This window comes from Pholis gunnellus (assembly GCF_910591455.1).
Source record: "Pholis gunnellus genome assembly, chromosome: 4".
Taxonomy (NCBI): Eukaryota; Metazoa; Chordata; class Actinopteri; order Perciformes; family Pholidae; genus Pholis; species Pholis gunnellus.
In genome coordinates, this window is record NC_136530.1 from 14589319 (window position 1) to 14702674 (window position 113356).

A 113356-nucleotide genomic window follows, 5' to 3' on the forward strand; every position below is an offset into this window, starting at 1 on the left:
CTCTGTAGAGACTGTTGGCTGCTGCTGCCATATGCTGGCCAGCTCGGGCCACAGAAAGAGATATAGACTGTGGCTACAGAGGACTCCAGCCTTCAGCCCCACAAAGGAGGAAAGGAGCCCTAATCCTGGTAATGAGGCCCGTGAATACAGCCTTTATGTATACGGGGGAAAGGGCCAATCCCTCTGTACACAGCAGGCTAACTAGCCATCTTAAGGGCCATCTTATCCACACAAACGATCTGGTCGACAACAGAATGAAAGAAAAGTAAGGTTGTGGGTGGGATAAAAAAAAAGGATGAAGCAGGCCCATGACAACACATACACTATGTTAACACTACTTTTTTTTTTTTTTTTTCATCCATCTTGGGTTCAGCATGCTCTTTTTTTTTTTTACTCCTTTTCCGTCACTTCCATTTCCTGCGCCTACCTCTGCAAGTCTGTAATTTGCTCACACTCTGGTTCCCTCACTCCCTGTTCTTCTCACTTTGATTGCATGCTCTGGTTCTTGTGGGGTAGGCAGACATCGCCTGAAGCATCTTTCTACGAGCCCGTTTATTCCTCAAAGTGGATCAGAGAGGCAGGAGAGCCGTTTAAACTCACAGGCTCGGCTGCTGTGTTGAGAGATAGTTAGCCTACCTACGCACATATTGTTTTATTTGTCTCTTTTTCGTCTAGTGGTCCATTTTTCCCTTCAGCCCAATTGTGCTGCTGCAGTCATCTGTCCAGCGTTTAGCTCCAGGACCTGTTTTGTGCTGTGGCCACTTTGGGAACAGAAACAATATGTTGCATGTCTTGTTTTTTTGTCAACTGTCTACTCTCATTCTTAGACGAAATAACTGCCAGTAAAAAAAAAATCCCACACACACACACATTGCCCAAGAAGCCGCAGCAACAAGAGCAGGAGTCATGGAGTCATCACATGTCTGAGCAACAACCGGAGAATGAGTCAAAACTAATCTACTTACAGAGTGATGTGCACAACATGGAGATTAATACGCATATTATTACAGGCTGTGTGAGTGTTTTGATCAGGTTGGATCTAGACTGTGGTTCTTTGAAGGTGAAGCCAGAGATAAATAACAAAGACGCCCTGCTGAGGTGGTGTACTTTTCTCAGGGTAAAGAGCAAGGCTTTTAAATAAAAGGGATATCAAATCAATTTAAATTATTCCAAAGATTTTTGTGCACATCGTCCCCTTGAGACAGCCGACACAATTTCTGATTGGCTAAAAGGATAATTTGGGCTTATGACAATTTGCGTCTTATTAGGTAGTTTTGGCCATCATTTCTATCGTTTAACAATAACATTGCACTCAGCAAGTTAATTGAAGTGACATCATTAAAAAGAAGTCAGATGGGACAATACACATTTAACAAGGATATAGACAACAGACTGGTTAGACAAACCCCCAGGGAGAGACAACTAGGGATGCAATCTAACTTTGTATCTCCTGTTAAATCATTTCAATACTTTAACTGAGGCTATCCACCAATAATTACTCCAAACTTAAATACCTAAATTCTTCAAACTTGTTGGATTCATTTTTATGTAAGGTAACATAGGGCCAGGGATTACTTTGGTGCTAAAAACAGATAGCAGAAACACTGATCCGTACTTATCTAACTTATCTCAGTTACTGTACTTACTATACACACACAATAAGGAAATATATATATATTTATATGGTAGACTTACTTTCAGTTTTATCTCTGAATAAAGTCTCAGTAATTTGGCTTCTGTCTGTGCTTGTGTTTCTTGACTTTATATTAACAATGTTTCCAATGTTATGATAATCAATACAAATGATAAACAAAGATTTAAAAAAATATATATGTGACGCTGAGGTGTATACAACCCTGCAATACTTACCACTGACTGGTTTAGGAAGAGCATGGTGTTCCAAAAAAGCATTGCAAAACAGCTGCAGATTTGTCTTTCAGATTGAAAATGAACGTGATAACGCTATACATGTGAAACAATGGGAGGCAGACACAGTAGCACAATGAGAGAGAAAGCAAGAGATACAAAGAGAGAAAGAGAGAGAGAGAGAGAGAGAGAGAGAGGAGAAAACAGAGGTGTGCATTCCTGTCACGGTTGCATGATAATTACTGATTCGTCGGTTATTGAAGACCTGCTCACTGCTTTTCATTACCAGCAACAGACGTACAATGAGACAGAGGGAGACAGGGGAGGAGGAGGAGAGAGAGAGAGAGCATGATAGGGATGAGGAGGAGAGTGGTGGTGGTGGTGATAGGTGTTGGGGGGGGGGGGGGGTACCACAGGATGGCAGGGTGAGTGAGGGCATTAGGTAAGGAAGGGAGATGGGAGAGGAGGAGGAGGTAGAGGTTGTCTATAACGGTGAACTAGTGAGAGATTTGGGGAGAGAGAGAGAGAGAGAGGAAGAGGAAGAGAGAGAGGAAAGAATGAAAAAGCAGAGTGTGTTCCAACCTGGTCGGTGTGGTCCTGGGGGAAGCTCCACAGCACGGTTGGATCTAGAGGTAATTGACAGACAGCATTAATCAGCGGGTGAGAAACACACCGTCTTCGCTAGCTGCCTCAGAACACATACATATTAATGAGAGGGGTGGGGGCAAGGGTGGCTGCTGCGAGTCTGTGCGTGCACACACACACACACACACACACACACACACACACACACACACACTTACACTTATATACTCACTTACACACACATGCAGAGCGGCGCACAGTGAAAGACAAGAGAGAGAGAGTGTGTCTAGGAGGTATGTGCTGTAAATATGCTAATCTATATTCTCAGTGTAGATATGATAGCTTCTATTACCAAATCATGCACGTTTAAGAAAGTCACATCAACACATACTCTAGTTTATTTGCTTAATTATTCCTAAATTGATACAAGCCTCGCTGTTTGCTGGAGAGATGTAAAACCTAAGCGAAAAAGGTTGAACGTTGTAACAGAGGTTTGTGATTGGTTTCTTCTCTCCAGTAAAGTAACATCAGTGCTGAGAGATTAGCCAAGAGAAACGTACCAATTCAGGTTTAGTCAATTAACAGTCAGGTCAGTAATGACGTGTAAATACAGAGCATTAGTTGTGTTCAAAAGCTTCACACGGGTCATTATAAACCGAATACTTGAGGCTGCTGATTAGATTAAATATGACATTTTAAGATTAAACGTGTTGCTTTGATTAGCTGTGATGGGTATTTGTCTTTTTGACATTTATTTAGACTACTTACTAATGAATTAATCAAAAGGAGAACCGAAAGATTAATCAACAGTAAAATAATCACTAGTTGCAGTCCTAGACAACCTAGAATGGGCATTCTTGTTTAAAGAGTTTGCTTCAAAAGACATTCAGAATGCAAAAAAGATTGTTTTATGTAAATGAGACAGAGTACAAGAAATACATCAGTATTATTATCTTCGTACTAGTAGTTTGAAAATATAGTGGGTACAATCACACATGACAAAGGAACCAAACTGCACAAAATAACCATTCATTTTATTTATCTATTTACATTACGGTCACTCTTTAAGCGTATTTCCAAACCAAAACATGAGCCTCTTCTCACAGGCTTCTACCGCGTGTTTGACAGGAAGCAATAGGCTGAACACAGGGGTCTCTGGTAAACATGGCTTCCACAGCTCCACGGTCACCCTGTGACCTCGGCAGGAACAGCGAGGGTTTGAAGAGATGAGCTCTCGCATGCCAGGTTCACTGTCAGGGACCAAAACCTTTTGATAGCATAGATACTGCAGGAAAAACAAGAGCTGTGAGTTCAACAGGAACAACAGGTCGATTAAGTCCCTTGTCCCTTAATTAAAAAGATGTATGACCATTTTAGCACAGGCTAAATTTGGGTGTGATCCTGCCCTACGCATATGTCCAAAAAGATTAATGGAAACATTTATGAAGCCGGAGCGGAGCAGAGGACCCCCCACCCCCCCCCCCTCAATAAAGAGGACATTCAGAATAACACACAATGCGTGGAGTATAGCTTCATGGCTAACACACCAGGCTGCCGGGGAGAGAGAGAAGCCCACAATGGACAAACGGATGGCAGGACGCAGCAGAATCCATCATGCCTTACATAATCCTGTTGGATAATTTCATGGGCCCCATCTTGAAAAGAGCGGCACAGAAAAAAGAAAAAAAAAGGGAGCAAAGCTCAAAGCTCTACTAACCAACTCCAAGCCCCCAAGCCCCCAAGCCCCCCCCCCTCTGCTTTCTGCCTACCCATATGATCGGCCACAGTTGGGGCTATTTTATGCTGATTTACTGGGTGAGAGGATGGGAACTGCTGCTGGCGTGTGACACAGGACAGAAGAAAAGGGACAGGAAGACACGAGGGTGAGGGGTCCTACTTTGTCAGTGTCCATGTTCATGGCCGAGCTGATGGACTCCATGTTGAAAGGTCCGATAGCTGCGACACATACAGTATGTGCCAAAAGACCTTTTTTCACAGCAGACATTTTGACTCGTCATGCAGGAAAAGCACAGGTGAATATACAGGTAGCTGTATGCTCTTTATTTAATAATAATAATAATATTAATAATAATAATAGCTCGATGACTCACATTTAAGGGTAGCCGCTCTGATTAAGTATTTACGACTCTGATTTTCTGACATGATTGATAATAGTTTGGATAAGTTGAACAATTGAAAAATAATAGATGATATAAATAGAGAATAAATTATTATATTTACTGGGTCAAAAACCCCAAAGTACAAAACTTTTTGGTAACAGTCAAAAGTATGTATGAACAGAAAAAAAACAAAAAACCATACGGTCCTTCTTTGGGGGCTTGTACGCCATGTATGAAAGCTCTACGAGTAGAATAATGTAAGATGATGTCCTTTACACAACATTTAGTGGGCTTGAGTATATTCAATTGAGTATTGAGTCACACAGAGGAGAGTGGTGTAGAGCGAGAGAGAGAGACATGAATAAAGAGGCAGAAGACATTGAGTTGCTTCAGAGCACTACCCAACACCTTCCTTTATCATCTCCTCTTTCCTCTGCATCCTTTCCATCCAACAGGCTCTTATTGTTGCCGTTCTGCTCCACCTCCAAATTCCTCTGCCAATCATTTTGCTTCTCCTTTCCACCGTCTTTTCTTTTAAATATTCACCTTGCCCCCCCCCCCCCCCCCCCCCCCACACACACACACACACACACACACAGTCATTTACGCTCCTCCTTCTCGCCTCTCTCTTTCCCATGCTTGAAGCATTTTTTTTGTATTTCTTCCACAACCTTTCTTGCTCTTCATCCCGCCCTCCCCTGCAGCTCTGTGTCCTCCTCTCTTCTGCACCCCCCGCTCTTATTTTTCCCACTATTTTGCATTAATACACCCCTCCCCTTCGGATGTGCTAGGCGTGTGGTGGACTCAAGAGGGGGCCTGAAGGGGGTTAAGGCTGAAAGTTGAAGGTTACAGAGGTGAAGAGGACCCCTGCTGCTCTGCCAGGGGACACAAATGTCACCATGACAGATCCTACACCGGTTAATCCACCCTCCCATTCTTCAAAACACACACACACACACACACACTAGAGCTCCACAGCATCTGCCAAAAAATGCAACAATTCATTTCTGAATATTGCAATTGTCAACTGTGACATATGCAATAAAATAATGTACTAACCCATTTTCTTTTCAGGTGCTAAAAACTATGCTTGTAATTTTCTCAATGTCTTCAAAATGTGTCATTACTTGTTTTGCAAGCCGTGAGTCCACAGCAAACACATTTCTGTCTGCAGCCTGTGGTATTTTTTATTTTTCAGGATCTTGCCTTTTCCAAACACAGGCTGTGGCTTTTAGAAAAGGCCTTGTATGAATGGGTTTGGCTTGCTCACAGGGTCAGGTTTGACAAATGCCAATATGCATCGTAGCTTTTGACATGTTTCCGATACTAACCGAACACTGCTCTTTCATACGCCTGCCTACATTGCCTGCTGCTGACTTGTCCATACTTCTGTCTTGAAAACCATGTTCTGTTAGGCCTGCCTTCCTGAAACATTGATCTGTTTGACATCAGCCTCTCCTTCATCTATCTCCAAAATGAAAAAATGTGCTTATTGTATTTTCAATAGTGGACAAAATAGATAAAGAGCTGTTGCAAACAGCATAAAAACAAGTAAATTTGATGCGACACCATTGACAAGGGGAAAACAACCTACAGCATCTTCACCCCGGTGAAGTGTAAACAGATCCAATGGGTGAGAATTGAATTGAAATCACCTTTCCACAGTTAGATTCCTTCATTCACACCCCAGGAAATGGAGGTGAGGCAAATGTGACAACAAAAAAAAAAGCTCACGGAGTGACCATTGGTCTCTGTTTGCAAAGTGCTCGTGTGTCTGTGTACAAATGTGTGTGCCGTACATGCGCGTTTACAGAATATTTACTGTACAGTAGCATGTCCTTTGATCTCTGAGGGCTTCAAGCGTGGCTGACCTCCAACAGTCACAATGGGGGCAACAGGCAGGAAGCCCCTGAGCCGTGACACAGACACCGGGGAGAGGGAGGTGCTGGTGCTGGTAGATACGGGGGGGGGGGGGGGATCAATATTTTGGCTATTCCTGAGACGCCGGTCTTTAAAAGTTGGATGAGAAGAGTGAGCGAGGAGACAGGAGGGTTAATAGGTGAAGGGTGTTGGGAACTGAGAGCGGGGCAACAGGGAAGGAGTGGGAGGAGGAAGGACGAGATGAGGGAAGAAATGGACGGCTTGCCTAAGAGTGGGAGGCCTCTCTCAACTGGCGCCACTTCCTTTCTCCCTACTCAGGTGGATCATTAGGCGTGATAGAATTAAACAGAATAAATCAATAAGATATATGTTCAGTGAAACATGAGAAAGACGAGAAATAAACCTACCCCTTCATCTCTTATTTCTTCTATTATCTGCATAAATCTATGTGCACTGGCACTTCCAAGTAGGGTAAAAATGAAAAATGCTGGCATCGTCCTCTTGGCATACATCTACGCTTCTTGGGATTTCCAAGTAGGCTAAAAAGAAGCTGTTGGCAGAGGATGTCATTCCTAATGCTGCCCTAATGCTGCTGGCTGGATGAAAAAGTTGGCGCCCAACACCAGTGTGTCAGAAACCTCGCGCTGCCCAGCGCCGCACGGCAAGTTGTTCAACTATTTACTCACTCACTTTGAATGACATAAAGCTTTATAAAAATAGCCTGTGCCAAACTACTGGGAAAATCATATGATAAACATGAAATACACCCACAGTGAGAGAGGCCTATGTCTGTGCTTCTATAGGATCACCTCAGCAGCTCAATAACAGTGGCCTGAATGCATAGTTCTGGCTTTAAAACTGAGAGATTTCAGTAAAGCACAAAAAGACCTAACCCTAAATCCAGTGTGAATACACATTTAGATGAAAGCCTCTAGTTTATAATTCTCTATACTATGTGAATCAAACAGAGACTTCGAGCCCTCATGGCCATCCAATGTTCTAAAGGCATAAAAAAAAAAAAAAATAGCACTTTTTTCACCTTACTCCATGAACGACTGAATGCGTGTTGTGAGTGAATAGGGGGCCTGTTTGTTAAGAGAGGCCAAATCCCATATGGTGAACAGCAGCTTCTCTGGTGAGCAGAGAGGCGGTGAAAGCCACCGGCAGCCCCTCTCCTCCATCCGTGCTCCGGAGATGAAGGGATGCAGCGCCTGCCTCTCCTTGTTCCTCCTTTCTCTCGCTCCCTTTGCCTCCTCTCCTCCCTCTTTCTTGGCCAGGGGTTAAACTGCTGCACTCTAACCTCCTTGGCAGTGATTTCATTCACTCCGTTTCTCTCGCTCGCTCTCTCATCTCTGAGAGAAGATTTATTTCACAGTATGTAGTGGATTAGGCCCCCCTCGTACGCCCTCGGACAAAAGCATTGTTTTAGTGCTAGCCTGTTTCGCTGTAACGGGGAGGAAGCTACCGCTACTAAGCATCCACAATACGGCCATTGTGGACACGGGGCTGAAGGGACCCTGCCTCGGAGGCCGTCTAGACTTTGAGCCTGGGCCGATTGGAGAAACAGAGGGAGAAAATCCCATCAGGCAGTGGAGTGAAAGTTAACTAAGGTAACCTGCTGTGAACCTGATGAAGATGTCAAGCCAACATATGGTAGAAAATGTCTATTGTCAGAAACAAGGAGCTTTCTTCCCTCTGAGGTGGAGGAGGAGGGAGGAGACGAGCGGTGGCTAAAGAAGACTAAGGGGGTTGCAAAAACCTAAAGGAAGGAATAACTGTGGTGGTCATCGCCTTACTTCTGGATCAGTAGCCTTATTCTGGCCGGGAGGAGGCCCAACCCCTACACTCACAATTAAAGGAGTAAGCAGATTAACTGGCTTTTTTTTTGTTTTTTTCAAAGGCCAGCAGAAAGGAAAACACACTCACAGACGTTTAAAAAAAGATTTTCCCCCTGTTGCCTATCAAGCCTGAGACTGCACACTGCAAATGGCATTACATTTCATGCTGATTTAGTGAGCACAGGAAGAAGAGAAACTTCTTAAACGATGATATGGTCCTTAAGTTTACTCGGACTGATTGGTCACACTATGTTGTTACAAATGAGGACTGGGCACTGACAGAAAGAGTGAAAGCCTGAGGTTACTTAAAAACTAGCTGGAATAAATTACAACAGATTCGTCTTTGACATTAAATTGGTATCTAGAACTGTAATGCAAAATGAATACAAACACTATAAAAGGGTATATCATTTCCTGTTTAAAGGCACTAGCAAATACATTATCACATTGGTCTAGATTTGGTCTAAGAGAGATGCATTTTAATTCCAATGCTTGAAAATTTGAATAAAACAAAAAGAAAAACAAGGTAGAGCCTCCTTTACCAGCCAACGAAAAAAAGAAATAATCAACTGGCAGGCTTCACATGTGAGAGATGTTGGCCTGGGGGATTTCTAAGCCATTTCTGCAGCTACATCTGAAAAAAAGATAAACAACAGCCTCAGCCACTGGAAGGAGAAGAAAGAAAGAGCTGAATGGAGATGATGTGACCCTAATAATGCCACATTAATTGTTCCGTCTTCCCAGAAAAATGCTTCAGAAGGATGAGCTGAGAGAGCGAGAGAGAGAGAGAGGAAGCGAAGGGGTGGAGAGAGAGAGAGAGAAAGAGAGAAATGAAAGTGATACTGTCTTCAGGCTAGTTGGGATGCAACCCAATTTCACAGCTTCACGAATGAGTGGCACAGCATATGGATGCAACCTTTGTGACAGCCTCTGTGTATCACCACGTATCAGCGCTGATATTCCCAGTCAGATTCCATACTGGTCCAACATTATGTCAAACACCCGCTCCGCATGGCTGCATCTTCAACACAGCACACAGACGGCATGTTTGTTGGGGGGGGGGGGGGGGGGGGTGTTAGACTCCTAAGCTAAGAAAAACAAACCAGTATCTCCCTTGACAGACTAGTCTCTCCATCTCTGTCTTCACTGTATTATGTTCAGTTGCTGCCAAAGAACAAAATCAAGTGCTTACATTAGCGCAGTAACGTGCCCTAAAATCTGGGATCTAATCTGAAATCTGAGACGTGACCCAGATATGTATTTCCAAACAGAAAGGGGAAAAGGAGGGTGTAGGCTGCAGAGCTTTGAATGCCACAGCACAGGTTAATGGTCCTGATTCCATCACTGGCTGTCGCCTTAAATACCAACATTTCTTCACATAATCACATACTTCTCTCCATATGGTCCAACCATCTGCCTCGGTCAAAAAAACATCTATATAAGCACAGTGAATGAACAATAACTCTATTATTATCTTGATATTCACACATGAATAGAACCTGGACCAAGAGCGTAACTTAGTATTGAGTATACTTTGTTTCATGAATGCGAAAGACGCTTTGCAGCAAATTAGGAACTCACAAAAGTTAAAGTACGCTGGTGATCAGGTCATTGTCACTCAATGCTCAGGGCAGAGTTCCTTCTCTAGTCTTTGAGGTGGTGGCTGCGGCATCAGAGGAAACACCGTGTGCAGCACGGCAGCTCCTTGAGGTGTGGAGAGGATCGATCTCGGTTAACGTCACACGGCACAGCACCCAGAGGCAGCTGCGTGGCGCTGATGACAGTGTAAAGCCTTGCCTTTGGCGGCTACATGCTTGGTGCTGCCGAGCTGTGATTTGAAGTTCACATGCAAAAGGCTGACAGACCGACAGCTCTCAGTCAGACAGTCAGTCAATCTTTCCACAGCGATGACAATATGTCTGTCTCTGTTAAAAAGCACAATAGTGCGGTAGCACATTCACAGGGGTCTCAATGCTCTGCAGGACTGATGGACGAAATACTGACAGAAAAACTAAACACACACACACACACACACACACACACACACACACACACACACACACACACACACACACACACACACACACACACACACACACACACACACACACACACACACACACACACACACACACACACACACACAATGTAACTGGCTTCAGGAGAACAAGTAGAAGGTTTCAGGTTTTGAAGAACCATTTCTAAAGGAAGGGTCAGTTGGAGAAAAGGGGCCCTTGCAGTTCAGAGAGTTCAGCCAGTGTTCATCCATTATCATTCCTTTGCATATTCTCCAGGGTTGCAAGTTGTTGGACAAACTGACAAAGCGTATAATAACATATCTATGTTCACACAAGCCAATTTCACTTTGCTTCATCAGCACGCTTTCTCTGGGAGTTCGAAAAAGTGAGCTTCGCCAACAAGTGCTTCAGCAGACAGGACTGGGCTAAGTCGCATGTCAACAGAGCTCCACCCACTTTCCCACACAAGACACTGTTTGATGTTGGTTAACAAACACACATTCTACCCGCATTGGACCCATTAAACACCAGACTGCTGTCACAGCTTTAATTCCTGGTCATCCACATTCACACAGGACTCTGTGGTTTCATAGACATCACTGCTAAACCAGTGTTCTGCTGGTTACAACAGACCTAATTAGAGCTGCAACTGACAGAGATTTTGACATCTATTCTTCATAATTTACCTCAAGCCCAAAGTCACGTCTTTAAATGCTGTATCCAACTCAGCTAATGTTTGGCATTTTTGCTTGATGAATGATATTAAAAAAATTAATCAATCAAACTTTTTGGCAATTTATTTACTGTCAACAGATGAATAACTAAATATACTAGTTCCACACTAGACCTGATATAAACTGTAAATGTGTGGAATTGTCATTGAGTTCAATGAAAGCAGTTGTTACTGTGTTTATTTTGGAGATTCAAGTTCATGATCTTGCCATCTATTTTTCATAATAGATATCTGATATTTGAAAGAGACAAATTAATGATTAGAAGCGCTATTAGTTGACCCAATTTTTACTATACGGTTGAATGTAATCCTGCAGTATTCCCTGTACCTTGTCCTCAAACACGTTTAAGGGTCTAAGGATAGAGGGTGTCATATGCTGTACAGATTGTAAAGCCCCTTGAGGCAAATGTGTGATCTTGGGCAATATAAATAAAATGGACTTGATTTGAAAGCCGAGCAGCGCGGACAACTACAACCCTGGTCAGAAGCACACAGAAGCGATATGGAGAAAATCATATATCACAATATTATATATATATATAAATATATAATATATATAATATTTATATATGTATATATATATAAATAAAACTTCCTCAATATCAATATATCGTGGCAATATTGAAGGGTTTACTTTTGGTAATGTGGATATAATGAGTAAGCAGGTGAAGGCAAATATTAAAACAGCTAGAGCAGTCTAGTAAAACCTTTACTGTAAAACCAGGAAGTGTTCCATATTACGATATCCATAAAACACAGTGTGTGTGTGTGTGTGTGTGTGTGTGTGTGTGTGTGTGTGTGTGTGTGTGTGTGTGTGTGTGTGTGTGTGTGTGTGTGTGTGTGTGTGTGTGTTTACATCCGTCTATCTGAAAACAAAGACCTTTTGGATGAATTATATGATTTGAAATGATAAATGGTCTCGGACATTCTCGAGGACATCAAGACTGACCTATATTTTCCGTCTTGAAAAATAGGCCAGAACCCAAATTAAGGGCCAGTAGGGCTACTACATGCATGTAAACGCCATCATCTTCACAGTAATTGTGTGGTGTTAGGCAACATGGAATGGAGAGACATAGCCTCGGGGCGTAGCTGTTGACATGTAAATAGAGGGGGAGAGAAGCTGAAATGACAGCACAGACAGTAGGCTTGTACTACTAGTTCTGCTTGACTTGGGTTCGGCCACAAAAATTAAGGTCTAAAAGGACAACAGTCTAGATGTCAGGATACCAGATCTCGTATCATGTCAATAAGTAGGTTGATTTCATTAATTGCCGAGGGAAAATACATTTCTGTCTTTTACATCGTTCGAGTCATTTCACATCAGTCAACATGGCAGCAGCTCAGTGAGACCATAATACAAGCCGAGACTCCATCCTTTGTAACTCTAATCTCCGCCTTTATCGGCTTCTTCTGTTCCGTCTGAAAGTGGGGTTTAAAAGAACGCTGGATATCTTTGAGTCTCCCCTCTTCATCATTTTGTACTATGTTATTTGCCAACACTACAATACAAATAAAACAAGCTTTTGACAGGCAGAAGACAGTACTAAACGGTTCCTGTAGGAACATCTCACAGAGAGTGGTGTCTTGATGAATGAGGCTATGGCAGTCATTCCCACTGCACACGACAAGAGAAGTGGGCCGGTCATAAGTAGCGAGTAAACCCCCAAATCCTGTTAAAATCCTGTCATTTTAAAACCTGCTCAATATGACAGTCTAAAGTCACATATTTTTGTGCACAGCTTTTTTTTTTTGTTGATGAAATCCAATTTGCCAGACTAGGAACAGATTAACATCACTAAAGCTACATTAAAGCAGGAGCTGCACTAATCCTGTTCATTTGGGGGCTAAACTAGGCCACATTGGTATTACACGCACAAGAACCAGCCAATCATTGTTTGACTCACAATACTTGTTGTGTGTGTGTCCGTGGGGGTGTGCATGTGTGTGTGTTTGGTTGTACATGCTTGTGCCATCTGTTGTGCTGAACGTATGTACTCTTGGCCATCTATTGTCCTTCTTTGACATGATACATGTGAAGAAGAGCCGAGCTTTAAGATGACATTTTCGGTTTTTTGGAAGCTAAATTCAGCTGGACGTTATCCTAGCCTTTGTTTCGTGGTTTTTATTTTTAAAACACATGAAATTCCCACAGCTCTCTGGGGCATAACTTAAGAGAGTTCACAAGGGAATAAATTCATCTGCCATCACACAAAAGATGCACAGCAAAAGCGCACACATACAAAAAAAACAAGCCACCAATGCTGTGAGGTTGCAAGTCGGGGGGGGGGGTGGCGATGTGATGAAACTCTTCTGCATTCATCAAAATCATCTCATTTTAAATCATTGATCGGGTTCCTACTTCTCCCCACTTTTTTTTTTCGCCGTGGAAAGGGGAAGTCTAAAAATAGCCTGTGAGCGTCGGTGCCTAGAAGTCTTTCCATGTTCTCCCAGTCTGGCAGCATTAGTGAATTCAGATGAGCCTCCTGCAGCTCTCACAGCCTCCGTGTCTCTTTCTCATGCACAGATGCACACATCCGTGCGCACGCATGCACGGCCATACATGCACAACGCACACACTATTCACTTAAACATGTACCTGTCATCACACACAGAAGCAGTTTGCCCCCCCCCCCCCCCCCGGAGTTTCAGCACTGCGTCAGTGAGCGGGAAAGCTCAGCCAGCAACCCCCTCGGTAGCTCACCTCTCAGTTTATAGACTACTGCCATCAGCATATCCACCTCCCCCTTCAGCCTCTCTCTCTCTCCCCCCCATCTCCCTTCCTCCCTCCCTCCCTCCCTGCCCCACCCAGTCTCATATTGCCCCCATTCTTCATGCTCTGGCCAATAATACTCGAAACAACAGAGAAGTCTACTCACAGCTGTCCTGCTGGTGATCGATGTGTGTGTGTGTGTGTGTGTGTGTGTGTGTGTGTGTGTGTGTGTGTGTGTGTGTGTGTGTGTGTGTGTGTGTGTGTGTGTGTGAAAACATGAACGTAGTGAAGTCACATGGCACCACCTGAAAAGTCCCAGTGACTTGTTCCAACTCTATTCTCCCTGTCACGCCCCGTCATAACCAGTGATAATCAAAATAGTGAGCAAGAAGGATTGCGCCTTGTTTGAGCAAACAACATGTGATCACAAGGAAAAAGTTGCAATGTGAGGAGAAGAACGGGTAGAAACGGGACATACGAAGTGTGGACAAAGGCAGCTGTTGCCAGAAAGAACGGAGATTGCTTTAAAAAGAAAATCTGTCTTCTGTCTTGGACTTTCTTCGGTGCCTTTAGCCGGGTAACAACTCACATGTCGTGGGCCTGCACTGACCTAAAGTGAACTTGAACAATGCTGAGTCATAGTTTCAGTTTCCACCATATAATCTGAAACGGGACATGCTGAGATGAAATTTGAGAACAACACTTGTTTCCAACTCCAAAAAAAGAGCTGGAACTAAAGCCAGTGAGCAGCAGGCCGCCACACAGCTACTGAATGGATGAGTGACTGCGAGCGGGGAGCTACAAATGACTCCAGACACCAACAAAAGCGAACAAGGCTGTCGAGTGCTGAGAAAAGCAGCAAACACTAGATGGCCAACTTTGTCATCTGGATAACCAAAACAGAAATGCCAACAATTCTTCTGTGATACCTTATCGTGTCGTACAAAAGGAAAGATTGTGATGAGAAACATAGCGTTTGAGGGAGAATCCACATTGCTCATCAAATCAAAACAACAGGATAGTCTTGATCTGTGAACATGCAACTGTTCCACAGAAGACAACCACATTGTAAATGTAACGTCAATGACAGAAGCTATTTCTTTTCTTTCAGGAATGTAACATAATCCATCCATACATATTCAAGTCGCTTATTCCATTTAAACATCACATTAAATTACAGTCTTTTCAATGTCTAGCCTGAGCATTAAAACACCTTTTTAATGTGGTTCTGTTCTCCCGTCAGGTGATGCAGTCTTCCAAAAGTCATGTACTGCTTACTGCACCACATTAGCATCAAATGTCTAATGTCTCAACATGTCATGTCATTAAGAGTGTTCACAAAAGAAAAGGGTATCAACACACAAACAAATAGTCCCTAATATACACTAACCACCGGCCTGATCGCATTAAAAAAAAACGAGGTTAGGCTGCCAAATGTGGGTCCGACATGATCCTATAGATACTGGCATCGAGTGGGAGGGGATTTCTCAAAGTTCACTCACACTGCGGTCATTACCATACCATAGCAGGGAAGTTAAGAGACTTCCTCAAATCGCTTCAGAGGAAACCAACAAAAGACAACAAAGACTTGGATGATAACGGAGTCTGTGGAAAGAGCCAATTTAGCAAAGTCATATGGGTGAGACAAAAGAGAAAGGCAGAAGGGTTGTGAGACAAACAAAGTGTGAGACCCCAAGGTCCTCTCAGGAGTGTGAGTGGAGGAGTGTGGCCCCTCTAATGACCAATCAACACCCTCCTTGCTGCCATGGCATCTGTTAGTACTCCAATGGCCTCCCGTCTGAGTGTGAGCCCACCAGGAACTCAACGCGCAGCCGGAATCCAATCAGACTGCAGAAACGACAAAGCGTGGGTCAAGGAGCAATTATGACATTTTGCAGAATGTCAACGTTCAACCTTTTCTAAAAGTTCTACTACACGGGAGTTTTGCTCTACGAATGCGAAGGGTGGAAAATGGGAAGAGGTGAAAGTCAAATGGGGGGGGAAAAGGAACATCCCGGTGCTGCTTGAGGGGGCTACAGCAGATTGATAATTAACTAGCGGACAGCAGGCGACACTGTGAGACCTCCGGGTCTACGATACAGAACTAAAGAAATAGTTTTCATAGTTGGATAAAGTGAAGCTATCAGGCCACGTGAATCAGATGAAGACATGTGTCTACTATATTACTATACGATTGCTTTCTGGTTCTCAAACCAGGTGCATTTGTATTTCACCACTTGCAGCATATTTGTACTACTAGTGAGAAGCTATCGTGAGACACTGAAGCAGACGACAAACCTGTCACTTATCTCAAACAACAAAAAGGCGCATGCTCAATGATAAACAACTGACAGGCACAAACATGAGATGGAAACAAGTTAACGACAAGTGCTTTCACCCATCTTCCAATGGCAGGTTATATATCGTAAGGCAGGGGAAACAATTCAGACAATTTATCCCAATTCATCCGACCTGCATGTCTGAACTGAGAGAGGCACGCAGAAAAGGGAAAGCTAAGAGAAAGAGCATGCAAAGTAAACCACACAGAAGAACCACGGTCTGGTTTTTTTTTTTTTTGTTAAACTGTAAATCGTTTCCTAAACGGCAGCATGAATGTTGCCGTAAAATTGATACACTGATCTATTAAGGTTTATTGCTTTGTTACTGCGAACAATCTGGCTGCAGGGAGCGGGCGAGGACAGGTAGCATCTGTCCCCACCTACTGCCTTGGCAGCATTAGCGTCATCTGCTAGCTTTGGCAGCATCTTGGAAGCACATCAATATGGCTTTATGTAGCCAGGGCCGCTAGTAGCTAGCATGCCAGTCACGCTCTCAGGCATCTCGCTCACAGCCCGAGCATCCACCGAGCACTGAGCCAAGAGAGCTAAGCGGAACTGAGCTTGGGCTGAACAGGGAGGCCAGGTCTCTGTGGACCTGCATGAGGAAAGAGGGCCAGTGTCTGTCATCTATCAACACATCCACGGGTAGAAGTGTAGGGCCAAGTCCATATATGAACACTGCCACCATTGTAGATGTGAGCTTTTTGTGGTATTTCTTTTTCCCCCAGCAACACCTCGTTTGAGGAATGTTGATGCTCTCATCAAATTTCTGTATTACTGTTTTATAATCAAACCTGGAATGTGATGGACATTTCTGTTCTTAGCTGTACCAATGATGTTGTATTGTTAGCACAAGTGTTTGCCAAAAGACAGGAAAAAAAAGAAAATCAGACCTACCCATGGGAGTAATAATTGGGAATTTGTCCAACGGGAACACACTGAGAACACTGGCAGAGTTAATTACCCTAAATAACATGCTCTTAGCGAGACACTTACAAATGGTATTCTCCTTGACCACAGTAGGATAAACTGGATCTGGATGCCTGTGAATCAGACTTGATGTTCGTGATGAAAGGTAGTCAGAGTAGTTGAACGGCCCTGTTGGCTGAACATCACAGCTCTTCAGGAATCTTATGCGTCTTCGCTATCAGCAGCGTACTCAACAGTGAAAGCGGTACAATGTGAGAGCGTCACACAACAAAGTGCAAAGACGAACAGTTTCATTTAGTGGCATTGATCATTTGAGGCTTACAAAACACAAAATGATATGCTATTGACAGGACATTGGCCTATATTGCAGCACAGCCTTGCTAAAAGTTTGTTACAGATCAATTTCAAAAAACATCAATGCGGTTACTCAAACCTGCCGCTCCCACTCTGTCGCTGGTTAAATATTCTTCTGGAGGACAAAGGACACCATTTGCAGGACACTTGAACAAGGCCTGAGCTATTGCTTAAACAACAAAAAGGCCTCTATACCGTACCAACACGAAAAAAGAAATCATTGAACAATAGACTGTTGGTTTTTCTCTTAAAATACGTTCACATCTACATGGTCAGGGATGGATTGAGTGAAACTCTACTTGTAACACATATTTCAAAAGGAGACGGCAGCCACAGTGAACTGTTTGGATGAAAAGCTACAGATGTTTTCTTCAGTTTGGGTGAGGTCATCGAAGTAAGCACCACGCCCGCATCACTGGTTCAGACCACGCTTCCCAACACACAGCAGTCTGCAGAGCTCCAGCCTCTGACACCTTGAGAACCGGTTTTCCAATCTTGCACTTTGTCAGTTGCTATATTTATGAGTTCAAATCTTAACAGTAATTAATTACTTATTGGTTAATTACTAACAATAGTCATAAAAATTCAGCACTCAGATGTGGGCTTTAGAAAACCTGTCACAGAGAGAAATATTAAAAGTTGTGGACTGAAGTGTAACATGTTAACTTTATAATGGGTGAGCAATCTATCGGTTTAAAAAGGTCGACATGAAACAACTTCCAGTCTTATCGCAGGCCCGTCTGCTAGAACGTGGGTGTTATGAGACTACAGAAGATGTGAAACCAACTTAACACGGGAAGTTGGGGGAGAGGCGTATTGACCATCTATATAAAAGGTGAAGCTATATTTGTATGACTATAGTACAGGTTTCTCTGTAGTTTGCTCATGGCTATTACAAACAAAAGGGGACTACCCTCCACACTACTATGGTATCATGCCATGCTTTCGCACATGGATCTAATTTCAGACCTGCAAAACCAGGATGTGGTGAGAGCGGCAAAACAGTAGTGCAGTATCAGCAAAAACGGTGCACACAGCAAGCTTTCCAGTCAATAAACGAGGACAACGTCTCAGTCACGTTAAAGCACGCTGTTACAAACTGGATCGCTGGTAGAGGGAGTACACAACACCTAAAATGCAGCCAAAAATCAATCTAAAATCAAACTTGTATTCACTAAACTGTTAAGGGGGAGATATGAGAATTATGAACAAGCTGAAACCTTTCGCCAATTCTCCAAATGCTCTACACCATGTTGCTATGACAATTTAATTATAGTCTGTCACGGTTGCACTCTTGTTTGTTTGCCTCTGAGTTAGTGGGAAGATAAAGTGTGAATGTGAAGTGGTGGTTTTTTTGGCAAAGTACCTAATGTTTGGCTGTAGGAGAAACGGCTCTTGTTTGTGGTGAGTGACTGCGGAGGTTTCATAGCTGGCCGAAGCTGTTCCGTTATGACTCATAGCGTTAACCCTTTCAGCTCATGACCAAAAGTAAGCATCACAGAATTGAGACAAATGCATACGTTGCTATAAGACAGGTTCAATTTTAGGGCTCAATGCATGCGTAGATGTATAATATTTGCACCCAATCCCTTCATTCAGGCCAAGTGCAATGATATCACAGTTTTAGCATTCAAGAACTATTTTGTTTTATGTACATGGCAGCGAAAGCCAAGTCAAAGAACGGGAAATTGATCAGATTCAGGGAGAAGTGAGTCATTCCTCAAATGGTCATCTGAAACTACTCCAATAAAAAAACAATGCTAAGCCTCTGCTGGCAGACAGTACACATACATCATAACAGTGTCCTGAACGGGGACATTCTTCTGTCCAATCAGGACTCAGCAGTCAGGGCAGAGAGAGCGCTTCAATCAAAACGACGAGGCGTGTGCAAACGTTGCTCTGTAGCTGCGCCCCAGGGAGCAGCAGTCCGGATATGAATCTAACCCCCGGATCATACGTGGGGGGGGGGGTCGGTTATTACGGCGCAGGACGGTGGTTTATGAGTTTGGTTTAGAATATCAGATCGACATCCAAGGACAACTTTTGGTCTACTCCGGTCAGCTCAGCAGCTGCGCGAGTGAACCCTCCACATAACACCTCTTTAACGTCAAAACTGAGTGGGCAAAATAAGACAGCCGGTGTAATGTGCAGTGAAAATGTTTTTACATGATATTTCACTCATGGGTCGACACTGGATATTGATGTGAGGTACAGGTTACTTCATTTCCCATATTCATAAAGGTAGAATACGGTGTTGTTCCTCTTTGGCCACAGTCATTTCCCGAACCATAGTCTGACCACTTTTTTTTGTCCCAGCCGACCACTGCTGGAATGTTTGACCACTGCAAACAGCAGTTAATGCAGCTTTGCTGACCCAAGCGTGATCTTTCTAAAACAATCTCTGTGGGGTCACGGTTACAAGAGAAAGGCCTGCGCCGGTTAACTTACGGTTAGGCTTAATAACAGAATAGTCCAGGCTGGGAAAATCAGTCAAATAAATGCAGAATGTACAAAACACTCTCTGACTTTTTACAGATGAACTCAGCGTTGACCTTTTCCAATCCTTACAGACAGAGTAAACTCTGGAGCACACGTAATAACACCACAGACATAATGATTGCCCTCGTTGTGCAAGACTGCACTCAGTCATGCAGTGTCGCTCTCTGACGCTCGCCGTCTGACTCAAAATACTGTGCAAAAACACTTCGGCCAACATCAAATGACATCTTGGCTGTACAGCCTTACAATTACTGTAGTTTCACAAACATCAGCACTTTTCTTCAAACACATGGCTGACAAAAACATACAACAGGCAAACATGCATGAAGGATTGATTACAGGGCCACAACTAGCAACTATTTTCATTGTTGAATACCCTTTGTCTGCTTTTTTGGTTTATTATTAATGAATTAATTGTTTCGTAAAATGTCGATCATAATTTCTCATGTGACATCTTCACATATGTTTTGCCAAAAAAAAAAGAAAAAAGTGAGGAAACTTAATTGACTGACTGGTTAGTAAAATTGCTGACGATTGATTCTATGCCAACCAAATAATAATTTAGTAGGCCACCAGCAAAAGACCTCTATAACACAGCTGTACACAGCAAAGCCCAGTCAATTATCAATGACAAAACACATTCATCCATCCTGAGTCAGTACAATTAAATGTGAGAGGGTAAGCTTCACGCCATGGATATGAAAGTATTGTTGTTCTGTTTCATGTGATGTTCTTATCTTGTGTATTTCAGCACTGGTAGATGTAATAAGTATTTCAAAAGGACTATGCTCTATTTAGGACTGCAACTAACAATTATTGTCATGATCAATTAACCTGTCCATTACTTTCTCTATTAACACATTCATCTTTTGGACTGTAAATGTGAAAAATGCTCATCACACTTTAATAGAGGCCAAGGCGATGTCTTCAAACATCTTGTACCTCAAAGATATTTAATTGACATTGAAACAATGATGGAATCAATTCATGTTGGGCATGTTTGGCCGATAAAAAGACATAATAGTAATAATAGTTTTCAACTCATTTTCTGTGGAAAAAAAAAAATCAATGAATTGAGTAATCTTTCAACTCTACCTATATGTATTGTGCATGTTATTTTTAGGTTTCAGCAACATTTTCCATTGACTTGTCTCACCAAGCAGCTGACAGGCTGACCGTACATTATGAATGGAAATACTGACACCACCTACCCTCATGTTCAGATGCTGGACATGCCACCTGTACAACCAGGTCAAATGTTCTGTCTGGATATTCCCTGTAAAGAACACAACACTGTTTACTCAGGGGAGATAAGTGGCAGCTGTTAATACACACATGCATGGGCAACAAGTGTGTTACACACACACACACAGCGACTGTATTGAATCCCATCACATTAGTATCGCATTAATAATATAGTGGACCTGCCCTACTTTACGTGAGTCACACTGTCAATAGCCGACAATATGAACAACCGCTATGCTGAGTGCGCTTTGTAGTGAGAAGTTTTCTTATCTCCGATAACATATTGGGACAAACTTGGGGTGACAGGACCGGGGTGGTGTCGTGTCCACACTAAACGTATGTAACGCTGTCTGCTTGGCTAGCGGGGCTGCTAATTGGTGGTCAGCTAACATCGGTAGACTGACCCGAATGCTGTCGAGCCAGCTGGCCCCGGCGGTTAAATCCGCCGTCGGAGATGGCTCACATTAACGGCCAAACATTCCTTCGCGCATATCAGCGCAGAGTTAACGTTACGTGCACGGGGGACCACGTATTAGCCGTTAGCTCGACCGCTGAACGTCAAGAAGCGACAGATACAACTAAGCTGCGGTGCTCTTACTTTATTCTGCAGTCCATGGTGTAGCTACAACATCGCGACAACTCCCGTGCTGTCTGCGGGGCTCTGATGTGGCTCTGCTCTGGGCTGTCCGATAATATGTCCACCTTCGTCCTTGCTCAGTCTCAACCGTCACTTCTTCTGTCTTGTCTGACACCGGTCGAAAGATGCCCGCGACCGCATGCTTGTAGGTGGGGTGATGCAGTACTTCGTGCCGTGTCCCTCTACCGCTAAACGTAGCCTGAATCCCCGGTTCAGCACCACGGCGTTTATTTCCCACAACAAACACCAGTCCAGGAAGTGCTGTCAAAGATTTGGTGACGTCAGCGCGTCAGATTAGCACCTTTGCTGCAGCTTCTGCCTGCGAGCATCTCTCTCTTCCCCTTAACATGAGTAACCAGCATGATGCACACAGCAGACCTGAGCTGTGTGATTCATGCTTCCGATAAAAAAATAAAATAAAAAATAAACCTTTCCCTATGAGACTGCATTATTAGTTCAGTAATTGTTGAAACGGTAGCCTTCAGCAGTGGTTCTCAAAGTGTGGTCCTGGGACCATCCGGGGTCCTTGTGAGGGCTTCCAATTTGAGAAGTTTATTTTGCCACTTGGGGGCTGGCGAACAACCTGCTAACACATCATATCACTACATATCATGGCCTTATAACGTTGTTATGGTGAACATGATAACATGTCAGTAAACGGTTGCCCATTTACACATTCAGAAGATACCAAGCAACAATGTAACAGTCATTTGGGGGTCATGTTTCTGGCTCGCTGACAAACTTAAGGCTCAATATTCACTCTCCTTTTAGCCATGTGTTGTTCTCCATTAGGGAAATAGCTGACTCTTTAATAGCTGAATGCTCCACGATGTTCACTAGTTCGACGCTTACTTTTTCTGCTGTTTGTTGCTGAGCGGGTATTTTTGCACCGCATCTTGGAACAAAGCTGACAGGTGAGAGTGAACCATAACAGCAAAGTTTCAGGCCACAAAAACCATGAGTTGATTTTGCGAAGAATGAAGTTAAAACGACCTGGAACTGCAGAGCTGAATGTTCCTTGTGAAGAGTAATATTTGATCCACAAAGCAAGCAACTCTGGTTCACTGTGCGATATCTCCATTTAACATGTAAGGCGATTTGCACTATTAAAGTATAGGCTACCATGATTAAGGTGGGTCATCCATCCTCACTCTCTTGTAGAGGACCCCTGTATATGTTTCAGATCTCCATTATTAAATATAATACATTGTGCAGAGTGATTTTGGCAGCTCTTTAATTGAATCACCACAAACTGTCACACAGACAACCTGGTATATTATTCCAGCAGGAGTCTTCTGGGTCTCTCAGCAAATAGTAAAGCTGCCATATGTTGTCTGCTGTGAGCACTTGGAGGTTAGTACATATGGATACAAACCCAGATGGCAGTATGGGTTTGGGGGTCAATTGGAGCCCAACAGCAAATTGGTTAACTGGTTAAGCCGGGCCATTACCACAGCTTATCAAACATGTGTCACTTGTATTAAATAAACGAGTATATAGATTGTGGAAGCAGGCTTTTGACCCCACGTTTTTATTACCAGCATCAAGCTGCACTTGAGCAAAGCCTAAAGGTTCGAGAGGTGAGCTTATGACTAGATGATTGTCGGCTTGATCCGTGGGGGGAAAGTGAAAGAGTAACACTTGCCCCTCCCTGATTACCACCACTGAAGTGCCTTTGAGCACAGCCCTTAACCCCCAACTGCTGAGCTGCTCAGCAGCCAACAGATCTGTGGTACATAAATATAGTGTGCCAAGTGTAAATGCTTCTTACATTAACCAAGTTAGACGACAGTAGTCCATGCATGAAATAAACGCTGAAATCGCAATACATAACTCAGTTACACAAACTTTTAGATAAGTGTCTGCATTATACACAAAAACCATGTAGAGAATCAGCCTATACTGTATATGGCTATTACAATCTGCTTCAGGACTCCACATTAAACACATTGCTCATGAATCAGCTGAGTCAATGGAGTATTAAATGGGAAATCCACCCTAAAATAAAATGATTTCTCAGGGATTTAATTTGGGAATTTAAATGAGACAATGTTTGACAATGAGATAATGTTTTATGGGCACATGTCATGATTCATAGCTGTAAACCTTCATTGAATTATAATTTATTCAAGTGTAATATCTCAACCAGAGATTATATAAACCCACGGGGTCATTAACAAATTAATTGTTGGTGGACCAGCTTCCAAAGTGACACCTAATGACACAATTAATTAGTATAATTATGCTCTTGATTTCCTTTTTAAGGGAAATATTTGTTGTTTTAATAGATGTTGGCTTTACCTGCCAAAATCACTGATATGTGCCATGTAAATTCTGTTTTAGGGTGGACTTTCCTTTTATTGTTTGCATGTTTAAGCAATATTTGTCCCATGGTAAATTGAAACCAATGGCTTAGATGTACTTCTCTTCCCTCTCCAGAGAGTCTGCCTGGATCAGAGCCAGATGTCTTCAGGCTAACTGGAAGGTAATTAAGTGGCAGCAGACTGGGGCATGCTGTTTCAGGCATCCATATGAAATGATAATGGCATGGCTGCTGCCTTAACATTAAAAAACATCAACAATATGACACCCATACAATAAGAGACACGTGCATAAAGCTTTTAAGATTCTTGAGCACTGCATGGCAAACAGTAAGGTTTCACATTACAAAGGACTGTTAACAGCTTATATTCATTTAGAATAACCTAACATTTAAGAAAAGGACAATACAGTGTCTCATTGTTTTTCTAGGCCCTGAAAAGATATATTTCACAATGGCTTTAATCGTTTGAACTAGAAGAGGTGCACAAGATGTATCTTGCTCAACTTAAAGGTCACTTACAACATATATAAAGAGGGTTCTATGTGTTTTTTTAGTTTGTGAAAATACAGTCTTGTCTAAATGTAGCCAGCAGTGAAGCTAAAGCATCTGCGTTATCTTACATTTTCAGGTTGTTTTTGCAACATTTTCCTTTTTTATATATTTAGCATTGTTTGTGTGCACAATATTTCTCATAGGCACACAGATATATATTTTTTACCAGTGATGTGTAATTTGTCTAAGGGTAAATTGACCCCACAGTGTCAGTCAAAAGACACTTGTCAGGTTTCATTACCCAGAATTCAGTTGTAGACACATCATCAGAGGTGGCTTACAGCGGCGGATGACCTTGAAAGGACTCATTAATGTCCACTCATCAACCTTGCAGGGCTTTTTCCAAGTCTCTATACGTCTCTATATTACTTTATTATTATGGGAAGATGTCTTTGTTTGCATCTCAGTGTCATTGCAGCCAGGGGAGAGCATAGCAATGTACAGGAATAGTGTAAGTGTACCTACTTTTGCTCAATTTAACCACTTTCATAATTAGATGAATGTTTAAATGGCACACCTCATGTACGTAATGGACAGAGCGGCATATAGGGGTAAAATGCAGTAGAGAGAGATCTAAATACTTTTTGAAATATGTTTTTCTCAATGTGGGTGAACAGACACTTTAATCAAACTGGTGCAACATTTCTTTCCAGAAGAAAATAATACACTCATGAATGCTTAAAAGTGGATTATGCCTCTACTGGTGTTATTTGAATTTTTACTGATCAATGACTGGTGGTCACTACTCACAGTTTATTTAATACTAAATTAAGTCCCATAATACAATATAATAACGCAGTGATAATGCATCTAATATAATATTATTTGGGGGTGATTTTTCGGCTATGTATCCTTTAGTAAAGTGGAAGCTATTTATCCTCATATCACCAGGGAGCCCGTGTTGGTAGCTGCAGTGAAACAGCAGAGGCGCTGTGTGAACCAGAGGATCCGCGTTACGACACGGTCACATGTCACCGATGTGACGAGGCGAAGCAGGAAGTACGTTACCGTGCAGGCAGACGTGAGAGGAGGCAACAAAAAGTAAACATGCAACAAACAATCTTTGATACAAATGGCGTAATCACTCGTTACTGTATCTGACTAATTAAGAGATGGTCTGTTTTTTTTCCCGGATATCTTTTTGCACACAGTTCCAGGGCGAGAGGTTCAAAGTAGTTCAACTCTTACCCCGTTTAGGATTGTAGTTGTGCAGCAGGAGCATGTTTCACCAAAATTACCCGTTTAAAGCATTTGTCTGCAGATTGATTGTTTTCCGTGTGCAGTTTAATAAACAGCTTGTAACAATGTCAGTACCGAACCTATCAGAAGACGGCTCAGAGCTACTAACAGGCAGAAGCCGGTTAAAGATCAACGCAGACTTCAACGAGAACGACCACGATGGAAGAAAGTTCACAGAGGATGAGGTGGCCATCCATAGAGCCCATACAGAGGCATGCGAGGTAAGAGGAATCCCCTCACATCCAATGATGTGTTCATGTTCAATCATGGTGTTTAATTTGATTACCGCAATTGTCTGTGATTATTAGCAGCAAGCTTTTCTGCATGCTTTCTGCTGGTTGCATAACTGCAGCAGTGGAGAATATTGTTCATTTAACTTTAAATAAGCAATAAAAAGATACTCCAAGTAGGCTACAAGCTTGCCATTCAAAGTATTAGTAAAATTATAGTATTATCAGCCAAATGTAAAAAGTAAAACTACTCATGCAGAATGGGCTCTTTATATTTAACAGTGACAATTGTAGGCTTATTGTAATGCTGGATTAACGAGCATCATATTAATGTGTATAGTATGTTGTGTTTATTTTTGATCTGATGTTAACTTACTGTTGAGTATATGATAAATAACAAGTGATCATATTTTACACAATGGTCAAATAATGGTATTTGAGTCAAAAATATTTCTCATTTAAAATGTAATAGACTAGAAGTTCTGTATAAAGTAGGATGGAAATATCCAAACTACTACAAAACTAGTGCAGCACTTGAGCAAATGTACTTAGTTTTGAACTGTTTATGTGAGACTATAGCTGAGCAAAGTTAAACCATGTGAACAAAAAAATACTGACGCAGATGCATAACATGTCAGCTCAGTTGGAATTATCTTTGGAGCTAATACCAATATTCAATATGTTCTCGAACATATTTAACAATGTTGCTTGTTATTGCATAATGTAGGAGGAGGATATTCATAGAAATGACTACCTGCAGTTAATTAAGTGTTTTTTTTAAAGACTGCCAAATTAAAATGTTCTCCTTTAGTAAGTGACATGCTCCTTGAAAGAACAAACCCAATGACAACGTTATTTACATCCTGCTGATCGGTAGATCTCATTTCAACATTGACTCTATGCTATTGCTCTGATAGAGATCAAGATTGTTTGGCTATAGCCCCATTTTAGGTCATAACATCATTATATATTTTAAAAAATGCATAAATACCTGTAGATCTTTAACATAAGCATTGCACACCCCCATGCTTACAGTATTCAGTTTTTTGTCATATAGATTCTGTTTACTGATATTGTAAAGAAGGTTTAGACTAGACGTCTATTAAACTTTCACCTTTCAGCCTTGATAAACAAAACGTCTACAGACAAGTAGATGTTTAAACATCTAATAAACATCTATCAAACATATTTTCAACGTCAGATTGCTCAGTGGGACAACAAGCCAAATCATCAGTACAAATAATACCGGAACAATAAGACCACTTGTTATGTAGGAGGATGTTGTGAATGATAATATGCCGGCTGTCGTGCATCTCCAAAGCCCACCTGTCCCCAGCGCAGAGTCCCCTGTGGGTCCTTGGCAGAGTGAAATATTACTGTAATTGTAATTACTTAAAGCGAGCATCATGGTTGGGCATTTTTACTTTAATACAAGGTCTCACGCTTTCCATTAACTGTAATATTTATTCTTTTCTCAATTTTATTTTTAAACAGTTTTGTTACAACTTTCCTGAGAAGCATACCTACCCCGGTGCTTCATACACACCTGTCATAAACTAATGACGACCATTGTTTTTGTCATATCCATCATATTCACCAAATCGTACTTGCTCTTCCATCAAACAGAGCGAGTGAGCTCTGTGGCCATGACAGTAGTGAATAGGTGTCATCTCCGTGCCTTGAGGCTTATCTGTTGTAAATATTGTGCTTCTGAGTGTGGATGAAGTTGAGGCAAGTTGGCCGCGACCTGAGGAGAGTGGTAGGGCCTGGGTGGGAAAAGCACAATGCAGAGGGGGCTCGGCTATGCCAGCTTCACTATGTGCCCCTGCAATGCCATGTGACATGACAGGCCGTGTCACCAAAAGGCCTGGGGCCTTTTTCCCTTTGTGGCCTGTCAAAGCTCACCAACTAGTGGGCTCTCAGTTTGAAACAGACTGAGGGATGACATTTTCTAACTTCCTACGGGATGACAGAGTAGTTCAGTGTTTTTCACGTACAGAAGGTGTTTGTTTGTCTGTACACGATGAGCGATCGGTCAAAAATACAGGAATAATTGTTTCAAAAATATGCATTATTTTTAAGCATCCTGTAAATATGCAGTGGATATGAAAACCTAAATACAGTGCAAGCAGTTGATTAATCTATGCAGATTGCACACAAAAGAACAGGACGAATTCATTTGTAACATCTTAAGAGTTAGACTGTCTTGCATCTGTTTGTATGCATAGAGGTCGTCCATTCCCTCGTCGCCATGGCCCAAAGCAATCTGTCTCTATGTGTGTGTTCGTATTCAGTATTGTTCTTGCATGAGCCTCTGTGTTTGGGTGTGTATATTGCACTGTGTATGGTTATGTATGCGGAGGTCACACACCAACATATGTGTTTGTATGTCATACTAATTAAATAATAATATCTTGATTATGTTCAGGCAAAGAAGCAGATGTATGTCGACCCTTCCAGTGGGTACAAGGTGTTCACAGAGTATGCCCACCTTCAGAGAGGGAAATGTTGTGGCAGCGCGTGCAGACATGTAAGCTCTTTGATTTCTGTTTGTACCAGGTTGTGTGTTTCTCATCTGGCCTCGGCTTTTAAGTTTACTCTTGTCCCATCTTCTTCCGTTCTTTTCTGATCTGGACCCGATAGTTTCCCAATGATCATTTACCATAGATGGTAACTGTGTCTAAGAGCGGTTTGACAAATGCTCCTAATTTCTTATACTCAAAACTGTGTGTTAAGAGCATCTTGATATCAGCTGTCCGCTAAAAAAGGATACTTCATGATTTGAATTGAGTAACACTGTATATTTTCAGTTTCCTGATCAGCACACATGCATTTAAATAATTTCACTCAGTACGACAATGTAATATGTTTATATGATACATGTTACTCATTGGAAGAAAGTAACTGTTGCTGAAAGCAGATGTGCCCATATGCACAAATTCAGAAATAGCTTTAAATCTAGCAGTGATGATTGTTAAGGAAGAGAGCAATATCATCTCTTCCTGCATGTTCTCATTCTGTTCTCAGATAAGCGTTCCTTCACGAGAACCCTGTGAACAAAACTGAAAATGTAATATCGAAGCAACACAACGAGACCAAATAGAAAGCAGCAATATGGAGGCTAAAAAAAATAAAGTGAAGTGAAAATCCGGTCTTCTGTCTTGCCCCATCCCGTCCCTGTCTGTCTTCCCCTGTTCCGTCTTTCCTTGCTCTGTGTGCTTCCGTCCTGATATGGTTCGGCCTCGTCCTGTTCTCGTGTTCGGCGTGCATGTCCATGTCTTGTTCTCTGTGATGTCCTACTCCACCTGTAGCCATTTCATTATTTATTTTTCTCCTCTACAGTGTCCGTATGGCCAAGTCAACGTGAAGGACCCTGCAATGAAGAAACCATTTAATTCTCTATTTTATGTATAGGCCTATAGCCCGACGAAGGTGAAACGCCTGTTCAGAACGGATCCCAGCACACGTTGCTTGGCTTCTGCCTGTCGTTGTTTGGACCACTTGAGAGTCATTTTTAGCAGTGTTCCAAATGATGAAATATGGTTAGTGTCTGTGCAATATCTACCTCCTGTGAATCACAACTATTCTCAGGATTATTTTTATTCTCACAAGACAGGGGAGGAGGAGGAGGAGGAGGAAGGATTTGTTCACTAGAACCTCATGTAAAATAGTCTTTTATCACGTTTTTGTTTTGCTGTGTTTTTCTGATACTTTTCTCAAATGTCCAATGAAATGCCTTGAGCTTCGTTTTTTTTCCTTTTCTCTTTAAGAGTATTTAATATGTTGTGGTATCCCGCTCCTCTAATGCATTTACAAGGGTTGTGGGAGTATGGAGATGAAAACTGAAGGAGCATTTTAGATCTTAGCCCTCAAGATAAAGGGCATGTAAGCGAAAGCAACTGCAGCAACTGTAGCTAGTCAGATGGAGTCTTGTGCTCTTTTGCTTTGCATCGCTTGTTATTCTTCCTCCCAAATGTAGAGCTGCATGAATATTAGCATCATTTAAGTGCTCGACTTAACTGTCTACCTTTGACTGGAACGCTGTGTTGTTAAAAATAGGCAGGGGCCAAGGGTCGGCCCTCACACTTGGCTGCGCTGCTTTTACACCACTTGATGGAATCAGGCTGTTAACAAACATGCCGTGGACATCAACAGCAGCCCTCCCCACCGGACTCGCAGCTCAGCCTCCTGGCAACACTTGGCTACAGCGCAGCTCCCCGCGGCTGCTCTCCTGAGCGGCAGCCTAATGAACTCCTGGGCCCCGCTCATCCCAGCACTGCAATAGATCCGCTCATGTTCGCGCGCATGCTTAGACGCACACACATGCATAGGCAGGCTCGCTCCGTCAGAACAGCCTGTGGCTCCTAATAGGCCAATATAGAATAAAGGTTGCACTAAACACCGCACTTTGTAGCCCACAGTAATGGTACAAGGTAAGGTCAAGCGCTCATGCAAGCGGCGCCTGTGCGTGCGAGAGATGCTGAGGGAAGATGTGCCACTTGATTTGTGAGTGCATGTGGGTAGGCAGCGCGATGCCTCCAGGCGCTCGCTCTGAACCTGCCACACACACTCGCCTGTCTCCGCCTGATTGGGCAAACAGCGTCGGGATGAGAGGATGTGTCTGCCGCGGAAATTCTTGTCGCTGCCGCCTACCGGCGCGGCCACAGTTTCCCATTCGGCAGGTGGGTCCCAAAGGCAAGTGCTTAGTGATCGGAGCAAAGCCCTGTGAGCGGCTACAAGGAGATTCATGATCCCAACAGTGCTGGGGAGGACAGGTTCTCGGGGACGCGTCGTCAGTGCGGGATGAGAGGCGAATTTATTTGGTGTTATTCTAAACCGAGGCAGCGGAGCGTGCGGCAGCAACATTTCTACAGCGGGACGGTGAAGGTGTCACACTCATCAAGTACCTGGGCCCGCTTGCCTGCCGCGGCTCTGCTGGTTTTGCCTAGGGACTTGTCTGTCACATTAAAGTAGATGCATTGCCATTCAGGGCCTTGGCGGTCCCGCAGCCTGACCATGAAATAGGCCAACTTTCATGTCTGCCTCATTCCTCCACGTCTTCCCAATCCAGTGATGGCACAGTTTGAAATGTTTTTTTTTTTTTTTGGTAATTTAAATATCATGTTCTAGCCTAGCAGTTGGTGACTGAGACACAAACAGCACAGCAATCCCTTCGACAGATTTATGGAGAAATGTGCTTGAAAATCGACCCCGCCTTCTGCCCCCGTGGTCAATCATCATAAAGTAGACCTATGTTTAGAACGAGTAAGCCTTGTCTTAGTGGGCCTACATGTTCTTAAAATGGGACCTTTTAAAATGCTTGATAGAGTATATGTCATGAAGCATTTAACAAAAATTCTGGGGAAAAAATTGTCATTGACTTTCAGATAAATTGTTTGTAACTAAATGTAGCTTATGTTACTTTATTCGACACGTTTGTAACTAATGTATTTACCCACAAAAGGACTCAATCGATCTATGAATTCATTCATTTTGTTGATTTAGGCTGTATTATGCAATACCAGTAGACAGATTTATTTTGTCTTTATTAGTACACAATCTAATGCAATTCAATGCAACAGCTTTGCCATGAATTCTACCTGGACGAAGTTTATATAGCTCAGTTTCTGTTGAAATGGTTGTGAATGTGCAAATTGCATTATATGTTTATTATTGAAGTTATAGTTTTCAGTAATGTTGTACTGGATATTAAGAGATGTTTCTCATTTTTTGTCCTCCCTATTTATATACATGAGGGGTGGGGGCAGAATATTAACACTTCTCAATTACCTCAATGCTATAATTGAATTAACACCTCTATGACATTATAAAAAACCCTGAACATTATAGCCATTATAACAAATAAACGATATTGCAGAACAATTGGATTGGATTGTACTAGATTATACAAGTGTACCTAATAAAGTGGCCACTGAGTGTATACACACACGCACACGGTGGCAAAGTTACAACAGCCAACCTGACATGTGGGGTGTTTATTTCAGGCATTTTGGACTGAACATCTCTGACCTTCAGCTGGAGCATATGCTGTGCTGGAGCAGAGTGGCAGCTATGTACCGTGTGCCTTTCTACAGGACGATGGCACTAGCCGCAGAGAAAAAGAGAGCTGTCCAGTTTGGAACAGTGACCAGACAGGCTCCAGTCACAACCAGTTGACAGGCCAAGCAGCCCCTCCTCCCTCAACTCCCCCCCCCTCCATCTCCAAACAGCCACAGCAGCCCTGCGGCCAATGGCCTTAACCACAGTCAGTTACAGTGTCTCCATCACTGTTGGCCAGACCAGCCAGGAACTGACATAGGGTTGGCGGGGGAAAAAAAAAAACTTGAGTGTCAGCCGTATGATGGCTGAAAGGAACATCAGTCTCAGCAATTGGCCAGGCACTGCTTTGTACGCTAGTGTGTGTGTGCACGCACGTAAGTACGTGCACGTGTGTCTTGATATTCAAGCAGCATTTGAGCAGCCCCTGCATCAACGTCTGGTCGTTCTACACAGACAATGTCAGCCCGCCTCGGGGCAGCAGCCTCCGCAGTGGTCATATGGACAACCAGATCCCTGTGGTAGAATTAGTGATAAAAAACACACATGGCCACTGAGTGACAGTCAGGGCACCAGATTCCTTTGGACAGACAGGGCTGCAAATAGCACAGAGGAGCAGTTTCTCCCTCAGACCGCAACTGGTGGCCAGGCTCATGCCAGGCCAAGTCGTGGCCGCCAGATGAGCCCAGATAAAAGGAGAATCCGAGGCAGTAACAGGCACCTAGTGCCCAAGCAGCACTTTGGCCTGTTTATTTCCCTCCTGGTTTTACATCAATGCAGTTATATCTAAGGTTTCTTGTACTAACAAGACAAATGATTTGGCTTCTTTTTTTTCCTTTTCTTTTACACTAACCTTTAACTTATGTTCCCCTATGACTCGGTCTACAATGAATGGTTGAAAGAAAGAGAGTGTTTGACAATATTACAACAAGCATCACCTAAACATGTGCGTCTCCTCCGAAAAGCCACTTTACCCCATAAGGTTATATAGCTATACAAAAAACATCCATCTATTATGTTTCCATGTCTTTTCTAGTGTGGCCAGATATGGACTAATACGTGCACCATTCCCCAGGAGGATACTCTGTCCCCAGAGGAGGTGGTGGTGGTGGGGGGTGGCGGCGGCGGTGTGCTGTTGGAGCTGTTCTGGAGGCAGGGAGGGGAGGCAGGCAGCAGTTGGTGTGCAGAGAGCAGAGGCTCAGGCTGGCTAGTTAAGAGCTTCTCTCTCCTATCCTCCATCTGCCAGGGACCAGGGTTGTGATTTGAGCTCCAGCAGAGCAGAGCAGGGAGGAGATCGAAGGAGGGGTGGAGGGAGGCAGGGGATGGGGTTGGGGGGGCGGTAGTGAGAGGAGAGGTAGTGAGCGGGTGACGGGAGGGGGAGCGTTGGCTGGAAGAGACAGAAAGGAGAAAGTGGAAGAAGCGGGGTAGTTGGAGTAGGAGGGGGGGGGGGGGGGGGGGGGGGGGGTGAGGGAGAAAGACCCGGAGAGAGAAAAAATAAGGATGGAAATGAAAAACAGGATAAGTGGGGATTGAGACGCCTCAACTCTATTTATAGTCTTATTCTTGTCTACCATCATTAGCCTCTTATAAATCACTGTTAGACATTTTAATTTGGCTATAAAAACAGTGATTTGGTCATATTTCCCCGCTTGTGTGTTTGGATATTTCCTCCAATAATTATGAAGCCATGTCCATTGTGTGTTTGTAAATATTTCCAGGATGTCTCACCCACCCACCCAGGCTCATGTGACTGGGATACATGTGACTGGGATTCAGCTTTGCAGTGCTTCACTCCTCCCTCTGTTCCTCCTCCTCAAACCCCCCTCTCCTCTCCCTTCCCTTCCCTTCCCTTCTCACTCCTCTCCTTCCCTCTGTCAGTGTTTAGCCTGCACCACAGTGGATCCTGGGAGAGCCTTCCCACCTCCTCTCCCCCCTTCTTTGCCTCTCCTCGCCTCCCCGTCTCCTCCGCTCCTTTTCTGGCGATGCTCTGGGAGTGACTGAGAGCTCCCTCCACGAGACCGAGTGTCACTTGAGGTGACCCAGAAATGATGACTCCAGATGAACCCTGGATGTGTGGTAATCTAACCACCATGCCCAAGGAGCCAGGCGGCCATGGAGGCAGTCAGGCAGGCATCCCGGGTTGATGCTGCAGTGCCTGTGGTCTCACTGTTGAACCGAGCACGCTGCAGAGCCTATCTGGGTATCATGCTCGAAGAACGCTGTGTGCACGGGACGCGTTGTGGTACACAGTGAAATGGATCTGAGTGCCGTTGCATTATTGATGAGATACATTGTGATGTCAGCCCAGGCGGAAGGAGCAAAGCAAAATGACTGTTAGCAGTATGGCACAGTGTCATTTATGCAAGCAGCAGAGAGGTGTAATTAATTGTCACCCCTTGCTCTCACTGGAGCTGAGGGTGTTTACAGAATACGAACCCTCAATTCACTTGTTGTCAATTGAAATCAGTCCATCTACCTCAATGTGTTTTCCACGTGGCCAGTGTGAGCTGGTCCAGGACATCCTATCTTCTGCATGACCTGTCTTTGTCATGTTAACAGTAAAATTGAGATGGAGGCCCCCATGCATTACAAAATCTTTTACATTCTGTTATCAGGGTTGTTATTATTTATGGACTTCTTGTCATATTGCTTAGCCTGTCAGGTGAACAACAATCCAATAATGCACAGGGAAATTGCTCCAAAGAACATTCTCTAATAAAGTAATGAATATTGAACATTTAAAAATATATTGTTTCATTCGCTGTCAGACACAATCAAAGCGCAAGCTAAATTAATATTTACTGAAAACTTGACATTTTTAAAATAGTGGTGAATATTTCATCAACAACATTTCTTTATTCATTAGGTGTTGCAACATGAGGCCAAGTGTGTGCAGAATGGTTCCTGGCTAAATACACCCAACACTGCATTGCATTTATAGGAAGTGTGTCAGCTGCTTCTCCAGGTGAGGCAGATGGAGAGACATACAGCGCAGTTTAGGGGAAACGAAATATGAACCCATGGAATTATTTTAATGTTGTTGCTATTTTTGGAGGATTAATTTGATGTAAGTGATGAAAATTGAAAAAAAGACCAGAGGTGAGGAATACTAAAACAAAACAAAAAAAGACCATTGTATAATTCATGAATAAGCCTTTCAAACGTCTGTACAGGTTTCATGACGCTACTACAAACACAACAACTTTAGATTATTGTCACATATAAATACTTACAATACAGAAAGTATTCAGCACCTTTATTTCGAAAATGATTTTTATCAATACCAAACCTTTTTTTTTGTTTTTGTTTTTTTACAGCAGACCTTGTGTTGCTGCTTCACATCTTTGTCAGACTGACTGATCCAGTTTGACTATAGATCTAATTATTTATTCACGCAAACCTCCGCTCTCACACCAGTGGAATTAGAGCTGCAACCGTGGGCCTATTCATTTCACTTCAACCGCTCACTCTTAGGTGATTTATAGAGCAATATGTGCTCAGACCCCACCTATACATTTCTTTGCTTAATGCGGTCAACTCGTCTTGGGGTTAAAATAAAACTTTACAATGTGAATGAATACATTACAGTTAAAGAAGACATTTCGTGTAAAGGAAAAAACAAACATCTGCTTTGATTTAAATACCCCTGAATCTGGCTGTCGCCTATATAACGGTAGTTGTTTGCTATTTGGCGACCACCGACTCCAGATTATTTATCCTTTAATTTACGACTATACTTCAGCTATTCTAACCTATGCTGAGTAGGCCGTTGGCTCGTGGCTTCTTATTCTCTGTGCGTTGGCTGTGTGCGCTGTGCTGTTCTGTGTTGAGGGCTGACTGCATGCGGGAGGAAGAATATTTAAATGTCTTGTGTTTTAATTGACGCTCGAGCTAGAAGTGTAAGCTCAGAAACGAGGAACAGCCCCCATCTACCGGCAGCGTCTCCTCTGTCTCCTCTGCACACTGCACACAGTCCGGAGCGCCTCCGCCTGCACAGGGATCTCACGCACAGCACAGCCTCAGGTAAGACCTTTCTATACGTCTGCTTGGGAAAATAATAATAATACAAGGTAGACTTTTTTAACAAAACCCCGTGAGGCAATGCGCGACTGATCTAATGCATGATGAATACGGTGGCTTTGGTATTATTCTCCGGGATAAACAAGGAGGCTGTGGAGGGTAAACTCATCTAAACCTATACATTTTATTATGTTGTAAGCGAATATTTTGTATCTTGACAACAATCTGAATTATGAAAATATATAACAGGAGAGTGAGTGGTATGAAAATCCTGCAAGTTGAACGGCAGAGAAAATATGAAATGACGCCCTTTTTAAAAATCTATAGGTAGGAATATACGTTATTTAGTTTCTCGGCTCAGATTTAAGATATTTAATTGTTTTTATTTATATGAGAAAAGTCAGGCCCACTGAGCCACGCTTGGTTTAAACGCCATTTTAAACATGGTTGTTAACACTGTTTTTATTTCATTTTTTAAAACCACCAAAGGTTTGAAATGGAGCTCAATGCAGTGCATGAATACACAGCAATTATCGTGTTTTAAAAAAAAGACTTCATTGTGTCAAATAAGATCACAAATCTTAAATTAGGGCAAACCATTATCAGTAATTAAACGAAGAATGGCACAGGACCGCCCAGATGAATATTCTTCAATTAATTTAATTCCAGTTATGAAATATGATGGGTAACATACATAACCACGTTGCTTAATTTGACATATTAAGAAAACGTTTCAAGCGAGAACTGTTATTTCCAAATCAAATAAATATAGTCACTTTTTTTTTGTAGACGTGATTTCGTGAAATGGCTTTGATTTGTCTTTTCAAACTTCCTCCAAATGGCACAACTGAAGCAATACAACAAAAACGTTTCATTAGTGTATATTTAGTTGCAGGTAATATCCTAATTGGATACAAAGAAAAGGAAACGACATAAAACGACAATACAATAACATTATTCCCTCAGCCCCTTGGTGTTCACTGACACATTGTTAAACCCTCTTCAGTCAAATGAAATGTCACTGCTGGAGGCAACGGGTCAAAACAGTGTTCTTTATCGACAAGAATGATGTCTTGATAAAAAAAATACGTACACGCCCAAACACTGTATTTACATTTTACTGTGTGATTAAGTCCAGTTTATGAAATTATTTCTGGAGAGAGAAAGAGAGAACGAGAGAGAGAGAACGAGAGAGAGAGAGAGAGAGAGAGAGAGAGAGAGAGAGAGAGAGAGAGAGAGAGAGAGAGAGAGAGAGAGAGAACAGCAGCCAGATTAAATATCACACAGAGCTGAGTTGATCGCTCCTCTCAGGGTGTCTTTGTCCAGGTGAAATGAAATCCGTGTGTCCTTTTTGGGTCTCTTTTCACCGCTATGTGGCTGGTGGACGCTGACAGAGCGCAAATTAAATGTAATGCTTTTCAGAACAGCTGCAGGTCCAGCCCGTCCAGGAGGGTCCAAGCCTTGTCTTATATAGCACTGCTATCAAGGGGCCTCCAATTAAAGCCAACACAACTTCATGGTGGGTGTGTGTGTGGGGGGGGTGGGGGGTGGGGGGGTGCACATGATAATGTAACACGTCTTGAGAGGAAGCATCCACACCTGCACCCCCCCCCCCCCCCCCCCCCCCTCTGAGCCTCAGTAAATCTATTAATGGGCCCAAAGCCGAGTCACAGATTCAGCCAGTGTTTGTCTATTGTTTTTATGCTCGTTATCCGGGCCTCAGCTGTAAAGGCCCGCGTGCGTTAGTCAAAATGTAGACATTGAGCTGCCTCATTTTGGTTTGTTGTCACCATATTTGGCCTGCATGTTGGGCAGTAAAGCCATTCAGTTTTATTTGCGTAACAGGGTTTTTCACACCCTTTAAACCTGACACAGATCTTTATTGTAGCAGTTCACGGTCGACTCCATAGATTATATGAAGTCATATATGTGGAACGTGGATTTCTTAAAATATTCAATCACTGGTGGTGATTTACCCCCCTTTTTAGCTTGTCTACCTCCATATCACTGCTTGATGGTGAAATATATGTCTTAAATTGCGATCCTGTTTCTGTTCTCATCAAATCAACTCTTCTGCAGGCAAACAACATTTTGACCTAATTCATGAGACAGAGAAAAGACAAGGATCGTGTTAATGAAAGCGTTTAATGGAAAGAAGAAAAAAAAAGATCATGCACTGAAAAGACTTACCTATATCTATATATAAAACGCAGACAAACAGTTTGCTTCGTCGCCTCATCAAATTATTTATAGAGCATTAAGATAGAGACAAAAAGATAAAGATAAAAAACAAGCTAAAGCAAAGCAGTGGAGACCGCGTAGGATGCTTTTATTTTTTGAACAAAATCCCATTCATTTGTGTAAAAAAATTCCTTGTCTTTCAGATTGTTTAATACAATCTGTCCCCGCCCTCTAGCCTATCACTGATCACTGCCCCGCCCCAAACAATACATTTATACCACACACAAACACGCACACGCACGCACGCACGCACACAGTTATTTCGGGACCACCAGACACCTGGTAAAGCTAAAAACTAAAACCGATAGTGTTTTAAAAGTTTTTAAAATGTAAAACATCGAACTCCAAATGAAACCAATTGAATCGTCTTTGCAGCAGAAGTCATGTTGGAGAATCAGTTATCCCTTTTTCTGACCCTTATAATAAAACTCCAAAGGAGTTCATTCTGCTTTAGATGCATATTATTTGTTTAAGGCGTGTTAAATAAACAATATATTTACACTCTAATTAACCTAAGCCCATTTCAGTTTATGCAACTTCTGACTACACTCCAGCATGTTCTCCTGTAAATGGGGAAATAAAAGTAATGAAAATGTCAATACCATGAAGTGGTGGTCCTTCGCGCAGACAGAATCGGGAGTTTTTGAGGGAAGAGTGACAGCTCTTTGTTGGTGAACAGATATCGGTGGCGATGGTGAGAGAGAGAGAGAGAGAGAGAGAGAGAGAGAGAGAGAGAGAGAGGGGAGAGGGGAGAGAGAGAGGGAGAGACCTACAGCGTGAGAGGAGGGGGGGGGGGGGACTCCTCCTACCAAATTATTCAGGCTGGGCAGGCTTTGCTCTCTTCACAAATAGGACACGGTGCTCAAATCCAGGCAGTCCCAACCTGACCTCGAAGCACCAAGGAACCCCTAACTGGGAAATCGGGAGAGAGAAATCACCAAAAAGCAACAACAAAAACTTTGTGTCATTATTTTTGGCGAGTGTTCACACTGTAGCCCCCCTCCCCTCCTCCCTCCCCACCGCCACCACTACCATTACCACACCGGTTTGTCGCGTCATTTGGACTATATATATTTTTTTTTTTGCTGGAGCAGAGACATTCACGGGAAGAAGGAAAAAGCTGGTGCACCACCTACCTCCTCCCGTCCCACCCATGTAGTAGTTTCTTCGTTCTTCTTTTCTTCCAGTTTCCTTTTGCGCTCCGCCGAGGAGGTGATCCGAATCTCTGGGGCTGTGTTGTTGTTTTGGGTGCCTCTCTCAGAGCCTCAGAGCCCATTTGGATGCGCTGAGAGAGCCGGGCGCAGCGCTGCGGTACAGTATATGGAAGTTGTGGGCTGCAAGAAAGAGGCAAGCAGTTGCGCGTTGCGTCCAGGACCGGGAGCCATGCTTTTCCACGGGATCTCCGGGGATCACATCCAAGGGATCATGGAGGAGATGGAGAGAAGGTCGAAAACGGAGTCGCGCCTGGCGAAGGGCATGCAGCTCAACGGGAGAGAGTCGGTAAGAGCATTGATCGACCCGTGTTTGAATTCATGTTTTAACCTGCACAAACGACGACCGTGGCACCGTTAACGTGCCAGGAAATGTACATTTGTTTTGGGGTGAGTAGAAGAGGATGTGTCAATGGCTTCGTTGTGTTTAATTATGGTCAAATATGTTGGTCTAATTCTTCATCCAAAATGAATTGTCTCTGTTAAAATATATTATTAAAATTGCTGCTAAATTTTTCTGCACAAAAGAATGACTAAAAACATAAACTGTCTGCAACTTAACATGCAGCTGTCTCTGAATATATTTGAAACACACATTACTCAAATAAAACGTTGTACATCAGAATGGTAATATTTTGTTTTGTGGACAAATCTATCAATTTTAGTTGCAATTATGTATCTACAAGCTGACAAAAAACATGCTGGAATAATATAATTATGAATGTAACCTTTAACTGGAAAACATACTACATTTATAGCATTTTCTGAAGTAGGCCTTTATTCAATATTTTAAATATATGTTTCTCACCTAAATTGTTGCAGTGAGTTTGTTGTTTGCTTTGATTTTAATGTCGACGTATACGAGGAAGAGATTAAACAAATAAAATATTAAATCTCCTCGATATTCAGTCAGTTTCATTGATGGTATCAATTATTTCCTGAACAGACGAAGCCCTGTGTCCAGGAAATAATCCAAAAGGCCGATAAAAAAGGAGTTAAATTTCATGTCCAGAAAACTATACTAAAATCCTGTTGTTTGTGTTTTACATGATTTATGTTGCATACGATTTCCCCACCAGTCTCCCGAGGGAAGTAGTTGCCATGAGCTCTGTTCTCTCTCTCTGACTCAGACCATGCCTTCTATGAGCCCGGAGAAGCCTGCTCTGTGTGCCGGCTGTGGCGGCAAGATTTCGGATAGATACTACCTCCTGGCCGTGGACAAACAGTGGCACCTGCGGTGTCTCAAATGCTGTGAATGTAAACTAGCGCTGGAGTCGGAGCTAACGTGTTTTGCCAAGGATGGGAGTATCTATTGCAAGGACGATTACTACAGGTAAGAAAAATTAAGGTTACACATATATGGAAAATCAACAGAACAGCTCAGGAAAATATTTGTGTCTCCGTCTCTCTGTCACGCACGCGCGTGGACCCACCCAAAGTTGCTGTCTGGAAACAATGTTTGACACTGTTAAATGAACAAACAAATATTTTGGAAAAAAAATATTATAAAGCCATAATATCTACATTGATTCAACATGCTGCGGCTGTTCATCTGGAATTATGTTGAAGTCTTTTTGTCCAATTAGGCCTCATTCTTGTCTGAATAGAATCATAACACGCTTAGGGGCCCTGCATGCTATTAATGGGGAGTAAGTGATGATATGACATTTTACTTTAATTCCTTTGTGATTCAGATGTAATAGTTTCCATGGTTCTGAATGTAATGTAAATTGCATAGCTTGTATGAGTCAGCCTGCCAGGAACAAAGGAGTGCAAGTATACTGTGATTGTTAAAAAGTAACCTACCTCAGTGGCTTTTGTCAGCATGCAGCCTAGTGTAAAAGGCCTAAGTATGGAAAATAACCAGTTAAAAATGCAGTTATGGGTCAGATATGTTATTTAATATTTTATAATATATTTAGCCATGCACAGGCCTACATTTTATTTACAATGCACTGTAATAGTAAAATACCCAAGAGAGAAAGCATATGCTGATAAATGCCAAGGCAAAATGTGTTCGCTTTCGGTACTATGGTTCCGCCTTTTGGCTACCTGTAGAGCGTTGTTCCTAATGTAAGCTATATACTGCCAAGAGGTTAGCAATAGTAGGCTTCATCACTGAGACGGTAGCCTGGCTTTTTACTTATTCAAGAGAGTATTTAGAAAACATTTTTACACCAAAGTAAATGTGGCCTATATCGACCAGCCGTCCCTCAGTTGTAGGCCAGATGTGGCTATTTTAGCCCAGAATGTCTTTAGGCCTGTTATATAATTGTTACACACTATAGCTTTGTCAGATACACACACACACACACACACACTGACGGTGCAGGTTATATCTCTGCTTCAGTCCGTGTGCTCGTCCATTTGGGTCTGTATCTATGAGGAGTCTTGACGATGTGTCTGTTCCAGAAGGTTCTCCGTGCAGAGGTGCGCGCGCTGCCACCTCGGGATATCGGCCTCGGAGATGGTGATGCGGGCGCGCGACTCCGTGTACCACCTGAGCTGCTTCACGTGCACCACTTGCAACAAGACGCTGACCACGGGCGACCACTTCGGCATGAAGGACAGCCTGGTATACTGCCGGCTCCACTTCGAGACGCTGGTGCAGGGACCGGACTACCACCAGCAGCTCAACTTCGCTGAGCTGGCGGCCAAGGGCGGCGGTCTCACCCTGCCCTACTTCAACGGCACCGGTACGGCGCAGAAGGGAAGGCCGCGCAAGAGGAAGAGCCCGGCCATGGGGATAGATATACCCAGCTACAACACAGGTGAGGCCAACGGCGTGCTGCTCAGGGGCCTCGCATCAAGTCAGGAGCACACAAACACGCACATATCACCGACGTTTTTCATTGTTAGTTTTGATGCAAAATTAGCTGTAGCCTTTAACAGCTTGCCCTATCTTTACTGTAAAGACAGACCTTGTTGTATAGGGACAGTGGAACTCACAGCAAAAACACACCGAGCGTTTTACCAAACTGAACTCTAAACTTCTCCTAATGTAGGTTAAATCTATCGGGCCCACTGAAAGACCAACAATCTAGATTGTCCTCGGACATTGCTGACCTGAAGATTCGTCGTATCAATTACATTTTTACTGTTTTAAAAATACGCCAGAATATTTTTTTTGTTATTAAATAAAATCCCTCACAAATAAACATGACTAAATACAGTGACTACGCAATAAAATGAAAATAAAATCTGGGATTTTTTTTCTTTTACGGAGAAGACCTTGGCTTTTTAGTCCAGACGGTTCCTGAATGCCTCATCTGTAACAGCCGTGGGTCTACCTTGCATGTCTGAGATGAATGCAGCTCTCCTGCAGGCTATGCTAATGTAGGTGAACTGTGCCTGTGTGCAACGGCACCCGCAGCCGTGGGGCTAATTGATCTGCAGCTTTCGGTCCACGCGTCTCCAACGCACCGTTTTTTTGTGCTTTAGACTGTGGCGTGTGTTGCGCGGGGAATGATCGAAATTTGACCTCACCGTCAACCTGCATATCGACTTTTATAATTAAGACTAATTTAGGTCAAAATAAATGTGCAGAATGGGTGTGAAGGGGGTCAATGTAGTTTGGGACTGTTGCGTAAAATAATTGTAGACAAAACCATTATTTTGCACGTTTTTGACTTTTGCTGGAGGACTGAAACAAAAAAAAATACTGGAGTCACAGTCAACATTAAGCTACTGTTAAATGTAGGTTTCATTTAAAAATCTTGCATTGAATCGCTGAATGTTATAACCCGACCTCCCCCCCCCCTGCAGCGTCCCCATTTAGTTGTCGCTTTCTGCGAATTAGTGCGCGGTTGACAAAGTTTGTCATTGTGCGCCAAGTTTCCTCTGTTCCCGGTGAATGGGGAGGAATAAGGGTAATCTGCGCGTTAATTGTTCTGCGTTAATTGAAGGTGACGTTGGAATCCCCGGCCTCCTGTGCGGCGGTCAGCACAGTTCTCAGGGAGGCCAGGGGCTCTGCAGCACAACAGTGTGCAGTCACCGCTCCGGTTTGTTATTCACAAACACAATTCCAAGAGATTATGCAAATCCTAAAGTTCTCATGGATGCTTTTATAGGAAAATAACCATTCTAGCACTGTGTTTTTTCCCCTTCTCTTTAATAGCAAGATATACCTACTAAAGCAAAGCGTTGAAATAAAATATGATATAAAATATAGTGCAGCCACAACAGGTAAAAAAATCCCAGGAAAAGAAAATCCCACAGAGAAAGACATAAAATACCGTAAGATATCCCTGTGAGCTCATTATTAGGCGCCACTGACACAGTAAAGGTCCCAGTGGGAATATTATATTTTTCATTTGGGATATTAAAATAGAATAAAATAGACTGACGTAGAATAGAATATTTTCTAATTTAAAAAGAGGCTTATTGTCTTATTTAAGCTCAAGGGGCTTGCCTTTTTTGTTTATTTTTGGAATTGTTAAATGTTCTAATTATATGATACATTTATGACCTTACAACATTCAAATCAGTCCATAAATAAAGAAAATAAAAATTATAAAAAGATAAATTAAATTAGGGAACAACTGAATAACTATTATCCAAAGTGCTCTTTTTCCTGTGTTGTTCTGCAGACCAGGAGGCTCACTTTCATGAAAAATAGGATGAGGTTTTGTATGAGGTTTTGTTTCTGCTTTAGCGAGCACACTCATGCTTGTTTTCACTAGGGAAAGGTGTGTGTCTACTGAGTATTCCACTCCGCTCTGTAAAGTTTGGTCTTGTTTGGATACAGAGACCCCTAGTGGGTAATATCTAGTGAAACACAATCCAGTGAAGGCTGGAAGAGAAGAACACAGATGTCAATGATCGTCTTATTGATGGTGCGTTTAAGACGAAGTCTCATATAACAAAAAACATCATTCACGCCGTATTGCATACCATAACATACATCCCATAGTTAGATTAATTGGTATCTCTCTCATCAAACTGATTTGTAATTTAATTAAATAATTCCTTTTTTGAAAAAGTGTTTGCACTGCATCTTTATGATGAAATGTTGATGTAAGACTTTTGATGTTTTATCATCCACTGAGGAAAATGATTGGTCAGCATTTCGGTTACATGGAGACAAGAAAATCAAGACAATCTACGATATAATTTGGAAATCCTAAAAATGCTACTTTTGCACTTAACGAAGAGCAAAGATCTTGAAAGATTAATTCTAAAGTAAATTATAGGTTCTATAGAAATATCATAATCAATCTATCAGCATTAATTGTATTTGTTGTATATCTTGGTTGCAGTCATGTATTTATTTGGCATTGGGATTTTCTGTCACAACAGAATTATGCACAAATTGTGTTTGTAAAACAATAGTGAAATAAAGTGTTTAGTGTTTTTTTAATGCAGTGATACATGTTTCTGCAGCACTATTTATCCACAAATGTATTTCATTTAGTGGATGCATTTTTGCCTTTTACCGTTTTTAAATATTTTACACATACAGTGTTAAGCTATTGACAAATGAGGTCCATTAGGCCTATTAGTCTTTGCAAACACAAGCAGAAATAATTTAGCCCGGTCCCATTGAATGGGTAAAATACATAATTTTGCTATAAAAAAAAATCTAATAACAAATTAAATAAAAAAACACAATAATAACAACTTCCAAGGCATTACAATACATTTCAGTCTAGTCAGTTCAGTGAGTTCCTTGACTGTCCCTTATTCACATTTCTCATTGTTTGTTATAAATATATCAAATTTTCATTATTGATCATGATGGCATGAGACAGATCTGTTCACATAGCAAGTCAATGCAAATGCATGAACTTTGCACAATCAAGCCCATATGTGACCGCCTTAATCTACGCTAATGTACGCTTGACTGTGTCTTGTCTTTCCCTGCAAAACCGGACCATGTAACAAGATATTTAATTTAACATTGAGCCTTAAAAGTAGTCTAACATTGAATTAGTGACCATTGCAAATAACCACATTTAAGCAGTGATTTGAGTAACGTTACCTTTATCGTTGAGGGGGGATTTTATTTATTGCCAGTTAATTGTCATATCCTAGTCAATTGTTGAGCACAGTGAGAATGAATTGAGACGCAAACTTTTTAGGAAAGTGAATGAACATTTGAATGCAGTCGTTCCATTCGGACTCTGATGGAACCCCTGTGCTCTGCTCTCTGCCCTCCCAGGCTGTAACGAGAACGACACCGATCACATGGACCGGGACCAGCAGGCCTACGCTCCAACACAGAAGACCAAACGCATGCGGACCTCCTTCAAGCACCATCAGCTGCGGACAATGAAATCCTACTTTGCCATCAACCACAACCCAGATGCCAAGGACTTAAAGCAGCTGGCCCAGAAAACAGGCCTCACTAAGAGAGTTCTACAGGTAAGCAGAACGCCATTTTTCTTACTGATCTGATCAGCCCTTATCTGTGTGCATCTCACTCCTCCTCCATGCCCCTGTCATTTCACACCAATATTATCATTGAAGTCATCTTTTTGATTTTGTTTGTTTGGTTGGCCCATTTAGTCATTAGATGTATATCCAGGGGTTTTTGAACAGAAATCTTGTAGATTCTTAAATGTTTTTTTGGGGAAAGAAATGAGAAAAGTCGTTCATAAGCGTAGAAAAGTAAATGTAAAACTGCAGCTGATATTATTAATAATGAGAGTGCACATGTTCTTTTTTTTATCTGTGGAACAGAAAAAGGGTGTAATTCAACTCTCACAGATACAAATTTAAAAAGACAGGATTACTGTTTTTGAATTTTTGCTATCAAAATCCACATTCTTGTATTCAGTGTTCAGGAGCTAAATGGTTCATTGTTATCTGCCCCTTAAGCTCAAAATAATGTATGAAAAGTTCCATATAAAGATTTATATACATAAGGCGAGGGCAAGTTGATACAGTAATAGCTGTGATTACTTGATATGTAAACCACTGTACAAATGATATGATACTTTCTTTTTAAAATTTAATCTTAAACACAAAAAGTAAAAGCCACACTGGGATTGGTTTGCAGGTTTGGTTCCAAAACGCAAGAGCCAAATTCAGAAGGAACGTTTTGCGACAGGAGAATGGAGGTGTTGATAAGGCTGATGGCACCTCACTCCCTGCACCCTCATCTGACAGTGGGGCCATGACCCCCCCCTCCAGCACGGCCACACTAACAGACCTGACAAACCCCTCTATCACTGTAGTGACCTCCGTCACCTCTAGTTTGGACAGCCATGATTCGGGGAGCCCTTCACAAACTACCTTGACAAACCTTTTCTAACAAGCTATCTTTAGCAGACTGATTTTTTTTTTATCTGATTTTATTTTATTATTCTTTTTTTTTTTTTATGTTCCTTTTATTTTCTTTCCTCAATTTACATTTTATTTTTTTAAGTGACACCTTTAAATCGACCAGAGACAGCTCCTCGGAACAGAAAGTGCTGTACTGTGTACACAAAACAAGAACAACAAGAGCAAGAACAGCAGCGACCACATTAAAACACAAGGAAATCATTTTAATGTGTGGCATTTGAAACCACATGGCAGCCGTGTCTGTAGTTGACTTAAAGTATGCAGGGATTGATTTTTGGACGGGACATTTTTGAAGTGGAAGTTAAAGAAAATGTTCATGGATCCCACAATTCATCGGAAAAAAAATAACTAAACGTGAACTTGTCTGGAAAACTAGATTTTCTTTTACTTGATTTGACTTTATTTGTACATTTGTATTGGATTATGATAAAACAAGCCCTTCCTAATTTATGGTTAATTGATACATTTTAAAAAGAATATGAATATTTTGCCCTCGGAAACCTGTATATGTATGCACTGTGTTCGCACTATCCAATTCAAAGATGTTATTTCTGTTTGGGAATAATTTGGGAAATAGACTTGTAGAATGTTCTGTATATGGGTAACTCCAGAAAACAGGCTTTAATTATTTCCGAATGTTTCAGTCTTTAAGACTGAGTTGGATGGAATCAGACATTGAGATATCTGGCAGAGCTACATGTATAACGTCTAAATTGCATCATAAGCGCCTGACCATCGCAGCTTAAAATGCAGGTCGATGCTGAAACCACAAAACATTTTTGTCTTGACTCACAAATCTACTGTGATAAAGAGAAAGAAGCCAATCCCACAATCTGTACAGTGGTAACTGTTCAACATGTAATGCAGTAACATTGATAGAAATGGTTTGATAATTATAAATCAGCTGGAGAAATTTGGATTGGAGAACAGTTTATGCACGCTGTTGCAATCGATTGTTTTCATGACAGCACTTTTTCAGATTTCTTGGCCTCATAGATTAACCGTAGTCGAATGGATAAATCCTAGTCAACATATCCATAGATCCACAGCTAAACTCAATTGCACAGTGACAATATACTGCCCAGTGAAAAGTGCATTATTGTTTTTATCATGTTGCTCAGGGTAACGATGTGATTTTAAAAGGGAAATGGAGTAGGGGTGAGAAATTAAGTGGTTGCGACGTTGCGGACTAGATTTGTAGAGCGGACATGAACATTCAAATGACCTCAGATAGGTGGAGTCGCAAGAGGCAGCCAGTGGGAAATCGTTGTCCATGTGTACTCCTTTTTGGCCATATTTATACTTTCTTTAATGACACTTGCCACTGAACAGACCAAAAACATGTTTCTTCTGGCTGAAAGATAGAGAGAAAAGAAAGACAGAGCAAATCTTCAATGGAGTTAATACATTTCATTGTGAGCGTCACAATTTGTTCTATTGTAGAACAAAGTGGTACTCTAGATCTACTTCATGAAGTAGATGCCTAACTCAGTTCTACTATGTGCCTTATGCTATAACTTGGGAGAAAGTTTGTGAAATTCAGGATATATGTGTTCTTTGTTAACTGATTCACATCCTTTTGACGCCTCACTAGTTTTGTACTGTTTTGCATCTTATTTCCGAAGATCTTTTTATGGTGTATCCTGTTAAAAAGGGGGCAGCGATGTCATAGAAAGCATTTGTGCACTCTTTCAGATATAGTTGGGTAATCCAAGAACCTTATATATTGATCTTCGTGTTAATAGTTGAGTACAGTAAGTGTTCTATCACGATTGTCCATGTTTCCCTGTTTCTTGATAAAGATGGTGTATAGAAACTATTTCCCCTTAAATATTTATGGACCAAACGGTTGTTATATATCTTATTAAATTTGTGTGAATAAAAATACTTTGCTTTAAATGGGTTTTATTTTTCATTACACTTGCCATTTTTGTGTTCTATCTTGAATACGATTTTTGTTTCTCACATCAACAAACAAGAAAGCATTCAGTTATTAATGACCAGTTAAACGTCCTCATTTTTGCTTCCATTTTTAATTTCTATTTCCTTTTTTATGATGTTTATGGTTTTTAACGTAATGCCCCATGGATTTGCATCTAAACCCTGCAATCAAAAATATGAAATTGCTTTTTAATGCATGAACATGGCTTTCAATTTTAAATCAAAGGAATGCTGCAAAGCACATATTGATATATATATCTATATCTATATATAGTATATATTTATGCATAACATATTGGTAAACCTAAAATGAAGTAAGAGTAAATGCAGACCCCGTAAAGCCAGGTTGCTCTGTAGTTAATATATTCTTACTCTATCATTTCTTTCAGGGAGAACAAATCTTGGGGCATTACAGCCATACATCCCGACGTTTGAAAATTCCCTAAAGTATTAACAGAAGGGGAAAACTTTGATGGGAATTCCTCACCATTGAAGACAAAGACAATATTAGGATAAGATGATAGCATACTGAGAACAAATAAACAACCAACATAAAACCTGTTTTAGTTGCAAATGTACAACAGATGATTTTTTAAACAAAGGTTTGTCTCGAATGTTTGAATCCATCAACGGAGGAGACCTCACAATGTATGATATTCATGATAACAATGTGATAAAAAAAAAAAAAGAACACCTTCTGTATTGGAATGGTAAATGAACAAAACTGATGATAAACTGTATTGTAACATAGTAAAAAACAAAACTCACAGAAAGGCACAGGATGTGATTAAAAGACAGCAGGAATCCACCATGACAACCATGTGAAACAGAGACGGTATGGATGTTATTGGTACGAACACACACACACACACACACACACACACACACACTACACACAACCTTTCTCCCACTGCCTTGCTCCTATATAAGCACAGTATATACACATATATACCCACAATCTCTGTTCTCCAGCACGCACACTGTTACACACACACACATACGCAAATGCACACACGCTGCTGCCCCCATGCACCCCATCCAAGAATCAGCTTGCTAAATAGAAGTTTTCTTTTGTCACAAGTGTCATTTCGTAAACACATGGCCTCCTTGAAACTCGGCAGCAGGATGCCCATCAAATATGATGAGTGTATGAAGAGGACTGCAGAGCTGGAGCTTTGCCATCTGGCTGTACCGAGGGAAGGAAGTGAAAAAACAAAGCAGATAAAGAAGAGATTCTCATTTTGCATGCGCCTCATCATCTTGTTAACATTTTTCTTGAGATGTATATTATTTCCTTTGATTCATTGTATGATTCATTGTCAGCTGCAAAATAAAGCATATGAAAATGATGTCCCTGATGCCCATATAGTACCTCACAATGAAAAACGCTCCCATATATTATAATACAATTGGTATTTTTTTTTTTACTATATATATATATATATATATATATATAATATAAAACAATCACTTCAGTTATTTTCCTCTTAAACAAAAAAAGATTTAAAAACATAGTCACACATTTGCAAATAAATGTTTTTGTAATAAAGACTAAAAACGATCAAGCAACATTGTAATGGGCCAGTTTGATTGATAAATGTAAAAGACGGACAATATAATATGCAAACTGAAATTGGCAAAACATGACTGCTTCAGTTGTTTGGCAGTCTCATTGGTATGAATGCTGGGTATGTAATGTAAAGAAGGTGTGTAGTGGAAAAAGAGAACGAAAGGAGGGAGAAAGACCGAAGCCACATGGGGACCAGTAAACAGGCTGGTGTTGAATTCCAACAATGTGGGAAACAGCAAACACTTCAGTCAGTCCAAGAGGAAACCTCAGCCGCTGGGGTGCCTGTGCGCTGTGGCAGCAGGTCTGTGTTCCCCAGGTCTGATGGGAGGACGGTGGGCGGGTTGACACCACAGAGCTACAGGAAGCTGGGGCTGGAGCAGAAACACAAACAAACACAGCCAGCCCTGCTCAGTTTTGGAGCAGCGAGATAAAAAAAAAGAAAATTCTGGACAGCGTCATGGCCCAGTGTTGACAAGAATTTCTGGGGTTTGCTGCAGGGCTGTTGGTGACTGGAATGCATCTTATTGGTAACATTTGTGTGAGTGTGTGTGTGTGTGTGTGTGTGTGTGTGTGTGTATAAGCAATGCCTGATCCGCCATCATCCTCCCAATAGGATTGCTTCACCCTATTCCAGGTATGTTTTTTTTATTCCTAACAATATTGTAAAGAATAGGAAGAATGACATAAAAAGACACAATGTTCCCTTGTGACTATATTTTATTGAAGCATTGGCACGCTACATGTATCTTTGGTTTATTAATTTACAGTAAAACCACAAAATCCAGCAGGTATCATAGTGAGACAAATCTAATTTCAACCTTCGACCCTTTATTCGTATTGATCTCGATGTTAAAAGATAAACACAATGTTGTCTGTCTGTGCAGAGACCTCATCAGGTAAGAAAGGAGGGCTGCTGCCAACTGACATCCTCCTCCTCTACCTCTCTTATCCCCTCCCCCTGAATAAATGACAGCTTCTGTGTACTATGACTGTACAAAAACAATGCTGACAGTGCTATACGTTTTCTGTCATGCAAGCAGTTTGTTTATAACATTCGTGTGACTTATGTAGGTGACACTTGAAAAATAAAGAAAAGGATCTAAAATGCTCCGTCAGTCAAGTTCAAGCACCAATGTAAAACCTGAGCAGAAACACAAAATGTACACCATTGCATTTCAGCAGTTTTTTAACTTTAATTCTCAGACAGCCGATTTAAAAAACACAGACTTTTCAGCAATTTGAACACATCTATAAGGACAAAGTAAATTAAACTTACAAAGGGGTTCAAATGGTGCTCAACATGACCCAGACACATCACAGTTTATCGAGGTCGGGTTTTTACAAAGCTGCTCAAACTTGTGACATTTGCAACAGAGGCCTGCCTGTTTGGTCTGCCTGTATGTGTTACATACAAAGGTCAAATACAAAACCAACTATAAGGACAAACACTTTACTCACAAAAGAATATCAGGGGAAATCTCCATGTCTATTAATTAGATTGACATCAGATCTGGTGTCCAACATTTGGTGGATATTAAAGCTATTCTCAGCATGCGAGAGGTTGTGGACTGTGAACTGAAACCGGGTAGATATTTTTAAGGATAGCTGTACTCACTGTGGTTGGCAACAACTGTAATTTAACACTACCTTTTACAGCTAAATGGAGAATGAGTTCCCGACTGAATGATCACTCAACTCAAGGTGAGTGTGTCTCTGCACACACACACACACGGTCACACTACCACACATTATACACACACAGTGACAGGCGACAGGGCCATAACAAAGTATGGGATGATCACTGAGGCATAGGCCACACCTGCAGTTTACATGTTACTGATAGTGTTGTTTCTATTGTCACTGCTTGTGTGTGTGATATTCTGCCCGTTCCACCTCAGTTACCTGCTCTCATTGCTAGGCGCCTATTTAACCTCACCTCACACACCAACCACCCTGCTAACACAAACACACACCGGCACTGGGGCACGCACAAACACCGACGCACATGGGCAGATGTCAGAGGGGTGACGATGTGAATGAGACACAGCTAAACTGCGATGTGGGTGTGTGTTTGCTGTATATGTGTGTGTGTGTGTGAGAGACTGAGGCCTGCCCCGCTGGTTGAAGCAGAGCAGGTGGAGAAATCCTCAGTGCTGGGTATTTGCCAAGAGTAGGAATATACTAACATATGCACACAACACACATGCCAAAAATGCAACACAGACACGCAAAAACAGCAATTTTAGGCAGAAGTAAAATGCCAGTTTTGTCCTTCACATTATCAGACTATCTCTCCAGTGCCTCATTTGAGCAGTGCTCTCCACACGCCATAAATCCTGTATTTCTTTGTTGTGCTGTTATTCTATATTTACAGGTATTTGTTATGTGACGGCTCACATCTAGACAACCTTGAAAATTCTGCGATCAAGGCTGATAACTACCAGTTGCAATTGCACTTTGAAGACAAAACAACATTAATTAGCGTTTAAAATGGAAATGCAGGCGTCACATGCAGGCTGCCTCCAAGTTCGCCTGAGTATATGAAGTAAGAGACAACATTTCATACATATTTCCATTTGTGGTCGCTTTCTCTTTTCCTCTGATAGCTGTGCTCTGTGAGGTACATAAACAGGAAGCTCATATTCGTTGATACTGCATGCTTCAGTGTGTGACAGGTCATCTTTGTACTGGTATAGTGTAACCTCTCAGTTCTTGCTAAACCTTCAGGATGCACACAGCTTCTCTCCCCTCCATCTGCTGGTCTCTATGAAGTCTGCACCGGATCACAGGAGCTTTGACTGCAGCTTCTGTCTCTACCACATTGCAGTCGTATACCTAACCCCTGAGCCAGATCAACAACACAGGGGGAAATAAAAAAGACATGAGTGAAAACATCAACATTTTTTTCTTTTTAAATGTCTAAAATGTGCTTCCAGCCCGTGGGTGCAACATTCCTGCATATTAAGCACTGAGAAAACCCAGGTAGAATTGCACTGAAATGTGTATGTTGAAGAAAACAAAATCAGTACTTGTGCGCATGTGTTTTAACAGTATAACGGGTCTTATTCACAATACAGATATACTTTAAATCATTAGAATACTCTGTTTTTCAAATGATCTGATATTAATCTCTTTTTCTCTGCATTAACAAAAATGGCGTAAAGTGCCTCTGGATGTTATCTCAAAACACATTAGTGGCCGAATTCTCGTAAACTCAACTCAACTGTCATCAGATTACATTTATTGTCAGTTTTGTTTCCGAAAGAAATGCCCAAAATATGAGCAAGAATTTGTTCTAATACATCAGAGTTAAATGTCACGTTTACAGTAAAATGTCTATGAAACGTTTCTATAAATCCAGCGATTCAACCTTCTTCATTTCCCCTGGAGGGAGAACCTTTTCCATCCTGGTTACCTGCAAGCGACACCGGAAAGTTTGAAGGGGAAGAGAGTGAAATAGATGACAATACTCGCTTCATGCTAAAAAGAAACATCCCTGAATCAAAAGGAAATCCTCTCTGTTAAATAAACAATATCAGCAAAAAGAACACAAAAAGTTTTCTATTGGTTTAAAGCACCAGATCAGTGCAGAGAGCCACTTTTAGAACAATGGAAATTCAACACGATTATTAAACAGTTTTCTACCAAACAGACGTGGAGGCATGCGTGTTGAACTAGAGGATCTCTGGGTGCAGCTCCCCTCGCAGAGTGATGCATTACTTTTCATCCATCCATCTAATTATTCCCTCAGAAACCTGAAATTTGAAGATACAAAAGACCGTCCCTATCTGTCACTGAGCGCCATTGATCTTATTGAAAGAAAATGTGGGTGTAGAGGAAACCCAATATAACTCATGCCATTAAATTCCACACAGCATTATTCACATACAGAATTGACAGATTTCTGTGAGACGTTTCTTTTAATCTTCAACTGTTGTTGAAGAAAAAGGGGGGAAAATCCTACACTCCAGGCATCTCTCCCTTTTCCATATTTGCAGTGAGGTTAACAAAAAAGGCTATTGAAGTACAGCAGAAAAAACACAACCCCACCTAACTTGTTGATTATTAACAATGGGGATGGGAAGAAGACAGATGTGTTTCCTGTGTATCAGCAGTGTTTGAATTGTCAGTCTGAAATCAGCGATGAAACTTTTATCAAAGCAAAGTAAGCTGATCAATTCCAGATGCTCTCGCTGCCCATGCGAGTCAATCTGCGATACCATTTTTGTCAATAAATTCTCATGATATTCCCCAGGGCGGACTGCATTTGTGTCATGGGATGTGTGGGTAGGCATGTGTATAATGATAGCAACCAAGGCTGTGTGTCAAAGTGTGTGCTTATAACAGTGTGTTTTCAGGAGAATCTATTCAGCATTGGCTGCCTCTGTCTCTCTCTCTTGCATTCATGCACAGTCACACACATACTTACACACCCTCAACAATTCATCATGTGCTTTCTAAACGAAGCCAGAGGAGCCAATCTCTTAGTTTTCTTTCAATTGAAGAATATGTAACCCTAAGTAGTTGAACGTAATTAAGTAGGCCTATATGTAATAGGAGATACAGTACTCATTTCCATTACATGCACCTCTCAACTATATTTAAGAGGGAAATGTTGTACTTTTTACTCCACTACATTTATCTGACAGCTGAAGATCAAGATTTTACTCACAAAACATGTGGTCAGTTTATAGAATATGATGCTGTTTAATAGATTAATCTACCTTATACTACAGAAAGTAGTTTGAATTTGTTCAGTTGTTATTTCAGTGACATTGGAGCAAACATAGAAAGTGGACATTGATTTGTTTTCGCTATTTCCAAGATCAAGCATTGCTTTTCACTATTAAGTATATGAAGTAGTTTAAGGTGGCTTAATCTCTGTCAAAATTAAATTATTCTGTCCTGTACTGTAAAGGGCCCCTGTGTCTAAATATGAGGTTCAGCTGAAAGCTCTGCAAAAAGCTAGTTGTGATCTCAAGTTAAGAGTGAACTTCCTCGCTCACTATCATATCTCTCAGTAAATATCACAACTTTCCATACACGTTTAATGAGAAGACAGGAGCGGTGCTGAGGTGGTTAGAGATTGAGTTTCTCTGTTGGATCTCGCGGTATTTGACAGCTTCCCTCCACTCTTTGACATTTGCCCCTCCCCTGCGCTCCGGGAATGCTGGGTTGTTTACATGACTGGCACACGGGTCAGGAGTGTGCTGGTGAGAGGGGCCTAGTGCAGAAAACACTGTCTGAAAACACGTACACATTCTGACTGGCTCTGCAGCACAGGCTGTCTCTCTCTCTCTCTCTCTCCGGAAAAAAAAAAAACACCCCAAAACTTTTCAGCGGTCACGCAACGGTGCCACGCAAGAAGAGAGGCCCCGCCGAGTCCACTTGTAGGAGCGACCTTGGAGAGAAAAGGGAGAGTGAAAACAAAGACAACCGCCATAACCAGTAGGAGAAACTTCCAACGTGAAGGAGGAATAGCTTAGCAACAGAGTCCCACTTCCTGGTAAGAACGGAGACACCGTTAGCTGACAAATGAACGCATGAATGTGTACTAACAGAACCACCTGTAAACTGTTCACGCTACACACGTTTATTTCTGCTTTGTTCAGGAGTGACGGTCTTCGCCAAGCTCACGCATTGCCACCGTCTCTAGTGTCCACGCGAGCTTGACACTCACTTGAGAAAAGTTTCTACGAAGCTAGCTTAGCCTGTTAGCCATGCGGCATGCTAGTCTGCTAACTTTCATTACCTTGAAATGACACCGTCGCCGCTGTCATTTAAAGTTAACGACGTTGTAACGTCGTTATTACAGTTTGCGCGAGAACAAGTTTCTCTTGACTTGGCGTGGAAGCCTTGTGTTTAAACATGACAGTTGCATAATGAAGTAGCCACGTATTGATGCCATGCTAGAGTGTTGTTATAGTACACGGACGCTACATCATTGCTTCCTTATATGGCCTTTCTTATGCAATTACATGTTTTATTCCTAAAGATGAGACTACATGTATGTGACACTGCACTACATGTCTGCATTTACTCTGTGTTGTTCCACTGCTGCTGGGTTATGTTTTGTTTATGTGTTTACAGTTCTGTAGAAGTACTCGACAGTGATACGTCTGCCACAGCACAGCACTGCTACAAGCTCACTTTACGATGGATTACCGAAGAGTCATTTATTGAAACAAAAGATAAACAGAGTAACATACTACCATGCATATTGATTCAACCGATGACTCCGGGCTGTGCCATCATAAACACACAGGCCCATGAGTTAGTTGCTGCTCCTCTACTTGATCTTTTAGAGGAAATGACATTGATTTATTTACGAACCTTGATTTACTATATCAATGGGATGATTGGATGGCCACTGTTGGCCGTGAACTGTTAACTTGGTTGTCGGTTAAACCGCTGCGTGCCAGTATCACGTGACGATGAGAGGGGAAGTAGGTGACTCTGATTTTGTTGCTTGTCGGTCGACTAGTTGAAATGTGCTTCAGTATCGTGTGACTTCATACCTCCTTCTGTACATTTTCAGGGTGGTGGTATTCAAGTGATCGGTTAGGGCGACGACGTAATCTTCAAGCAGAATTAAAAGACCCTGCTGGACATTGAGAGGCTGGCATATTGATGAGGGATTAGGGATTGGCTTCATGGATGGATTTGTTAGTAGTTTAGCTTTTGAAATCACGCTACAATCAACGTATAAGTTATCACGAAACCCTGCGGTTGGTTTGTTGCCTCTCACACCCACAAACAAATCGCACCAGAGCAGACCGAGACGCACACGCTTTCAAGTGGTGCGGTTGTTTCGGTCCGCTCCGGGACTCGATTGCCTGCTTTCACACCAGCTCAAAACGAACTGTGCTCACTGGGTAAATGGACCAGAGTACGTTTTAACCGAACCAAACGGGTAAGGTGTGAGAGCACACCCATTTGTAGCGGAAATATGTGGCTAATGATTACAGTTTAAGTGTATTGTATTCTTCTTACCCATCGCTACATGGGAAAAACCCAAGTGCTGCTTCCAGCACTCTGCTTCACACTGTTAAACATCAGAAGAGACATAGCCGGGAAGACGGTGTTGATTTGGAAGAGAACTACTGGTAGTTGTAAAGAGAAGGTTTATTTGAATGAAAAATAAATCAAGAAGTATGTTTTGGGTGACTCACCGCTTTTTTTCTGAGTCAGAATGATTATTGCAAAACCTTTGGACCCAAATGACTCATCTATAATGATAATATACATTTAATAATAATACTAATAATAAGAAGGAAATGCAACCCAGTGGCACAGCAAGTAGAATAAGCCTCACCTCTCCTAACCCTGAGCTGTTTTGTGGGCCACGCACAGGGTGAAAACAGGATGTCATTCCATGTTGTTGTCGCTGCCGATCACAGCCAAATATTTCAGGCGTCATACTATTACATTTGGCTACGCTGCAGAGAGATGATTCAGACAAGAGTTAGTGGGAACTGACATACCTTGTTGACCCAATTATTACTCACTTCTCTGTTGCCACATTCGATCACCGTCAAAGACAACAGGCTGGAGTCTGCCAGCGTCATCAGGTGATGGAGAGACGAACACCGGCTGGCTCTGTGAAGTTGACTATCAAGGAACGTGTCATGAACCGGATGATCAGCAAATGGCTGCCAAATGTTTGCATCCGAATCTGCGGTGAGGTACTTCTGCCAGTACTTCCCGCTTTGAATTTCAGCTGACGAGAGGTGGATTGCTCTTGACAGCCTCTGGCAAAACTTAATTGTTTTTTTTGCCTTGTTGTGTTGTGTTGGATTTAGTAATGGTAATAAGACTGGAAAAGGGTGACAGCAGAGGTGATTGGTAATGTTTAGCATGATTGAATCTGAAAGAGAAGCACATTGAAAGGAGAACTTTTTCATCAAAAGGACTCCTTCACGTGCTGTTTTACTGGATTATTTGAAGAGGCACTGATGATTGGCTATTGTCACGTGAGAAAGAAGTTTGCATTCTTTTAGGGTTCCAGATGTTCTGTATGTTTACCAAGCACCCCCTGATTTAGCCTGGGTTCACATGCATACATATTGGCTGCCTATAGGCCACACTTTTAGTAGTTTTCTACTACTAGGACATTCAGAGTGAGACCTGAAATGCCATTCATTGGTGTGGAGAAGTCTGCTGCACCCACAGCAGTGATTTAGCACAGTGGAATTTACTGAATCGCTCTCTCCAGTGAGAGTTTCCTGTTTGAGCCCTGGAGCTGGCCCCTCTGCTGGATTAAAGATCAGATGAGACATTTGTCATCTGACCACTTTAACAGTCATCTTGCCTTTGGGTTTCATAAAGAACAAAAAAATGTTAGCTATGTGTTTTTTTTTTCTCCTTTCGCAAAGCATATTTGAAGGAAGATGCTTCCTAAGGCCATTGTTTGAGCTACATTAAACACTGTCTTCTGCATGATGTCAAAGACCGTGGCCAAGCATCAGTACTGAAACGATGCTGGCAAAGGTAGCAGATCACTGCTTAGGATATCGGCTCGTTTGGAGTACTTTCTTTGTGATTAGTTGTTGTCTTATGAAAGAATAAAAAGCAGGAAAAACTCGATACCTTCCCAGAAGAATTTAGATTTGAGTCTCTCCGTACCAGGCTCAGTTTGGTTAGAGTTTAGAGTCAGGTCTTTGGCAGTGATAGCGGGCTGTCTAAGCAGCTCCTTACTCTCCCCTCAAACAGCCAGTCAATATTTTCCATATCCATCTCCGTTCTATCTGACGAAGGGTCACTGATGTTTCAAGCGCTCGCGTATCCTTGCAGGATGCCTCGCGGCTTCTCAATTTCTCTGTGGCATTGATGTTTTTTCTCAATGGGCTCCGTAGTGCTCAGGGGGAAATGGACTACAAAGATATGCAAACTCAAAAATTACTGACCTCGGACCCTGTTTAAAGCTTATGAAACGCTTACAGTGCCCCTTGGTCAGCTTTTTGCCAACACCACACAATGCAGCTTTTTTTTTTAAACTACAAAGGGTGTCGAAAGAATTCATGCTTCATTTATTCATCTTTTTACAATTGTGGTCTGAAATGAAACAACTCTATTTATACGTAATGAAATTATGAAATTAATAGATAAATAAAAGCAATACCATAAAAGGCATTTTCCCCACATACAGAAGAGCCTCTAAGCAAGAACAAAAAGATTAAATAGCTTCAATGCAGCTGCCTCTTCAAAATGCATACAGGAGAGGTTTCAACATTTTAATAATTTTTATGTATTGACAGAAATAGCAAATGAATTATTTCGAGGTTCTGACTTGACTGAAACAGCTGTGTAATGCTGCTGTTAGAGTTATTTGGTACAGACTCTTTTTCTCATTTTGCACCTTTTAGTCAGACTATTTGTGGACGGACTGCTCATGCACTAAACTATAGATATCCAATACTCATTCTATATATGTATATATATATATATATATATATATATATATATATATATATATCTATCTATCTATATATATGAACCGTGTCTGTCGGTTACTGCATGTTGAGGAATAAGCTGCTGTTTGGTGCCACTAAATAAACGTTGTGCATATCGTGAACTGTGCTGGAAACGTGGCTCTCGAGCAGCGTTTTTTATTATTGGAGATCACTCTCCTATCGTCCCCTCTCTTTCTCTTTTGATTATCCACACGCACACAAATACAAATCCCTCGGGATACAAATTCCCTTTCACAGAATAATTACAAGATGCTATATGCCACTGTAAACACCACATCAGTGACAGTGACAGTATGCATTTGTCAAGAGATGAGACAAAAGCAGAATGAATTTGCACTCATGAGCAGAATGAGGGAGGAAGGCTTTCGTGTTGCTTGCTGACGATGCTATGGGCGTTTGTTCCAACCTCATCACAAATGAGTCTTAATGTTTCACACGGGGATTTGCTGCGGAAGAGAGCACATTTGTATGCATCTTGTCTTGTTTTACCCTATTTCTCTGTTTCTTTCACTTATCTTTGTTCTTCTCTGGTGACGTTGCGTGTTGATCTAGGACTAAGACCAGCTGATGCGTTTCTTAATTGATCAGTGTCTGTTTTGTAAAGACAGATTCTTTATCTTTTATCTTTTGCACTCGGGGTATACCAGCTGTTAACATCGCCTCTGGAAAAAAAAAAAGAGTGTTGGAAGCTACTGAACTGCTTCTGAACAGTTTAATTTAATGATATTCACGTCGTCATTGTGCGTCCACTGGAGAAGAGAGCCGAGCCATTAGGATTTAAAAAAATATGTTTTTTTCATATGTGCCATAGGCGCATTAGAGCATCATGTTTTGCTAATGTTGGGGAAACCTTGTCTGTCCAAATCCTCCCTATTTTCCACAGTTCCACACACAGTTCCTCTCTCCATTGATGATATACCAAATATTGTGTTGCACGAGACATAATACCATAGGAGACTTTCAAAGGAGAGATTGTGATATTCTCTCAATGCAATGCTGACATAATGCATTTGACAGCTAATCACCATTACAATGTATCATCATGAATCCACCGGGCAGCTGTATCATGTAGAAACATCGAGCTATCACATCGGTCTTGCTTTAGATGAATACCGCTTAAATGATTTGGATCAAGTGCCATGCACATTCTTTTCGTTTTCAGTCTTTTTTTTATTTCACACTGCCTCGTTTGGGTGCGGGGGCCATCTTTCTCCCCCCTCTCCGGCCTGTGTTTGTACCCTGACTCACAGCTGTCCTCCGCGGTCCCCCTGCTCTCTGGGTTTGGCCCGGGGCTTTTAGGTCGTGGTCAAGGCCTGGGGGCACGAGGAGGAGTCGTAATGAGGAGGCTCCGCTCGACTCCTGCTGCCTAACCTACCCTTGAGCTCCTTTTTGTCCCTCTACCCTTCCAGTACCATGCTGCCTATCTCCTCTCCTCTTACTTCCCCTTGATTACCAGCACTCCCTTCTTCCCTATTCAGTTTCTTCACCACTTCTTCCCACCCCTCAACCTCTGTGACTCTCAATCTGTCCCCCATTCTTGCCTCTGCTCTGCTTCTCCTCCCTGGGGTGTCATCTCTCCACCTCAGCCTCCACCTCCCTGCCCGGCCTGGCTCACAGTCAATGGGAGGCAGGCAGCCCGACTCCCTCAGAGCAGCAGGAAGCTGCAGCAGCAGGGGTTAGGCCTGTATGGCGCTGCCGGCTGGCTCCGTTAGAAGTCCTGCCAAGCCAAGGATGAGAGACCTTTTGCCAGTGCGGTATTGGGGCACAGAATGAAAAATATTTTACAGATGTCTGAAGTCAGGCATCGGGAGTCGTCAGCGGCTCACTCAGGCCTAGAGCAGAGGTGTCTTAAGTGCAAACGATGTGCATGCATTCGTTTTTTTGTGTTGGATTTATGATAAAGAAAATGAACTGGAAGGATGCACGGAGGAGAAGGAGCTTAATAAAGCGGTCGTTGGTAGTCTGGGCATTTCAGGAAGTGGGTGTGTGGCAGTAGGAGGGAAGTAGACGGGTCTCATTCTGGATTGGCTGGAGGAAACATGATTGATTTTGTTGGGTTGAGTTTAAAGGGGGGGGGGTGGCAGGCATACAATGCAACCACACTGTGAGTGCCTGGCTTGGTTCCCATCCAGTTCTGGCCTGACAGTTTAACAGTGAATATTTAACATTGCGCCTCTCTGCGGGGTTTGGCTGTAAACAGCAGTCTGCAAGCAGCATAGCAGCAAAAAAATCCTGCGTGACGCTGGGCCTCGGTTTGCGAAGCCCACCTAAAAACAACGCGCAGGCAGGAAGCACATCTTGAAGTTCTGATTTTAGAAAAAGGCAGATGGCATGGGCTGGTGGTGTCACACTGTAAAAAGAAAAAAAGAAAAGAAAACGAGGATAGCCTGATGAAAGCGGCTCCCGCTCGCTTTGAACAGCAAGTCTGTCATGGTTGGTGTCTGCTGTGTGGCTCCGGGTCAAACTGTGATACGCAACTCCTGGAATTTGCGCTTTTTAAGTTTTTCATGTTCAAATCGTCTGAGGGGGAAAAACAGAGGGGGGGTGGGGGTGGGGTACAGGAAGTTTCATTAATATTAATATTCTGATATGTGAAGGAGGCAGAGAAGACCTCTCTGGTTTATCTGCTATCGACCCCTGTTGTGGAGCTTTTTTCTCCATCTCTCTTTTTCTCCGTCTCTCTTCTTCTCTCGCTCTCTTTCTTCTTGAAAGACTTCTGTCTTTCTCTGCAGCTTCAGTTCAACTGACATATTTCTCAACTGATATGCATACATTGATACTCAGATTCCTATATAGTGCTTTGGGTGAAATGTCTAGTAAACGTGTAGGATTTTGGTTCTGGACCTGCTAAATCTCTACTGGATCCTGAACTCAACATTGGAAATGGTGGTTAAGACTCTATTTGCTATTATGAGCTGGATGAAAGCGGCTGTTGACATTTAGATATGTCCTGCTTTTCTGGGCTCTGTTCCCATCTCTGCATAACATGTGGTTATGAACATATTATGCGGTAGTTTGCTTATTTTGGGGCCTATTTGTTGGCAAGGGATTGCCATTATTTGCTCCATGTATCTGAATTAATATTGTGTCCAGCAGAGTTTAACGTACCAATTTAACTTGTGTTCAAAATAAACCAAAGCTGCGTTTGAAGACGAGTTGGATGCATTTGGATTCAGCTTTGGCTCAGTTAAGCTCCTCTCTGCCCTGATGTTCAGAAGTGAGGCTGATTTCAGGAGTTTTTACAGATGTTGGATGATTGCAGGGCAGAGTCCAGCCTCTCTTTGAGGGATGGTGAAACAGGTCTGACATCTCTCCTGAACTGAAAAGGGAAATCCCTGCAGGCACAGAGTGGAGAGGAGGGATAAGGGAGGAGGGCGAGAATGGAGAGAGGTGCGACCCCTTAGGGGTAACGTTATCCTCCCGTCTTCAGTTCCTTACACATACACTGGCACACACACCGGGATGCTCTGTCGGAGTGCCGGGTGATGCGCTCATGCAAAGAAGGATGAGTGCCCGAGGAATAAAAATAAAAAAACTAAAACTTTTTCTGTGTGCATTTAACTTCTATGAACATGTATAATAATGCACATTTTTCAAGTGAGTGAAACAGTAGCATAAGCCTCATTTCTCACTTCATTTCTAGACACAGAAAACAGACATTTATTTTTCTCTCCCCAGAATATTGACGTGTCATAGAGAAGTAAAGAAATACAAGCCGGCACATTTTATTTTTTTCAAGTACCCATTCCAAAAATGTCGTCTTGTCTTTTTATATAGGCATGTTATTCCTGATTTATTTTCTCTCAAACGTACACCTCCTCTTCAAGAAAGAGCCATATGTCTGGAAATGAACAATGTGCGCCAGCCCCGCGCCCTCGTTATTAATCATCACACAGCTTCTTCTTCTTTTTTTTTTTTTTTTTAAATCCCAAATTCAAAACCTTGAAGAAAAACAAATCTACCGTGAGCTGTTAATTTGGCTTCGCTTCGAAGATTTACAGATATGGTCAAACCGAATCGTCTATGATGTGATGTGATCCTAAGCCAGGATAAACAGCGCTACTGGAATCAACTGAAGGAGTTGCGTTATTGTCGGTTTCATAGTAAGGAGTGATTCTCTTTGGCAGTGTGACAACATCATGGGGTGTGTACACGCAGTCGTATGCAGCAACAGAACTGTATTTGACCTCTGATTGAGTAGCGGTACTCTGGATCTGGTTAGAACTGTGTGCGTGCGTGCGCATGTGCGTGTGTGTGTGCGTGTGCGTGTGCGTGTGTGTGTGTGTGTGCGTCTGCGTGTGCGTGCGTGTGCGTGTGTGCGTGTGTGTGTGTGTGTGTGTGTGTGTGTGTGTGTGTGTGCGTGTGTGTGCGTGCGTGGCAGCCAGCGGGGCCCCACCACAGAAGCCACAGCAGGCTGACACCAAACCAGAGCCAGAGCCGAGCTTGATTTTTGTGGAGCCACATTCCCATGAGACCGCTATTAGTGTATGTTCAGTGTATGCATCCAGTTTTACGTTCACTTCTCTCTGTGTGTGTTTGTGTGTTTGTGTGCGAGGTTATGTGCATCACATTAATGTGTGGACTCACACTTTGTGTTTTGGTCTCTCCCTCATTGGTTGATCTAAGGTTTTCTTTGGATTCAGGGTTCTTGGAGGTTTCCTTTAGTGGCCGTGGAGATGCTAAAGGTCTGGGGTCCTCTTCCCCCTGTCCCCCCACAGAGAGCGGTTTGGGCCCAGAAAAGCCCTCAGCCCTCACATTAGCACTCAGCTATGTAACGAGACATGCCTGGGAACTGCTCCTCTCACATTACTAACGACTTGGACATCTTGCTCTTGTCATTTCCTCTTAGACAAACTCCGATGCTGACGCAGGGTAACTGCTTCAAACTATCCAGGGAGAAAGGGGAGGGGGGGGGGGGGGGGACCTGCTTGAAGGGAGTTTGAGAGACTGCTGGATTTGTGAAGGGAAAACGGAGTACATTCACCAGATGTCTGTTTTTTTATGGTCGTTTCATAGACGAGAAACTCAAATGACAACAAAGAGATAGGTCAGCACTTTGTCTCTGTGCTAGAACCCAGTCACAGACAGCACTGCATTATGGGTAGAAGGCACGAATGCTGCTTTGAAATCAAAACGGACCGAAAGGTTGTTGTGGGCTGTAGCTTTGCAATCCATGTACACCTATTGTACTTTAATTTCTCGTGTAAACAAATGCCGCATTGAGTCTTCTTTGTCACAGTCTTGTACTACATCACATGCTAATTTCTGTGTCTGTCGGTTGTTTGTTTTTATGCAATCTTTAGTTCACATGGGCCATGTCAAGCTGCCTCCTTGTTTGCAGCTTCCTCTCCTCCTTTATAGATATTAATAGCGGACAAAGAAGGGTAATGTAATTTCAGAACCTGAACACCGTGTAGATGATGAAGCGCTCATCTGTTGACTCCTGTTAGTATGATCACAAGGTTCAGAAATCAGCTGTACTGATGAACACCAGCCTCTCTGTGGAAAACAATCCTTTATTTAGAACAAAACAGAACAAAAAAGTGAGTGTAGCATTCCCTTTTTTCATTATTCTTCATGAAATTCCCTCATATGTCCTTATTTTATGTCTTTTAGTTTTTATTTTGTATTACTGTAAACTTCCAGCCTCACGGCCCTGTGGTACAGAATGTCACATCCGATCTCCCGGTGCCAGAGGTGATGAAGCTAATTTGGTGGTCAGTCTGTGACAAACAAAGCCCTTATTGGTCCTGGAGCACTGGGAGCCCTGCTCTGCTGTGCAGCGCTCTGTTTTGCATTGTGAAAGACCGTGAGCTGTTGCCACAGAGCACTAATGTAACCTAAAGCCTCGGGATCTTCGTCATGCTGCGGTGTGCAAATCTGGGTGTGGATATTATGTTCAAATGTTCAGATGAGCTGAGAGGTGTGCTCTTAGAAATACCCTAAATAGCTACGAAAAACAAAATAATCCTAGGAATGGGCATTTCTTCCTCCACTATTTCAATGTAGAGGAGTTGAAATCTAGAGGGGCCCACTATACCATGCCTTCATGTGATGGGATGTCAGGGTTTGCACATTAAAGTGCCACATGTGAAGTGCCTCAACACTGACTGCACTGCTTGTTTTGTAAATAGATACATATTTTTGGGCTTTGCAAAAACAATTGGACAATTGCAGCCCTAAATCAGCTCGCGTACTTAATTGTGTCCGTGTATACAAGGACCTGTATGTTAACACTCTCAATCTTTTCCTCTACACTGGTGCACTTAAGTTACTGTGGCACCCGAGAAGTTGTATTTCTGCTCTCAGGCCATTGCAGGCTGGAGTTGGAACCACATCCATGATTGGTCCCTCAAACCTCTTAAAAACTTCACTTGCAGCTAGATCAGCCGGTTTAAACTCGGTGTTCTTGGGTTTTTCTTTACATATTTAGCATTGGGTTTCTATTTTAACTGAGGTGTGATGGTGATGTGGCATTTTGAAGGGCTGTGAACGTAGTGAGGGTGTGCAAGCACAGTCCAAACCCCCAGGGTCCCCTCTCCTGAACGCCTGGGGGGGTTCTCTGCTTCACACAGCTCGCTCCTTCGCACACTAAGCTGCTTTCTGAGGGATCACACAGCTGTCTTAAATGCAGCTCCGGTTTTGCATACTTTGCCCACACGATTTAGTCCTTCCTTACACAGTCAGCAATTTGTCAATATACTTTGTTTGTTCACAGTGATTGACAGAATTAATTTGTTTTACCTAGGAGAGGGAAAAAAAAACTAAAAAGAGAGCGGTAGTGCGGCTGGCCGTCTTTTTTTTTGACTGGTACCATGGCTGTCTGTCACTCTTCTTTTATCATTGAAATTGGAGTTTATATTTTACAAGCCTGAGTGGAATGTTTTTGTTTTTCAAGTGATTATTAGCATCCTCCTTGGCTGCCGTCTCCGGGCTGATGAAATGAGCACATCAAACGGAGCGCCGCGCTAACGAAGCCACGCAGGCTGGCTGGCTGGCTGGCTCCTGCCTTTTTGCTGTAAGGCACCTGCTGAAGTGACAGGCTGGCAACAAAGGGGCCCCTCGCCACAAGAGAGCCGTCAGTGCCGCCGTGGAGTGGGCAGGACAATAGAGCAGAGAGGTGGCCGGGGCTTTTAGCCACGTGCCAGCTCGTGTCGACAACACACAGGAGCAACAGAGCATAGGAGAGGAGGATGAGGAGGAGGAGGAGGAGGAGGAAGAAGCGGAGCAGAGGGGCCGACACCTGCATCTCCTTGAGATCTCCTCTCAATGGTGGACATCTTAACTATACATACTGGTTGAAAATGCGAAAGAAACGCTGAGATAGGAGGGGATACAAATGTGCAGGTGTGCATGTGCGGTCGGACACACACACAGATGAAGGCAAGAGGGGAGTCCAGTGTTACTGGCTCATGGAGGGTCAGGCGAGAGTGCAGATGTGTTTTATAAATACCTCGGTAGGTGAAATGTACACACTCTGGCGCGGAGCACTGTGCTAAATTATCTGAATTGTTGGGGAATAAATCAATTTAGGCCTCACAGGAAGCCCAGGCGATTTTGTGCTGTGCTATTTACTTCTGCAGTGAAATAATCATTGGCCTATAAAAATATGAAAGTGAAAAATGTAAAGGAGGGCTATAAATAGTAAGCAAGCAGCATCATGGATCACTGGCCTTGTAGTGTCCCTATGGACCGCAGCAGTTTTCATGTCTTAATTCCCCCCTTTTTTTATCATTCTGCCACGCTCCCTCCATGAGGGAGAGGGTGAAGGTCTGAGTTGAACAAAGATATTATTACACTCACAGAGCACAAACATCACAGTATAACTCTTTTCTTATACTGCATGCCTCTTCATGTCAACCCTAACTCCAGACACGCTAACAAATAGTTGGAAATATCAACCAGTTCAAGCTAATTTGAGGACCGGTATGTATGCCTGCCAATAAGTGCTGCTGGGTTCAGACCACACAATATCAGCTGAGTATAGCTGGGCTGACTCCACATCTGGGACGCCTCACGACGTCCCGACAGAACGAATAGCATGTTAGACGTCCTTGACTTTGAACAGCATATCTAATATCCAAAATAAGGCATCCATTTAAAACATAGGATACCGCAATAACTAATATTGTTATTTTGTATCGACTCTCAAACATTGATTTCTCTATTTCCTCAAAAATCCAGTTTTGGCCAGGCTGCGGAGGTTTGATCAGACACAGTCTGAGAGAGAGCGAGCCATTAATACGGCCATGTTTCGCCTGTTGAATAATGAATGCTGTTTGATGTCAGCGTTGTTGTTTGGGTCCTCTGTCTGACTGTTTGAGATTCTTTAATATTGTCATGCTGAGTTGCGCCCTGATTAACTTTATGCTTTTGTAGCCAGATTCGGGGGAACGGAAAAGTCTAAATGATTTGACTCCGCAGTGCGTTTGGTTGGCTCCGCAAAGCCTATTTTCAAAGGTTTGTCCCTTTTTTTTTTTTTGTCTTTTGTGTTTTTTCTTTTAGACTCGGAGACAATAAAGTTTCCCCTCTTCATTTTGTATTCCATCAAGTCTTGGACCGTCTAACTCAAAGACCTCAAAGATTGGCTCACATGCTGAGGTGTAATTGGTCCTCTCCCACTCTCGGGTCTCTCTCTCTCTCTCTCTCTCTCTCTCTCTCTCTCTCTCTCTCTCTCTCTCGGCTCGTGGTCCAATGAATACGAGTGCTCGCACATTTGGGCTAATGATTTGGAATAGTGATTAAAATGAATTGGAGAGTGCGCTGCTTCTGTAGTATCCGGACCCCTCCATCATTAGCGGTTCTCTTCCTCGGTGTTAGTCAAGCAGGGCTTTCAGACGAGGCCCGGGGTGGGCTTTCATGAGCACAGACTCAAAGATTTCTCCACTTCTTGTAATCATGGACACCACTCTTCTAGCACTTTCACTGTCGTCTTCCGACTCCTCAAAGGTGCCTTTGATTCCCTCACATCCTACACCCAGGCCGAATAGTGTCACATTATATTTTTCCTTCTTCTTTTTTTTTTATCCCCCTCTCAAAAACCCTCTCTCTTCACCTTCTTTCTTGTTCATATCTTTCCTCTCCTCCTTAGACCCTGGTTCATCAGTCTGTTTTCATATTTATTGTCCTGGGATTGAGAGCTGATTTAGCACCCTTCTCTTTTGGGACCGCTTAATTCCAGCACCCATCACTTCCTAGTTCACCCCCGTCCCCGTCCCCGTCCCTCACAGTTTGCCTTGATCTACCTTTTTATAATCGGCTCCCAGTCTTTGTTTTTCCTCTTCTCCTGTTTTAAATGAATAATGCAGAAGGGAGGAAATGGGGATTAAAGAGGCGCTAAAGCCAGTGCCAACTTCTGTGGCACACAGCTCCACACCGTCTCTCACAGGACCGTGAACACATCAGGGCTAGCAAGCTCCTTTTCTTTCCCCCCGTTCTCCCTCCTGCCATTTTCCTCAGTTCTGCATCTGTCCCACTCGGCTCGGCTCTGTCCCCGCTGTCCCTCTCTCCCTTTCTCGCTCAGTTTTGAACCAGTGGACTGAAGATGTGCTCTTTCATATCAAGCGTGGACGACTTGTTGTCCACTGAGTTGTAAAAAGCTAACTTATGCCTTCTTTTTCAGAGCGCTTTTTATACGGCGGAGCAAAAAAAAACCCCGAATGATCAGCTACAGAAATGATAAAGTTGCAAACAATTCTGTGGCAGAATAGGTCAATAAACAAGCTGCAGAAAGGAAATGCGTTTACAGAGTCACACACAGTTAGCCACTTTTCCTAGTGAATGTTTAATGCAAACAGTGAGTTTAATTAAAACGTGTGGATTGGTGATAGAGGAAGAATCTGTCTATTGGTGCATTTCTGTTTTGAAATCCTGATTCATTTAATTTAGGAATATTAATGATCCCTTTTGTTAAACGCCAATGGCTAAATGTGTTGACCCGTGTTGGATGTACACAAACCCTGAGTGGCACTTTCATAGCCTGACTGTAACAAGCAGAGACAGTCACCCGTTAGTCAAGCGACAATGCTCCAGCACAGATTAAAAGAGATTTATCGTTGTGTGAAAATGAGTCTGGAGATCAAGCGAAGGATTTTTCCATCGGCCTCAAAGGGAAGCGCCACTGATTTTGTTCATGAAGTTCAGTTTCCTCGCCATGAGGACGAAGCTCTCGGCCTGAGAACTGGTTGTATAATGTCATTCATCGTTCTGGAGGGATCGCTTTAAAGTCAGGAAAAAAAAAAAAAGATGATGTCATCAGACGAGTCCCCTCCCAACGTTATGAAAGTGCAATACATAAATCGCCGGAGTGCCCGTTTCGATTACGGCTGGATTTACGAATGGAGCCAGCGTTTTATGGCCGTCATGGGGAACTGCAGCTTAAAGTTACTCTTTACTTAAAGTCTATTTCTAGTTGAGCAGAGGGCGGAGAGTTTAGCACAGCACAGGGTGCGATGGAGCATATGTCACAGGAAAATGAAATAAAAATACAAAAATCACAGATGAGAGATGAAGACGTGTCGCAAGTAAAGAAAAAAAGAAAAGCGAATTAACAAATCAGATGTGTGAGAACAAAGAAGAATGTTCACAGAAAACTGCTGAATAGTCTTGTTTAATATCCTTTCCTCCTCTTGTTCTGCCTCACTGCTTCTCCCTTCCCTCCTCAAGCATTTAATTACCTACGTGTGATTGGGCCCGCTGTGACAACGTCTCACATTAGATGGAACACAGTCAGGAAACTGTGTTTGTTTACACTGAGTGGTTGGTGGTCTGGGTGGGAACATTTTCTTTTTTTTTCTCCCGCTACTCAACAGAAAAACAACCATCAGTTTGTCAGAGAGATAAATAGTGTTCTTTCAGCCCACTTGCTCCAAATGTTTATCTGCAAAGAAACTATACTTTCACACCTTTCAGCCCAGACCGGTATTGGAAATGGTGAGAATGGTTGTGGATTATTTGTAGACATTATTTGTTTGAAAGTGTAATTAATAGTGTGACACTCGGTACGATTGTGACTTCTCAGCTGCCAGATGACACCAAAGGCTCTCGAACATGAGTCTAGATACTACAACTCGAGACTTAAAATGTATTTATTATGATTTTTAGGTACGAGTATTTTGTGCGTCCACATATCTGGCCTGTATTCTCTCTCCTCCACTCTAAACATGGGTCTATCCTGTTGAATATTTGCAGCTGTCTCAGACCAAAGCTCTGAACGAGACTCACACATGCGTCTATGAATAGTTGGGGGGGGGGGGGGGGATTTAGCTTTTAGCTGCTGCTGCCCCACTGCTGCCAAAGTCCTAGCCAGCAGACCGCCACCTTGAGTTTCCATTGCTGTTTGTGCCACACCAACTGTTTTGGGAGTCAAAAACTCCTTCCTGTGATGAGAGCAGGACCTTTTGTGGATCAGAGACGATGAGAGAAACGGCGTAGCGGGCTTTATGGAGATTGAGGGATTTAGTAGCTTTACGATTCACATGATGAAAGTTGAAATCAATCTGTGTGTTAGATTTGGACACGAGGACGAGGCGTCGCTTTCGATGGGTTGCACATTGCTTGAACTGTGTGTGTGTGTGTGTGTGTGTGAGAACGGGATCCTGTGTGTGACCTGGCCTCATTTGATTGAGTTAGCGTTGTTAATTGTGCTGTTTCCTGGTGTGTGTTAATCTAACAAGGCAGTCTTAATTGATCTCGTTAACGTGGGATGTGGGAGGCGAAAGATCGTCGGGGAGTTCGGATGCCCCCCGGTTATTTTGACACATAGACATTCAGAAACACAAGAGGGTTAGGGAGAGGAGTCAGGGTGCCAGTCCCAATCTAACAAAACACAAGGCTGAAGTGCAAAGCATCACTGCAATAGGCAGGGAGGTGACACCGAAATCAAAATGTCACGACACCCAGCTAGTCAGCCATCCGGTCAGCCTCTGTTTACTAGGCCCTGTTTTCACCTAGTCCCCATGCATGTCCCGGACGTGTCCAGATTGTCCTAATAGGACTTGAAGCCAAATTAAAACACAGCTACAAATATTAAAGGCTGAAGACAAAGTACACACTCATTTTTGAGTTTTCTGTTTTACTCCTTTTTATTTCAAGGGTTAGCATCATTCTTGCGCGAGTGCTGATTGGAGGAAAAATATAAAATATAACAACAAATTTAAACAGTTTACACAAGAAGATAACTATACTGAAATAGAGCAACATATTTCACAGGTAACAGGTAATAACGCTTGTTACCGTAACTAATGGACTCATTATGTTTCAAATGTTGAGGTGATTGTGTGGTGCTGGCAATATCATTATATTGCTGTTTCAATGGAAATAGTAACAAATTAATATACATGGGTGTGGTTTTCATTGGTAGTCTGCATTTAGTGAACCTAACCAGAGTCAGGCCTTTGCACAAGTCATGGCAACAGTTGGCTTTCAAAAAAGACTTTTCTTTAGTGTGTTAAGTAAAAAATCAGAACCAGGATCAGCCATTTAACACTGTTTTTCTAGTTTGCCTTTTTTCCTCCAGCGGTGGGTGTTTTTAAATCCTTTTTTCTTTTTCTTTTTTACATTTGATTTGATTTGAACTGGTTTGAAACAAGCTTTTAATGTAAATTTCAGAAAACAATATTCCCAATATAGTCAATGCAATCCCAGGAGTAATAGTGTTGTGCAAACAGTTATTTCCATGAGCTTCAAAGCTCACATGAAGACCAGTGAGCCCCCGGAAAGAAAAGCTGAACCAATTTAAAAAAAAAAAAAAAAGAAGCCCAACCACAGTGTTTGCAAAATACTTGCATGCCCACACGCATATTTAAGACCCCCAACACACACACACACACACACGCACATGCACATACAGTGCCATGCATATGTATATATATATGTATATATATATATATATATATATATATATATATATATATATATATATATGCACTGCATATTGCAGATGTCTAATTAGCATTATTAACCTTTAGTGAATGGGACTGACAACATCAGGGGAGAGACAGCTCCTCGGTGCAGTTCTCCTCTCCATTGTGCCGGGGGATTTTTAATTGGCCGGGAAGGTTTGAGGCGACAGAGACGAGAGACGGTTAGTAATACACAAATGACAGACTGACAGATCTGCAGACAGACGGCCTTCAGTCTAGTGGAAAACATGCAAATGTCCCACTGTGAAGTGCGTTGTGTCCCTTTTTAGCTTTGTGTGAAATTCTAATGTGTTTTTGGTCCATTTGTGTTTGCATGCGTGTACAGTATCCATGTAAATACGACGTTGCAAAGAGACAACAGTCAGTGGCAGTATCATTAAACCCGAAACCCCAAATCTGTATCGGTAGATAAATGATTTATCTGCCTCTGTCCATTGCTTCTGCTCGTTAATGCTTTCACCTGGCGCGTGTGTGCAAATGCATGTGCAGCACAGCAAATATTTGTGCACACATTGCCTTAGCTTAAATTTAGTATGTTGCATCCATGCAAACACCTCGCCCAACATATGCATTTACTTGTGGATGGCATATGGTTGCTGTTATGCATGCATTGTGTCATGTGTAAATTTGTGAGTAAATTGGTGTTAATTTTCCGACTATGCAGCCATGATATGTGCATTGGAGTGTGCGCGGGAAGTGATCCTACCGCAGAGCGTCTGTCAAAATCTGTTCTTCCCACATGCATGAGTTGAGTGGACACTCTGGAATCATAAGCCAATGGCGTGTGTGAATATACGTTGGGAACCATACTTTTCAAGATTTGTGTAAACTATTAAATCAGGTAACATTTCACATTGTCTGTTGCAAGTGTGGCGAAAAAAAAAAAGCTAAGCAACCGGTTGTGGAGTATCTTATGCAATTATCTTCCTTCTAGGCTACGTGCCAGAACATGCAATTACACAGCACCGTGGCATACACCCATACCCAACACACTCACCTCGGCGTGACCTATATTTTCTCAGAAAACAGTGGAACTGCGTAAATGCCGGTATAATCAGTAATTCACATGAAAGGTTCCTTGGAGGAATGCCAATGAACTACAGAGTGGCATTATCTCCGCTTTGTTCAGATTAATATCGCAGCCCGCTGGTGCTCTGCGGTGCGGCAACTTGAGAGCGGCCGAGACAAAGGGTGTCAAGTCCACAGGCATGACGTGGGATCCAGTTCTGCCGAAACCGGACACCCTCACCCGGTAGTTTAGTGCTGAACAACAGAGAGCAGTTGTCCAGTTGATTGAGGTCATTCTTTTTCTGTCGTGAAATGTTATTGTAGAATTAACATCCTTTTTTTTTTTTTTTTTTTTTTAAAGGAAACGACTGCCGAGTGTTTTGTGTGTTCACCGTTCAGAAGTTCTATTTTGTGTGTTCTTCTTCTCAGAGGTGTGAAGGATAGAGCTCCTAACACCATGGATATGGACACGCAGCCACAAGGACAGCAAGCAGCCGTTCCAGTCTTTCAACCCCAGGTAGACTCCACACACAGACCGCTAACTGGGGGTTGTGAAGTAGGCTGACGTATTGTTGGCTGCGTAAAATGTACTTCGTCATTCCTTTTTATGTTTAGTCTTAAACACTGTGAGCAACGCTGCAAATCGATGAGCGTGTCTCCTGTGTGGCAGTATTAGATTCACTGGATTGTTGCATTAATGTGAGGAAGTATCTGCATATTTTAAATTGCTAACACCATGATAAAAGCTTTTATTCCCATTTCGATAAATCATTTATTTTAGTGATGGGTCATTGTATCATTTAGTGAAATAGTTTCCCTCTAAATTTATTGACAAGGTGAAAATCTCTGCCGATTACAAATGATACGATTCATTCATTGCAAGCATAGTATCCCACCTCCTTCACATTTCCAACTGTAACTATTCTGTACTACCCTTTTTTATTTTTTCATTTCCCTGCGTCAATTAAGCTGTGCGTTACAGTCCGAGCATCCTCCAGACCGCTGTGTGTGTGTGTGTGTGTGTGAGACAGCAGTGGATGAATGTTGAGTTGTTCCTATTGATCAGAGATCTGGAGGCTGGCAGAGCCCGGCCTCCCTGCATGCCTGTCTTGGTTCGATACAACTCAGGTTTGCTCTGTGCAGATCTGGTCACTGTTGGCTTTTAATACCGCCCTCCAACATCAGGTCCATTGATTTCTTTCCAGAAGGATGTTTCTGCCTCCATATCTATTGAATATGCTTTAAACAAAGAGGATCATCCATATGCCCTAGAGTACCCTTTTTTTGAGAGGGAGAAAGAAACAACACTAAAAATAGGTCTGTACTCTCAGTTGTTGTTTTTCTTGCATATGCAAGGGCACTGCAACATTAACACTGGAATTGCCAAGGGGGTTAATTTATTCTAAGATTTGTAATTGCAAAATTAAGGATAATTGGGTTGCACACAGAAGAAAGTCAGATAAAAGCTCTAATGATTAATTTCACTTAGGCAACACCCCCCCACGCATACACACACACACACACACACACACACACACACACACACACACACACACACACACACAATAGTCTTCCACTGATCTCGCAACAGTTGATTGTGTGTTATTGTTCAGGCTTAATGATTTTTTTCAGTCTATTTCTAGCAGTTTACATCAGTGTTAATTCCAGGCCCACTTTTTGAGCTTAGGTTACTGCTAACACAGTGAACTTTCTGTGTTGCGTCATGTTTTCTCACTCTCACAGAAGACGTCTGAACTGATTTCACATTTAGTGGGAGGTGGAGAGAAAGAGACAGTTCGAGTATGCAGATGACTGTATAAGCAGCATCCAGATGGGTGTCTTTCAACAAGTCCCGTATCTGTTTCACACTTTCCCAAGGTTCAGTCTGCTCGGCAGCACAGAGGGAGAAAAAAAACAAAAAAAAAACACCACCAGCCTCCTCCTGAAGAAATCTGAATTGTATATGTGATGAAGGATATTCTGTATCGCTTGCAATATCATTTCTCCTGGTCCCGGAGGTATGATGCATATGCATTAGGTAAACGAGATGAGCTGGTAAGATGTGCATTTTTAATGGTGCATTTGCTCTTTGAGTGAGTGGGAGGGTTGGTGAGGAGGCCCCCCTCAGATCACATTTTGATCGTCACTGCAGAGCTTGACAGACACGGATCCGTCTGTGAGCGCCGAGACAAGGCGGTGCGGTTGTGCGGAGCAGATTGGGAGGAGAACGAAAATCACCTTTGGGGTGAATCCTGCCGGTCGGCTGAAGATGAATATTGCATGGTGCCGTGCTCAAGGGGGGGGGGGGGGCAAAGGGGGCAGAGGACTGGTTGGTTTGGGAGTGGGCCCCCCCTGCCTGTCTCTCCTTGTATTCCTCCTTGTCTCTCTTGTAGACTACGTCCACAGCAGTCTCGCAGATTTTCTCTCGGCTCCTCACGATTCTGGTTCGTAGGGCTACGATGCGATTATAGAACGATTACCGATTCTTCTTGATGCATTTATTTTTTCTCACTGTGACTATTTTAAAAACACTGCATATTTGTACTGATCCATAAATAAGAAACAAATAGATTTACTTCCATTGTCTTTTATTAATTGAATATTAGTAGCAAATAGAAGAGATGCGTCCATTGGAGGGTTACATTTTCAAGTACTGCTAAGAATGAATACAATTGGGCCTGTAGCAGCATCCTCGTAGTACAAACGCATAATTCAGCATGTTCTGAGTCATGTGACATAACACGCTGCTCTTATTCACTAATAAATAATATAGACTTATATTCTAACAAATCCCCCTTTTATAGGCAATGAGCATTTAGCTCTCGTACAAAAATAACGCTTTCTGTAACATAAAACTATACATACAGTGATAAAGTGCGCGGTGACACATGATTCTGTGTCAAAGGGATGTCCACGTGCAGCGTGTTACTACCATCACAACCGCTTTCCTCAGTGCGTCCATAACTTTGCTTTGGTTTGGTTTGGTTGTAAAATATCGCTGTGTCCGTAAAAACGTCGAGATGAACGTTGTATCTCGGTTCCAAAGTGTGCAACAAAGCACGAAAGCTCTGATTCAGAATGACTTAAGTGTGAATCTACTTCGTGATTTGCTTCGCCCTTTCCAATTTTGGAGGAAGAAGAAGAGGCGAAATGCTTCTAAACGATAGCTTGCCGGGATGCCAGTATTTTTCTACTGTTGGCTAATCTAAGGTTCCCCGTCCACACCAAAATGCAGAACCACGGCCTCATTCTGGAATCATTTGTTTTTTTAAAGCTCAGTTTGCATGTAAAATGCTGGCCCAGTGTGCCAACATGGAGGGATCCATTTGTGAATTTAGCCGGCCTAGTGTGGACGCGCCCTGAGTTTCTCTCTCTCGCTCGGTTACTGCATCCCTCCCAGTCTCTCTCCATGGGAGACAGCACCTCTCTGCCGCCGCTGGCCTTCCTGTGGCAGCCGTTGGCGCTGCTGGGCTGTCACATCACACCCTCGCCCCTCTGCTGCTTGTCTCTCCCCCCCTCTCACTCTCTCTCCTTCTCCCTCTCCCTGTCTTCCGCATTCCTTCTTCCACTCTCCATGTGTCTTGTCAGTTGTGTTTGGCAATGGTGTCATTATTGGGCAGCCCGTATCACACTTCCTTCGATGAGCTGTCTGTCTGCTCTCCTCTTCTTTCTCTCTCTCTCTCTCTTTCTCTCTCTCTCTCTCTCTCTCTTTCAATCCCCCTGCTAGTGAGTAGCCCATGGCGGTTGTGTGTCACCTTTATACCCTAGACACACTGTCCCTCACAGACATTACCCATAATGCCTTGCATGGCTGCCACTTATCTCCATCCCCTGCAGCTTGTCCCCCATCACCAACCAGAATGATGTGAGTGAAAAGAGTAAGCACACCACAGAAATGTAAGTCGAGAAAACATGAAGAAAGTCTGTATTATGAAGCTCCGAATTTAGTAAGAGTCTGTTAATATCAAATGGCCGAACATTAACTTTGCCTCGGCCGATATTTATGGTCCTGTAGGCCGTGATCATTTCTGGCATTTGACATGTGAGCCGGTATTGTAAATGACTAAACAGTATATTGTCCAGTAGTAGAGGATTTGTGTTCCTTTTTTGTGTTTGTGCCTTGAACATCGATATGAGATAAGTTTTTGTGACGGATATATAAAAAAAAGCAATTCATTGATTTAAGGTAAATATGCCAAAGACCCAATGAAGTCCGTACCCTTGGCAGCATTGGCTTCACTGTTCACTGTTTTAGTGACAGGTCCACTGGGCAACCCTTCATCTTTGGGTTATCTCCACCATCATAGTTCACCTAAACATGAACAATCGATTCTTACAAGCCGGTTTGTTCAGACACTGACTCCTGCGTCATTCAGGGTCATTCCTCAGTGACTTCCCCTTATGTGTGTGTGTGTGTGTGTGTGTGTGTGTGTGTGTTTGTCGGGCCCTTGTGTTTCAGCTGGGAGCTCCTGATTGTGTGACACCCGTGTGCGGCAGATGAGACGGCCTGTCACTCAGCTTTGGCCTGGCTGCCCTTTGAAGGCCAGGCCAGGGGGCGAAGAGGTGCCGCAAATGGCCTGTGAAGTTTACATACACTGCCCACTGCTAAACAGATTAGCTCTAATGAAGTGTCTAATGCCGGGGCCGCCGGCTGACATAATCCTGCCTGGCAGCCCGGCCCCTTGGCTGCCAAAAAAGCCGCCCTCCCTCCAGCCCTGTCTTCCGCCCTCGCACGGCCTCTGCTGCCACCCAGGGCGACTCCACACAGGGAGGTGCCCACTGTTAATCACGCCGGACAGTGTGCGATCTGACATGCAAATGTAGGTCATTGCATATGTAAATGTGTGATTAGGGGGCTGGCATGCCAGGACACATTAGCAAGACTGTGCTCTCAGCAGGCGGTTGTCACAGCGCTTTAGAGGCTCATGCTAACATTTGTCAAGCTACCACGCAGCGAATGAAAGCAATGCCCTCTTGTCCTCTCTGCCCCATCTCTCGCTCGCTCCCTCTCCCTCTCTCTCTCCTCTCGCTCTGAATCTATACCATTCAAACTGTCCTACCTCGCACAAATGCATCTGTCACCATTATGACATATCATTGTGCAATATGGTGAATCTTTGTGTATGTTTTTCATTGTGCCTCTCTTCTATGTAAGTTTATTTTGTATGTAAAGTCCACACTTGAACAATATGTAACTATTGTTAAAACATTCATTGTTTTTTTGTTTTATTTTTAGACCTGTGGGTTGCGGAGCAGCGTGTCATGCTCTCTGTCACAGTGACTCTCACACAGCTTTGGATGATGGTGGTGGTGTCATGCTGAAAAATGCACACACCTCGACGGTGTTAAGTGTTAATTGAACGGGGCATCTAATTGGCTCACGCCTCTTCCTTTGGCTGTCATCTTTAAACTTAGCCTTATAGCTTTTATTGTGCTTCCCTTCAGTGTGTGGGTGTGGGTGTGTGTATGTATGTATGTATGTGTGTGTGTGTGTGTGTGTGTGTGTGTGTCTTTGTATTTGTTAATAAAGACGTGGGTTGATCTTTGCTACATATTATTCAGTCATTGGGTTGGTTTTGTCAGCATACAGACAATTAAATGAGTGATGACAGCACTCCACTTGTTGTCAACATTAAAAATATGGCCTTTCACTCTCTTAAATAAATGTAGTTTACCACTAATGATGGAACAATTAGTTGATTTATTCAACTGTTAGAAAAAAAACATTCACTGGTTCCAACGTAAGCATTGTAAATTGAATATTTTGGGGTGAACGACTCTTGACTGGATACGACAAGAAACCTGAAGATGTTAACATTTGAAATTGTGATGGCCACTTTCACAATTTTTCTGACATTTTACATTTTATTGATTTATTAGAAAAAAATTGTCCGACTTTTCAGTTGTGAAAATAATCATTAGCTGCTGCCCCTCGAATTTTTTCTGTACTTCGGTTCGGTTTCATTTTAGATTTTTTCCTTGAATCTCGTCGTCTTCCTCTGTAGACACTCGGCCGCTGATGGAATCCTGTATCGCCTCTGCTCTGAATGTAACTCTGTCAAACTGCTTCACTTGCGTTTTGCAATTTGACAGAGTTGCCACGAGTGTGATGACACTCTTCTATTGTGTTTTAGTGCTTGGTAATCTTTTGACCTTCTCCCCCTCTTTGTCTTCCTCCCCTCCGTCCCGAGCGGCTCGCCCCTGAGCTGCTCCCACGGCCGCGTTGGCACAAGTGCTGGTGACATGTGGCATTCTGATATCCGTCACCTTCTGTTTGCTCCCGCCGACGCCTTGTACAAGTTTACCAAAACGCTGGAAAGGTCACGCAGCCTGTTCTGTGCTTCTTTCTTCACACATCACATCCGAGGGGCTCGTTCTGGTTTATTTTAGAGTGTTTTTTTTTAATTGTTGAAGGTGAGTGTTTCAGCCTGCGCAGCCAATCGTGTGGCGAGGAGTCATGTTGTCTGTGGCCCAGTGCCAGACTGTCAGTGATATAACTTGGCAGACAAAGGAAGGAAGAGGAATCCTGTGAACTTGATAACAAGTTAAATGGAATGATCTGATGTCTGCGTTTATGTAATAGGATATTTTATTTATCCGTGTAGGGAAATATCTTTTTCACCTCTACCTAAGGGAGATCAGACTGTTGTTTTAACCACAAAACAGTACCGATGAACGTTGATTCACTTGCCTGCCTAACAGATGTAAGGTTCAACAACAAAGTTTAATTGATTACATATGAACATAATCAATCACCATGTTAACTGTTGTAATCAGAAGGTATCTGCAGCCCGTTCAAAGTTTCAAACCGCTTGGTGCTCTTTGTGAATAACAGAGAATAAGGACGTTCCTCCAGCTACGTGCTTTAGTTAGGTGATACAGTTCTGGAGTTAAGTGTGAGCATGTTTCACAAGACCTTTCACAGCTTGACATGTCATGTCTTTTTTCCCTTGTTAGTGTGTGTGTGTGTGTGTGTGTGTGTCTCTGCGTGTGCATATGCTGTGTGAAAAAGCACACGTGTGTGTACAAATGCTAATAGAGTTGTTTATTATTCTCAGAAACCGTTGCAACCAGACATGGGCCACAACTCGCTGGCGAACTTCCAGATTGAGAAGAAGATCGGACGCGGCCAGTTCAGTGAGGTGTACCGGGCGAGGTACCTGTTGGACAACACGTCAGTGGCCCTGAAGAAAGTCCAGGTAAGACACAGTAATGCGCATCAATTTGGATTCCAAGTGCAGCCAATGTATTCCAGCCAGTGAGATTTGGAACTATTCTTACCTCTTCCCTTTTTTATTTATTGTCCTCGTGAATGGTTAAAGCGCGACAGGAGACATGTCACTAGGCCAACACAAATATTACACTTTCTGGCAATTTCACACCTCACCGCATCTCACCTGCGTGCAGTACATTCTACTGTATCAAAGGTCCTGAATCCACACACTGGTGTTCTTGATACGCAAACACAACTTGATCATCTCAAGAAAGCATGGTAACTCCAAAATATATTGCGTGTCAGTGCAAGAAAATAGCAACAGATTCTATTTCTCTGCCTGTTGTTCTTTTTTTCCATGAAACAATTGATTGATGCCATTGACCACTCAGAGAGCGGGGAACCACTGCTGCGTTCACACACTTAAAAATAGACGTTAGCTATTTCTATTTTTTGAACTGCAACATGACTGCGTAGGCTTCTGTACCTTCCCAATATGACCCAGTTCTCTTGGTGAATGTGCACGCACATGCACACACACACACACACACACACACTCTCACACACACACAGTATGTGCTGTGCTTGTTGAGCATGTATACAAATATACACACCTTACACAGGGATTGGTGCGTGTTACTCAGATGTGAAACACCTGTAGTCACTCCAACGCCACCCTCTAGATAACAGCAACCATGTTTTCTGTTTAGTGTTTTTTCCCCTGTTTTCTATCCATCTCTCCATCTTCCATTTCTTGAATATGCCATAACACCTCTCTCTCTCTCTCTCTCTCCCTCTCCCTCTCCCCTTTTGATCTCTTGATAGATATTCGACTTGATGGATGCCAAAGCTCGGCAAGATTGCATCAAAGAAATAGATCTCCTTAAGGTAAAGAACCAGAGAGGAGGGAGACGGCGTCATGCGCTGTGCTCTGTTCTCTTAAGGTGCCTCAGCTGAGACCTTCCACCACAGGAAAACAATTGATCTGCACCAGACGGCTTGGATTTGTGTGTTGATGTGTGGGCACATGCACGTGTGTGCGTGTGCTTCCTTACATGGATATGACTGCAGAGGAGTGTTTGTGAATGAGTTTGTGTGTGTGTGATTGTACAGTACATGTGTATTACTGTCTACACATGTCTCCAAGCTTGTGTGTGTGTGTGTTTGTGTATGTGCAGGAGTGCACTAGTGTAGCATCCCTTCAGGCTCACATTGACTCTTTTTTTAATGCTTTTTTTTGGTATCTTTTTGTAATGTTTAGAGCTGGGCAACAGTGCATCAGCATGGAAATGTAACGGTCTCCCTCATGAGTCTCTTGATGTTTTACCTCCTCCTTTTCCTCATCTTGCTTTATTATTATTTTTAATTAGAATGAAGTGGTTTCATTTATCTACCTTTATCATGTGTCAGCCGGGTTTCTCTCAAATACTAATGAACAAAACTAATGACAGCTTCAATATTTCCCCCTGTCTGCAAGATCCTAGGTGTGTGTCAACGTTCTGTGTTTGTGGTTTCATGGTGTGTGTGTGTGTTCCTAGTAGTGTCTCCCTCCATATATGAAGCCTTTTCTGCGCATTCTTGTGCACCACAGGCATTTTGTGCACATACACACGCTCACACGTACACATTAGGGAAGAAAACAAAACCAATTACTTTGTACCACTCAAACACATCACTGAAGCTCCGGGGGCTCGTTGGGCCAATCAAAGACAACAATACTCAGATGCAGGCGAGGCCCCTGTAGACAGCTGTAATCTGAGTAGCAGATCATTGACTTGACGGCACGAGACAGCAGGGTTCGCCTAAATCTGTATCTCTGACCTCCTAAGAGGGGTCACGGTAGGTTTGAATGTCACACTCTGCCAGGTGACGACGTTTCTCATTTCCTTCTCATTATGCGGATCCTCTTCCTCCACAGCCTTTCTCTGGATCCTTCCCCCCCTCTGCTTGTTCCTACCCAGCTGCTATGTCGTTCCATCCATCCCTCTTCCTTTTCTCCTTGCCCGTCTTTCCTCCTCAGAGCTTTTTGTTCCCTTCTTTTCATCCTGTAAGCTGATTGCTAGTGAACATGGAAGTTATGCCCGACCCTGTGCTGCCCAGCCAGCCTGATAATAAAGGGCTGAGTGTGAGAGAGAGACAGTCCTTCTGCCTTATCCCCCACTAGACAGGCCAACAAGAGACACAGCCAAATCAGAATAATGAGAGGCACACTGGCATGGACCGACTGGAATGACACACATACTGGCACGTGATCACATACACACACATACACACACACACACACACACACGCACACACCCTCAGTCATGGCATTTCAACAGTCTGCCTATTTGTTTGTTTGTTTGTCTGTCTGTGTTTATGTCTGCTCGTTCATCTATATTTTCCTGTTCTGGCATGATGATTTCAACTTGAGAATGTGATTTCTCACTCTGCCCTTTTGTCTAAATCCTCGCTGATGGGAATGTTGCTTGCAGAAATAGCTCCTTGCTTCCTGCCAATCTGCTATTTTCACCATTCTTGAAATCCCACAGCTGCGAATTCCTCTCGCTGTTGGGTTACTATCGAGCCTGGATTATATTCTGAAGACTGCTGATCTGCCCTAATCAGCAGTGAAAAGCTGTCTGTGTGTTTGCTGCTCTGTGTTTTATGTCTCTGTAAAAGTGTGTTTTGTGTGTGTTTTGTGTGTGCATGTCTGGGTTCTGCGTGTGATTAGATTGTACCAGACGTTTACTCACAATAAGGAGAACCGGCATGCTTCATTTAACCTGATACACGCACTATAAATTCACTTTCATCTTTAGGTCGCTCTATGAGCAATACATTTCTTTTGCAAGTTTCGTACATATTTAGTTTTTCTTCAAATGGACAAAGAACCCAACATTGCATATCTACTCATTTGCTTGTTCAATTAATTGGCAAATATCAATATGGCATTCATTTCTTCTGGTGACGGACGTTCGAAGCTGTTTTTAATTCACTCTTAATTCTTTCCCAGCTGAAGGACACTAGAATCTAAAAGAAAATTATTAATATTGTTCCTCATATTCCTACCAGCTGCTTTCCTCTGAGCATCCATTTATAAATACACTCTAACCTAATTTATTATCACAGTTAATTTTGTACCATCAGATTGAATTAGTCAGTATCTTGTTCTTCTTTGAAACACATCACCAGCTCACCAAATATATCACATTGAGTCTTGCATGATTAAGTAATTACACACGCTGGTGGGTCTCAGCGAGCATGTGTAATTACATAATCATGCTAGGCTGTGTGTGATATTTCCCAATGAATGATTGTTGCATTGCTTCCATCATTTACATAAACATCTGCATGTGAACTTCTCTCTTTATCTCTCCGTATCCTCAGCTTGAGGTTCAAGTTGTGGAAGAGGAGTGGGTTGTGATGGGGGATGGGGGGGGGGGGGGGGGGACTTATCATCACTCCCTGGCTGTGTTACAGTCTGGAGCCGTGCAGACCTGCCACTCTGAGCCAAAAATACATCTGGCAAGAGAGGACAAGGGAGGGACAAGGAAAGATGGAGACATGAGGAAAGGGAAAGAGGGGGACCGGGGAAGGTTGCAGAGACGGAGAGTGTAGTGTTGCCGAGTGTACTGTACTGTGCTCTCCTTTCCCCTTTTCTTGGCATCATCCGGAGCATGAACATTTCTTTAATCACAGCAGAGAAAGCAGAGCGGAGCCGAGTGGAGGACGTGTGTCACACTGCTCTGTCTGCTCACATCACCCCCACACCCCGCAACCCCCCCCTCGACATTGCCATGCCACACAGCTCCGTGTCTCCAGCTCTCCCTTTTCCCTCCGCCCTTTCTCCAACTCCGCTCACCCATAGACTGTATATAAGAAGTGCTCACCTTATGACTCTCATGCTTTTTTTTTCTCTTTCCCTACCTCTTCAACCCACACTGTCTCCATCATCCTTTTGCTTGTCTGTGTCACTGTCATTTGTTTCTTTCCCTTCATTGCCCCTCTCTCTCTCTCTCTCCCTCTCTCTCTTCCCTTCTTGCTCTGGATGGATAGAGACTTTTTGTTTACTACAGGGAATGCTGTTCTTGCCTTATTGACCAACCAACAGGAAGGAATCTCAGCCAGAGATGAGCCTGGGATGCTTGTTTTTCTGACTGCCAGCCATGTCAGCCTGTCAGGCATGTGTGTGTGTGTGTGTGTGTGTGTGTCTGTGTGTGTCTGTGTGTGTTTGTTTCACACATAGGTTGTTGTCATCACAGACTGAGGGGTTGTTTTGACATGTCACCCAGCTTTGTCACACTGGAGGACAAAATCGTCTCATTAGGTCCACCCTTACAAAATACGGCTTCCAAATATGGATTCAACGTTTTGTTTTAATTGGTGGTAAAAGAACAGTGGATTGCACAACTCCTGACATGAACCTCTGTTTTTTTTTGTTAGCTGATGGGATTGTTTGAAATAAATTGTCTAACAAGTCTTCAAGAAGACTCTGCTGTCTGTAGCCTCAACAATGAATGATTTTCACTCTTGGATTAGGAAGTGTGACCATGGAAGCCCTTACAGTGACAAGTGTCACCAACATGTCTTCTGTTCGCTCTTTCTTTCCGCCTCCATGACATGTCGTTTTTTTTCCTCCCACAGCAACTGAACCACCCCAACGTGATAAAGTACCATGCGTCTTTTATTGAGGACAATGAGCTGAATATAGTCCTGGAGCTAGCCGATGCAGGGGACCTCTCACGTATGATCAAGGTAAGGAACTCGCCTCAACAGCAAACCCCCGAGCTAGCACTCTTGGCCTGCTGGGTGCTCATAATATACTACAAGCAACACTCCACCACAAGAGCAATACACTTTATCACATAAACCAAAAATACTGTGTGTTGTATAATGGGACATTCTGGTATATCTGATATCTGACAGAATAAGCAGTTCAACACCATCTCCCAGATTTGGTGTCAAAAGGAATGCTTGCATCGAAGCAACAAACTGCTGACGTGGGCTTTAATAACTTGAGGGAATGGCGGCAGGAAGTCTGCGGTTTGTGGTTAACGGCTTTTCACTACCTGGACACTGAGTCAATCTGAATCATCCATTCCTTCCTGAATCAAAAAACCAACTAATATGATGCATCCCGTAAGCCCTTTAATCCCAGCAGTCTGTGGACTGTAGGAGGGAAGTTGTTAAGAATCAGGCGATGATTAATGGTCATAAAGTTCCAGCAGGTTTTGTATGTAGGGGGTATATGAACAAATACTGACCGTAATGTATCTGGCTTAAATTAAACTAGAGGTACTTTTCATCTTGGCTAGATCTCCCTCAGATAAGACATCATTTCTCTGATTCTGAATAAACATTGATTCAAAATGTATATTCAAATTGAGTTCTCACCGAGTGACTTTGAGCCACATGAATGTGTCGAGTTGACCACGTCTTGCACCTAAATCAACAAGGTTTTTTTTTTTTTTTTTTTTTTGTGGAGGGATGTTGTTGTAATTGGAGCAGAAGGAACAGGCTTGTTCAAAAGTGTCTCACCGTGTTATTCGTCTTTGAGTTAGACCAAACCCCCAGTTATTATAAAAACCTCCCAGTATAATAAATTAGTGGTGTGCATGTAAAAAGCCTGGTCTTCTTCTCCCATGCATAAATGATGCCGCGGCGTTGTATCGGCACAGCTCGACAACCTGTTTGCAGTCATGCTCAGCAGCTCCACATCCGCACAGTTCAACACAGCAAATTAGGAGAGGCGAGGATTAGCCGAACAAGAGAGTGAACATGGCAGGCTCCGCACACACACTTGCACCAGTGATATATATCTGGTGCACACACACACACACACACACACACTGAATTCATACATATGTGTGTAAGCAAAGAATGTGCAGACACAACCACAGAAACACACACTCTTGCAGATGTTCAGAGATGCACTTTACAAAGATGTATCAAGGCAGCCTGAAGAGGTAAGATAACAAACCACTGAGCGTCACTGCTAGCTAAGCTAAGCTACCAAGGATGCTGGGGAGCATTCAGACTGTCTCATCTCCTTATGGCTACTGACAACATACAGTCACACACACACAAGTGCATGCCTCTTCTCACAATTTGTCTCCTTCACAGTTCTAAATGATTTGTGTTTCTAATGTAACAGTGGCAGTCCAGAGGTGCATGCCACGGATTATCCCCCCCCCTTCTTCCTGTAGTGTGAAGTAAACACATTTGAACAGTGTGCCATATGTAAAACAACCCCCCCATGCATGAATTTAACATTTTTTATTCTTTTTGATTTCTGGTCCTCCATGGTGCTCTCTTCTCCTTTTTCTCTCCCTCCCTCATTCGCTATTACTCTCTCGCTCTCTGACCATCTCAGAATTCAAATAAAATCAAATGGTCCTTGATTTGCATGCACTTACAGAATATTGCATGTGCAGTGTTTGCTGTTAAAGGCATGGAGAGGAGGAGGAGGAGGAGGAGGAGGAGGTGGAGGAGGTGGGTGGTGGTGGTGGTGGGCGCCGATGTGCTCCCCCATTGACATCAAACAGTCCTCTGATATGGAAATGGGAGGGCAAGGGAAGAATGGCTTCTCAATAAGGCTTTGTTTGCATGTAGGCCAAGGTCTATCCCTCCCTCTCTCCATCTATCTTTCTCTATCCCCTCTTTCTCTCATACCTTCCTTCGTTTTCTGTATCACACACACACACACACACACACACACACACAGACACACACACACACACACCAGTAGTTTAGCAGTAGTTGTATCTCCAGGATTCTTGAAAATAAATGCATACAGACACAAAGATATACCAAATGAATGGACAATGGAAAAAATAAAAGGAAATACTTCAAGATACAAATAAGTGTTTGCTTGTGACCACTGTTCCTCTCTGAAATGTTTGACATTTTATCATCATTTTGCATAGTTTGTAACTGATGCACCGGCAGTTGTGATGGATTGTAGACAAGAATACAACGTTTCATTTAATTATCGAATGTTCCTTCTTTCCTTGATTAATGTTTTATGGTCTGACTTATCTTGTCACTTCTCTGTTGATGCACTTGCACTCAAGGATTTAGTGATTATATTTTGGTGGTCTGACCTCACAAAACAAGTTTTTGGCCATAACGAAATAACTCGTATGCTAATTATGACAATTTCATACCCAGGCTTCCCTTTCTTGAAGGAGGCCACCGCATAACATCCTGTTGGTAGCCAGGCTTAGTCTTAACCACTGCTGTTTGAGGAGGAGTTCCTGTCGTCCCTTGTTGATTATTGTCACTGTTGATCATTAAGCCATTGGGTCTAAGTTGAAGCTCTGTCATCACTGTGGCTTCTCTGGATTGGACCCTACTCTTGATGATCCAGAACGACTCACTCAGCCCTCCAAAAAATAAACCAAAATCAACTGGAACCACTGTGCCACTGAAAGCTGTACCTAACAAAAGAGCTATATGCCAGATGGGAGAGTTTTGGAAGGTACCACAAATGTATTCTCTCTGTTCCTAAGAATGCATGTGCTTTCCATTGGCGGCCATGGAGAAAATGAGACGAAGCTCGGTTAGGCAAAGGACGGACCGAGAGGAGAGTGGTCTGGGTTGCATTAGCGGCAGAGTCAGAGCTGGGGACTGGGGCTGGATGTACAAACACACACAGACACAAACACTTTGTTACCATCTTAAAATTGTATTCCGTGCCACACAAGACCTTTTCCCACTCCTATTAAAATATTTTATTTGTGCCTTCTTTTAGGTATGCTAATGTTGCTTTGATTTTCTGATTTGGTGTGTGTGTCTGTGTGTGTGTGTGTGTGTGTGTGTGTGTGTGTGTGTGTGTGTGTGTGTGTGTGTGTGTGTGTTTGCGTTTACTCTACAGCACTTTAAGAAGCAGAGGAGGCTTATCCCAGAGAGAACCGTGTGGAAATACTTTGTCCAGCTCTGCAGTGCGCTCGAACACATGCACTCCCGGAGAGTCATGCACAGAGGTAGCGTTTATGCAAACACACACACAAACACACACACACACACATGAATACAAAGAAGAAATGTACTTATTTGTTTACTGTAAATACAAGAGAATCTATGTTGTTTTAAACCACGAGAAAACCCCTAATTTCTTTATGAGGGATTTTTCTCTCACCTCCTTTTTAATGTTGCAACATATTTACAAGGAAAAACAGATGCAAAAGACAGTGGTGACCTTAACAGTGGTTACCTTTTCTAGAATATTAGGTTTTAGCAAACCACAGAGAGACGGGATTCATCATGGGAATACTATCTCAAAGCATATGACCAATGTCCAACTCTTACATTGCTCTCCCCATTTAACAGCGTTCATATTATCTAGTTTGCTTTTAACTCTATTGAGCTCTGAACTCTATCGAAGATATTTTATGTTTACTGATAATCATTTCTGTTGTGATGTCAGAGTAGCGTACAGATGTAAGAGTAGAGGCATCCTCGATACGGAGTTGCACACTGTCCTATCACACCAACAAACAGTCTGCATGTTTAATGGTGTTTGATTAGCTTTGACCAGAAATGAAGGTGGTGTTGGTTGTGATGGACCAATGGATGTCTGGATGGTGAGAAAACTATCTTAAGAAGCTGTTGTATACAACGGCTTTCTTGTGGATAATAATAGAACGTCAAATCAGTGAATTTTCGTCAGAGTGATCGACCTTGTTGCATACGACAGAAGGCTTAAGTGTAGGTGTTAAACAACACATAGACCAGAGAACACAGTGTTTCTGGGACCACATGCTTTTAGTAGGGCCAAGTCAAATCAAGTCCTGGATCCCTGGCATAGGCTGCTGCACGCACGCACACATACGTGCAAACACACAGGTGGTGTACTTCCGTTCGGCTGACTCTGATTAGGGGACAGGGACACTAATGAACCCTGAGCTCTGCACTTTAATGGCCACTTAACAGAGACCGCCTATTCAAAAGACGCTTACAATTATATTAGAGCAGTACATTTGAAAGGCTGACGCGGGTCACATTAACATTACGTTACAAAAAGCAACGTTGGCTAACGCCCACATTAACGTAAATGAACACATTAATGTACATGCGTGTCATGTTTTCTGACGCTTTCCCAAGTTTATCACAGTGGACAAACAATTTGTTTATAATCATATCTCCATACTGTCATGAATGTAACTTTAGCAATTTAAACAGTTGTTTAGATTTTTGTATGCAACCAATCGCTCTCTTCTCTCCAGATATCAAGCCAGCCAATGTATTCATCACAGCTACAGGAGTAGTGAAACTAGGGGACTTGGGACTGGGCCGATTTTTCAGCTCCAAAACAACTGCTGCTCACTCACTAGGTAAGTTACTACAGACACACACACACACACACACACACACACACACACACACACACACACACACACACACACACACACACACACACACACACTCTTCCCTTATGAGCCTACAAACGCACACACAGACACTTAGACTCAGCGGTCCCCAGTAATCACCCAATGTTTGATGTGTTTCATTAGGCATGGTGAGCCCCGAGCCATGTGTCATGTAGTCATGCTGCCTGGCCACGTCTGTGCCCAGCCCCTTCATAGGCCACTTAGCCACTTCCTGTTGCCTTGACCTTTGAACCTAACACAGTGGAAGACTGGGCCGAGGCCTTCGACACAGCTCTGATTGTGACTGTGTACCATAAAACAAGCCAGCAAACTTTACAATCACCGTTACTGTTGGCATTGATGGGTGTGTTTGTCACGTACAGAAAATCAATCATGTAACATTATTTCATTTTTTTTGTTCAAAGAAGTGAGAATTGTAGCCCACACTAATTAAGACTAGTACATTTGGCTTATTTTAAGAAATACAAGTGTGCTAAACCTGAGGTTGTACAAAATTGACGAACTGAATGGTGCCATGCGTTTAAATGCATTATTTAACTCTTATGGTGTTTAATGACTGTGGGCCTTTTACTGTAAATCTTTAGGAGTCAAGCCTGTAACCTCAAGAAGAGAGTGAAACAATATTTAAGTCATTAATTGATTTCCAAAGGAATAGACACTTGTAGCACTTATTTACCAACTCGTTAGCTTGCCTCTCTTTATAGGAGACATAGGGTTTAACAGAAATACACACAGAGACTCGCATACACACATCTGCCTTAGTTCAAGGGTGTCCGAGTGTTTAAATCACAAATGTACCTATAAACAATTTGTCAACAGCCCGTTCCTACCAGCCTTCATCACGTTGCCCTATTTTTCTTTTTGTCTCGCTACTCCTACACCTTTTTAGTTGTTAAGCATCACAGTGCATATTGTAATGCTGCAGAGACCGGCATGTTGGCTAATTGTTACAAACTGGTGTTTAAAATGAATCCATAATAACACTTAATTCCAGAAATAATCAAATCTATGGTATCAGAGAATTATGCGTTATGCTCTTTGTGTAGAAAGGATTTGATCAAATGTTGGAGTGGAACTTCCTAATAGCAGCGTTAATAAAAAATGCCTCTAAAAAAAGCAGCAGGTTTTCATATTAATGTGTTCTATCAATCACTGACAAAAACACGTTTCTGGGAAGTAGAATTGTCGAGAAATTCTTCATAAGAAGAGCTTCACGGTAGCTCTGATAGCTTGACGGAGTAGCCGTGGGGGGGGGGGGGGTGAGGTTAGTGAAGAGTCAATTAGTATCTGATGCCTGGTCTATACGACACAATAAACAAACACTGACAGTTGTTTTAATTTTTTTTTTTTACATTCTGATCATTTTAGCTGGCCTCCTTTCCTTTGCCTTGGTGTTTTGTGTTAATAGCATAAATGTGGCACAGATCGTTATAGTGGAGATGGTTGTGCCATTAAACATCCCCTCAGTAGTTTCACCTGCTTCATAGACAAATATATAGGCCGTCATTCACACAGTGGCACTTCCCTATGTCAAACTGTTGTTACTGCAAACAGCATGCTATTCTCAGCCCCTGTACAGCAGTGGCCCAGCTGTTTTGAGAAGGTGTGAATCACATGATCAGCTCAACGTCGGCCCCATCAACTAAGCAGCTTGCAGTGGCAGCAGAGTCGGGTAAAAGCGCCTGTGATAGCTCATTAAATGTTAAATCCACAGCACCCTCTTTAGGCTGACAGGGGATAGGCAGCCCCACAAGCACAAGGGTCGACTGGAAAACTGTCATCATTAATCTGAAGCAATCAAGACTGCTTCGATAATCTCCAGAAAAACTACACAAATCATAGTGTCATGTTGCCTACAGTGCAGAGTCGATGATCGGAACAGATGCATTTGATCTAGAGCAGTCACATCGGTCCTGAGATCATAAAATGAGCTCTCCTGGAATAAGCATGTGAAGTATGCAGATGAGATTTTGTAATGATACATTTTATTTGCACTTCATATCCCTTTAAGAATATTTAAACTTCATAAGGATGTGTTCAGCAGATGATCTAGTACTGTAGAAGCAGACGATGTCCCTATAGGTAATCATGGCCTGTTGACTCAGGGGAGTGCTTCATCCTTCCACCCTCTGTCTCTGGCTTTACCCTTGCCATTTCTTTAGTTTTTGTTCTTTTCTCTATCTTTTTCTTTGTCACATATCCTTCTCTCCTGCTGCTGTTTCTCAGTCTTACTTGTCCTCACTTCTCCTTCCCTCTGACCCTCCCTCTGGTGCTTTGACTTTTAGAGAGAACGAGGGACGGAAAGGTAGAATGTGCCGGGTGCGAGAGAAGAGAATGTGACAGAAAAAAAAAGGAAAGTAGAGAAAAAGAAAATAGTAAGAAGGAGGTGAAGAAAGAGAGAGCGGTTAATATGACAATGTGACAAAAAAAATGGAGGAGAAAAAGGAAAGCAAGAGTGAGAGAGAGGATAGAAAGAAAGAATGTGAGGTAGGTGTGTGCGTGCGTGCGTGCAATTGCGTGCCAGCGTGGGTCTGTAATGAGCCCAGCCACCCAGCTGAACAGTGGAGCAGGGTGGTGGAGATGAGATGGAGGTCCAGGCATACAGCCTGTCAGCTCGCAGGCTTTCAACTCAGCCGCTCAGCAGCCTGCAGTCACACACACACACACACACACACACACACACACACACACACACACACACACACACACACACACACACACACACACACACACACACACACACACACTCACACAGTTTTTTCGTCTCTTACTCACTCTTGCACACACTGAGAGAGACACACAGACTCTTTGTCTCTTATACAGATGTATGTATTCACAGAGACGCATGTGCATATCTATATGCGCTTGAATTCACGCGCGCACACACACACACACACACACACACATGCAGAGTAAGATAATCATGCACATTCACGTAGATTTGCAGCATTCAAACCGACAAACACTCAGTGACACATCCCGACTCTGAGACACAAGGCTGACAAAAATACACACAAGCATGCAAAAGACTCTGACTTTCTGGCTGAAGATGGTTACGTATAGGGTAATGGCAAGAGTTGGGTTAAAGAATAAAAGAACGGTAGTAACAGGAAAGCGGATGCAATCGTTAGAGGAATGAGAGACCAGCCAATTGGCAGTAATAAGTTGTATAATATACCTGCAATTAACACTTGTAATGAGAGAGGTGTTAACGATGAGTACCAGGGGAAAGGGAGGAAAAGGAAAGGAGAGGAGGAGGGAGAACAAGATGGAAGCAGAAAGACTGCAGGGAGGCTTATGTTGAAAATAATTCGGACTATTTCAACATGTAGGCCTTTATAAAGTCTTGGTTATCCATAAAGGCAAGCAAGTCGTGAAACAGAGAGGGGTAGGTGGAGAGCCAAATGGAGGGTGAGTGCTCAGCAGGAAGTTTTAGAAAACATAATGGGAATATAAGGGAATACAGCGAACGCCTTCTGACTATGAGATTAAGTCCTTCTGGCTGCGCTGCTGCCTACAACTTAAAGGCTTATTTGTTAGAACACGTTGGAGCAAAGGTTTCCAAACTCCTGCCTTGGGTCTGAAAGAGAAACTAAATCATAGTCTTTGAGATTGCAGCAGAATCCCGCTTGCTGTTTAAAATACAGTAACTGGTAATAGAGCACAGATTAGATTAGAGAAGGCTAGCGCCATGAATGGAAACTCCCTGGGAAATGCGTCGCAGTGTGTAAATGGTTGTGTAAAAGCTTTAGGTTTGAATGGAAATGGAAATTGCAGCAAGCCTGAATCAATAAATGTATTTTAATGATCACCAAGAACATTCAGCAAGGGGTTCGAAGCGTGGGCTTCTTTATACCGGATGGCATCTCACCTCCTATACAACAACCATTACCCTGTTTCGCACAGAATACGGTGTTGTCGCAGCCATTCACAATAATGGAAATCAATCCCAACATGACTTTCAATTTATTTGCATGAATAAGTAATGTGCCCTTGATTTAGCATGCTGAAGGAGTCCTAGCCCAGCGCTGCCGCCTTCTTTTACGCCACTATTAGCATAAGAGAGGCTGATTCTTTTTAATCAACTAATAATGAATCTTAGGGGAGCTTGTTCAGACCGCACCATGAGACCTCACAGCTCACACACACACACACATGCGCACACAGACGCACACAGGCACAAACACAATACCAACGGATGACCAATTAAAACAGTAGTCCTCCGTTTATTCTTCCACTTGCTCTCGCTTGCTTCCTCTCTGCCTGTGCAGATGGCGATTATTTTTGGAATGACAGGTAACACTTCGTTATTAAAAACCACACATTTAAGATAAAAGCATTTTCTCTCAACCCAATTAAGTCTTTACCAAAATGAAAAGTGCCAGCTTTAATTTCGTTCCCATAGACAAATCTAATAGCCCCCGTCTGTAATAGTTTTATTAATTGCAATTATATTAGTTCAGTTTCCTCCAACCTGTTAATGTGCAGAGTGGCTCCTGGAGAGTGTGTGTGTGTGTGTGTGTGTGTGTGTGTGTGTGTGTGTGTGTGTGTGTGTGTGTGTGTGTGTGTGTGTGTGTGTGTGTGTGTGTGTGTGTGTGTGTGTGTGTGTGTGTGTGTGTGTGTGTGTGTGTGTGTGTGCGTGTGTGCGTGTGTGTGCGCGCACACTTGTGAGTACTGGAGGTGATTGTGCAGTTACAGTGTTTTCCTACCATTTTACTGCCAGCCGACTTTTCTCCTGAGTTCTTTACACCTGAGAGCCGTTCTCACCGACCAAGCTCACGTCGACTGTTTGTGCATATTGTAAAAACTCGTCCTCACAGCTCCATCTATCCGTTTCCCCGCACACATTTTGTATATAAGTAGGGGCAAGACTGTTTGGGTTTCTGTAAGGAAAAACACAACATTAATTTTGGCTTTTACATTTACATGTATTCTTTTGGCAGAGGCTTTTGTGCAAAGCAATGTACAAATTTAGGTACAACAGCTTTTTCAACTTAATTTCTATTCAGGAATTTCATCCTTTCAGGGGCAAAGCCAATTGGCCTCTGGTATTGTTTGTTTGAGGACACAAAGGCCACCAAATATAACACTCATTTTAAGTCTACAGATATAATGATTTCATTTTAAATACATGGGCTAATATAGTGATCAGTGAAAGAAAGAAATACTTGGTCAGACCGTCTTTCTTCAGCCTGGTTCAGCGGTTCGTACCAGACTGGTGATGTGCGCAGCGTTTCACGTGATGTTACCCAAGAATAATACAGAATTTCAACCCAAAAAATGTCCTGACAGGAAAGAGAAAGAGAAGAAAACGACAGCATCAGCTGGGGCAGTGCGGCCGGGGCATCAGTGCCACTGCGGCCGATCGGGATACGATTTTCAGACGGGCCGCCCGTAAAATCCCTGCCCTGACCCTCACACAGCAGAGCTATGAAAAGATCCCCCTAGCTTTTACTTTTTTTCTGCTTGAGTTGTCAAATACTACTTAATTCTACCAATTACTCCACAAGCTAATTTGATAAGTACACCTTGAACTCTAGGGGAAGGAAACAAAATGAGCTGGTGTCACGTTGGATTGTGCTGGACACCTCGGGCTTAGAGTGGACATAGGGCTCACTAAGTTTCAAACAACTAAAAAAAAGTCATAAATAGTATTTAAATAAAACGATGCCATGCTAGGTCATCAATCTCATATTGTAATCAGACTTGGTATTCAGTCATGTCATTAAACAGTTGATACATGAGGAACTTAATTAGTAATCTAAGCGTTACAAATCAGTTTTCAGGTTAATAAACAGTATGTATCCCGAGCAGAATGCGAGACGATGTTGATGATTGTAAACATGTGACATGTGAAGCACAAGCCCCACAGTGCAGCCGACACACGTCGTCGTGTGCAGCGATGCCGCTGATGGAGGTTGTACATTCTTCATATTTCAGTAAGGCTCCACTCTCGTGTTTGGAATGTGCGGAGTCTGAGAGCTGCTCAGCACTGGTTAGAGGGCTGGTAAAATTTCCATCCCATAACCATGTGTGATTAATATAAAACCTCTGCTGGATTTGCTTGATAGACTTTTACATGGGGAATCACAGCAAAACAGAAAGCAAATGGAAAAAAGAAAAAAAAAAAATCTCCGAAGCATCCTGCAGTGCATTATGGATGTGATGTTGAGCTGTGGTTCGTCTTTGTGTCCAGTTGGGTGAAGGTCTGATTCTCTGGAGCTCTGCCAGTCCCCGTGGCAGTTTGGGATTCTTGAGTTTCCAAACCAGAACCAGAAACTTTTCAGGCTCCACGCTGCTCCCTGGGCGTACTCTCTGACTACTGTTTCAGATCATTACCAAGCCCCAGTAATCAAAACTGATTTATGTATATTTTGTGTGTGCGAGTATGTCTGCTGTTCATGTGCATGCAACTTTGTGGTACTTGTACAACTGTGCACGATGACTTCTAGCCTTATAAAATATGATCTTACGTCAGCTTACTTAGAATTATCAGCGGCAATGCACTAAGTCTCCCTCTAGTTGTCTTTTTTGTAAACTCTAGCTATAATACGGTGAGTATTCCGACCTCTGGCTGTGTCACGGTGTGAGACTACACCTCCATTCCTCACCTGCTTCTCTGTTCCGTGTGAGGTGTGGCAGTGACGTTGATGAACTGGGGGGGGGGAAAGCATGGGTTTGCATTGCAAAACGTTAACGCTCACTCTCTCTTTGTCCTGTTCTCCCTTTTCTCCCTCTGTCTATCTCTTTTCTGTCCTTCTCTCTTGCTCCCTCCTCTCTCGCCCTCCCCCTCCCCTCTCCCTCTGTGTTCCAGTGGGTACTCCTTACTACATGTCACCGGAGAGGATACATGAAAACGGATACAACTTCAAATCTGACATCTGGTCGCTAGGATGCCTGCTCTACGAGGTAAACTATGGGAATGTGTGCACACATTGTCACCCTGCAGTCGACTGTAGGAGTGACGTGAGAACACGTTGGCTCAGACACACACACACAAACAAACAAACCATCCTCAATATAACCGAGTACTGTAAGAAAATATATACAAATACGCCTGCACTCTCCCACACGGTTGTACTGTATTGTATTCACCTCCACTACAAGTCATAATGTGCAAAAATAAAAAACACACAGTTCAATACATAGTAATAATGTATTTACATGGTATGTTGTTCACCTGGTATCCCTCCCGTTCCTTACTTCTTTCTCTTAAGACTCTTTGAGTTAAAGTTCTTTAGCCTGGGAACCTGCTAAACGTTGAAAAGCTGGCGAGTGAAGGGAACTGACATGGCCATGTGTTTTAGATAAGGCCGCGTAGTGACACTGACTAGTTTGATTAGTCGGGAGCAAAACACCACGGGGCTCTGCTGTAGACCACGCTGAGTGGAAACAAGGCCGGGAGGAGCACGCAGCGGAGGGAACAAAGAGGAAAGAGTGAGGAGCAGAACACTGATAGACATGCATGATAACAGTCAATCTGATGTTTCACCTTGACACACACACACACACACACACACACACACCCCCTTTCAAAGACACACTGTTGGTCAAGGAAACACCCACATTTCCCTGCCCTCCTCTCTCCTAACTCCCCTGAGTTGCTGATCACTTGGGCTGCGATTCATCGCACCAGTGACTACACCTTCTCTACAGCGCCTCAGGCTCTGAGAGGTGGAGAACGTGCAAGGGAAGAAGTTTGTGCTCAGCTTGCAGGTCATGGCTGCACAGACACCACAGTCCTTCATGCTAATTAGTTCCCCACAATGCACTGTGGCAATGCAAGGGCTGTGGTTGGCTGAAAGCGGCGGACGCTGTAGGTCACATTCTGATTGGGTACTTTTTATGTGTGCGTTTTAACATGGAATATCCTACCTTTGCTTTGAATTCAAAGCCGATTGCTCTGGTTTATATAACGTCTGTTGCATAGTTTATACAGGTGTGAGGGTTGCGTAACCCCACCAGCACAGCACAGTGTTGTTTCATTAAGCTCATTTACGGGGAAATTGGTTTATTTAGGTTTAGTTCAAACTAATTGTGAACATTAAAAAACATTTGGCTTGGTTTAATTATATTTGAAGATCCATGATGCAGCTTGATGTCTTACACGTGATGATCATTTTGAAATTGTGATGGTAGTGCATGTGCAGCCTGAGCATTGATTGTTTCACAGTTTCAGATGGGCCACAGTCCATTGATCTTTTATGACTTTTACCCTGAAGACAACCGTGAGGGGTCACAGTCTGGACTGAGCACAGAGAAAGCAAGATGGAGGCCAGCGGATGAGGAGAGGGAAGGGGAGGGAGGAGAGAGCAAAAGTGGGGGAAAAAAAAAAAAAATAGTTGGAGACTTGTTGCTCCCTCGGGAGGTCAGGAGGCAGGGAATAAAGATGTAAGGTGGAAAAGTTTAAGAATCTATATAGGAACAATATAGGAAGCCAGAGAAGGGGAAAAGACAGAAGAAGCCTTAGGAGAGAAGGAAAAGAAAGAGGAGATAGAAGGTTAGAGAGAAAGAGAGAGAGCACAGGGGGAGAAATGGAAGGTGAAATAACAAATAGCGTGAGCCGGGGTATAGATTGCTGGAGAGAATAAAAAAAAAAAATGGGGGGTGTTGTTCATTCAGAGGGAAAGACGCATAACTCCAGTCATCAGGTCACGGTGAGCCATGCAAGGAGCCTGTGGAGATAAAGATTTTACAACCTTATTGTTGCCAGAGCAGTGCTCACCACGCCACGCATATTCTCTTTGAAGAGCAGACCCTTGCTTTCCACTCGTCTCGGTAAGAGGGCACCACAGTGCATTCAGTATCAGGAAACTTAGCGCTCTCTCTCCAAAACTCTCCCCCCATTCCTCTTTGCTCTATTCTCCTGCTCTATATGTTCCCCTCCATATGGCTCCCTTTTCCTGATTTAACTTGCAGGCATAAGGAATTCACATAGAAATCCACGCCCGATCCCTTTGGTGCTCATTGATTTCTTTCTGAACATACAGGGGGATTTTGCTAGTGTATGGTTTTGTGTGTATCCCAGGGAGTTTGGGTCCTTATGTGTGAAATGAAATCGCTCAATTTGAGAGAGCCTGCGTTTTTCATTCTTGTTCCTGGGAGTTGGGGCTGAGGTCCGAAGGGTCCGTCTTTGTTTCTGCGTCTTATCGTCATCTCCCATTCTGTTTTTGTTTGTCCCTGCCCTGTGCCCCCTCACCCAAACCTGCTGGACCGTGGTAAAAACGGGGACGCTGCAGTCGCAGGGCTCGTCTCCCAGGGTGAGCAGGAAGGTGAAGAGGGAGCTCGCTCACATGCCAGCCGACGAGATCGCGGTCTCCCAGCGCTCTCGGTCATAACCACCGCATATACGCACGTTCGGCCCCCTCGCTCAGTGTTTTCTGTGTAAAATAAATGCATTTTACACACACAGACTGTAGGTCTCCAGCTTGTTTAGATGTTTTGTGGTTGCCGTGTTTTATATAAAGGTTAGCAGGGGAGGAGAATATCTTGGAAAAGCTTTACTGGAATGTGTCTCCTTCCTGTAAGAGCTCAGCCATCCATACCTCTGACTGTGCCCCTGTCTCATGCCTCCTGCCTCATTCCTCTCCCTCCCGTCTTGTTTTGCTGTTGGTTTTATGAGGCCCAAAACGCTGGGTTCTCGGCAGCTGGCGTTTGCATGTGATGAGTTGGCCCTGTGGCTAGCTCTCTTTATGCTTTTGAAAATGCGAGTGGGGTTTTTTGCAAGCAGAGACTGCTGTCGGTGGATAGCCTTGGTATCCTTTTATCTATTTCATACAGTATGTGTAGTTTTGATGCGCTAATGTTCGTGTTCCTTCTACCAGCGTCTGTATCAAGCAGTCTACCAATTTATCTACGTCACCTGTGTCCAATGTGTCTTACTCCTCCTCTTTGTATTTGTTCATCTTTTTTCTATCCATACCTTCCTTCCTGCTCTCTGCCTTCAGCTTATTAACAACATTGGGCGGTAGAACTTTCACCTCAAGTTGTGCCTGTATGAGCCCACTGTACATCCAGGTTTTTAAACTCTAGAGTCTATTTAATGGTGTAGTTTGACATATTGGGAAATGCACTTATTCCCTTTTTAGCTGAGCGTTAGATGAGAAGACAGAGACTACACTCGTATCTGTCCATTAATTATGAAGCTGAGAAGTAAAACCACACATTGTCGTTTTTACACTTCAGTCGTTGTGAGGATTAAACAAAGATGTAATGTGTTAATTAGCTTTAGAGGTGCTTATAGGTGGGTCTTATTACCTTCGGACAGAACCCGGCTAGCTGTTTCCAGTTTTTGTGCTAAGCTAACCGGATGCAAGCTGTTGCTTCATATTTACCAGACGGACATGATGAGTGGCGTTGACTTTCTCATTTAACTCTCAGCGAGGCAGCAGATGTGTATATCCAAAAATACTGAACTATTCCTGTAAATTTCACAATTCAAGTACAACACTTGGTTGAGCTGCAGTGAGCTCGGGACGTAAGAACGCATCCAGTTTTCCTCAAAAGTTCAACCCACTGGAACAATCTGGTGCTTTTAAGTCATTCCTCTTCTTCTTATCTTTCTTCCCTTTTTAGTTTGTTGAAGTAGACGAGTGATGACTCCACTGGGTGTAGGTATATTTTTAATGACTGTCCCTACACTGTGACGTATCGCCTTGATTAATATATCATCATAAAACCACATGAAGGACCAATGAGCACATAAAAAAGTCATGCTTTGCTCACTTGTACTGTGTGTGGATGTGTGTGTGTGTGTGTGAGTGTGAGAGGAAGAGCGAGAGATAAAATGAACCTCTATTTGCATGTGTCTGTTAACATTTAGATATTTTTGTAGCGTGTGCCAATAATTGTATATATTTGTGTTTGTGTGTTTATAAATGAGAACTTGAGAGAAACCCTTCGGTCCCAGGCTGTAAGGGCTCCAGGGATGTGTGGGGGGGGGGGGGGGGGGGGGGGTGGTGGGAGCCTCTCGGAGCTCCTCTTAATTGGCGTACAGGGAGAGAAGCTGGAGAGAGAGAGGGATCAGTGTTAATTACACTGGAAGGCCCCATCCAGACCTTTTACACGGACAGGGATGCTGGCTTTACATGCCTGGGCTGGGGAGAGCTCAACCTGGCCAGCTGATGAAGAGCCGAGGAACAAAGGAGGGAGGGGGTGTGAGTGTGTGTGTGTGTGTGTGTGTGTGTCTGTGTGTGTGTGTGTGTGTGTGTGTGTATATGTATATGTGTGTGTGTTCTGCCACCAGCAGCTCACACCCCTTAGACAGACAGCAGGCATGCGTGTGCATTGTATGTCTCTCGAATATCAATGAACCGTACACACACACACTCATACACACACAGTCTCATGCTCACCAGGGCCTCAGAGGTCAGGGAGTGAGTCAATCATCTAACCCATTGCGACGACACAGTCTGAAAAAAGGAGTGTGTGTATATGTATGTGTGTGTGTGTGTGTGTGTGTGTGTGTGTGTGTGTGTGTGTGTGTGTGCACGCTGAGAGCAGGGGGCCGGCAGCTGTCAGGGGCTAGGAGCAGCAGGCACTAATGAAGCAGATGAATAGTGCAAAAACTCCCAAATACAAACAGGACAGTTGACATTTTTCATCTGTCAAAAGCAGAAGATGCATGAAAATACGATGGGGTCTTGTTTAACCCTTTGCCTCCTGGTGTCTATAGCTGGCTGATTTTCTTCCTTTTTCTTTCTCACTTTCTTTTTTTCTCGCTTACTGAGACATTTGTTGTTTTGGGAAGCGCTATCTCGCCCTTACACACAAACTCACACTACCTGCTATACACCACTAAAAGTTATAAATATTTTTGTTACAAAGCAATTAAGATTGTTTTTCCCACATGGTCCTTTCCGAGTAATTGAAGGGAACTTTTACTGAAAGTAGTCAGCATTTTCTGTTTAAGCTCGGGCACTTACCTCTAATCCATACCGTTCTGAAAGAAAGCCAGCTTGGCTCTGCCCTCTAGTTTTTTTTTTATTTTTTAGAGAGCTCTGTTTGTTGGAAAGTTATTATTTTCTAAAAAAAACATTTCCTGACCTCACTGGACATATTTTGAAGCTGCAAATTATCTGGTGATTTTAATTGCTGCAGGTTTAGACAAAATAAATTCAAATCATTTTTGAAAAATAGTGGACTGATCATTTGAATGTGCGTCGCTCACTGCAGAATCAAATGTGAAATGTAAGGTTACAGATATGGGGCTTTGTTAGTACTAGAAGTGCATCATTGCTGACACACACAGGAATACACATTTCCTCACACATCTCATCACTGTCAACCGCCTGCTGTGCCAGTCTCGGTTGTAATTGTTGGAGCCGAGGGAGAGAGGGTGTCCGATGGGAGATGGGGAGATGGAGAGAGGGAGATCCTCTTTACTTAGTGTTCACATGTGCTTTTCTGAGGATACACTGTATTTACGCGAGTGTTTGATTAAGACTGCGGATGGATGTGTGATGGTAAATCCCGTCCAGAGGAGAGATGGCCCTCTGAGATTCTGCTGCCGTCATCTTGACGTCCCACTGGAAGCTGTGACAGAGATCCTGTCAAAATCTGCCCAATAGGGAATAAGATCTCTTCCGTCTCTGCACCATCAATGTTTTACACATTTTTCAGTGAAGACTGAAACGAAGAAGCCGCCTAAAAGTTCTCACTTTTTGGGCGATGACGAAGGGTTACATTTGTAGCCACATGCAACAAAGGCAGTAATAGTACTGGTGACTTTATGGTCAAGCTGACGAAGAGGCCTATTGACATTTTTTATTGACTTCCTCGAGCACCAGCTCTGAGTGGTTCAATGAGTCCTTCGGCTGCTGTTAAAATGTTCGCATGGCACAGGGTAGCCTGTCCCTGTTGTAACTAAAAGACAGCTTCTGTTATTCTGCCTCTATTTCCTTTATGGTCCTATTTTCATAGCTGGCACATTCACACTAACCTGCTGTATTCTGTGTGGAACCTTTCCATTTGGATCCATATGTGGACACGTTGTTCTTTTTTCACACTACCAATTAACAGACTGTCAAACACATACTGTACATCCTCAGATAATCATGTAGGGACCCCTGGGGCGGGGGGGGGGGGAGTAAAAATAATAATGTGTAAAAAAACAAAGCAAAAAAATGATCTGCGCACTATAATAAACTTGTTATGTGGTTTTCTTTATTTAGTTCTTTTATAGCAATGCCTGCTTTTTGTTTTAATTCATAAAGATATGTCTGCTATCAATTACCACATCCGATGTTTTAAAAACATTCATCGGCATCATGTTTAAGTTTGAGATCCCCCAGAGAACTGAAGGAAAACTGTGAGAAAAGCAGAAGCGGTAACCTAAGAGCAACGACCGTCCATGAAAGGCTCTAGATCCTGTTTGACTTTGGTCCACAAGACACTTCATTTCTGAGTATCTGCCCTAGAACAGGTGCAGGGCATGAAATGGAATGTCGTTTTCCCACACGTGTACATATTCGACTGTGCAAAAGTGAAATCATGTTGGTGATACACTTACTGCAACCTCTTCCTATGTAATACTATGTAAATAAATGAAAACCAAGTCAACAAGCTACAACATCGCCGAGCAGCTCATCATCATCAACACTGACAGCCATGTTTATTTATTATCAGTTAAGCTATTTGGCCTAACGCGGTATTTATTTTCTCGATAGCACTGAATCAGAAAAACAGTGTGTGCTTGTTATGCAAGCCTGCTGCTGGCTTCGCCTCGCGCATGCACATTTAAACAATAAGAAGTGAGTCAGTCACTAACCCTGGCAGAAATGGCGTGCTATATTTTCTATTCTTAGACGGGCTGAAGGGATTCTTCACCTATTTCCACTCAGCAAAAGTCTCCTCATCCTTTCCACTCTTCCTCCCCGTTCCCATCTGCACCTCCTCTGCTCTGCTCTGCTCTGCTTGCATTTGTCTTCCAGAGGATACAGTTTTCTCGCTGCTCCAGCAAACTGAAAAATTCTCTCCTCTCATATGCCTGCACCCCTCTCCTCACTTTCTGCTCTTCTTTTCGCAAACTATGTGTCTCTACGTCTCTCTACCTCCGAGTTTTCGAGGCAGTGCAGCAGAAAGGGCTCGGGGAAAACACATAAGCTGAGAGAGCGCTCGTGGATTTTTCTGTTTTGGTTCACTTGAATTTTGGACCACCGCTCATTCCACAACAACAACAAAAAACACATAAATAAGTGTGTGCTGATTTGATATGTACACACAACTTTGGACATACAGTGTATCGACTTGTTGTCTTTATTTGTCTCTCACACCCAGCTTTTATCAATAAGTCAGATACCTCGATAGCACTGAACTGTGCAGGTTCTACTCTCAACATACTGCACAGTGTCTTCTGTGTAGCACTTGTTGAAAATTTGACTGGCTGTTTTTTAAAAGTTTTTACTTTGCTCTCTCACACCCTGTCTTTTTGTCTTTCCCTTATATCTTTACTTTTCAGATGGCAGCCCTGCAGAGTCCATTCTATGGGGACAAGATGAACCTTTACTCCCTTTGTAAGAAGATAGAACAGTGTGACTACCCCCCTCTTCCCTCAGACCACTACTCAGAGGAGGTACGTACTGTAAGAGTTGCCTTTTTACTGCGACGGTAAGTAGATATGGACCCGCTCAGTGTTTTGAAATGGCTCCTGAACTCCTTCTAAAAGAAACTTAAAAAGAAGTCTTAACATATTTTAAGTGAGCTATACCGTTTTAAGCAGCGGTGGACGGTTTCTCTTTCTCTGTGCCAGTTTCGCAGATTTTTACTTATTAAACTTTTTTTTTTTTTTAATATGTGAGTGAAATCCACCCAGCTGTCTGAGCTACAGTACAGTATGATATTGCTCCGTGATCAAAAGACCGGCTATGATTCTACCCGTTTGAAAATGAAATGCACATATCAAAAGCATCTGGCCATGCTACAAAGTGGGGTGAAACTAAATGAGCTGGAGTGTCATGTTTCCCTAACTAAATGTTAGATCATCTGCTGTAGTTCTGTGTAGACTTACCCATGCACACAAATGTAATGTAGTCGGGCTGCGGTTAAAGATCGCCTTATTGCTGATTGCCGGTGACGTGCGTGTGTGTGCGTGTGTGTGCGTGTGTGTGCGTGTGTGTGCGTGTGTGTGCGTGTGTGCGTGTGTGCGTGTGTGCGTGCGTGTGTGCGTGTGTGTGTGTGTGTGTGTGTATGGCTTTGTGTTTGCATGCCCTTTTTGTGTGGGTGGCATTTTCCCCCCCAACATTTCTGTCTTTTTCTCTTAAAAACATTATGTCAAGTGTACCACATGCAAAAACTCAGGCACTGACTCAAAGGCACACACACACACACACACACACACACACACACACACACACACACACACTGCAGACATTACGTCCATTAAGCAATGACAATGTGCTTTCTTATGGGCAGACTAAGCTTTGTGAGTTATAGCAAGCTTCATAGTCCATGAAATATCAGAAAATAGTGACAAAATGCCAAGGATACGTTTTTAGAGCCCGTGGTGACATCTTCAAATATTTCTTTTCCTCTAATTAACGGTCCAAAACTGGAAGATATTCAATTTGCAATTATGTAAATCTGAGACAAACGGCACAACCTCTCATTTGAGAGCCTGAAACCAGAAAATGTTTGACATTTTCTACTTTAACGATTCATTCACATTTAAACAATTATTAAAATTGTTGCCAATTACTTTTCAAGTCAATTAATCAGTTATTTTGTCGGTTCTAAATGACATATATACTACATTACAACTAACCTTTTGGAAACCTGAGTTGTTTAATCTAATACAGTGAACATCACGTGTGCATTATTCTTCGGCAAAGTTACATTTTTGTTGTATTGTTTTTATTAACAGTTTGAAATTAATGGAAACAAATGGCTGCCAGATGGAGACAAAAATACATACACAAATCTAAGACTGTGTAAGATAACTGCATTAATTACATACCTGTATTTAGATGCATGTTATATAGTTATGGGGCTCAAACCTGGAAACACACTGGTATGGTCCTTTTGCTCCACTATCAGAGGAACTGCATGCACAAGTCCACCGTGGCTAAGTTTAAGTGGCTATCGTTATTCATGTCTCTCTAGTGAAATAGTAAACCCTGATGAGAGGCTTTGTTATTCTGTGGTATTTACTTCATTACGTCCATAAAGGCTAATTGCGTGGTGTCTCCAGCCTCTGTAGTGTCTATGTGTGTGTTTTTGTATGAGCAAAAGAAATTGTGCAAGTGTATATTTTGCTACAAGAGCTCTCTCTCCACACACACACGCACACGCACACACCACGCTGAGCTCCTGCGTTGCCCCACATGTCACCCCCATCCAGGAGAAAGGGAGACAAAGCGAAAGAGAGAGGGAATGATAGAGCGAGAGACAGGGCGATGGAGAGATGGAGATGAGGGGGGTGCCTGCAGCGCCTGTCTGGATGTAAACAATGCTCCTGAAGGATCGGCAGCAAACTGTCAGCTGCTCATCTTTGTTGTGTCATTTAACCATCTCCGTCTATGCTCCCCCCCCCATGCCTCCCTTCACCAGCTCCTACCCCCCACCCCCCACCCCCCTCCACCTGACACTCCCCCCTCCTACTCGCCATGCAAAGAAGTGCATGAATATTTTACATATCTGCATCCCCCCCCCCCCATATCTCCATTCTGTGGGACTAATTCTCAGACTGTCTGAATTTGCATCTTTCTCTCACTTTCTCTCTCGCTCTCACACACAAACACAGCGGCTGACGAGAACTCGTCCGAGCCTGAGCCACGCAACAGCGGCCAGGAAGTCGGCAGAGGGTTACCATAGCGACCTTGCGTAGATGTTGTTATTTTTTTATTTATTTCTTTGCTTTCCTCTCCATCTTTTATGCTCTTCCCTTTTTTTTTTTTAATGATGGCGGTGGCTGTTCCGCCTGCGAGCCTGTCTATCTATCTGCTCCAATCAGCCGCTTCGCTCGGCTTCAAGTGTAAGTGCTGTCTCCGGATGGCAATGGAGTGGCAGCAGTGTGTGTGTGTGTGTGTGAGTGAGTGAGTGAGAGTGTGTGTGTGGGTGTGTGCGTGCCGGGGGGGGGGGGGGGGCTCAAATAATAGTGGATTGAGAAAAATAAATGATTAGTGCGCTAACGCAGCCTCGCGTCGTTGTCTCAGCTCGATTACTTGTTGCCTCGTTATTGCTTAAGACTGCCTTAGAGCTCATCCAGAGGGCATCGAGAGAGGTTTGTTCATCTCTGGAGCTGCTCTTTTGCAGTTCGATCTCACTGGCGTGTCACTGACTGTTTCGTTTCTCTCCCCCCCACACAACCTACAACCCTCCTGTCCCTCTCACCAGCTGAGGAACCTGGTAGATATGTGCATCAACCCTGACCCGGAGAAGAGGCCGGACATCGCCTACGTGTACGACATTGCCAAACACATGCAGAACCAGACACAGGGCAGCTAAGCCCGGAGTTTCACACACATAGCTTGCAGAACTCCTCCCCACTTCTCTCCCTGCTTTTCATGCTCGACTCGGACACATCTGTCTGCTTTTATACAATTTAGCTCTTTGTGATAAGTAGTATGTGTAACAGATTTATTTTCAAGGTGATACAGTTTACAACATGACTGACATCCAAAACCTTCTCTGCCCTCGGATAAAGACTATAGAGATTATACTTTTTTATCAGATGGACCTCTAATTCCTTAGACTTCAATATTGTTACAGCACTGAACATCAGTGTACTGTAACTCACTGATGTGTTATTTGCTATGGCTGTAAAATGCATGTCCTCGGTATTTCCTTGTAGTGAAGTAAAGCCGTTCTTCAGCATCCGCTATTTAAAGCAGATAAACTGGAGAATTGAATTCTATATTTTTTTTTTAGGTGTTACATGCTCCCTATCCTCAACACAGTTAATCAAGACAAAGATCAGGTACATATAGAAATGACCTTTGAGAGTTTGGTAGGACTCGTGAGACTTGTGGTCAGCAGCAAAAAGAAACAAAAAAAAGACGAAGATGAAAACTGAGAACAATAGTTAAATTGGAGTGAAGAGATTTCAGTGACGTAAGAGTGTTTTTGATGGTTGAAGCGTTGCTGTGTTGCACTTTTTACCCTGGTAATGGAAGGCTGGCAGGGTGATCATGTCTAATGAATGTATTAGGAAAGGAAGGATGATTTAGAGGGTAGACTAGAGATGTGCCGGGGGGAGAACATGGGCAAATGTCTCCACAACACTTTGAATGTAAGTCATTTTGACACCGATGTATTGTCTTAGAAAAATTCAGAATAGCTCTTTTTTTTTTTTTTTTTTTTGACAGCCTAGAAGGAGCGGTAAGCTTTAAGAAAAGCAGTTTTACGTCTGCTGTTTGCCTTAGTCACTGACACCAAAAGATTTCTTCCTTGGTTTAACTTACGGTATTTTTCCTTTTTTGTAAATCACAATGAAGACATGACACAAAGAAGAATCTAAAGTCAAAACGCAACGTTCTCCATCACGGCCCCAGTGGCTGCATTTGACCCCCCAGAAAGTTTAGTCTATTTTGTGATTGTTAATGTTGTGTAAGTTTGCAGTGTAGTCGTCTTGTTAAGTAACACAAATGTTGAAGAGATAGCAGATCCTTGCCTTGTGAAGCCGTCCATGTCGTAAGTAAATCACAGCGTACCGAACCTTTGAGACCTTTGAGATACCAAAGAGAGAGTCACACATAGAAAGAGCAGTTTATATATCTTAAGGTGTCTTTCATGAAAATAATATTTTAAAGTGTTGTACTGAGAAAAGCAAGCACCAATGGTCCTCTTTTTGTTTTACTGTACATATTGTAGTGTAGAAGTTCCTATAGATTCAATGCTGTAGGGTTTTAGGAACCCTTTATTCATTTGGTAAAAAGAAACAATGTTTCTAACCGTTTTTTCTTTTCTTTTTTACAGTGAGGTTTACACTCACTACCACCAGTTTACAAAATAACAATGATACCACATGAAAGGTATAGTAAGTAATTAATGATCAGTGACGCTTTCATTTAGCGTCTTACCAAAAGTCTTTAAATGTCATCAAATAGCCTGTTAACCGCTCATTGGAATTATTGTACATGTATGCCCATGTTTCCTTTTCTACTTAACATTCAATACTACTTACATGTGTTATATTCAAAATCAAAGCTTATAAGTGCAAGAAAATGTAAGTTATTTAGTTTTGCTCAGCATAACATTTTGATGATGTGTGTTGATAGATATTTGTCTTGAGACTTGCAAATACAATGTTTGTTTGAGATCGAGACCTTTTTTTTTTCTCCCCCCACCTGCAGTAAAACCGTTTCTCCATTTCAGTTGATATCTTGTTCATGTTCTTCAGCTGTTTGTCACTACATCCTCCTAACAAGAGCATCTGTAACATTTAAGTTTTGTAATCACTTTTTAGATATTGAGTTTTGATGCTTTACAGAACTCCTTAAATACATTGGTAGTATTTACCAGCAAAATACTAAAATGCTGCCTTTTTTTAATTGACATTTAAATGAATGTCCATTCACAACGCCAAAGCACCGTAGCCGGTTATGAAAATGCCCCAGAAAAGATAGAATATTCATTTAACGTCGCCTAGTTAGTTATGAACGTGCAATATGCAACATAGTCAAGTTTTAATTGATTTTTTTTAAATCCTCACTAGAAGGTTTATCGCACACAGTGCAGAGTCACTTTAAGGATTTTGGCCATTTCTTGGTAGGGAGCGTTTTTGTCTTTGTGTAACGTGACCGTGCTCTCCTTTATCTCTGCCGGTCACCTCGGCTCAGTTTACTTTTCCACAGGCCCTCTGGGTATTCCAGAAATTAGAACATTGCAAATAATATTTATTGTTTTGGTTGTTTTCTGAACATCATGTGAAATTAAAGACCCTCATCACAAACGCCTTGTATACTAACTAAATGCAATAAAGCTTTCAAACTTCTGTCGCCTCTTACAGTGAGTCCTCTTACCGGGTTCAAATGAGTTTGAACACTTGATCTCCATGAAATGCCGTAGTAAAAAAAAAGTACACTCCGGTAACATTTATGCATTGCCAAACATTACCAAGGCCGGCCAGTTTGATTTAGCTGCAGCGCCGTGGCAGTTTCACACCTGCAGTTCTGAACCAGTTGGGCTATTTGTACAAAAGGACTGAACTTCGAAGGCCAGAATGAGCCTGTGCCTCCCTTCACCAACAAAGTGTAAACATCAGTGTTTTGTGGTCGTGTTACCTTAACTTACAGCAACAACTAACTTAATGGTAAGTATATTCAAATACTATTTATTTTCTTAACTCGCAGCGACAAACAACATACTCCAGACTGATGCTAGAACAAACATTGGAGATTTTGTCCGGATAACATTCGTTTACATCCTGCAGCAATTATTTATTGGTCCACAAGTTCATGTGATATGTATTTTCCAGTGATAGAATGCCACCATGAACATGCATACCTAGTAAATATGATGTTGTGTTATAGTTCCTGACTTGTTGGAACTTGAGGATGGCCTCAATGCACTATTTAACCACTCACAGCTCAATGGCTTATGCGATACTAGTGGCTACATGGAATAAACTACGTGTCCTCCAGATCTGGATTAAAGGAAGCTGCATTTGTCATCTACATGAACATGCAAAATAGTGATTATAGTATAATGGGGCATATAAGTATGATTTTAAATAAACTGCCAGTTTAACATTGTACTGTTTGACAAACTGTCCATAGCTTTAATGTAATTGCTCTAAATGCGTGGTTCGCTTTTTACTTTAGCGTAGTTTCAGAAAAGGCTTCTGTAAGATCACCAAAAGACCGTTTTTAACCTTCAACTGTGTGTCATGGTATAATCTCATCTCATCAAGATTCACATTTTAATCAGAAAAACATGAGAAAAAAATATAACCATTTAACAAAACACTTTGGAGCACTGTCGAGCAAGACGTTAGGAGTCTATCTGATCTTTTCTCTAACAGACCAAACCAAATGTAAGCAAATTAACAAGCGATCTACATACAAAACAAAGTAATAAGTGTGTAATGATGATTTTGTTGGCAGTTCCATCAGGCCTTTCCTCATCAGCGTATGTCTTCAGATCGAGGGACATTAACATAAACTAGCAGCAAAACAGGAGATTGTGGAATTATTGTTGGGTACTCATCAAATGACGGTGCACTTTACAGGTACATTTGACATAAAGACTTAAAAAGCAAGAAACAAAAAGGGAAACGTCTACACACTGGCTGTTAGTTCAAGCATCTCATCTTCATTCACAACACTGGAGAAATTTGATTGTAATAACCGAAGAATATCAAAGTGGTGGCTTTTATGTTTACAATGAATAGAAGGGATTGTTTATGATTCTTTGAGTAGCTTAGGTCTTTGAACTCAAAATAGCATTTTTGTTCATTAAGCTTCTTCATGACACCATGAAGACGTGCAATGTGTGTCTCCTGAGGCCCATACAAACGTTTTGCATAAGCACAAGATACTGTTATCACATTATGGTCTGTAACTTCCACCTTCAGTGAAGGGATTCCTTCTGGTGCTAAGAGAGTGAAGAAAAACAAGATATTTAAAAAAAAAAATTATAATCAGAAAATGTATTATTATTTAGTTATTATTCTGTATTCTTGTATGTCTGTAAATGTCGAGCGATGACGGCTTCTAAACTTTTTGTCCCACACAGCTGTTATGTTCAGGAAGTAGTGTGAAGAATCTGTAGGTCTGACTTTACATGCATCATATTTTAAAAATAAAGCTGTCCTGAAATGTAAACTGTAGATGTTAAAAGCAGGAAACAAATACATTAAGAGATGGTATATGATTGGCAGACACTTAAGTATATGGAATAACATGTACATTACATAATAAAAAGATGGATTCCACTTTAAAGTTGAAGTTTGTTTAAAATATATTACTTAATGACAGGATTTACAGTGAATGCAAATGTTTTTTTGTACTATTAGGCAAACAGACATTTAATAACATTGAGCTACGTTGTTTTTTATGTTTCAAATCAATTTATTTTGTATAGTCCAAAATCACAAATCAAAGATTTGCCTCAAAAGGGCTTTACTGTCCCGGGACCCTCGCACCCTCACATTCAATATTATTTCTGTATCAAACTTCATGTCCATTTGTGAATCTTCACCAAACTGTGATTTGTTTTATCATCTCAGGTTATTTCACTGCGATCACTCAGCATGCTAAAGTGTGAGCATGAAGCACTGATTCAAACTATTTAGGTTAACTGACAAGTAAAATGATCTCCAAAGACTTCCAAAAGTGCATTCCTGTAAAATGAATCCAATGATAATATGGTTACTCTAAATACTTTTACTTACTACTGTGTTTCTGACCACAACTGCAGTCATAAGAAAGCTTCTTAAGATCACGAAGGACACCTCCACACTTCTGACTGGTCGTGTTCCAACTGAATGGAGCTATTGGTGGCATCTATATTTGTGACGCCTGTTGTGAGATCTGTTGGAACACGTCAGACATCTGTAACACTGAACTGAACATCTGGAGCTGTTCTTTTCTCCAAATTTCTTTTAGGATACAAGTTCTCCTCATTGCACGGCGGAGAAGTGAATATTAACGCACCACAGTCAATCCTGAACTTGACAATAGTTGTGTATTTTATGGTAACATTGTTGTCTTTGATCTGACCAGTACAGCTGTAGTCGGTGAAGGGCTCCAGCTCAGACAGTTCCTTGGTGTTATTGAGTTCACCAGCTTCTGTGGAGACACAATGATGACAGCTTTTCTTCAGCTGGTATTTGTATCTTGGTGCCAATGAGCGCTTGGACTCAAATGTGAACACATTCACAGAAAATGAATAAATATTCTATTTACAGAGTGCACAAAGCAATACCTCGACTTTCTCTTACCCCAAAAGACAATTTAGACCTGTCTCTTACCTCCACGCACCACCACAAATTCCCCTT

At 42.6% G+C, this 113356-nt stretch overlaps 4 protein-coding genes across 6 annotated transcripts in view; 3 read left to right on the forward strand and 1 right to left on the reverse strand.

The window, feature by feature from the left end:
• The window catches only part of dennd1b (DENN/MADD domain containing 1B), a 100982-nt gene extending 79049 nt beyond the window's left edge, over positions 1–21933 (reverse strand). The window contains exons 1-3 of the mRNA XM_079158201.1: positions 21720–21933; positions 21088–21152; positions 2449–2492 (exon numbers count right to left, since the gene is read on the reverse strand). Coding sequence (XP_079014327.1) covers positions 2449–2492; positions 21088–21152; positions 21720–21736 — 126 coding nt within the window. The 5' untranslated portion in view covers positions 21737–21933. The remainder of the gene's footprint in view (positions 1–2448; positions 2493–21087; positions 21153–21719) is intronic.
• Positions 21934–25666: 3733 nt separating this feature from the next.
• cUnh1orf53 (chromosome Un C1orf53 homolog) lies at positions 25667–32071 on the forward strand. Its single transcript, XM_079158275.1, has 3 exons — positions 25667–26093; positions 28531–28632; positions 29445–32071. Exons 1-3 carry the CDS (start codon positions 25854–25856, stop codon positions 29514–29516), a joined length of 414 nt encoding a protein of 137 aa, XP_079014401.1. The 5' UTR covers positions 25667–25853; the 3' UTR covers positions 29517–32071.
• A 7669-nt stretch (positions 32072–39740) lies between these two features.
• Positions 39741–49305, forward strand: lhx9 (LIM homeobox 9; the record flags this gene model as incomplete). Of its 2 annotated transcripts, none has more annotated exons than XM_079157326.1 (5): positions 39741–39920; positions 40762–40964; positions 42044–42402; positions 45792–45994; positions 49249–49305. In XM_079157326.1, the coding sequence occupies 5 exons, from the start codon at positions 39741–39743 to the stop codon at positions 49303–49305; spliced, it is 1002 nt and encodes a 333-aa protein (XP_079013452.1). The 2 variants fall into 2 exon arrangements, with proteins under 2 accessions (XP_079013452.1, XP_079013451.1); XM_079157325.1 differs by lacking the exon at positions 49249–49305 and adding an exon at positions 46632–46886.
• Positions 49306–55636: 6331 nt separating this feature from the next.
• On the forward strand, positions 55637–110344 carry nek7 (NIMA-related kinase 7). Of its 2 annotated transcripts, XM_079157467.1 has the most exons (10): positions 55637–55935; positions 74263–74350; positions 80892–81032; positions 81872–81934; positions 85673–85783; positions 88905–89013; positions 90256–90363; positions 97235–97329; positions 104879–104992; positions 107752–110344. In XM_079157467.1, exons 2-10 carry the CDS (start codon positions 74291–74293, stop codon positions 107860–107862), a joined length of 912 nt encoding a protein of 303 aa, XP_079013593.1. In that variant the 5' UTR covers positions 55637–55935; positions 74263–74290; the 3' UTR covers positions 107863–110344. The 2 variants fall into 2 exon arrangements, with proteins under 2 accessions (XP_079013593.1, XP_079013594.1); XM_079157468.1 differs by lacking the exon at positions 74263–74350.
• The last annotated feature ends 3012 nt before the right edge of the window (positions 110345–113356 follow it).

Bases quoted from the DNA above. Each gene is read 5' to 3' on its own strand.
- nek7 (XM_079157467.1), top strand. From the start codon at position 74,291: ATGGATATGGACACGCAGCCACAAGGACAGCAAGCAGCCGTTCCAGTC. The intron at 74,351-80,891 runs GTAGACTCCACA...TATTATTCTCAG, and splicing joins TTCCAGTCTTTCAACCCCAG to AAACCGTTGCAACCAGACAT. The intron at 90,364-97,234 runs GTAAGTTACTAC...TCTGTGTTCCAG, and splicing joins AACTGCTGCTCACTCACTAG to TGGGTACTCCTTACTACATG.
- cUnh1orf53 (XM_079158275.1), top strand. From the start codon at position 25,854: ATGTTTCACCAAAATTACCCGTTTAAAGCATTTGTCTGCAGATTGATT. The intron at 26,094-28,530 runs GTAAGAGGAATC...GATTATGTTCAG, and splicing joins CCCATACAGAGGCATGCGAG to GCAAAGAAGCAGATGTATGT. The intron at 28,633-29,444 runs GTAAGCTCTTTG...TCTCCTCTACAG, and splicing joins GTGGCAGCGCGTGCAGACAT to TGTCCGTATGGCCAAGTCAA.